General features: G+C 31.1%; 16 protein-coding genes, 3 long non-coding RNA genes and 1 pseudogene across 36 annotated transcripts; 12 read left to right on the plus strand and 8 right to left on the minus strand.

Annotated features, from left to right (window-relative positions):
- The first annotated feature begins 10,555 nt into the window (after positions 1-10,555).
- On the plus strand, positions 10,556-13,688 carry LOC115723207 (beta-glucuronosyltransferase GlcAT14B). Its single transcript, XM_030652641.2, has 4 exons — positions 10,556-11,345; positions 11,438-11,513; positions 11,621-11,736; positions 12,875-13,688. Exons 1-4 carry the CDS (start codon positions 10,598-10,600, stop codon positions 13,387-13,389), a joined length of 1,455 nt encoding a protein of 484 aa, XP_030508501.2. The 5' UTR covers positions 10,556-10,597; the 3' UTR covers positions 13,390-13,688.
- A 345-nt stretch (positions 13,689-14,033) lies between these two features.
- On the minus strand, positions 14,034-17,117 carry LOC115724157 (protein PAM71-homolog, chloroplastic). The gene is made up of 10 exons (XM_030653621.2): positions 16,712-17,117; positions 16,053-16,206; positions 15,662-15,845; positions 15,525-15,572; positions 15,250-15,346; positions 14,991-15,154; positions 14,837-14,902; positions 14,665-14,715; positions 14,474-14,578; positions 14,034-14,382 (listed from the first exon to the last, which is right to left on the minus strand). Exons 1-10 carry the CDS (start codon positions 16,836-16,838, stop codon positions 14,317-14,319), a joined length of 1,062 nt encoding a protein of 353 aa, XP_030509481.1. The 5' UTR covers positions 16,839-17,117; the 3' UTR covers positions 14,034-14,316.
- A 788-nt stretch (positions 17,118-17,905) lies between these two features.
- LOC115724133 (hydroxyethylthiazole kinase) lies at positions 17,906-21,104 on the plus strand. Of its 3 annotated transcripts, none has more exons than XR_004013000.2 (4): positions 17,906-18,414; positions 18,825-19,260; positions 19,980-20,679; positions 20,822-21,104. XR_004013000.2 is itself a non-coding variant. In XM_030653601.2 (3 exons), exons 1-2 carry the CDS (start codon positions 17,965-17,967, stop codon positions 19,218-19,220), a joined length of 846 nt encoding a protein of 281 aa, XP_030509461.2. In that variant the 5' UTR covers positions 17,906-17,964; the 3' UTR covers positions 19,221-19,260; positions 20,822-21,104. The 3 variants fall into 3 exon arrangements, 1 of the variants encoding a protein (XP_030509461.2); XR_004012999.2 differs by having other exon boundaries at positions 19,991-20,679; XM_030653601.2 differs by lacking the exon at positions 19,980-20,679.
- LOC115723364 (dirigent protein 16-like) lies at positions 19,711-20,824 on the minus strand. Its single transcript, XM_030652819.2, has one exon. The coding sequence runs from the start codon at positions 20,703-20,705 to the stop codon at positions 19,950-19,952; it is 756 nt and encodes a 251-aa protein (XP_030508679.1). The 5' UTR covers positions 20,706-20,824; the 3' UTR covers positions 19,711-19,949.
- A 597-nt stretch (positions 21,105-21,701) lies between the features above and the next one.
- On the minus strand, positions 21,702-23,101 carry LOC115722658 (dirigent protein 16-like). Its single transcript, XM_061104094.1, has one exon. It carries the CDS (start codon positions 22,982-22,984, stop codon positions 22,358-22,360), a length of 627 nt encoding a protein of 208 aa, XP_060960077.1. The 5' UTR covers positions 22,985-23,101; the 3' UTR covers positions 21,702-22,357.
- A 572-nt stretch (positions 23,102-23,673) lies between these two features.
- LOC115721700 (uncharacterized) lies at positions 23,674-28,081 on the minus strand. Its single transcript, XM_030650765.2, has 12 exons — positions 27,863-28,081; positions 27,544-27,674; positions 26,964-27,326; positions 26,650-26,864; positions 26,238-26,555; positions 25,877-26,051; positions 25,450-25,542; positions 25,247-25,338; positions 24,804-24,921; positions 24,630-24,715; positions 24,453-24,504; positions 23,674-24,365 (listed from the first exon to the last, which is right to left on the minus strand). Exons 2-12 carry the CDS (start codon positions 27,550-27,552, stop codon positions 23,853-23,855), a joined length of 2,034 nt encoding a protein of 677 aa, XP_030506625.1. The 5' UTR covers positions 27,553-27,674; positions 27,863-28,081; the 3' UTR covers positions 23,674-23,852.
- Positions 28,082-28,762: 681 nt separating this feature from the next.
- On the minus strand, positions 28,763-34,340 carry LOC115722030 (uncharacterized). The gene is made up of 12 exons (XM_030651149.2): positions 34,076-34,340; positions 33,874-33,950; positions 33,606-33,765; positions 33,505-33,529; positions 33,257-33,346; positions 32,945-33,116; positions 32,798-32,871; positions 32,001-32,070; positions 31,794-31,865; positions 31,327-31,460; positions 29,923-29,996; positions 28,763-29,492 (listed from the first exon to the last, which is right to left on the minus strand). Exons 1-12 carry the CDS (start codon positions 34,296-34,298, stop codon positions 29,413-29,415), a joined length of 1,251 nt encoding a protein of 416 aa, XP_030507009.2. The 5' UTR covers positions 34,299-34,340; the 3' UTR covers positions 28,763-29,412.
- A 2,193-nt stretch (positions 34,341-36,533) lies between these two features.
- On the plus strand, positions 36,534-39,786 carry LOC115713197 (uncharacterized). Of its 2 annotated transcripts, none has more exons than XR_004010981.2 (6): positions 36,534-37,255; positions 37,635-37,696; positions 37,877-37,933; positions 38,066-38,119; positions 38,277-38,330; positions 39,615-39,786. It is a non-coding gene; the product is annotated as an uncharacterized LOC115713197 (long non-coding RNA). The 2 variants fall into 2 exon arrangements; XR_004010980.2 differs by having other exon boundaries at positions 36,538-37,250.
- Positions 39,787-47,381: 7,595 nt separating this feature from the next.
- LOC133030966 (uncharacterized) lies at positions 47,382-48,950 on the plus strand. The gene is made up of 2 exons (XR_009684520.1): positions 47,382-47,947; positions 48,727-48,950. It is a non-coding gene; the product is annotated as an uncharacterized LOC133030966 (long non-coding RNA).
- A 372-nt stretch (positions 48,951-49,322) lies between these two features.
- On the plus strand, positions 49,323-51,654 carry LOC133031017 (rRNA-processing protein fcf2-like; annotated as a pseudogene).
- Positions 51,655-52,732: 1,078 nt separating this feature from the next.
- LOC133030965 (uncharacterized) lies at positions 52,733-54,776 on the plus strand. Of its 2 annotated transcripts, none has more exons than XR_009684519.1 (3): positions 52,733-53,251; positions 53,395-53,481; positions 54,565-54,776. It is a non-coding gene; the product is annotated as an uncharacterized LOC133030965 (long non-coding RNA). The 2 variants fall into 2 exon arrangements; XR_009684518.1 differs by having other exon boundaries at positions 52,746-53,251; positions 53,408-53,481.
- A 5,689-nt stretch (positions 54,777-60,465) lies between these two features.
- LOC115721958 (rRNA-processing protein fcf2) lies at positions 60,466-64,677 on the plus strand. Of its 10 annotated transcripts, none has more exons than XM_030651075.2 (9): positions 60,466-60,674; positions 60,816-60,899; positions 61,061-61,121; positions 61,629-61,664; positions 62,093-62,329; positions 62,415-62,475; positions 63,609-63,677; positions 63,805-63,920; positions 64,327-64,677. In XM_030651075.2, the coding sequence occupies exons 3-9, from the start codon at positions 61,084-61,086 to the stop codon at positions 64,433-64,435; spliced, it is 666 nt and encodes a 221-aa protein (XP_030506935.1). In that variant the 5' UTR covers positions 60,466-60,674; positions 60,816-60,899; positions 61,061-61,083; the 3' UTR covers positions 64,436-64,677. The 10 variants fall into 10 exon arrangements, 9 of the variants coding, with proteins under 9 accessions (XP_030506935.1, XP_030506938.1, XP_060960078.1 ...); XM_030651078.2 differs by having other exon boundaries at positions 60,480-60,674; positions 61,061-61,122; positions 61,623-61,664; XM_030651076.2 differs by having other exon boundaries at positions 60,494-60,674; positions 60,824-60,899.
- An 11,072-nt stretch (positions 64,678-75,749) lies between these two features.
- On the plus strand, positions 75,750-89,514 carry LOC115724109 (protein transport protein SEC24 C). Of its 3 annotated transcripts, none has more exons than XM_061104099.1 (25): positions 75,750-75,889; positions 77,051-77,934; positions 79,001-79,210; positions 79,313-79,387; positions 79,502-79,600; positions 80,013-80,124; positions 80,293-80,420; positions 81,496-81,615; positions 82,248-82,328; positions 83,318-83,395; positions 83,535-83,627; positions 84,409-84,463; positions 84,923-84,999; positions 85,672-85,743; positions 85,930-86,013; positions 86,421-86,540; positions 86,654-86,722; positions 86,887-86,964; positions 87,078-87,216; positions 87,600-87,764; positions 87,915-88,060; positions 88,169-88,348; positions 88,581-88,669; positions 88,766-88,797; positions 88,971-89,514. In XM_061104099.1, the coding sequence occupies exons 2-25, from the start codon at positions 77,092-77,094 to the stop codon at positions 89,081-89,083; spliced, it is 3,258 nt and encodes a 1,085-aa protein (XP_060960082.1). In that variant the 5' UTR covers positions 75,750-75,889; positions 77,051-77,091; the 3' UTR covers positions 89,084-89,514. The 3 variants fall into 3 exon arrangements, with proteins under 3 accessions (XP_060960082.1, XP_030509432.1, XP_030509433.1); XM_030653572.2 differs by lacking the exon at positions 75,750-75,889 and adding an exon at positions 76,458-76,621; XM_030653573.2 differs by lacking the exon at positions 75,750-75,889 and adding an exon at positions 76,458-76,616.
- A 333-nt stretch (positions 89,515-89,847) lies between these two features.
- Positions 89,848-94,740, minus strand: LOC115724192 (protein N-terminal asparagine amidohydrolase). The gene is made up of 9 exons (XM_030653668.2): positions 94,559-94,740; positions 93,419-93,604; positions 92,375-92,439; positions 92,187-92,286; positions 92,051-92,089; positions 91,739-91,930; positions 91,151-91,329; positions 90,880-90,999; positions 89,848-90,168 (listed from the first exon to the last, which is right to left on the minus strand). The coding sequence occupies exons 1-9, from the start codon at positions 94,619-94,621 to the stop codon at positions 90,063-90,065; spliced, it is 1,050 nt and encodes a 349-aa protein (XP_030509528.2). The 5' UTR covers positions 94,622-94,740; the 3' UTR covers positions 89,848-90,062.
- A 1,554-nt stretch (positions 94,741-96,294) lies between these two features.
- Positions 96,295-99,285, plus strand: LOC115721795 (PHD finger protein ING1). The gene is made up of 7 exons (XM_030650873.2): positions 96,295-96,613; positions 97,122-97,193; positions 97,500-97,687; positions 98,174-98,237; positions 98,360-98,459; positions 98,589-98,757; positions 98,851-99,285. The coding sequence occupies exons 1-7, from the start codon at positions 96,586-96,588 to the stop codon at positions 98,959-98,961; spliced, it is 732 nt and encodes a 243-aa protein (XP_030506733.2). The 5' UTR covers positions 96,295-96,585; the 3' UTR covers positions 98,962-99,285.
- Positions 99,286-100,732: 1,447 nt separating this feature from the next.
- On the minus strand, positions 100,733-105,210 carry LOC115722244 (chaperonin CPN60-2, mitochondrial). Its single transcript, XM_030651399.2, has 18 exons — positions 104,964-105,210; positions 104,700-104,724; positions 104,461-104,592; positions 104,179-104,338; positions 103,889-104,064; positions 103,707-103,802; positions 103,234-103,338; positions 103,037-103,123; positions 102,839-102,928; positions 102,654-102,734; positions 102,485-102,553; positions 102,229-102,306; positions 102,017-102,112; positions 101,803-101,902; positions 101,616-101,719; positions 101,433-101,538; positions 101,260-101,338; positions 100,733-101,161 (listed from the first exon to the last, which is right to left on the minus strand). The coding sequence occupies exons 1-18, from the start codon at positions 104,999-105,001 to the stop codon at positions 101,038-101,040; spliced, it is 1,746 nt and encodes a 581-aa protein (XP_030507259.1). The 5' UTR covers positions 105,002-105,210; the 3' UTR covers positions 100,733-101,037.
- Positions 105,211-107,859: 2,649 nt separating this feature from the next.
- Positions 107,860-110,150, plus strand: LOC115722954 (NADH dehydrogenase [ubiquinone] 1 alpha subcomplex subunit 13-B). The gene is made up of 3 exons (XM_030652347.2): positions 107,860-108,202; positions 109,611-109,682; positions 109,797-110,150. The coding sequence occupies exons 1-3, from the start codon at positions 107,988-107,990 to the stop codon at positions 109,939-109,941; spliced, it is 432 nt and encodes a 143-aa protein (XP_030508207.1). The 5' UTR covers positions 107,860-107,987; the 3' UTR covers positions 109,942-110,150.
- Positions 110,151-110,316: 166 nt separating this feature from the next.
- Positions 110,317-113,819, minus strand: LOC115722955 (uncharacterized). Of its 3 annotated transcripts, none has more exons than XR_009684522.1 (4): positions 112,890-113,819; positions 111,321-111,512; positions 111,048-111,104; positions 110,317-110,965 (listed from the first exon to the last, which is right to left on the minus strand). XR_009684522.1 is itself a non-coding variant. In XM_061104100.1 (4 exons), the coding sequence occupies exons 1-4, from the start codon at positions 113,082-113,084 to the stop codon at positions 110,636-110,638; spliced, it is 687 nt and encodes a 228-aa protein (XP_060960083.1). In that variant the 5' UTR covers positions 113,085-113,630; the 3' UTR covers positions 110,317-110,635. The 3 variants fall into 3 exon arrangements, 2 of the variants coding, with proteins under 2 accessions (XP_060960083.1, XP_060960084.1); XM_061104100.1 differs by having other exon boundaries at positions 111,408-111,512; positions 112,890-113,630; XM_061104101.1 differs by lacking the exon at positions 111,321-111,512 and having other exon boundaries at positions 112,890-113,617.
- Positions 113,820-113,906: 87 nt separating this feature from the next.
- LOC115721883 (probable glutathione S-transferase) lies at positions 113,907-115,729 on the plus strand. Its single transcript, XM_030650985.2, has 2 exons — positions 113,907-114,780; positions 115,131-115,729. The coding sequence occupies exons 1-2, from the start codon at positions 114,454-114,456 to the stop codon at positions 115,506-115,508; spliced, it is 705 nt and encodes a 234-aa protein (XP_030506845.2). The 5' UTR covers positions 113,907-114,453; the 3' UTR covers positions 115,509-115,729.
- Positions 115,730-119,559: 3,830 nt separating this feature from the next.
- On the plus strand, positions 119,560-120,881 carry LOC115721884 (probable glutathione S-transferase). Its single transcript, XM_061104102.1, has 2 exons — positions 119,560-119,907; positions 120,320-120,881. The coding sequence occupies exons 1-2, from the start codon at positions 119,593-119,595 to the stop codon at positions 120,674-120,676; spliced, it is 672 nt and encodes a 223-aa protein (XP_060960085.1). The 5' UTR covers positions 119,560-119,592; the 3' UTR covers positions 120,677-120,881.
- Positions 120,882-121,896: the final 1,015 nt, after the last annotated feature.

Genomic DNA, 121,896 nt, shown 5'->3' on the forward strand with positions numbered 1-121,896 from the left:
TCTGCTCAGGATGGGAATGTTTCTCTTCATTCCAATCCTATGGAGATGGAACAGGGTGCCTATGTGAGCCAGCCTGACTGCTCTGTTCGTGGTAAGGGATTGGCCTCTGCTTCAGGGGTCAAACGACCTTCCTTTCAGCTGCATCAAGCTGTTGTTGGTGGATCTTTGCGATCTACCTTGAAGAGAGCTCGAGCTGGTGACAGTGATGATAGTTCCTCTGCTGCAACTTCTGAACCTGAACAGGCGGGTGATGCTGAGCACACCCGCCCAGAAAAATGAGTCTATTGAGCTGGAATGCACGTGGTTTGGGGAGTACACGTGCATTCAGACGGCTCTCCCTTTTGGTGAAAAATCAGCAACCTTCTCTCCTTTTTTTGATGGAAACTAGACTTTCTGTCCATGCAATGGATAAGTTTAGAGTGGGTCTTTCTTTTGATCATGCTTTTGAGGTCCCTAGGAAGTTTTTTGGGGGGGGACTTATGTTGTTATGGAAAGACTGTTTAGATGTTAATATTATTAACTTTTCATGTAATCATATAGACTGTATTATAACTTTTCCTGATAATGAAACTTTTCATTTTACTGGTTTTTATGGCTCTCCTGATGTTTCTCAACGTGTATTTACTTGGGAATTGCTTGATAAAGTTTATTATAATGCTCCGAACCTCCCTTGGCTTATCATGGGGGATTTTAATAGCTATCTTTATTATAGTGATAAAATTGGTAGTGATCATTATAATATTGTAAATATGGATAATTTTTCTGCTTTTTTAAGTAAGTTTCATCTATCACCTCTTCCTTTTATAGGTAATAAATATACTTGGAATAATAATACTATTTTTGAAAGACTTGATTGGGCAATTGGTTCTGATTTTTGGTTTAATTCATTCCCTTCGGCTGTTCTTTATCATTTACCTTATTATGGCTCTGATCATAGAGCACTGAAAGTAATGGTTAATCCAAACGTGCCCAGCTGTAATCTTCATATTCCTAAGTGATTTCACTTTGAAAATATTTGGCTTGAGAATCCGGATTTTTATACCACCCTTCATAGTGCTTGGTTAAATAATGATTCAACATTAGGTGCTTATCCTAGGTTCCTTCATTCCCAAAAAGCTTCTATTGATTCTCTTACTTCTTGGGGCAAGTCCATTAGAAAAGATTTTAGGCTTCGTATTTCTTATCTTCAGCAGGATATTGAGAGACTTCAGTCCTCTCATCATAGAGATAGGGATGCAATTTCTTCTATTAAACATGTTCAATCTCAACTTGATGCTCTTTTATATAAAGAAGAGATTTATTGGCGTCAAAGGGCTAGAGTTAATTGGCTTAGGGCTGGTGATAGGAACACAACATTCTTTCATAGGTATGCGTCGAAGCGAAAGCGTAATAATGCTATTCCTTTTCTTAGAGATGATAATGGTAATGTTGTAAGTAACTTAGAAGATTTGAGTGCTTTTGTTACTTCTTATTTTGAAGATCTTTTTCATTGTAATGGTTGTGATACGGAGGTTGTAACTCAAATTTTAGATTGCCTTGGTCCACCTTTAGAGGAAATGGAGATTGATTTTTTGCAGCAGCCATTTACTTTCGAGGAAGTTAAAAAGGCTGTGTTCCAGCTCTCGGGAGATAAGGCCCCTGGTCTTGATGGACTTAATGCTTATTTTTATCAAAAGAATTGGGACACTGTGGGTAAGGATTTAGTGAATGCTGTCCTGGACTGTCTAAATAATGGAGTAGATTTTTCTGAGGTTAATTCTACTTTGATTGTCCTTATTCCTAAAAAAAAGAGGGCTAGATCTCTTAAAGACTTTAGACCGATTAGTTTATGTTCCACTTTCTATAAGATTATTTCTAAGGTCTTAGCAAATAGATTGAAATTGGTTCTTCATAAAATTATCTCCCCTTTTCAGAGTGCTTTTGTGGCTGGTAGAGTCATTTTTGATAATATTTTGATTGCTCAAGAGGTGGTCCATGCTATTAATGGTAGAAAGAATGGTAAGAGTGGTTGGGCAGCCTTGAAGCTTGATATGGCCAAGGCTTTTGACAGGGTTAACTGGCATTATTTGAAAAGTGTAATGTTGCATTTTAATTTCCCTGTTACTTTTGTTTCATTGATCATGAAATGTATTACCACTTCTAATCTTTCTTTTCTGATTAATGGCTCAATCACTGGATCGGTTAAGCCTTCCCGTGGAATAAGACAGGGGGATCCACTTTCACCCTACCTTTTTCTCCTTTGTGTTGAAGGATTGTCTTCCCTTATTTGTGCTCATCAAAATTCTGGTTCTCTTAAGGGTGTAGCTATTTCAAGGAGGGCTCCTTCTATTTCCCATCTTCTTTTTGCTGATGATAGTCTCATTTTTTATTCAGCTGATAGGGAGTCTTGTAATTCACTCAGTCGAATCTTTAATCTCTATTCCCTTGCCTCTGGGCAAGTTATTAATTTTGCTAAATCCTCTATTCTCTTTTCCCCTAATACTCCTCAGGATGTCAGAAGTCTTTTCTTTACCACTTTTGACCTAGAAGATAGACCTTTTGTTAGTAAGTATTTAGGTTTGCCTCAATGCCTTGCTAGATCAAAGTATCAGTCTTTTGCCTTTCTTAAAGATAAAGTGTTGTCCGTGCTTACTAATTGGTCTGGTAAATGGTTTTCTAAGGCTGGTAAGGAAATTCTTCTTAAGGCTGTTATTCAGGCAATCCCAGCTTATGCTATGGCTTGTTTTAGGCTCCCTGTTAAATTATACAAGGGAATCAAGGCGGCAATGGCTAGGTTCTGGTGGGGTTCTTCAGGAAACAATCATAAAATTCATTGGAAATCCTGGAAAAAGCTTTGTCAATCTAAAAGTATGGGGGGGTTAGGTTTTCGCTCTTTAATTCATTTTAACCAAGCTATGCTTGCAAAGCAGGCTTGGAAAATTTTCAAGCAACCTGACTCTTTATTATGCCGTGTCCTTAAAGCCAGATATTTTCCCAATTCTTCTATTCTAGAAGCTATCCCTGGTCATAACCCTTCCTATGCTTGGAGGAGCATTCTTTGGGGAAGAGATTTGATGGCATTAGGTCTTATTTGGAAGATTGGGGATGGGGAGAACATTTTAACTATTGGTGATCATTGGCTTCCCAATAACAAATATCTTTGCTATAAGGATGATCATGCGCCTCCTTCACCTAAGCTCTCTTTTTTCATTTCTGATTCTGGGTTTTGGGATTCTAGAAAGCTTAGGCAGTATTTTTTTGAATCTGATGTTCAGGATATCCTTAATGTTCCAATTACTGGGTTCTCTGGTAAAGATGAACTTATTTGGTCTAGATCTGGTTCTGGTCTTTTCACTGTTAAATCATCCTACCATTTGGCTCTCTCTTACCAAGATATTCCATCTACTTCGTCTGATACTAATTCTAGGAAATTTTGGAATAAAGTTTGGTATTCTAAGGCTCCTCCTAAAATTAAACACTTTATTTGGAGAGTTGTGACTCACACCATTCCTGTTGCTTCTTCTCTTTTCTCTCGTCATATTATAGATTCTCCACTTTGTTCTTTTTGTAAAAGTAATTCTGAGACTGTTCATCATGCTCTGTTGGGGTGTTCCAGATTGAAAAAGGCTTGGAAATCCTCTCGGTTTGCTGATCTTTATTTTAAATTTAAACATCTTGATATTACTGATTTTTTGTTAACCTCTTTTGAGATGTTAGATAAGGAATATGTTGGCATTTTGTTTTGCTTTCTATGGGCATTATGGAATAACAGAAATAATTGCATACATCATAAGCATGCTATCCCTGTTTATGATACTTTTGATTGGAGTCTGAATCACTTTTTTCAGTATATGGATGCTCAGCAGAAACTTCAGCAGACTCATGTGTCGGCTCAAAATTCAAATAGGGAGTCGACAAGTACTTCTGGTTCTTCTTTGCAGGTTTTTACTGATGCTGCCATTGATGTTCGTGGACAAAAGCATAGTTATGGTATTGTGGTGGCTAATGAGTCTGGTGCTGTCAAAGCTGGTGTGGCTAAACCTTGTATTGGGAGTATCCCTGCTGTTCTGGCAGAAGCTAAGGCCATTTATCATGCTATTCTTTGGGTGCAGTTACTTCATCTTCCAGTGGATACTTTAAAGACTGATTGTAAAACTATAGTGGATAAACTTAATCATTGTAATTGGAATGCTAGTCCTCTGGATGATGTGTTAGTAGGTATTAAAAACTTATTATCTTTCAGTCCTAACCTGAGAATTGAGCATGTGTATCGAGAGTCTAATCAGTTGGCTCATTGGGTTGCAAAATTTGGGTTAGGACTAGATAATGAGATTGTGTGGAATGGTTCTTTGCCATCCATTTAACTTGTATGCTTTGTATTGCCTGATTCTTTTAATGAAGCACAAGTTAATTTCAAAAAAAAAAAAAATTGCCAAATTCGTTTGGTAGATAAATAAAAAAATGTTGAAAGAAAGGAAACAAGAGACAAAAAGATTTGTCTTTCATTTTTTAAATAATTTTTCTTTCTAAGTATTTGGTAAATATGAAATAAATATTTAGACAATCACTCTATACATTATTTTTTATTTTTTTTTTAATTTATGGTTTGGTTTTCTAAAAATAGTTTCTGCGTGATTTCTATGTGGGTTGCTATACTATTTTTGGTTGCAATTTAAGTTGATTCGCTAGTTGTAATAGGGGATCTACATAAAATTCCGTAAAAATACAAAAAAAAAAAAAAAAACTGTTTTAAAATGTAAAAATAAAAAAGCCCCTAAATTTTTCACTATGAAAATTTTATTTTTATTTTTTGAAAGAATTTATATAATTTTTATTTAATAATTTTTTTAAAAAAATCAACTTAAACTATTTAAAAATCGCTTTTAATATTTTTTGTAAACTTTCTTTTCACGTTATTTTCTCTTAATATCAATAATTATTTTAGAAGAAAGATAAAAATTTTAAAAATAGTGTTAATAAAAGATACATTTAATATAATTTTATTCGGTGCAAATAAAAATACTCTTTAATAATTTGTTAGACATTTTGTATCTCCTCTATTTCCTTACATTGGTAATTTATCCCCTTTATTTATTTATTTATTTTTTTTTATTTCACTATTTCCCCTCCACTAAACACTCAATTTTAGAGGTGTTATTTGTTTATTTATTTCTATTTTTTTTTTGTTATTTTTTATTAGAGGTGTTCATATAATTCAATCTGCACTATTTTGTTCAAGGTGTATCTGATCTACACTAAGTACGGATTTCTTATTTTAAATTCAATCTAATCTGCATAGTAACTCAAATTCAATCAAATTCGTAAAAGTGTTGATTAGATCGATTATTTTGGATTAGAAACTTTTTAATATTGAATTATTTAATATTTATTAAAAAAATATTTTTCACTTGACTAACAACAAAATAAAATAATTTAGTGTTGTTTTATATCTCCAACAATAAATTAAAATAAATAAAACAAAAAAAAAAATTAAAGGAAGAAGACGAAAAAAAATTACATGTATAAAAAAATAATTAATTTTGTTTTAAATTATATTTTCATATTTCATTGTAAAAAAAAATAGAATATATATTTGATTTTAAAATATATTTGTATCATACATTTGATTTTTAGATTACTATTTTTTACATTAAAACACTAATTGTATATATAACTTTTATTAGGTCGATTACTAATCAACATATAATCTGCACAAGTGCGAATTTTATATTTTTTAATCTAATTTAATCCGTACAAGTATTGATATTCGTACTTTGTAAATTAATTGAATTACATCGTACAAATTAAATTGAATTGGATACTTTATGAACACTTCACTTTTCTTTTTAAATTTTCTTTCATTCTCTCATTTATTATACACATATTTAGGGTGCTTTTAAAAAGTTAGTCCTAATAGAAATTTGTATGTAGTTACACGATAATTAAGAAATATAAATATTTTTAAATAATTAATTATTAATCAATCTTTTTTTGTTAAGCAAAAAAAATCCTATGTAATAATTACTTCTAATATCTAAACATTGTATTTTACAATAAATAAAGGTAATTACTACATTTGTTATTGCTGTATTTATTTTGAGAAATTTACAAAAATACTAGAATTTTAATTAATTTTTACAAAAATACTGTGCGGATTTTTTTAAAAAAAAATACAAAAATAACAGTGGAGCACAAAACAGAACAACTAAAAACAGCAGTGGAACAACTAAAAAACAACCGTAGAACAATAGTAAAAACTTAACACAATACACAGTATTTTTAAAAGAAAACACAGTAATTTTGAAAAAAAATTCCACCCCACAGTTAAAAAGTAAAAAAAATAAAAATTATAGTATGTGGTGTAAATAATCCTTTATTTTTCATTTGTGCATTGGACCTTTCATGTCTTCTTTTGTGCAGAAGCTTCTTTTGTAACTAGTTGCTAGTTACTTTGACATAATTTCAAAAAATTAGTAACCATATACTTTCTAATTGAAAAAAAAAACAGTAACTAGTTACTCTTACCACTTACTTAGATTTAAAATTTCACCAAGTAACCAATTATGCCTTGTTTAGGATTTTACCAATAAAAATTTGTGGGGGAATAGAATATTTTAAAGAAATTAGAAAGCAAAAATATTTTATTTTTTTAATAATTTACAATTGTTTAATAATTTATAAAATTATGATACTTTTTATAAATTTGAATCTAAACATGAAAAAAAAAAAAGTAAATAAAAACAAATATAATGTGTTTATAAATGTTAGTTGCAAGCATGCAAAAGATGCTCACAAATTTGTGAAAGTTATTTATAAATTTGTAATAGTTGTTCACACATTTGTAAATATTGTTTTTTTTTCTTATTTTTTCTGAAACCTTTGTAAATATTGTTTACAGAAAAAAAAATTATACCTATCTACGAAATTACATGTCAGAACTTTATACTTCAGATTGCTTTAATTGGAATTTGATCATCGGTAATTACCTTAATGATTCCCATCACATAGATAACATCACCTAGTGTAAATTAGCCTTCAGATAACCCTTTCAACTGGAGGTTGTGTGAGTTTCGAACACTTAACCAAAACAAAAAAAGATGCCAATAAAGACGATCTCTACCAATATACTGCACAATACGATTTTTTGAGTATATCATTTTGAGAAAAAACATTTTTTTTCATTATTATTCTTAATTTTAAATTATTTAGTTACAGATTCTGTTGAAATTGATGAAAAAAAAAAACAAAAAGAAAATGTTAACAACACGTTGAATATCCAAAGATATTATCTATGTTCATTTTTTTTTTAAAAAAATAAATCTTTATATATAAAAAGTGTCTATCGCAATTGTTGTTTAGCCTTACACGATTAACTTAACAGACTGTTAACGTTAAACGTTAACAAATAAATAAACCCAATAATTAAACCCAAAAATTTAAACAATTTTTTTTCAAAATCGTATATCCCAAATTTTTGAAATTTTTTCACACGATTAGGCTTCATTCAAATTTCAAAAAATAAACCCAAAAAATTAAACAATCATTTTTTAAATTAAAGAATCGTATATTCTAATTTTTGAATTTTTTTTTACACGATTAGCTTCATTCAAATTTCAAAAAATTTAAAAATAAACCCAATAATTAAGAAACTGATAACTGTGCAACGATTTCTTAATTTAAATTTGAACTAAATTAATCTCCTTTAATCTTAATTTTAATTTCCAAATAAATTTTTATGTTAATCAAATTAATTCTTTTTTAATTTTTCCTTTAATTTTAATTCTCTTTTAATTTTAATTGTACATTACAAATTTAATAAAATTATAAAAAGTTTCCAACTCGTAATATTAATAGGTGTGTTAAATCATCAACAAAATTTCCTAAACATGTGAAGAAAATAAACCTGGGCTTAATCAAAATGGGCTATAATGAAAGATCGAAGTTGGCCCAGTTTGAAAAATTTAGCAATAAGGACAGAATTTTTGCTTTAATAGATAAAAAACAAAGTGAACATGAAAAATAAACTTTATAGGGCAAAAAAAGTAAATATGTGATGATAAATATAATAATGTAAAATAAAGATTTATGGTAATAAATATAAAAATATATGAAGATATAAATGGAAATATAAATCTATTTGGACAAAAATAAAAAACATGTGATGACAAAATTGAAAAGATATATATTATAAGGACCAAAATAAAAATATATAATACTTTTCATACGAAAAATTAAGAAAATTTTACATAGTAGACTAAAAATTTAGAAAAACACATCAATACATAAATTTTTTTATTTTACGCTTCGAACTTTTTTATTTATAAAAATACTTTTTTAGTAAAAATAATAAACTATTTTTTTAGTTGTTTTATAGTTTATTTATAATTGTATGATAGCTGTCATAAAGTTATTTTTAGTTGTTCAATAGTTGATTTATAGGTATCAGATTGACTTCTTATTGTTTTTTAGTTTTCTTACTTTTTACAGAAAAAATTATATTTTTATAATTTTAAAACTTTATAATTTAATTTTTATAAATAAAAATTTTAGGTCGTAAAATTATAAATATATTTAAAAATAGTTCAAAATCAAGTGAGATTGGTTTGAAACACTTTGAAGAATAATTGACCAAAACTAAAAAAATATAACTAGTATGCGTTTTTCAGCATACAATTGCATGCGTTTTTGAATGTGTGTGAGTTTTTCTAATAGCTAAAAACTCCTCCAAAATACTCTATTAATACCATAAATGCTTAATTTATAATTGGTAATATAAAAAATTTTATAGTGGTCATTCATGTTTATATGAGAGTGAAAACTCTATAAATAGAAATCATATTGTTTATTTGTGATACTCTTGATTGATATCACTTTTGTTGTAGTTAGATACTTGTGAAGATATGATCATTCTTAGACTCTACAATGAGCATATAAGGCTTAATAAATCTTTAAAAGTATTTTTAGAAATTTTCTAAATGTTTATGTGAGGGAGAAAATAACTTTTATGATAAAGACCATTAACCTTATTTAAGCTTTTGAGAGATCTTTTCCTCTTGTTTATATTCATATGTATCATTATTGCAAAGAGTTGTAATCTTTTCTTTCTCTTCCCATATAATCTTGATAAATTATTTTATTTGTATGTTATATATTTTATTGTAATCCTCCATATTTCTTAATATTCCCTATTATAATTAGTAGGAATTCAAGAATGACAAACTTTTGCTTTACCTTAGGTGAAATCTCTCCCAAAAGACTTCCATTTGAGTCAATTATAAATATATAGAAGGTTTCCCAATACTTCTCAAGGAAATCTCTTTGTTGCTCAATCCAAATTCTCCCTTACATCATTTTTTTATGTGAGATCTCAATTTTATTTTATTTTTTTTTTTGAAAGAAGAAATTTCATTAAAACAACAAATCAACGGTTACTTTTAACAAAAAAATAAATAAATAAAAAATTAATGGTTATAGGAACACTAATAAAATTTAAATTAAAAATTCCTATAAAAAACTTAATACATTTGGCTAGTAAATGAGCTAAAATAATATAATAATGATGCAAACGGTTAAAACATTTCTAATGCAAATATAATTAAGTGGTGGAAAATTAAAATATAACTTATTTAACAAAAAAAATATACTCTAATAGTGTAGAAAGTGATGTAAATTTAATATATAACAAATTTTGTAATAAATTTAACTTTGATTTAATATAAAATTTGTATCATATTACTTTTTTATTTATAATATTTATATTATTTTATTAGTATATTTAAGATTATTGTTATTAAGTACTAGGGGTGTCCAACATCTTTTATAGATAGCATTTACGATTGGTTTGCAATATTTTTTAAATGTTATTTTATTAAATTATATGAGACTCAATAATTAATTATACTAATATCAGTATGCCACTGAGAATGGTGCTAGACACAGTGATGTCTTTTAACAATTCTCTATATTTGACTATAGCATTAAATTACAAAGTATTTGTATTTTTTTTAGAGCATTGCTACGAGACACCAATATACCTAGTATTATTATGAGTTGACGCTTTATAATTAATTAACGATTCTCTATAACTTTTATCAAAGTAAAATAAATGAGATTTGATATTAAATTGTATCAATAATAATATTACACTTTATAAAGGTACCAGTCACTATGTGTGTCCTTTTAACATTGCTCTCTTTTTTATTAGTTTCCATATTAAAATAAGAGGGAGACAATTTTGTCCCATAATGTACTTTTACATATAACCCTAAATACCCCTAAATCAATCTCAGCCCTCAGATCAAATAACTCCCCTATCTAACGGCCACCGTACATCACGAAATACATTCCGTGAAAATACATCACAAGACAAAATCGTGTCTCTAAAATAACATATCTTAATTATATAAAATTACACCAATAATAATACTTAATTATAATAATAATAATAATAATTTTATGACATTTAAGACAGGATTAGCTACGAGCATATCTATTAGTATTTTTCTTTGATTTTGTGTGTACTTTATACTCTCCAAATAATTTTAGTCACTTTAATTTTCATTATTATTATTACAATAATAATAATAAAAAAAACAAACACAACACAAGGAAGAAACGAATGTTAAGAAAAAAAAAAAGAAAAATCAGTTACTATAAAAGCAAAGAAAGACAAAGAAAAAAGCAAACACGAGAAAATCGAATCCTTGTCCGGTCCAAATCTAAATCCGTTTCCAAACACCAAACAATGCAATCCCAACACCAAACGACGTCGCATCATCCTCCTCTTCCTCCGTCGTCGTCGTCTTCGTCGTTCAAGCTCTCTTCCACGGCGATTCTCAAAGACCCAAAAACAACACTCTCTGTAGTCTTAGCAACTTCTCTCTTCTCTCTCGTTTTCTTTCTCTCTCTCTTCTCTTCTTCTTCTTCTTCTACTATTCACAGACCCGAACCCGACCCGTTTCTCTTCCCCAAAACCCAGACCCATTTCCACAACGCCCAAAACCCTTCCGATCCTCCTCCTCCGCCTTCGATTGCTTACCTTATTTCTGGTTCCACTGGAGATTCGGCTCGGATTATTCGTTTGCTTTCTGCTACTTATCATCCTAGAAACCGTTATCTTCTTCATTTGGATCGATTTGCTTCTCGTGCTGAGAGGGATCGTCTTGCCGTTAATGTTCAGTCCGTTCCTATTTTTAATGCTGCTCAGAATGTTGATGTGATTGGAAAAGCTGATTTTGTTTACCCTAAAGGATCTTCGTCTCTTTCGTTTACTCTTCATGGTGCTTCTATGCTTCTTAGGTTGGCTTCGAATTGGGATTGGTTTATCAGTCTCAATGCCGGTGATTACCCACTCGTTACTCAGGATGGTACGGATATTGTTCAATTGTAGATTGATTTTTGTTTATTTATTTATTTATTTTTTTGGATTTTTGATTTGGGTTTTTCTGGGTTTGTTCAGATCTTCTTCACATTTTGTCTTACTTGCCAAAAAGTCTCAACTTTGTGAGTCATTCAAGCTACATTGGCTGGAGAGAGTATGATCAATATTTTCTTTTGATTTTGATTTTGATTTTGATTTTGATGTGATTGAAGTTGATGAGTGATGAAGTTTTTGGACTGTGTTTGTATTATGCTGTTACAGGTCTAAGAAGTTAAAACCCATAATTGTAGATCCAGGGCTTTATTTATCAGAGAAATCATCAATGTTTTATGCTTCACAAAAGAGGGAACTGCCTAATGCTTATAAACTATTTACAGGTACTGCTTCTTCCTCTTTTTTTTTTTTCATCAGTGTGTGCTTTTGGGGTAACTCTTTGAGTTTTCTGTGAGCTAGTTTGAGTTGCATTTGGAATTTGCAGAGATTAGCTAAGAAGTTAATGATGGTGAAAATTCTTAGTATAGGTTACATAGTTAACATATTGCATAATGGTAAATAATTATGTCATTTCTCAGTAGAGTAACAGAGCCAGCTTTTAGTACAAATTGAGGTTTTACTTTGTGAGATATGACCATGTTATATGTGGAACTAAAATCGTTCATTTCTATTTGTTAATCTGTAATGTGTAGTTTTCTAGAAAGTATTGTAATGAGGAAAAAGGTTAGAGCTTTTATTTTGAGGTTTCTGAATGGATATGTAAGGTTTTAATTTAAAATTTGGGGAGTTGAAGCAATGGTTCTGCTGGTTGATATGAAGTTGTGCAAGAACCTAGAACGGTTGCAAATGTAGGCTCACTAAATGCTGGTCTAAATTCGTTGTTGTTGTTGCAAATGATTTTGAAATTTGGTTTTCTGGTTTCACTGTTTTGGTTTAGAGGTGAATTTATTATGAGAACGAGTTATCCATTTTCGAATCTTAAAATCAGAAAGTGGTATCTGCTAGTTACTGCTTGTTGGTTCTCAATGCTGGATTTCTAATGGAAATATCTGTATTGAGTGGAGTTTTATGGAACCTAGAGTGAGTGAACAGTGGTTTTGTTCAATCTGGTGTTCAAAGCTGCCAAGTTTTTGGGCGGAATCTTATCTGTGTATAAAGTTCCATTGAGATCAGTACTGTGGCACTTTGATCTTCATGTATAAACTTTTTGTTTGTGATGACATATATTTAGAAGTTCGGTGCAAACAAAGTTGGTCGTTGTTTACAGCCTATGGGCACTGGCAATTAGTTAAAAAGAGAAAGAAAAATAGAATAAAAAAAAAAAAAGAGAAAGAAAACTTGCAACTCACATATGACCAAATGTGGTTTCTTTGACTGCATTAACAGATCCTTTTTTGTAGCTAATTTGTATGTTTCATCTTTTCCTTACCAACCTTCTTGTTTATTTCTGTATACACTACTTAGTCATGGGCAATCTATACTCCTAAAAATGTCTAACTCTGATGCCAATTTTTTGTGCAGGTTCATCGTTTGCCATTTACAGCCGTAATCTTATTGAATTCTGCATTCTAGGTACGGATAACCTCCCTAGAACTCTGTTGATGTATTTTTCCAACACACCTTCAGCACTTTCCAGCTACTTCCCCACCATTTTATGCAATTCTCGACAGTTCAACAAAACCATTGTAAACCACAACCTACAATATGCCAACTTCGACAAACCCCCAAAGGAGGAGCCCCGTAAGGTCATTCCCGATGACTTTGATCCAATGATTCAAAGTGGGGCAGCCTTCGCTTCTAAATTCAACCTGAATGATCCATTACTTGACCGTATCGACCAAGAAATTTTAAGCCGAGGCAGAGGTGATGTCGTGCCTGGTGGCTGGTGCTTAGGTGAGCCTAGAAACAGCACGTGCTCGGTATGGGGAGATGCTGATGTTCTGAGGCCTGGTCTAGGTGCGAAAAGACTCGAGAAACTTATTGTTAAGCTGCTCTCTAACGGTACCTCAACAACTAATAGATGCATATTTGAATGACTACCAAGAAATGAAGGGTATCAAGAGCTGCCCTTAACACCTGCTGTAAATTTTTGGAACCATGTTAACTACTTGGTGTCAATTCTTTTAGGAACACACTAGATTTGTTTATAGGCTCATTCGAGTTAGAGGTGTTGTTCACATTACAGGTACTAGAAAATAGAATTCATTTTGCCATTTAAGATTTGAGTAAAGAACCATGTTTACAAAGATGATTTGATCATACCATGTTGTACTAAAGATGTATGTGACCACATTACTGGAATTGGCTTTAATTTATCATATTTAGTGTTGAATTATATCAGTTGCCTTTATTTTTCAGTAGTATGAATTTTACACAAGTTTTTGAAGAAGGCAATTTTGTTTTTCACCTCAATTTTCTTTTTTCTTCACTTTTCATTCCTACCAAACATGGAATTTTTTCCTTTAACTTTAACATATTAAATCATGTTCTTTGAATTTTTCACTTTGTTGAAATTTCTCTTAAACTATTGAAATTGTTGAATTTTAAAATTTTTGTTTAATTTTACTAAAGAAAATCTGATATGGATAAAAAATTTACTATATGTTAAATTTCAAGAAACATGATTTAGTAGAGATATCAAAATTTAAGAGCACAATTTGGTATATGGACAATCGTCATATTAAATCCTTAAATCCAATAATTTTAATAATTTAGAAAGAATTTTTAATAACATAAAAAGTTCATGAAATATAATTTAGTACTTTTCAATTATTAATTTAACAATAACTAGTCTATAGCTTCAATAAGAGGAGCCTTTTCTCCTTACAAGAAACTAGAAAGTAACAAAGCCATATAAAGAGTAAACAATCTGCAAATGCCTCCTTCCTACTAATCAAAAAGAGCCCAAAAAGCAGAATATAATTCTTCCTCATCTACATTCTCTGAGTTGTGCAAAAAATGTTCTAAAAAACTCCGAAAAATGTGGCTACTGCGAAAACTAGAAACAGTACACCTCCCAAATAGCCAACCTGATTAAGGACAAGAATTTAGTCACATTTTAATCTTGAAAACAAGAATGTTTTGTATGTTTTCATGTGAGGGGAAGATTGTGGCTCTTACCAATTTTTCGGAAATGTAGTTGGCGAGAAATGCCCCTCCTATGATTGCAATAACTGTAGCGAGTAGGTGTCCGGCTATGGCCCCACTTGCCACGCCCCACGGAGACTACAGAAGAAAGGAAACTATTATTGGTATGGTATGGGAAAATCGACACTCAAATCCAGAACTCGTTATTAAGAACTAAATCCAACCTGTGCGGCACCAAGAGCGATTGTTGCCAGCATTGAACGATCTCCCCATTCCTAGAATAACCCCACATTGTAAAGTTAAAGTATCATCTTTGAGGAACAATACTACTCATCTATGCAAAAATAGTAGCCTTGAAAGAAATCTTGTTGCATATAAGGAATGAGATATGCTTACAGCAAAGAATACAAGGCTGAATGACTTCCAAATAATTTCCAGCGGATTGGAGAGTCGCTTTGATGCCTGAGACACATTTATAATTGAGAGGAATTAAGAACATAATCGACAGAAAAAGTAGATTCGAAAAAATGCTTCTAGGCCAGAGCATAACCTTTTCTTTCACAAGCTCCTCAGCTTCGGCATACTCATCAAGTTCAGGACTACTGTTGTCACCGCTCTTGGTACTACTCGATGGAAGGTCCCATGCATCTTTTAATGCTTTAATACCGAAGAACAGTAGAAGAGTTACAGCTGCATATTCTCCAATTGGCAAGGCTGTTGGAATGACAGAAAATCGAGAATGGATGTCAAATAAGCTGTGAAAGAAACAATAAGCGGGTATAGATGCAGGCTAACTACTAAGAACTTACTTGTTTGAAACTGAGCTGGTACAGAATGAAATAATCGCCCAATGACAACCGAGAGAACTGTCATTAGTGAAAGAGCACCCATTGAGCCCAACAAAACCTGATCAATGTCACATAATGTGTAAGAGCAAGTAGTTTCTAAAGAATGAACATTTATGTATTTATGCATTGTGAAATGACACATGATACTTTTTATTTTAAGTACACAGGATTAAATCGATGAATAAAGAAATTAGCATACTTTTATGAGTTTAAGATTTTAGTAGGAGAATCCATACCAGCCCTTTCTCATATTGCATGGCCAAGAGTGCAGCAATAAAGAATGTCTACCGAAAAAAGAAAAGAAAACGGTTAAGAGTTAACTCATCAAAAGGAAACTAGAAAGCAAACAGTATCTCATGGTAGTCTTACTTACTTTGTCCCCAATTTCAGACACAAATATCAATGAGAATGCAGCGGTGAAACCCGACTTTGCAATTGCTGCTAAAATTGATGATGGTCCTCCTTTCACAAAGGCAATGAGTGAAAATAACAAACCACAACCGACCAGCACAAAAGCAATAGCGACGGGATAAGGAAGTTGGTTCTGTGGCTTTTGACTGTGAAATGATCAAAAAGTTGGCATATGAGTTTCCCTAAGACGAATTTATGAACAAGTAAACGAGCTAGAATCAAAACGAAAACAATAGGCAGACTCACATGTATAAAATACACTATAGGACTGAACAGACTTTATATTTATCATCACTAATTCTTAGAAAAGTTTCTGTGAGTTTTAGACATTGAAATTTATAGGAACAACTCACATTTCAGGTGCATTGTCACTAGAGGAACCTGTGGTAAATAGTTTCTTGCTCTCATTATCCTCCCTTCCATCATATCCCCCCGATCCAATGCTGGCGTTAGATGCTTGAACTCGAACCGAGCCACTTAAAGAACTCGAGAGCTCTCTACATCTTACTATTATAACAAGTTAAAGACAGTAAATTAATGCAAAGTCCCATTTCAACATAATTTGCTTCTAAGAATCAACCTTCATCAAAATAAAGGATCACATAGAATGATACAATGCAACTCAACCATAACCTTTGTCCTAACTATCTGGCACCAATCAAACTTGTGTGAAGTAGCTCAATGAACTGTAATTCAGCAAATTTAAGCTCAAATTACCTCTAAATTCTTCAAAACCCATATAGGAAAGTAAAATTAATCAATAAAATGCACACTATCTACTTAAGCAAACAAGATTAACTTACATTCAGCCAATTTGGTTAAATCAAATCTAAATTCTTCAAAATCCAGATAGACAAAGTCTCAAAAACAAAAAAAAAAAACATTTCAATCCAACTTATCCAAAACCCAAAATCTCAGAAATCCCACCAAGCAAAATGCTTGCTTTATAATGAAAATAAGCTCATTAATTCAAAATTACAATAAGAATTCAAATTGAGTGAGGATAACTTACAAGAAGTAAAAATGGCGTTTTTAGAAAGAGTGGCACAACATGGTAGAGTGTCCACCACAGCTAACAAGGGAAGCTTTGTTCTTGATACAATTGGTCTATGACTATGAGGAGCCACCAATTTCTGCATTCTGCTCCTTCTTCTTCTTCTTTACTCTTCTTCTATGGAGTGTGTTTTTTTATTTTCACAAATTGAGCTCCTCCATCAAATATTCCAAAATCCCACCAAAAAAATATGATCTTTTTTCTATTGATTTTGTTATTTGAAGGAATCCCAAAACGAAAAAGGGAACAAGTTTGGATTTTTTTATTTTTTGTATGAGAGAGTTTGGATATGGGAAGAGTCGTAGCTTAGAAATATAGTAATGAATTAATTTTTGGGTGTTTTTCTGGTAGTTTCTTCGATCTGAGGGTGGGGCTTTGACTGTCTGCCACGTGTCATCTGGAGATAAAAACGGAACTCGAAATTCTTCTCAAGTATGTCATTATTTGTATAAATATTTGTAATTACTGTAAAAATCTCTTGTGTACTGAACTATTAGTACATTTTTTTTTTTTTTTTTGGTAAGTGAACTATTAGTAAATTTAAAATAATAGCTCCACATAAATAATAGCTCTAAGAATGCGCACACATACTCTCATAATATATCGTTGGATTGCTATTTATATATTTATTTTTTGTCTGAATTTTTGAATTGGGTCAGACTAACATTATGTTAATACTATATCAACAATTCGTTTAAATAAATGATCAGAATGCACTTACAAAGGATATTTGCAAATGCTTTTTATAATTTAAGGAGAATTTTCGCAACAAAAAAAAGTTCAAAACACAAAACTCTAGAAGGAATATAGTTTGGAAATAAATCCTATTTATTTTTAAGACATATTTTTATGTATTTGTAGTATTTTTAAGTATTTAGGACTTTGCCTCTTGAAGTATTTTTATCATACGGTAAGTAAAATAATAATATTATTACTTAGTCAATTATTACGTGAGCCCTACCTATATAATTTAATATTAAAAAAATAAAAATTTAAATCATTAAACTAAAAATTAAGTAATGATTAAGAAAATTACCTAAAACTAAATTTAAAAAAAATTAAATTATTTTTTTTAAATTAATTATACATGTACCTTTGACACGTGGCAACTGGTTAATCATTATACTTGCTACTTATGACAAAACTCGACAAATTCCATTTTTAATTTGTTGTATTTTATTTCATTACCACCCCAAAACTCAACACCAACAATGGAAGCCGAACCCAAAGTAGAGCCACCGTCCGATCAATGGGCCGATATGGCGTGGACCATGTTAACCACCGTACGCCGCCAATCCCCGCTAATCCAATGCATAACCAATTTCGTCTCCATGGATTTGATGGCCAACACGCTTCTCTCTGCCGGCGCATCACCCGCCATGCTACACACCCTCGAAGAAATACCCCACTTCACTCCTCACGTCCACGCTCTCTGTCTCAACGTCGGAACCCTCTCCGCCGACTGGCTACCCTCCATGAAAGCCGCCGCAAACTTCGCTTTTAACTCCTCCAAGCCTTGGGTTCTTGACCCTGTCGCTGCCGGAGCTTCCGGTTTTCGGTTGAATGCTTGTTTGGAGCTTATTCAACTCAAACCCACTGTTATTAGGGGAAATGGGTCTGAGATTTTGGCTCTTTCCAAAGCTTCTGTTCAACCCACCAAGGTAATAATTGACGTTTTATCACGATTTTAACGAATGGGTATGTTTCAATTTGGTGTTTTCATCTAATTTTAGTTTTAAAGTATTGGTTTTTTATTATATTTTCATTCATCCAATTGCTAAAATTTTATCTTTGGATAATTTTGGTTAAATATTGTGTTTAGTGTAATTAAATTTATAAGAAAATGAGAGATTTGTATGTGTGTATTCTGTCTTCAGTCGGTGTGACTTGTGGGATTTATATTTACACTTAGCCCATAATAAAATTTGGTGGTAAATTAATTTAATTTACCAAGAAAAAAAATCAATTGAGTATATTTCACGATTTTAACAAATGGGTATTTCTCAATTTGGTGTTTTTCATCTGATTTGAGTATAAAGTATTGATTTTTATTATGTATACTACTCAAAAGGGTGTTGACAGCTCTCATGAGTCAACGGACGCCATTGAAGCTGCTAAGTCACTGGCTCAAGCTACTGGTGCTATAGTTGCAGTGTCTGGAGCTATTGACATTGTTACAGATGGAAAAAGAGTTATTGGAGCTCACAATGGAGTGGCAATGATGCAGAAGATTACAGCAACAGGTTGCTCTGTCACAGCACTTATAGCTGCCTTCGTAGCCGTGGACCCTTCCAATGCCTTTGAAGCCACAGCATTGGCCTTATCGGTTTTTGGAGTTGCCGGTGAGATGGGAATGAGGTTGGCCAAAGGTCCAGCTTCATTGAGGATGCACTTGATTGATTCACTCTATGGACTTGATGAAGCTACTTTAATTTCACATGTCAAAATAACCACCTTTTGTGATTGAATTGAACAATGAGAGAGAGGGACTCATTGTTTTTGGATAGGTATGTTATTTTTGCTAATACATAATTTTATAGTAATGCTTCTGTGTATAGCAATTTACAGGAATGAATTTGTTTTGTTTGTATTGCTAAAATTCATTGATTTTTTTGTTTATTGTTTAGATTTTATAAATCATTGAAATGCATAATTCTTCTATCTTGAATCTGTAAGTAAAAGATGACCTTTTGTTGAGCAATATCTATTTGGAAGCTGCCAGTTTCCACAGCTGTCAATTTCTGAACCACTTTACTCAACTGCTCTATCTGATTTGACTTTATCTCTTGATTACATTATGGGATTAGGATTTCATCACCACTTTTGTCTTTGTAAACAGACCTTTAAAAACCATGATCAGCAAATCTGCAATATGTTTTGGTAGTTGATGATATTTAGTGGAACTCTTTCTCTTCTGTATAATATAAGGTTGAACTTTTTGTGAGATTTTTGGGTTCTTTCAAATCTTTGATTTTTCATATATAAATATTATAATCTCCATTAAATTTTGAATTACACAAAACACTATAAAAATACTTAAAGATAGGAATACAAGACTGAGAGAGACACACTGACTGGACTCTCTAACAAATACAATCATCCATAGAACACACTGATCAACCTTCTCCATTCACATCTACACAAACCAAACAAACAAAGAAGAATCTCTCTCACTTGACTACAAAGTTTTCACTATTCAGTACTTGAGATGAACTGTAATTCTCAGCAGAGTTTCAGCTCCATCTGTGGAGATTTGGCCAGGAGGTATGAGAGGTCTGAGCTCAGCAATCCCATAAGCATTCTTAAACTTACCAGTCCCACCAGTTACTGACAACTGTGACAAAGTAGTACCAATAGTATAAACACCGAAAAAGTTAAGGTTATCATTGAACTCTCCTCCTTCCATTAAGGCAGTGAAAGCCATAAGCTGTTTCGACCCATCTGCAGAGCTGGCGACATAAACACCCTGAGCCTTTCCAAGTTGTTGGGATCCCAACTCAGGAGTTGTAGTGAGTATATCATCAATAACAGTGATTGTCCCGAACCCAAGTCCCAAACCATCAGCAGCCAATTGACTCTGTAAGTTGTTTGTGTTTTGGTTGTTAACATTTCCCGCGAAAGCTGTTCCAGCCAACCCTGTTCCGAGAGGAAGGCCAGTGACACCATTGACAGTAGGCATAGCACCATTGGCATTGGGGAGAGCCACTGCATCGTCTGGGGTTTTAAACCCGATTGGCTTTGCAAAAGGGACTTGACTGCTGTAGATGTTGCCTAGCAGTCCTGTGACCGGCCTTGCTGTCGGGTTACTACCCCCCAAAATGTCATGCATATACATTTCAAGAACCGGTTCTCCTTCTCCAACAGGAACAACTGCAGCCACAAGAAGAATCGGATTGTAAACAGAAATTAGTGTCAAGAAGAGTAAAGTAATGACTGATTGTGATTTCAACATCTTTTCGGTTTTGTTTTATCTTAAAGCTTTGTGTGTTTTTGGTTTGTAGAAAAACTTGGAATGCTTTGAGTTTGTGTTGGTGAGTTAACTCTCTATTTCTCTGTTTGTTTTTATAGTAAGAGATTTTGGTACACATGGGGGGGAGTGGTTGACTAGACCCAAAAAGGTGGTGAAGTTGTTGTGAGCTATGCTGTTAATGGAGAAGTTCAAGTTTGTATTTTTAGCAAGTTATGATGATGATGATGATGATGGGTTTGTTATAAGTTTGGATTTAGTTGGTTCTATTTTATCAGTTATTATCTGTAAATTAATCAAGTTGATTTCACCAGCACCAATACAATGAGACTAGTTTCTATATAATATGGTTTTTGTTGATGATGACTTCATTGTCAGCTGAGATTACAACTTTTTTGACTTGAACATGTTTTATTCATTTTATTTTTTTATATATGTTATTTTATAACTATGATATATATAACGATGGATATTTTCCTGGTTTTTTGGATAATAATATAGAGAAAAGCACAAAAGGTTTGACTTTTTTTTGAGGATAAAATATTCTGTTGTTAATCATGTCGTTTTCACTTTACACAAGTAGTTTATGAGTAAACGACAATAAAGAAAGAAACGACCTGTTGTTGTGTTCTTAAAAAGATGGCAATGTTGATGAAAACAAACAAGTCCTCCTAGTTCTTCCCTAATGTGTTCAATACTCCAAGCACCTATTCTTGAAGATCCACTGGTGCTTTAGCCTTCGTCTATCAAGTTGCGTTTTAAAGGAAGATAACTAAATTTGCTAAGCGCGACTGAGCGAATACGACATCTTTTTTCATTCTTAATGTCACATGACCTTGGAACATCACCTATGTATGGAGAATTCGATCTGACTTTGGACTCGATTAATTCAGCCTCGAATGTAACAGTGGGATTCTGAGGCATTTTAGATTTGTGAGCTTTAGGAGCCATGATCTCAAATTCCAGGTCATCTAGTGGAAAAGCATAGTTAGTATAACTGCTTATAGATAAAGTTAAATGAGTGGTTATGAGAAGTTATTTGTCATTATCTTATGTGATGTAAATGTAAAATATGGAGTTTGTCCACGTTTCACGAACGGTAACAAGTGGACAGAATCTAATGAACAAAGGATGATCAATATGAAAAAAAAAAAAGAGTATTATAACAGTCTTTCTTTATATTTTGTATACAATTTATTAATCCTAAAATAAAATGGTCTTGTGAATTATGAAAAATTAATTTCAAAACTATGTTAAAATTTTTCTTGTTACTTTTATTATTATTGTTCACTAATTTTTGAATATAATAATTATAAAAAGGTTTATGTATTAATTAACGAAAATATACGTTAATATTTATAATGGTGTAAATAAGATTTACATATTTTGTTACACATGTATTTATCTTATACTCGCAGTAAGAAATTATTTAAATTTTATTTTTAGCATTATAAACTATTTAAAATCTAAAAAATTTACAAATATCTTAAATATGTACAACATTTGTAATTATAAAAAAAAATTAAAACTAAAAAACTCTCATCAATATCAAAACAGATAATTAAGAACAATATAGTAAAATGATCCTAGAATATCCTCTAAGGTTTACTGCATAAATTTCCTATAAGATTAGTGAATTAGGTTAGATGAACAATAATCCTAAGCAACGTCACCCCACCATAAACACCACGTGGACCACTACGAACAACCAACCGGATCTCCGCAAACCCACCTGCCTTATTGTACTTCCCGGTCCCACCAACCACAGCCAACCGTGATGATGACGTGGCACTACTACTTTCCCTATAATAAACTCCAAACAAGTTAATACTATCTCCATACTCACCTCCTTCCATCACCACCGTACACGTCATCATCAAACTACTCCCGTCTCCAGAGCTTGCCACGTAGACCCCTCGAGCTCTTCCCAACGTTTGGGACCCTAACTCGGGCCCACTCGTCACCAAATCGTCGAACACGGTAATTGTCCCGAACCCAAGGCTCAATCCATCAGAACCCATTACGATTGGAACGGCGTCGTTTGGATTGGGGATGAGGAGGACCCCACCACCACGGTCTGGGGGATGGGAGATTGGCTTAGTGAATGCCACGTGGCGGCTGTAGATGCTGCCTAATAAGCCAGTGACTGGTCTCGCCGTGGGACCCACAATGTCGTGCATGTAAAACTCTAGATAATTAGTATTAGAAGTAACAGTTTTGGTTATTATTATTAACAATACAATTAGTGATAATTTTGTCAACATTTTTTTTTTTGGAGATATGAAATGAAAATTTGAGGATTGCTTTGAACTTTGAAGTTGGTTCTTTGTTATATATTATTGTTATGAGAGAAGAGTGAGATAATATTAAGATCGAGATGATATGATATATATATGGTACTACTGCATGGAGTTGAGTTGTTGTAGTGATACATATATAAATATATGTATTATATAATGTATTGTATAGGAGTGGAGAGGTTGTTGAAAATTATAAGAGAAGACTAAGTTGTTTCGTACGTACATGTATAATATGTTGCATGTTATATATTTGTTGGGTTGCATGAAATGCAGGGGGGGAATTTGACTAAAGAATTAGTAAAGACAAATGAGGTCACTTTGACTTACTTTATATATAGTGTTCAAAATAAGAAAATTAGAATAAATATCAAACTTGAAAATAAATAAATAAATAATGTCGTGATTATTCAAAAAGGGGTGACAATTTGTGTTTGTTTCTACTCGAAAATAACTTATTTGACAAACGAATTAGTCGTGTTAATCCAAACTTCATGTTATCGTATCCAGCTCATTTTGCTAAGGTAGAAAATATTAAGTATCTGATGTGAAGTTGTATCAATAACTTTAACTCTAATACAGGTTTTCCATTGCCAAATCATAATTTGGTAAACGTATTTCCTTATAGTATGATAGCAAGCAAGCAGGGAAGAATGTAATTGAACAGCATTTAATAATATATACAGGAACCATAGCTTCCACCTCAACCAACTAAGCTATGAATATTTGTTGTTTATAATACACTTAATTTTACTTAAATAAAAACTTAATAATTTTTTTTATATTTTTATTTTGGCCCTGACAGGAACATGTACATATTGTTCAATTTGGCCTCTTAAGCATTGTCAAGAACACTATATATAGCATCTGAAATCCGACCAGCTAAATCTTCGTCAGCAGTTGTAACAACAGTAATCGCAACACCGATTTTTATACAAGCTCTGTTAGGTTCATGGACGTGTACCACAGAAACATTTTCACCTTCCAAATCTACCGTATCGCCTTCCACTGTTCCGCTGATACCCCTTTCCGACAATGCTGCTAGTAGAGTATCTGTACTCGGGGAACCCCAGCAAAGAACAGGCCTGCATTTCTCCTGGTCTGACTGTTTGGTCTCAGAAATTAACTGATGTTTGCCGTTACTAACAAGGAGCTCTCCCTTTACCCTTGTCACATTAATGTGTTCTTGTTTCAACTTCTTGAAATGGAATTGTGTAGCCAACTCCATTGGAATTTCAAGTTCTGAGCTCTTCAAATTTGGTATAGCTAGTGTTTCATTCTCGGAGTAGTGTAAGATCGAGAAGGGTGTCGATTCTTGAAAACTAATCCGCCTTAAATCCTTGGGGAACTATATTCAAGAGGTAGAAGGAAACATAATTATTAAAAATAGATTTCTCGTTCGGTATATCAAGGAACTGAAAAGAATGATAGGTACCGCAACAATTTTCGGTTGCAAAATCTTCAGCAAAGGTTGAACTTTATTCAAACTGCAAAGTGTAATGAAAATTCATGTGAGACCATTTCAATATGCAAAAATATTATCAACATGAATTGGTCTTCCCAGCTAAAAAAAGAAAGGGGAAATAGTTGTGTTGTGATCACAGTACACTACCTTATTCCAGAGAAAAATGAGCACTGAAGAACCTTCATTTCCATGGGCTTATAAGGTGAAAGAGCCAGCTGAGCATCAATTCCATTCTGCAATAAGACAATTTTGCATTGTGCATAATTGATCAACCCCAAAAAAGTCAAAAGGAAATTAAAAGAAAATCATTAAGATTAGAACCTCAAGAACAAGTAGAGAATTTCGATCAATGCACCATCGCTGAAGCAAGTGAACAACCGGACCGAGTCGTAAACTCCAATTAGGACAAAATACTACGCATGGTTCCTGCCAATTCATTCTATGCACAAGACGAAAATTTCAATGGAATGAAAATAAATTACAGTTAAAATAATATATAACAGACACCAAAGTGACCTTGAAACCACAAAATGATGTGTGTACTTCCTTATCTTTCCCAACTAAGTAGTCTTTTGAAAAAGTAGGTAAATCATATATATAACACATGTCTATGGTGCCGATAGAATCTTTTCAAGTTCGCTTAAATAATAAATACTAATATATATATATATGTATGTATGTATTATACACACACATAATAGAAGAATATCCAGACAGGAACAACTAAATAAGAAGAGAACAAAAATGGGAATAACTTAGCTTACAATAATTCAGGTGAATAAATGGCTGGAAACACGTGAAGCTTTTTCTGCTTTATGAGCTCTGCATGGGCAAACGATGGCTCACCAGAAAACAGCTGAATAATCAAATTCAGAATAAGTTCAGTGTTTAGTTTCTTAGTTCACATCCTCTCAATTATATAAAGCCTCCATACAAATTGTGACTAGTTAGACAGAAGAATATTTACCTTTTCTTGTCTCTCAGTGCACAGCCACTCAGGTATGACATTTGTGAAAGCTAGTAATTCTTTTGCTACAGAAGAAATGAAGTATATGGGAACCTAAAACATGGTGGATACATTATAATTAAAAAACATGGCTTTGCAGTGTTGTTCCATTTCTTTTTTTCTTTTTTTTTTGCTGTCCAAATTATGCAGCAATGGGCAAACACAATTTTTTTTTTCAAAAAAAATTAAGAGTAGTGACAACACATCAGGTGGACGTCATGTATCCAATTACTAAGGCATCAATACAGTTGGACATTAAAGTTTAAACCATCAGTCTCACATTGATTCTTAGTAAACATTGAGCATGTAATAGAAAAGAAAATGACCACCTTATTTCTTGAATTTGGTTTACTTAATCCAAGTGTCCTCTTTTATTCACATAACATACCTTCATGTTTGAATAATCCAGTGCAGTTGATATTTCTTCCAATAGCTGCAGAATAAGTCCAAGTCGATCAATGGGAATAAGAACAGAACCACCATTTTTAACAGAATCAACCGCACAAGAGCATACAAAAGCTAGTTTGTCCCTTTCCTCTGAAATATCAGCAGATGCTAAAGATCTGGCCAAATATTCAAGTTAAGAAAACAAAAGAAACACCCAAAGATACAGTTACTCTATTTGATAATTATGCAATTTAAGGTGGGGAGTTGGGATTGAAGTAAAATTGTGATAAAATTCAGAAAAGATCCAGTAAAAATGAGGTTATGCTGATAAAAAAATTTCAAACTTCAAAACAAAAAGATACCTGATAGAATCCGTTACTGGGGCAGAATTGAATCCATTATCTAGGTCATCCATGGCATGCATGAAATTGAAATCTGAATATATGATTAAATCATTCCCTTTAAGAGCATGGTAATCAAAATCCATTGCATGCCCAGAAAGAAAGATGGAGCTGGTAATAAATGCAATATCCCCTTTTGGACTATTTATTCCCCAATTACAAGCTCCAATTTCTGCCCCTGAGCTTACTGCCTTTATGATCAATGTGCCGTTATAGCAGGTTTCTTCCAAATATTTAAGTGTTTGAACCTTTTGCAAGCAATCATTCACATCAACTGCACTGTGAAGTTCCTTTTGTTATATCCTCCAATACAAGAGCTATTTATTCAACAATTTCAAATCACAAATGTAAATAAGATATGATTGTAAATCACCTGTATAGGGGCATCCAACCACCCAAATCCTCTCCATCTTTGCCTAAAGCAATCTCCTTCAGTGTGGGTAAAAGTTGATCAAGCTCTTCGAACTTCATCCCTTGAGGGCAAACAGACTCTTTGTCTCCATAAAATCGTTTGTATTCCATATGACTTGACACAAGGTCCTCCATCATAAGTTTCCCAAGTTTAGCAGTGGCCTCAGTTACATATATCTGCCCCATATAGAAATTAACAATGAAAAATAAACATCCAAAATAATTATATAGAATCAGCTGAAAAGTTAAAACAAGACCAAGCACATTATCTTGTACCTTAGCAGAAAAACCTTTCATTCGAGTAAGATACGGTAATCCAAGCATGCCCATTGGGCTCGAAATAAGAACAACATCAATGAAAGAGGCATTCCACAAGTGTAGATTTTTAACAGTTTTATAACAAGGCTCTGCATAAACAAGATTTCTCGCATTCGGGGCGGTTTTTTCTGGTGTCCTATGTTTGTCAGACTCCAGGCAACAGCAATTCTCTTCATCTAAATTATCGAAATCATTTGGTACAGGAGAGAAGATTGTAAGAGCTGAGAGGTCCAATGGGACATCAAACAAAATCCTAAAGCCACAAATATTGAGTATGTGACAGGATGGGAAATGGAAACCACCACCTTTGCTCAAACACGTCTGTAAGGAACAAAGTAATTAGAAACTTCATTGAAATGGAAAAACACCCAATTTACAAACAGATCTACAATAACATATAATGAAGGTTATTTGAATCCCTATAACTAAAACGGGTAATATCATATATGTCCAACACAAAAGCACCCACTTGCAAAACAGTTAATAAAACTCTAATGTAAGTAACATGATTTCTAGTAACTAGTGGAACAGAACTCACAAACTTCATAGAAGTAAAAGAGCAGTGCAAAGCTTCAAAACAATGACTGGAGACTTGACCCAAAGTGTGTTCCCTTCAGAAGCTTTTTCGTGTAGACCCTTGAAAATATGACCCTTTAAAGGACCTGAAGACTGAAAAGAGAAAATGCATTGACATTTCATCAAAACCCAAATAAAATTCCTTATTTTCTCAATGGTTTCAATCTAAAGGAGCTATTATCTCCTCAGAATAAGAGGTGCCCCCGAGGCAGTAAAAGGTGAGTGAGTAATTGTATCAAACAGTTTAAGAGCATGATTATGGGAAACGGTAGTTCAGTTACCTGACTCAGGCTCAGCTAGTCAGCTCCTGGAAATGAAGCTCATGGTGATGGCGACAAAAGGATCGTCGACTGGGATGATGCCGGAGTGAGATGAAAGCGTGGTTTTCTCTGAGATGTCAGAGCAAGCTCAAGTGTTTCTCTTTTTTTTTTTTTTTTTTTTTTTTTTTTATAAATGAGAGAAAAGTTGTTTTGATAGTGAAAATTTTATTTTAATAGCTAAGTTTATTTATTGTTGTAAATAATATTTAAGTTATATTAAGAGAATGATAACGTGTTATTTATTATTTTTTTTTTATGGGATGGATTGTAACACTTAGATAATTAACGATTAGGTACCTATAAAAATTATACAAAGTCTTTTAATTTTATACTTTAAATTTTTTTATTTTTATATTTTTAGTTGTCATAAGATTATTTTTAGTTATTTTATAACTTATTTATGTTTTGTTTTTTTTTTGCTAAATAAATATTTTTGAAAATAAAAATTTTAAGTCGTAGAATTATAAATAAAATATAAAAAAATATATTTTTGAAAATTCTTCTTAGAGTTATTTAATTTTTTTAATAAAAAATAAAATAATATAAAATGTAAATTAATGGTGAAATAATTTTTTAAATATACGAATCTCACTTATTTTAATTTAATAAATATTATGGAAAACTACTAATTAATTATAAAATAACATGTCATACAGGTGCTATACACTTTAGTGCCTCATAGCAATACTCTAACATATCTATGTCATGATATCTTATAATTAGTTAGCAGTTCTGTATAATTTTTATTAAATTAAAATAAGTAAAACTTGATATTGAATTACACTAATATCGATATTGAAATCTAACTACAGATTCGTCAGTTTAAGTCTAATCAATTACCAGTTTTTTAAAAAATAACAACTTTATTAATTAAAAAACTTCAACCATTATAATAGATAAAAAAATCAGTACGAACAGTACAATATGAATAGAAAAAAATACGAGCAACACAATATGCAATCTTATTTACAGAACGTTTAACAAAATAAATCTTAACAAACTTTAAAATTTCTAACATAACTCGACAATCATGATCCAACTGACTACTAAAAGGAGAAGGCATAAAAATAGTACTATGCACAACTTGAACCGCCACTAAATAGACAAATTCAAGTTGAACATCTTGCCATTCTTCTCGTTTAGTCCAATTTAAAGTCTCTTAATACCAAGCCTACCAACGAAAGAAGCTTCCTCTTGACCATGAAAACACAAAGAAAATGCTTCCAATAACCGGCTAGAACTATCACGAGCCACATCACTAATACTACATTTCTCAACTGAAGAAAAAATTACTCCATCAACATTAATCATAATCGTATTAAACTTTGGTTTAGACCAATGCTCAAATCTATTCAAAAAAAAATTAATAAATAATTAAAATGCTGATTTTTCAAATTGGCTTGTAGGAAAGAAATCTGAAAAATGTTAATGTGATATAAAAATCTACATTTTAGGAGATGTTGTTAATTGTCGTTTTGTCGTTTTTGCTGTCGTTTTAATGGTGAAGCTGGTCAAATCCTCTGCTGCCCCACTGCATCTTCATAATTTACCACTTTGGACTTTTTCACAGCCGGAGAAATCAAAGTCCATACTGCATTTATTATTATTATTTTCAATCACACACGAAAATTATTAAAAATAAACATAAAATAAATGAATGATTTAGTCATATAGTGAGTAATGTGTTTACAAAATATTCACTAAGGTTCGTTTGGAACGTCGTATTAGATTGTATTGTATTGTATAATATTGAATTGTATTTTATATAATATTTTTTATATAAAAAACTATATGTGGCATTAACTTTTATGGGCATCTAAATATATAATATTTTAGTATAAATTAAAGTTTAACATAATATTATATAAAAATATCATATATAATCCAATTCAATATAATACAATACAATACAACCTAATACGACGTTCTAAACGAGCCCTAAAACATCATACCTTGTAATATAATATTTTTGTGTGTATTTTGTATGCAGATCATTACTCTTTATATATATAATTACTTACCATATAATGTGGCTGCAAACCACTCATTCACAATTTTCACCCATGTGCTTGCCCACCCTATGTCTATGCTCCACCTGGTTGTATGCATAACCAAACATGTCTCTAAATTAGAAAAAAAAAAAAGGGGGTAAGTTGTAAAATGCCTCTTTTATTCATCAATTAATTAAATTTACCTCTAATTTTATATTTATTTGAAACATACCTCTTTTTATGTGTATTGTACCCAAAATACCCTTACATAAGAGAATCACATGGAGAGTATCTTGAAGTGACAGTGACAAAATTGGTACAATGTTTAAAAAAAGAGGTAAAAATGATATATTTTTAAAAAAAAAAGGTAAAAATAAAAGAGGACAATATAAAAAAGGTATAGAGTGTAATTTCCTCAAAAAAATTATAAAACATTTAAGAAAATTCTTAAGTATAGGCATAATTTTTGCTCTATTATATCTTTAATTTTTCTTTTCAGATGATGTATATTAGAGTTATAACAAATATTTTATTTGTTTTTGAATTTTTTTTTTTGAATAATTTATAATTTTAAAAATAAAGTCCAAAATAGTTAATTACACGTGTATAATTAAGTTTTTATTTTTTGAACTTTAACATAAATTATGTTTCTTGAACTTTTAAAAATTCTCCCCAAACTACTGAGATTGTTGGATTGAAGAACTTATGTCCAATCCTATTCAGTATTTTACTAACGTGGTGATTGTTCTTATACCAAATCATGTCTCTCGAACTTTGAAATCTACAAAATCGTACCCACCAAAATTTGATGTGTACCAAATTTTTTCTCATAAACTTTCATCCACATCAGACTTCCGTTAGTAAAATTAGACAAGAATCTTTAAATGCAACAATTTCAATAGTTCAAGAGAAATTTTTAACGACCTGAAAATCTCAAAAAGTATAATTAGTAAAATTAGATAAAAGTAAGTGCAACAATTTCAATAGTTCAGGAGAAATTATTAACGACCTAAAAAGTTCAAAATGTATAATTTAGTACTTATCAAAACTCGAGTATCAAAAATCCTAATTAGTACACGCGTACAAATGACTATTTAAATCATATTTTCAACTAAGTAAACTATTCAAAAAAAAAAAAAATTCAAAAATGAATAAAATAATGTAATTATAATGTATACATATAAAAATAATTTGAATATAATTTCTTTAGGTTGAAGCAAAAATGATGCCCTAATCTATTTTTTTGTTTACTATGGTAGTGTTCGGTAACCATTAAAAAATCAGTTTTCTGTTTAATTAATCAGAAACTAAGAACAAATTATAAAATTTTGTTAAGGTGAATAAAGAAAAACAAAAAACAAAATAGTTACCGAACAAGCCTTATATATATGCATAAATATTAATTAAAAGATATTAGAGTATGAATTGCTTTACCTTCTGGCTGAATTGTTGAGATTCCAACTGATGAATAACATTGCAAAATACATGGCTCCCAAGGAGAATACTAGGTGGAAAAACTCATACTTGTAAGGAATCTCATCTTCTTCTTTAACTTCATCTTTTCGAAACTATATAATCATAAACATTTGTTAGCTTTTCTATATTATATTATGAGAAATGTTAAAGAGCACCAGTGGTGCTTAGTACCATTTTATGTGTTAATATTGCTATTGGTCCAACTAAGTATCGGGTTTTATATAATTTAATATAATAGCTTTTAGGGAGTATCGCTAGCTAATAGCAACGCGACATGTCGCAAAGGTGCAAGGCACCAGTAGTGCCTAATAACAATGCTCTAATATTATAATGGTTTGTCACTATTTTTCATATAGTAATTAATTAGTCTTCAAAATGTAATGATAAATTTATTTGATTTACTACTAAGAGAAGTTTTGTCTGACCTGGAATGACTCTGAATCAATTCCTGTGGAAAAAGTTGCCATAACAATGGCACATATTGCAATCAAGAAGCTCTGTAGACACAAATTAATAGAGATAGTGTCATATTTGGTATAATTGTGTTGATGAAAATAATGTAAAAAAAAAACCCAATTAGTATTTAAAAGGAAAGACAACAAAGTAGAAGAAGAGGGAGAAATAGCTCTTACTACTATGGTAGTCCAATCACCATTTTCATTGGCTGCTTTAAGTTTGTAACACTTCTCATTAGAAGGCTCACTGAAAAATCATCTATCCAAAATTAGGGTTTGAACTTTGTATAGTGTGGAGTAATGGTCAATAGAAAAATAAGATAAATATTATTTTGGGCTTCATGTTTTGCAAAAATAATAAATTAAATTATTTATTTTACTAAATGATAAAATGGATTTTGTATTTTTTAAAATAATACAATTAAGACTTTGAGCTCAATTTTCGACAATTTTTTTTTAATATAACCGACTTGAAGATAATTTCTAACACGAACAGATACAAAAATTTAACTAATTTTGTCATAACACCTCTAAGTCAGATTATTATTAAGTTTTATTTTGATAAAATATCAGTTCAGAATCTTATTTGTACTATTTTAAAAAAATAATAAATCTATTTTATTATTTAACAAAATAAAGAATCCAATATGCAATTCTTACAAAATACTTATTTACCTTAAATGAATAATAATAAAAATATGAGTAATGGAGCAAATCGGTTTGAATTGGTAAGTGTGTGGTTTAAGATGAGAAAATTCAATTGGTAATGAGATTAATTCTAATAAAATCAAATAATATTCATTTGCTATGTGCATTGGAATGATTTTTTTTCTTTTATTCTTAAAAAATTCTTATTTAATTAAATAGTAGAAATGTCATTTCATTTTCACTCGAATGATCTTCAAAAGCTAAAAAAAGTATGGGCTCCTAAGAAAAATGATTCAAAAAATGGGATCAAATTAAAAGGTTATCACCTTCTTAGAGCAGACCAACACAAGTAAATAACATATGAAGCCATGATTCCTGATGATAAAAGACCCCTATTCACCTGTATTACTATAATTATTAATCACTCAAATAATATCACATGATCATGTAAATTTAATTATTAATATAAATACCTTTGAATGAAGAGATATAGCCATCATCACAATTAGAAGAATTCCAGTCCAAGAGATGAAAAATATGTTGAGACTACATGAGCTTTTTGTGCCATATGATGCAAACATGTACACAAGCCCACATACCGAAGCAATGTAAAATAGCGTCGACATAAACAACCCGAGAGAGCAGCTGCAACATCCCGAAAGCACGAATTTAAAAACTACTTCTAGGAGTGTTTGGGTAAAAAATAAAAAGACGTCTTTTTTTTTTTATGATAAGTAAAAATTTTGCCAAACGAAGCTTGATATTTTTTTTTTTAAAAAAAAAACCTTTGTTTTTGTTCCTCGTCGCGCATCCAATACTTGTTCCACCAATTAATGAATTGAATTACACTTATAAGTTGAAGAAGAAGAAAAATCCTAGCAATGAAAACTTGTGTTAATTTTTAACATAATTTGAGATTCATAGCTTATGAAATAATTTTTTTTTTCATGAAGAAAATGACAACTTTTAGCTATTTTGGCCTCATGAAGAAAAAATCAAGAAAATTAGGTTTGAAGATCTGAAGGCGAATTACCCTGCACCGACACGAGCAAGTTCTCCTGCGACAAACATCGAAAAATAAGTTCCCTTAAGGAAAATGTAGCTGTAAAAAAATTAAAATAAGAAAAAACTTACCATAGAGTTGAATGAAATCAGAAGGAAAAAAAATTGGTACCACCAATGACACAATCAACATGAAAAACTTTGATGTCCACCATCCCGAATGCCATGCATTGCGATTTTCGAATAATTTTCGTGTTCTAAATGTTGTGAGAAACATCACAAAAAAATATATCTGATGATTTCATTCATGTCAAGGATGCTAAATTTCATAACATAACATTTTTGGCATTTGGGACTAAAACTATGAAGAGAAAAGAGTAAAGAGTAAAGAGAAAGATACAAAGCACCCGAAACTCACTCGAAGAACGCCTAGGGTATGAACACAATCTCTTCCATTAGTTCCACAAGATTTTAGATCTGTGAAAATGAAAAGAAAAATGAAACAAAACTAGTCAAGAAAAGTAATAAAATACACTTAAAAGAAAATGTTGTTTAATAATTAGTTACTAGTAACTAATTAGTAGAATGTAGTAGTTAGTTACAATGGAGCTGAGGTTGAATCATTTGTCCATAATCTCTAACAATCCAAGCACAAAGATTTGGTATAAGAAAGATAATGCCATATGCATAACGAGCTCGCATTGATTTCTTCTTTTCGGCCATAAAATTCGCGCTCTTCTGCGTTGAGGAGGTTGTTGCTGTTGTTGCTGCTGATGCTACTATGACATGTATTCTTGTGTCTTCAACTTCATCAGATCCTCTCATTTTGGCAGTTTCATTCACTAAAACAGAACACTTTTTTCACTTGATTCTTTCTAACAAAAAGTGATGAAGAACACAAGTCAAGTAACAGGTTACTTGTAACAAGTTACTTTTTCACTTGGTTATGTATGAATGTGATATAATGAAAGAAGTGAAGAACACACCTTTAGCTAGAATGAAGTGAAGAAAGAAGCTTCTATTGTTGTCACTTGTTTGGTAAGAATTAAGAGCTAAAAAGGGTACCAATTATGAAGACAGAGAAAAGAAAAGGTTCAATTGAAAGCTGGCAAAAATTTAATTAATATTAAATCTCTCTTCTAGACTATATTTTAGCTAACCATTTGTTATTATTGTCTTCTTTCATGATGTCACTTATGCCTCTTTACAAGTTTTTCTTCTTCTTCTTTTTCTTTTACTATGCATGAAACATGCATATTGTGTAATATTTATATTTATTAGTACTTAACATTGTTGTCTACACTTATTTTTGGTCACTCCAAATAAAGAGACTCCCTTAAGCTAATTAAAGAGTGTATCACTTAACAATATTGGTCTCAATTTTAATGTAATTCTTTTTTTATTAAAGACAAGATAAAAAAAATAATAAAATATTTTTTCTTGTGCAAGAAATACAAGAAACCGGCTTTCAAGCTATCACTACAAGACTTGAAAATAAAATTAATATTTTTCTTTATTTAAAGTATAATAATAATAATAGTGTTTTTTTTTTTCTAAAATAATAATAATAATAGTAGTAAATTAATGATATTGATCATTATTTGAAAAAAATAATAATAGTAAATTGAGTAAGTAAGACTCTAATAGTTGCTTACTTGTTGGAGAGTGGGTAGTAGAAGTAGAGAAGACAAAGAAGGCCCAGACAAGAGTTCGGCGTTGTGGGCCCCGGCCCATTCTAACACTCCTGCCCCTTTCTTTTTTCCTTTATTATTTGTTATTTTGACCGTTAAGACTTGATCAATGGAGTGTTTTTCATTAAATAAGTCTTAATTTTACTACTAATTTCCAATTAGTAAAAGTTTATTAAATGGGATAAATACAATGGGATGGGGAATGAGGGTTCAAAATCAAATAGTGTTTTATAAGCACCCCATAAAAAGTTGTAATTATAAGAGGTTGAAGAAAAAATTTGGACTAAATACGACAATCAATATCTATATCTATATATAATATAAAGGAAAGCACAAGAAGAGTTTATGTGTCATTTTATAAATTATTCTTCCTATTTTTTCTAATTTCTAACACATTTTCTTATTTTGTTTGAAAACTAACCACACAAACAAACTAAAAGTCTCACATTGTTTGAAAAGTATTTAGGTTTTATCTATGTATGTTATAAATAATATTCTTATTACAATATTTTCCTTTGTCTAAAAAATGTTATTTTTTATGGGTGATTGATTAATTTCTTACTCAAGTTTTTATTTTGCCTAATTAGTTTCAATTTTTTAATATTTTTACATTTTTCAATCTTTGCAAAATATTTAAAATTAAAAAAAAAAATCAGTTTTTAATGAATAAATCAATATGTATATAAAAGAAAACACTAAAGAAAATGAGGTGGCATCCTACAATATTTTAATCTATTTTTACTATAAAAAGAATTTTAGTAAATTTAATTTATTTTATATATTTATAGATATTTAGAAATATGACTTCTTAGTAATTTTTTTTTTTTATTATTTGTGAAAATCCCACATGAATTAAGAACTACATAATTAATATACTTCTAAACTATAAACAAAGTATTCTTACACTAATTTTTATTCAAAAAAATATGGACAGAAAATATATAAATTATTTTAACAAAAGAAAGCACAATAAGAGTTTATGTGTCATTTTATAATTTTTTCTTCCAATTTTTCTTATTTTCTAACATATTTTCCTATTTTTTTTTTAAACCAAATCGCACAAACAAACTAAAAGTCCCACATTGTTTCAAAACTATTTAGGTTTTATATATGTAGGTTATAAATAATTATAAAAAAATCATTTAATTTTTTTTTCATATAAAAATTATTCTCTTATAATTATTTATTAGAATAATAAGACACCTTAAATATATATATATATATATATATATTAGAATAATAAGACACCTTAAATATCTTTATATATTAAAAGTGCCTATCTAACGGCAATTCTTGGTTTAACGATTCTTAGTTTAACGATTTTTTTTTTTTTATTTTAAAAATAGACGGAACGTAAACGGAAGGGTAACGTGAGCGTCTCAATTGAAACCTCCTGAAGAATAGCTCAATCAGTTCTGTAAATTGATTGCCCGCACACAATATTTTATCCAGGACGTTAACCTCCTCTTTGAAATCGCCTCCTAAAATTGCTCTTTTTCTCCATCTCCTGAAATAGAAATTGAAATTGATAAATGAATTTCTCATTTAGAATGGATTTTCAATTTTTAATTTTTTAACACTCAAATGAGAAATTGCATCACCACTGGCCTCTGCCCAATCTCTTCACCACACTCCGGTCTGATGGTCTTCCCTCTCGCGCTAACAGTCTCAATCTCATTCTTAATCGCTACTTTCTGATCGAAAGAATCCAAAAACTGTGGCATTTTGAAATCGACTCATCTTATTCTCTGCCCGAGTCTCCTTCAAAACCCCACTTAGTGAGAGAAGCTTTTCTCAGAAGCTAGAGAGAGAAACAAAATCAACAGAGTAGAGAGAGAGAGCTTCAAAACCCATAACTCTTTCTCTCTTCTTTCTCTCGAGCCCCCTATCTCTGGTTTCCCTCTCTCTTTCTCTCTCCCGAGCCCCCTATCTCTGGTATATTTTATGTCCGAATTATTTATCAATTTCTATATATATTCATGTATCAGAAGATGGTTGTGTGTGCTGATTTGATATGCGGTGCAAAGATGTGGTGAACACCATGGAAGTGGGGAACGAAGCGATCTCATCCATTTGTTTAAGTCTGGTACGGTACGAGTATATGTTTCGCTTGAGATTTGATTGTGGGTGTCCTCATTGATTCCTTTCCTGTGAGAAAGTATTGGAAACTACTTCTACTTTTAATTTTTTGTGTATGTAGTAATTCTCGGAACTGGGTAGTTTTATTTTCATATCATAATTATGACATTTTTATGGAGAACCATTTTAGCTCATATGTGGTTAATTTATGCGAAAATTGAAACAAAGTGTATGTATTTGGATCTCATATAACTCATATATATATCTTATGTATGTATAATACAACATAATATTCTTCTCAAGATTATTGATTATTTCTGGGAAATTCTGGTGGGCTTATTATTTTCTCCTTGGTAGTTTCTAATTGGTATTAATCACACATTTGATATAGGAAATGAAAACATCATTTATGTTTCCTCGGGAAGTGAAGTCAAGAGCTTTGATGTCCATCTGGTAACCATTCTTGCTCTTGGTTTTGGTATTATACGTTTTTCTATTGGTATCTTGTTTGTTCACATTAACATATATCGTTTATCTTTATGCGGAATTTGTGATATATAATAGTATTGTTTTTTTTTATTTTAACAAAGTATGTTTTGTTTCTATTAAGTTTGTAGGTAATTTATTTTGCAGGCCTTCTCTTGGAAGCCGTTGGAGACTTATGAATATAATAAGGATGAGATAAATCAGGTAGACATTAAGTTCATTCTCTTACACTATTAATTTCAGAGGAAAAAAATGAGCTAGATTTGTGAATTTTTATTTTTATGTGATCCGATTCCGCTAATTCTTACACATGGAATCATAATCATGTTCTTGCAGATTGCTTGCAACTTCAAGTCTTCTTTGCTTACAGCTGCAGATGATGGTGGCAAGGTTCTTACCATCTATTTCATAGATAATTTTCTGTTAGTGTTCATTAAACAATAAATTTTAGACATTCTCATCAGCAAAAAAAGCTGAAATTGTAGCCAGACATTTTGGTTGTGTTTCTTCTATTCTGATTCTGTGCTCATTAAAATACATGTTGCAGATCATAGACATTAGCCAGAAATGTCTCTATAAAACATTGAGAGCTGGCCATCAGGTTCTTTCTCATCTCTTGCTATATTTTTTGTTTATATGTATTTCTTTTTTCTCAATTTAAATGTGAATGAGCGAGCAATATCATTGAAAATAGAAAACAAAGACAACGAGGATATTAAGCTCGACCTTGATCACCCGGTTCGGACCTTGCCCGCAGCTCGATAACAAGAACATTGTATTCGATTTGTTATTATTATTTTTTTTTATTATTAAGATGGGATTATGTGCTTTCTTGATGTATATATATGCATGAAATGAATGGGCAACATTTTCTTTAAGGAAAGATAAAAGGTTCTTTCTAGATTAAGGAATAGATTCAAGTTGATAAGGGGAATCGGTCTTGTGTGTTTTGTGAAAGTTTGGGAGTTGAAAAGGGCATATTGTTTGTTGATAGAGATGTAACATTCAATCCTCGTCATTTGTTTGACTGTAACTCTTTCCAAGACAACGTGTAGTTTATAGTCAATGTGTTATCTTCATGAAGTTAATAAGGCAACCTTTTGGCTATGCTTGATTCATCTCTGTTAAAAATCCATAGCTATGTATAATAGTGGAGAATGTTTTCAACTTCTCAAAGACACTAAAATTCTTCCTAAAAAATATAAAGTATGAGTAAAAATAATTACAATATAATTTCAGTCACAATAAATTTTATAATTAAGTTATACCTGTATATTATTTTTATTGTTTAGTTATAAGATTTTTATTTTTTTTGTTACTAAATGATAATTTGAAATTCTTTGTTGCGATTTTCTGAGGCCATCTTTCTTGCTGTCTTTTAACTCAATTCATGCAACATCTCAAGCAATACAATCACATGAGACAAGGGTAGTTTTCCCTTGATGAAGCTCTATGAGATATAGAGTTGGTAAGAAAATATGTGGACAGTATTCAATCACTGAATCACATAGCACTTTGCAATGAATGTGAATGATTTGTTGTAATATATCTTGCTGTGTCAAAGTTATACAAGTTATACAAGTATTGGCTTTCATTAAGAACACAAGTTATATAAGTATTGGCTTTCATTATATTAGGGGTGCTTTGATAGTGTGTTTACTGTTTACTAATGAACTGGTTTTCTTTACAGTACGAGTAAGGATGTGTAATGATTTAGTAGTTTTCTCATTTAGGAAAAGAAGTCACACCTGCCCACCAAAATTGATATTTTGTAAACCATGTTAGATATATATTATGGGTTCTAGAAATTTATTGGAGAAAATAAATTTAATCTTAAGATAAGATGTGTAATTTTTTTTTTTTTTTTTTTTTTTTTTTTTTGCAGGTAAGAGCAATCCATACTCAAATGGTGAGATGAATTTTTTGCGTGATCAGTAGATTGAATTCGTCTGAACACAGGACAAGAGCTATTATCATGATCAATTTATGTTTTTGTTTATATTTTACACTATAACCAATTACTTTCATATAAAGTAAGTTTGAGTACGTAGTTTGTATATATTTCAGTTTTTGTTCATTTTTAATTTATGTTTATACTTTATTCTAACTAATTGTGACAATATATAAATTAGTAAAAATTAATTATTGCAAGGAAAAAAATATTTTTTTTATTTTTTTCTTTTTTATTTGCAAACCAATGACGGGCAGAAACTGTCGCTAAAAAATATGAAATTTATAAGTGAACTGAAAATTTTACTGTAAGCGACGGTTTAAAACTGTGCCTATAACACTATAGGCGACAGTTTTAAACTGTGGCCTCTACTTTAGCCCACGGTTTTAAAATGTAGCCTAAACTATAGGCCACGGTTTAAAACTGTCGCCTATAGTGTCACTATAGTCGACAGTTTTAAACCGTGGCCTATAGTATTTTCTCGACGGTTTAAAACCGTCGTCTATTTTACCCAGTATTCGCGACGCTCGTATAGGCGACGGTTTTATGGACTGTCGGGAATTTTTTGCCCGACAGTGTAAAACTGACGGGAATTTGAGGTTTTTTAGTAGTGTATATCACAATCTTGTTGATTGCAAAATGATTTGAAGTCTACAGAACATGGTATTGGGTACTTTTATTGTTACATTATAGGTAACAACCACACACACAGAGATGATAACTATCACTGTTTGGATATGAAGCACTGAAATTATACACAGAATACAGGAAGAGAATCTGTGAGGCTTCCATGAATGAAGTGCACCTCATCTTGCATTTTATGCTCTTTGTTGCCTCTTACTAGGTACTATTGGTGGACTTCGAATCGGGCTCATTTCATAATCCAGTTCTTCTCGAGATTGACATCATTTCACATGTACTACTTTGTCACTAAACTAATCTATTACACAACTCTCATTTTAGTACATAAACTTTATATTACACGTGTTAAATCATTTTGGCCTGTAATTTTAACTACTTAGGCGGCCTACCTAGCCCCTAAGAATAAAGACCACTACTTTTGATTCTAAGTTAACCAAGTCCTAATTTTTATAGGTAGCAAGTTCAACAACATTTGTTATGGCATTTTCATTATTCTTGTGAAGCTTTTTTCTCCTCAAGAGGTTCCCTATTTCTTATTGTGGTGTTTCTTTCTCTAATTCGATATGTATTTATATATATAATTATATCCACACATTTGATTCATCTTATTTTTTTGTACTATAAATTCTCTATGTAGCTATAGACCTCTCAAGAGTGTGGCTGATTTTTGTAGTTTGGAAGAACATCAATTATTGTGTTCATTCTCTATGGTGTGATCTTTTCCTCAGAGTAATTCTCCTATAGCCTATATATATGGACAATTACAAGCATTGATTTTGGACAACAATCAAGCTTAAATTGGTGTTAGAATGAGTTAGAGGTTGTGTATATTAGGAGTATCCATATTGAGATTAATGTCCTGTTTATTTATTAATAAATATATACTTAACATTTCTTTTATAAAACATTATGTTTTATTTATTAAATACTCGGGTTGTCTTTACAAGTACAATCGTTCATATGATAATATCATTTTACACAGTTTTTATAAATTTAAATTTACATTACAATACTATGCTAAAAAAAAAACTAAATAAAACAAGACCAAAACCCCAAATAAAACTAACAATACGTGCCTCGGCACGTAACATTCAACTAGTATATATATATATATGTATGTATACTTCTGTGATGTGAGACTTTGTGAATGTTAAACTTTTAAGTTATATATATTTCATCAAATATGTGAATAATAGATATTATTTATTTACACATATGGAAAACATTTTTTAATCTTTGTAAAATATTTTAAATTAAAAAATTAATTTTTAATAAATAAATCATCTATATCTATATATAAATATAAAAGAAAGCACTAAAGAAAATGAGGTGACATCCTACTATATTTTGATCCATTTTTACTATTAAAAGAATTTTAGTAAATTTAGTTTATTTTATATATTTGTAGATGTTGAAAAATATGACGTAAAATTTATTATTATTATTATTATTTGTAAAAATCCCATATGGATTAAGAACTACATACTTAACATATTTCTAAACTATAAATAAAGTATTCTTACAGTAACTTTTGTTCGAAAATATATGGCCAGAAAATACGAGGCATCATCCTATTATTTATTATTTTTTTAAACGCAACATCCTATTATTTTAAAATTCTTTTTTCTTTATTATTTTTTTTCTTTTACATATTTTTTATAAATTTCTTTTCTAAGTGACGTTTGATATACTTACTAAAAAAATTATGTACAACTATAAAGTATAAATAATTATATAATAGATCTAATTATAATTAAATTAATGAATATATAATCAATTTTTTTATAGTAATTAATAATAATAATATCTTATAGTAATTAAATGAATCAATAAGAAAATTAAGGTGATAGAATAAGAATTTAAAAATTATTTTATTTAAATTTAAAAATAATTAGAAAATAACAAATGATCATAATTTATAATATTTTTACTCATTTAGTAAAAATATTTACAACTATTTATTAGAATATAAATTTATGAAATAAAAAATACGAAAAAATAATCATAAAATAAATTTTATTTTTTTTAATAATTATAACGATAATATTTGTCACAAAATCTTTATTTTTTTTATATATTTTAAAATAGCAAATTATATTTTTAATTTTAACACTATTAATTTGTTTATAATATACACGTTAAAATGTTATATTTTAAATTATATCATTTAATATACTCATGATATATTTACATAAAAATTATAAAAGTTGAAAAACACCGTGCGAAGCGCGGCTTAGTTTCCTAGTATCAATATAAAGGAAAGCATCAACAAGTTTATGTGGCATTCTATATGAGTTTTCTCTCCTATTCTTAATTTTGTCAAATTTTGTCATTTGTTTAATTTTTTTAATTATTTTTTAAGCTAAAAATCTATATATAATACATCCACATTAACAACACATCTATTATCTATTATTATTACTAATTACTAATAATGAATGATGGAGTAACTTATAACTATATCAAACTACTAATCTATTATAAATATCAATATATACAAAAAAATATTGCATTATAAATTGGGAGTATTTTCTCTTTAAAATATATTCTTCCAACAATTAAAATAATTTTAGGTGATATACAACATCTTTTACAAACTAAATATTTTTTGTCATATTTAATCTAAAAAAATTTACTCATATATATGCATGTTGAAAAAATACACACGGAACAAAAATTTAAAAAAAAATCAAAAGAAATAGGCGATATTATATATATATATTTTAATCTATTTTTACTCTTTTTTTTTTTAGTGTTTCATATTTTATTTTTTCTTTTTTAAAAAAAAATACCTATACCAGTATATGCATTAATATAAATTATTTTACAAATCAATATATCTATATATATATCTATATTTATCTATCTATATACTTATATAAATGAGATGAGAATACTAAAGAGATGATGTAGCATCTTCTATATGAGTTTTGCTTATTGTTATTTGTTTTCTCAAATTTTAAGATTTTATTTGATTTTTAATTAGTATTTTTATTTAATAAAACTTTTCATTTTTTTCATCCCTACTCTCTATTTAATTAATAACATTTATGTATGAATAATTAATGAAAAGATAAAAGAAGAAGAAGCATCATAATATTACATTGGTGGTTTGAAAAGACCACTCATTATTAAAAAATAATTCAGTAATAAATAAAAAACTGATAACTTTCCTTTTGTTAATTAGATGACCTATGATTCAAAAAAAAAAAAAAGTTAGATGACCTATGAAATTCTAACCTTAACATACGGTAAATGTAATAACTATTTGTAGTATTGTGTATTTATTTCACACTTATTGTCTTATATAATAATAGCATTTTTTTCAACATCTTTATACAATGTACGTACTCATGTCTATATAAATATATAATATTGAAACAAGTATTTGTGATATACTATTCTTTCTCAAGTCCACAACTAACATATATATATATATATATTTATATTCTCTATATTACATATTTGCGGCAAGAGACAATCAGTCTTTTTGTGTGTATGTTTTGTTGTAATGAATTTATATATAGCTTTATAATCTTTATCCTTAGCAATTGTTTTTTTTTTCTTTTATTGTGTGTTCTATATTTTGTGACAGGAAGGGAGTACTCCAACGGAGCGGTATTGCGAACTCTGACAATATACATGGATCATTATCCTTTCAAAGATTTTATGCTTGAAGAAACTATGAAAGATTTTCAAAGAATTTTTCAAGTTAGGTAGCTCATAATATGACTAAGTTTAGACCAGATTCTCATGATGCTGGTAGTCTTCATTATGTATATGTATGATTTTCTTTAAATCAAGTCTATGATATTTTAATTATATCTACACATATCTTTAAAATTATAGCCATTTCGCTTTTATATAAATCATTGTACCATTATTTCTAACTCTACCTGAGCCATTTGAGTTGTAAGTGGTGTTAATTTGTTGGATAATATGAAATTTATAATGACATAATGAACTTATTTCAATAAATAAAAAATTCTATAAGCTATATAATTAATTAGAATTTGGGTAGTCTCTTAGGTTGTTTATTATTTATATTGTTCAATCTTTTCTCAAATTTTCATATAAGGTTTTTTAATTATGATTTTTTTAGTAAAATATATCACTACTACATTTTTTTTATTTAATCTTCTAATTTGTAACATAAATTTAAATAAGAACAATCTTATTGGATAGATTTTTTATTGATTATTCTGTTACGCAAAAATCAAGTGTTTTTGTTTACTAAATAATAAATTTATATAATAATTAATAGAAAATAAGTTTACTATGAAGAGCCTTAAACAAATGAATAAATGTTGTGGCATGTAAAAAATAATTAATGGTTAATAAATAAAATTTGAATGATTCAAATATTTATTTTTGCCATATTGATTGTGAATGTGTTTAAAAAAAATCATCGGTATATAGATATTTGTATATATTTATAATTAATGTTCAATTTCTATGAAAATATTAATTGCCTAGCATTTTTGAATTTATGTGTTTATCATCTATTTTTTCACTATATATATTTATATAAATATCTATATGTTTGATTGTTCTATAAATAAATTAATAGAAAATTACAAAAAAAAAAAAAAAAAAAAGGAAACAGATACTTGATTTATAATCATGGGGTATTTTGGAAGTTAAATGCTAACCCACAAAACTTGAAGAACAATTTAGTTAATCAACTAGCAAAACTGTAAGACAAATTAACATTTTATTATAGAAATAATTAGTCTTATTGATCATGACTTCCTTTTCATTGTTATAATTTACAAGTTTTACATCCACATAACTATTAAAAAAAAAATTAATCCTCTTATCTACCTACATTCACAATATTTGTGAAAAAGACATTCCAATGACCTACAAAACAAAATGAAATTTTTTTACAAGTAGCAGTCAAATTGTTTTTAGTTTTTTTTTTGGCTGAAAAAATAAATCTAAATAGTATTTTAAATAAATACTATGGTTTTTCTTTTGAAAAAAGTTATTTCATTGGATTTCTTTTTTAAAATAAAAATATAGTATAAGGTATAATTGATTACCCTAAACTGTTTTCCTCATATTTTTTGTTTTAGCTTCTTCCAGAATATTATTTTTCATAAAAAGGCCATATTTTTATAAAGGCTAATTAGTAATTTCTCCTCCCCCTTCCCGAATTTTGACATATACCAAATCATACTTCCTGAACTTTTTTGGCCGTTAAAAATTCTCCCTTAACTATTGAGATTGTTAAATTTAAGAACTTTTGTCTAATTTCATTTAATTTTACTGTTTCAGTGATTGTCTATGTACTAAAACATGCTCCTCAGACTTTGATATCTACCAAATTATGCCCTTCAAATTTTGATATGTACTAAATCATGCCCCCTGAACTTTCATCCATGTTAGAATTTTTTTACTAAAATTAGACAAAAATCCTTAAATTTAACAATCTTAATAGTTCAGGGAGAATTTTTAACAGCCAAAAAAGTTCAGGGGACATAATTTAATACATGTCAAAGTTCGAGAGGGAAAATTGCTAATTAGCCTTCTATAAATTTTGGTAAAAAAAAATCATAAAAATAAAAATTTTCTCAATAAAAAGATTACAAATGTTGGGTAATACCGCGCGAAGCGCGGATTAATTCCCTAGTAAATAAATAAAATAGATATGAGTACGACACAAGTAAGGAAGCACACAGAGCAAAGAATTAGGAGAGAGTGCTCTCCAGTTTTTATTCCCGTTAAAGATTTTAATTATTATTCCCATTTATTTTTTATCGGGGGCGGGGTGAAAAATTCTCTAATAGAACGGGGATGGAGCAGGAATCCCTAATATAAAAATAAAGTTTATATTAAAATTTTAAAAATATAAAAAATATTAAACTACATAAAAATTAAAATATTAAACTTTTTTTTATTTAATATACTAGTTATTATTCAAAACACAACTTAAAAATGAGTAAAAATGATACTAATATACTAAAAAATATGAACATAAATTATAAAATATAAAATATTATTAAAAGATACACAAAATATTAAATGGGTCTCTATTGGGATGGTAAGTGTCCTTCTCATCCCCACCCTCTTTAACTTTCAGAACAAAAATTAATCTCCATCCCACCTCGTTCCTTATTTAAACGAGGAATTCTCGTCCCATTAAGAGCGGGTCCCCACGAGGCCATTCCCGTGAGAAAAATGTGCATACCTAGACAGAAGATAGCAAACTTGAAAGCACAATACTAAAACATTGTTGAGGAGATTATTTCTCTCTTAGCTGCTGTTGGTGGTGGTTCTTGTTGTGCCATTCCGCGTGTTGCGAATGGTGTGGCCCACGCACTAGCAAAGTCTGTTACTAGTTCTGTAGGGGTTGATTTGTGGACAGATGCTTGTCCTAGATTTATTAGTGCTGCTGTAACAGCTGATTTAATTTAATGTGATACATCATTTCCTTAAAAAAAAAAAAAACATTTTCCGACAAGTTTTTCACTTGTTGGAAAAAAACATTTTTTTCAAAGATGAATACACTGTAATTTTTTGTAAAAATAAATAGTTAAAATTCGTAAAAATATTTAAAAAATTGTATATTCTTTAAAATATAAGAAAAAATTTATTTGCACCCTATAAAGTTATAAAATTATAAGTGCACCCAATATAAGAGAATAATTAACTTAAATTATTTTTTTAAAATCTTTTTTAATATTTTTTTGAAATTTCTTTTTCACATTATTTTCTTTTAATGCAATAGTTAGTTTCATTTATATTTTCAATTTTTTTTTTTTAAAAAAAAATTAGGTATGAATTTTTTTTTAAATAAAATCATATATAATTTTTATTTTAATCTTTTTGTGTAATTTACAAAAATACAATGTCTTCACCCAACCTAAAGCCCAATCAATCATCAATTACATAAATCATTATATTTATAAATTTTTTATATTTTTACGTTTAAATATGTTTTTACAGTATTCTATAAAAATAATAAAAAAAATTACATAACAGTAACATGAAAATAAAATAATATCCAAATATCATCAAAATAATAAAAAAAAAATTAACAAAAGTACAATATAAAAATACATCAAAATATCATATTTTATGTAAATAAAATTTTAAAAATTGTATAAATACATAATAATTTTTTTTGTGAGGAAATTGCACTCTATACCCTTTGTATATTGTCTTCTTTTTTAAAGTCTATCATTTTTACCTCTTTTTCTAAACATTGTACCAATTTTGCCCATGTCACTTTAAGATACTCTCCATGTGACTCTCTTATTTCAGGGTATTGTGGGTACAATACATATAAAAAGAGGTATGTTTCAATTAAATATAAAATTAGAGGTAAATTTAATCAATTGACTAATAAAAGTGGTATTTTTCAACTTACCCGAAAAATAATTCCTTCATCTTCAATGGCTAGCGAATAGGCCCATATTAAAGGCCCAACAATAACAAGAACAAACCCCTAAAAACACTACAGTTTTTACCCCTCTCTCTCTCTCTCTCTCTCTCTCTCTCTCTCTCTCTCTCTCTCTTGTTCATCTTCTCTCTCTCACTCTTCTTCTCAACCCTTTCCACCGCCGAGTGCCGATCCCTCGCTTAACGGCACCGCCTCTAACTCTATCTCTCTCACGCAGGTAAAGGTTAAAGAACTATTTTTTATTTATTTTGTGCTTCTTAATCTTCATTTAATCTTTGTTGTGCTTTTCAATTTATGGTTTATAGTCTTGTATTTTTATTAACTTCATTGATTTTAATGAGTAAATTACCTTCTGAAGCACTTTGTAGCAGTAGTACCCTGTAAATTAGGTTTTGGTTGCTTAATTCCATAGCATTGATATTATATTTTTCTAATAGTAGTTTCCGTTGTGTGTTGTTCACTGATTAAAATTGCATTTTTTTAATGTTTTTTGGGACAGATTCCATTTACTTTGGCTCCTAAATGTTGATTTGGTTCTATCTGATATTCTAATTTGGGTTGCAATTATTTGTCTATTGATTTTAATGAGTAAACTACCTTCTGAAGCACTTTGTAGTACCCTGTAATTTAGGTTTTGGTTGCTTAATTTCATAGCATTGGTATTATATTGTTGTAATAGTAGTTTCCTTTGTGTATTCACCGATCAAATTTGCTTTTTTTCAATGTTTTTGGGACAGATTCCATTTACTTTGACTCCTAAATGTTGATTTGGTTCTATCTGGTATTCTAATTTGGGTTGTATTTATTCGTGTATTGATTTCTTTTTCTGTCTTGTTCTTCTACTTGGTTTTAGTTTAGTTTATCTTGTTTCTCAAACTTTTTCTTTTCTTAGTTATCTTTAACAGATTATTTTTCTTATTTGCAACCCTTCATTCTTCTTCTTTCTAATATCATCTTTGATCTAAAAGTGATCTTCTAATCCATTATTCTTATCAGATCAGGATGGGCTATTATGATTACTTGAATGTTAAAATGCATTCTTCATGCAAAATAATAAAATTGTTGTAGCTATATTTTTGGTTAAAAAAGACCATGCAAGTTGGTCTTAGCATATTCTTTTTATTTTACTCTGGTATATGTTTTGTATTATCAATTTCTTACATTAAAACAAAATCTTCATTTAAGAAAGATGCTTGAAGGATGGATTATTTTGTTGTGAATGAACCACATATTTTTTTTTTTTTTACAGATTTAACAAACTAATAGATTATAAAATTTACAACTTTTTTCTTTCTTAATCATTAATTTCATTTAATCCAATCCTCCCAATAATCCACCCAAAACCGCTGCTTAAATGGGGTTATGGGTTGCACTTTTAAAAACCCGCCAAATAAAAAACTGCGCAGACCACCCAATTTGCTCGCTGTGCTCCGTAGTTGGAACCCTAGGAAACTGAATTATTTTTGAAAGGTTTATTTCTGGTACATTTGTTACTTATGCTCAGTGTGACTCTTTGAATCATGTTGTTTTTATGTGTAGAAAGAGCTCCTTTTTTTTCCTTCTCATTCTCATCTGCTGTTTTGTGTTATAGAATGTCAGAAATCAAGGCAGTGGTTGGCCTATCATGGGAACCAAAGTTGCCCAATTTGTCATCCGCAAAGGGCTTTGCTTCTAATGCTACAACAACTCATAAAAATCAGCCCTGAAAGCGGTGTAGTTTGGAAACCCGAGTTCGTAGCTTGTTGATGGGCTTTTTGTTCCACCAAATGACCCTAAGAAGTTAAACAGGATACTCAGAAAACAAATCAAAGATACTGCTGGGCATAATTGGTACCTACTTTGTTTGTCTTGTATCTATATATTTGCTACCGTTGTAATTATCTATAATTTACACTTACTTTTCTACTTTAATTAGGTTTGACATGCCCGCACCAACCATCACCCCTGAGCTCCAAAAAGATCTTCAATTGCTTAAGGTGCAGTTGTCGTTGACCATTTTATATTTCCTATTCAAAGTTCGTTTTATTGATCATTACGCATAGTTAATCCTTTGCTTGTTTCTCTTAACGTTGAATAAATTTTTTACCCCTGTACAATTATACTAGTTAACACTTAAAGAATAAAGTCCACGGCCTTTAATTCTTGCATTTCTTCATAACTTTTGCCCATTGTAAAATCCAATTGAATTTTTATTCTCTTTGAGATTGCATTCCTTGTCTTTATCGTGGTAATCTTATTCGAAAGAGTTAATTTTTTCATCTTCTTGTATTAATTACATATGATGTAATGTAGAGTAGCCGTCCCGTAAAATTGGGATTAGGGCTAACTATTTAAAGGCCTCTATTATCGCGGTATAAGTATCGTTTCTTTTTCTTCTTTGTTCCCTCCAACTACACTTGCAGAGATTTTAGTTTCGGACCACACACTTCAAATACTCACCCCTACCCATTCACTCGAGTGAACCTTAGGTGGAAGGTTTTGAGAATCACCTTGGTGTCCTCCTCGCTTATTATATTGTTTGGTGATATTTTTGTTAGAATGAGATAAGCGAGTGTCCAAGTTTTCTAGGCAAGCTTTGCTTCATTGAAATTCTCCTTGTATTCAATCGTTACCAATAACATAATCGTAATAGAATCGTCATTACAATGCCATTGTTTAGTTGATTTCAAAAACTTTGTAATGCCTTTACAATATAATCACCGTTATATGAATAAGCATTACAGCCCTATCATTTTCGTTACTATTTTTATCATCTGATTTAAATGCCACCCGAGATGGATCAATCAAATTGCAACATTCGGTCATTCTACCTAACACATGACATAAGTACGAGCATTTTGATTTTTTTTTAAAAAAATTCCCTTTTGATCTCCAGCCAAAAATTGAGTATGATTTTAGTCGTGCCTTGTTAGCTTTTGTTTTGAGATAAAGGATGAATATCCTACAAGTTATTTCATCTAGACTTAATTTAAGTTCATCAATGGAAAACATAAAAGGGTTTCATTTACTTGCTTGCAAGTTCATGTAATTGTAGAAACTCTTTCTTGGGAAAATTCATTTTGCTTTTACTGATTCGCATTATACTTGGCATATGTTTATAGTTGAGGAATGTGATGGATCCAAAAAGGCATTACAAGAAGGGTGAATCAAAGTCAAACAAGTATTTCCGTGGCAAGTGTATACCACCATCCTATTGGCGTATATAAATATTCCAATTCAATCTATATTCCTTGTTTGAAATCCTTTGACAGTGTTTTTTCCTTTCTTTTGTTCTTTGTAATTATTGCTATTAATCAGGTGGGAACAATCATAGAGTCTCCACTAGATTTCTTTGATGGTAGATTAACAAAGAAAGAAAGGAAGACATCTCTTGCTCGAGCTCTCTCGATCGCACTCTTGGAGCTTACGAGTAAGATAGGCTTTGAAATGATTTATGCTTTTGTCGTGTTTCTTGCATTATGAAAATAAATAAATCGTAGGCTCCGGTTGGATATTGGATCTATCGAGGTAGAGGGGCAAAACAAGAGCCAACATATATATTTGCATTTGGTTTTCACAAAAGAGGGATTAGAACTTTAGAGAAAGTTGTTTGGATATTGTTTTGCTCCACTTTTCTCAATCCTTAAGTGCTTCACATCTAAGCATAACATTGATTTTCCGAATCATGTTTTAGAATTGAGATTAGTAATGCATTAGTAATTCTAATTGAATGTAAGGAAGATTGATTGATAGTAAATTGTGTTGGCGAAAGGTTTTTCTCTGATCTAACTTATTTGGTTACTGATGTTATATGCCTTAATCTTTGATCTTTTCAGGAAGCGCAAGGTTCGCGAAATAGAAGAGAAAAATCAACCTGGCGGGAATAATAAATGGAAGATAAAAGGAAAACACCCGAAAAACCGAGCAAACCAAAGAAGACATTGATTTTTATTTTTCTTCTTTCTTTGTAAACCGATTCCATTATTGAAGATGCAACTAAACTGTGTGTGTCTATGTTTCAGGTTTAGATTTTAGATCACCAAAGTTCCAACATTTTTGTTCTGATGAAAATGTAATATTATAATGTTAACTAAGCTAATAGTATTATTTGTTCCTTTCAAGTAAAAGTATGATATAGTTATCATGCATTATATTATATGAGATAAAATGACTTGTAGTTTTGTTAAGCCTAAGTTGTTCATTAATCATTTTCGAGCAATTTTATTACCTTTTCTATGTTCATAAAACATGTTTGATTGGGTGTTATGATGAATATAATTTCAAACACTCTTCTATGAGCTTTGTTCATGAAAATGGGAGATAATCTTTCTTTTTATTTTTTCCCTAATTTATTCGAGCGCCACTAATTTCTTAACATATGAAGTACAATATAAAATACATCAAAATATCATATTTTATGTAAATAAAATTTTAAAAATTGTATAAATACATAATAATTTTTTTTTTCTAGGAAAAATAATTCCTTCATCTTCAATGGCTAGCGAATAGGCCCATATTAAAGGCCCAACAAGAACAAGAACAAACCCCTAAAAACACTACAGTTATTACCTCTCTCTCTCGTTCATCTTCTCTCTCACTCTTCTTCTCAGGCCTTTCCACCGCCGAGTGCCGATCCCTCGCTCTACGGCACCGCCTCTAACTCTATCTCTCTCACGCAGGTAAAGGTTAAAGAACTATTTTTTATTTATTTCTGTGCTTCTTAATCTTCATTTAATCTCTGTTGTGCTTTTCAATTTATGGTTTATAGTCTTGTATTTTTATTAACTTCATTGATTTTAATGAGTAAATTACCTTCTGAAGCACTTTGTAGTACCCTGTAAATATTAGCCTGTGATTTAGGTTTTGGTTGCTTAATTCCATAGCATCGATATTATATTGTTGTAATAGTAGTTTCCTTTAAGTTAGGTGCGAGAAAATCCAGAAAACCGAAAAAACCGTTCAAACCGACCTACCGAACACCGCTGGAACCGAAACCGGCGAAATCGAAAACCGAAAAAACCGCCAACGGTTTAAACCGCCAATAGTCGGTCGGTTTTTTTTCGGATCGTAAACCGACCAATAAAACCGAAACCGACCGAAAAACCTTTTCCATATATAATTTTTTAATTTTTTTACTTATGTATACTAATAACTAATAAGTGATAAATAATAATATATAATATATAATATATTATTATTTTATTAATATTAAAATTTAAAAGTATAAACCTTTAATAAAGTGATTGACTTGATTGACTCTCTCTCTCCAAACCCTTTCCTTCTCACTCGTGACTCACTCTCTCTCACCACACTCACCTTCTTCTCTCTCATTTTTTTTTTCTGCCATAGCCATAGTTTAGGGCTTTAAAGTTCAAACTTCAAACAAAGTTTCAATCCATAATCCATTGCCCCGCCCCCGACCCCCAATCTCACTCACCCAGTCACTCTTACTCTCACTCTCTTCTTCTCTCGTCTCTCCATCCGAAACTCTCTTCTCATCATCAACATCAATCAAGCACCATCTTCCATATTCAGATTTAAGGTAATTGTAATTTTTTTTTCTTTTTCTTGTACATTCTTTTATTTTTCTTTATTTATTCTACTCTCAGATCTTTCTCACAAATTTAATGCTCTTTATCTTTTATTTGAATAACAGCTCTGAGTTTAAAATTTAAATTATTTTAGGTTTCATTTTCAGGTTTAAAACTGTGTCAAGACTCTGCCAAGACTCGACCTATATCTCACTCTAAGCACAACCCAAATTGGTTTAAGGTATTCTTACACAAACAGCTTCGTAGTACTCTTGTATTGTTGTTTTCTTTTCTTTCTCTTAAAATTAAAACTCTCTTCTCTGGTATTTGTTGGTGTAGAATTAGGGGTAGCAAAATCCCGTGATCTTTTTTGTTGTATATACATTGTATTGTGCATAGTGTTGTTGTTGTGTGTTGTGACATGATTGTTGGTTATATGATTAGAGTGTGAATAATTGGGAGAGACAAGGAATGAATGGGGTCTTTTTGTTATGGTCCAAATACTGATAGTGTTTGTCTTTGTGTTGCTTTTGTGTGGTGTTGTTGTGAGAAGAATAAAGTGAACAATTTTATTATATTTTACACAAAAAAAAAATCGGTTTGGTCGGTTTTAACCGACCAAACCGCGGTTCACATTGGTCGGTTTTAAGGATGTTTCTGGATTGGTCGGTCGGTTTTCGGATTGAACCAATCCAAACCGAAAACCGAAATTCGGATTTTTATTTATAAAAAAACCGACCAAACCGACCGATGCTCAGCCCTACTTTAAGTGTTCACTGATCAAAATTGTTTTTTTTTTAATTTTTTTGGGACAGATTCCATTTACTTTGGCTCCTAAATGTTGATTTGGTTCTATCTAATATTCTAATTTGGGTTATATTTATTTGTGTATTGATTTTAATGAGTAAACTACCTTCTGAAGCACTTTGTTGAAGCACTTTGTAGTACCCTGTAATTTAGGTTTTGGTTGCTTAATTCCATAGCATTGGTATTATATTGTTGTAATAGTAGTTTCCTTTGTGTATTCACCGATCAAATTTGCTTTTTTTCAATGTTTTTGGGACAGATTCCATTTACTTTGACTCCTAAATGTTGATTTGGTTCTATCTGATATTCTAATTTGGGTTGTTTTATTCGTGTATTGATTTCTTTTTCTGTCTTGTTCTTCTACTTAGTTTTAGTTTAGTTTATCTTGTTTCTCAAACTTTTTCTTTTCTTGGTTATCTTTAACAGATTATTTTTCTTATTTGCAACCCTTCATTCTTCTTCTTTCTAATATCATCTTTGATCTAAAAGTGATCTTCTAATCCATTATTCTTATCAGATCAGGATGGGCTATTATGATTACTTGAATGTTAAAATGCATTCTTCATGCAAAATAATAAAATTGTTGTAGCTATATTTTTGGTTAAAAAAGACCATGCAAGTTGGTCTTAGCATATTCTTTTTATTTTACTCTGGTATATGTTTTGTATTATCAATTTCTTACATTAAAACAAAATCTTCATTTAAGAAAGATGCTTGAAGGATGGATTATTTTGTTGTGAATGAACCACATATTTTTTTTTTTTTACAGATTTAACAAACTAATAGATTATAAAATTTACAACTTTTTTCTTTCTTAATCATTAATTTCATTTAATCCAATCCTCCCAATAATCCACCCAAAACCGCTGCTTAAATGGGGTTATGGGTTGCACTTTTAAAAACCCGCCAAATAAAAAACTGCGCAGACCACCCAATTTGCTCGCTGTGCTCCGTAGTTGGAACCCTAGGAAACTGAATTATTTTTGAAAGGTTTATTTCTGGTACATTTGTTACTTATGCTCAGTGTGACTTAGGGCTGATCATGGGTAGGGTTGGGCCGACCAACCCGGCCAACCCAACCCGAAAATGGGCCGACCAACTTGTATAATTATGGGCCGAAAGTTAATTGGTTTGGAAAAAGAGATATTTACATATAGACACGCTTTTTGTCTTTTATTATTAACTATAACTTAATCTATCTCAATAACAAATTTAACGTTCTTTTATACCGTTTTAAAACTATTGGTACTGTTCACATTTTATAGCTAAGCTCACAACTTCTTCTTTATTTTTTTTTCTTTTTAAGGAAGACTTGTAAAATTAAAAATTAGGTAATTATACATAGAAACAATAAAATAAATATTTTTTTTCTGCAACTTAAGAAAAAATTATAATCACACCACTATTTGTTTAGCTTCAAAAATTATACAATTACGATTTAATGTTCAATATGATCATTTTGAGATGTGGAACCATATATTTTTTGTCTTCTTTAGAATCAAAGTAATTACTTAATTACTTACCATACTAATTATATACTCATTCGTTTTTTTATTTTTTCAAAAAGTTATGTACTCATTAGTTAAATTGCAACAATGTATACAAATAATTATAAAAGTAAAAATTTTATAAACAAGTAACTAATTAGTGTATAGGATTAATTTACTAGTTAAAATATCATTGGCCCCCACTAAAATCCCAACATCACAATATTTTTTATTGTCATCATTAAGCAACTATTTTTTTTTTATCAAAATATACATATTAAAAAAAGAATGAATTATTTTTGTGTTGTATGTAGAAAAGTAACTTCGTAGTTGCTTCTAAGTTTCATTTTAGGTATCACCAAAAACTAAATAGTTGATTTAGTTGCTTTGTATTATGATGACAAATGAAAAATATATGTATTTCTTACATGTTAAAATAACTACATTCAAAAGTAGTTTATTTATTTTTTTCATTTAGTTAGCCAAAAAGTAACTAATTTTTTAAATTGAACAAAATTTGATATATAAACCAAATTCAAAGGTTGCTAAAAAATACTTGGTTATTCACGGGTTTACTTTTCTATTTAATTTACATTTTACTTTTATAATTAGTTTTTAAAATAAACTTGAAAGTTACAAGTATGTAACTTAACAAACAATTCATATATGAAGATGTTTACGAGTAATTTTTGAAAGTAATTAAAAGTATTCTAGATAATATGATAAAAATAAAGAAATTGGTTTATTTTAAAATAATAATAATAAATAAATGGATAACAAAATGTGTATTTTGATAATATGTGTTACTACATAGTAATTTATAAATTAATATATTTTTATGCACATAATTATTTAATATAAAGCATATAATTTATAAATTTTTTTATATTAAATGGAACTATTTGCTAAATATGGTTTACAATTTATTAGTTTCTAAATTAACTTTTTTTTTGAAACAGAGTTTCTAAATAAACTTGAAAGTTACTAATATGTAACTTAATAAGTAATTTGTATATTAAGATATTTACAATTTTAAAATAACTAAAAAGTATCTCATACAATATGAAGTAAAAATAAAAAAAAAATATAAAAGTAACTAATTAGTTAATTTTTTTTTTTTTTAAAAAAAAAGATAACGAAAAGTGTATTTTTGATATGTTGAATTACTACAGACACTAGTAATTTTTTGATAGCATGATAATTTGTTCATTAGTTTATAAAAAGTTACCAAAATATACTTTAAATAATTATAAGATATATAATATGATCTAAATGTAACTCATTTGGCATATTAAGATTTTCAAAATAAATTTTAGAAATAATCAAAAATGTATCTCAAATAATATAACATAAAATAAGTTTTTATAATTGATAAAAAATTATTGACTACCTATCCTACATAGCTTTTTTGCTAAATAAATTATATATGATAACTGTCTGAATTATATAAGTATCTCTGTTATCCTATATTGTAATTTATTGGTTTCTAAGTTTGAAAATAATACAAAAATTAGCTAAAATATAAATTTAAGTTTCAATTAATTAATTAAAATAAAGTTGCTTGTATAAATGTAATTGTACTATTTTATTGATATAATAGGTAATTAATTGGTTTATTTTGATTTTAGAAATAATGACAAAATATATATTTTATAAAGGTAGATCATGAAGGTGTCATTGAGCTCAAATAATAAGTAATGTTGTCAGAATTTATTTTTGAAGTTTTAAGAAGTGAGAAAATATCATCATAGCTTGTTTAAGGAAACAAACAAACACTAAATATAATTAACTTTATTCAGGTATATAATAGTTAACGTGTTGCTGTAATTGTATAATTTTAAATTTGTACGGTATTATTGTAATTGATTTAATTATTATGTATAGATATAAAAATTTCCCTTCTTTTTTTACCTGTTTTGAAAGTACATTTTTGATAATAACAATATGATTCTTTTCAAAATTATACTTTCTGGTTTTTTTTTTTTTAAAAAAAGTAGTTTTAAAATTATTTTCCAATTACATAGATAATTGTTTAGTCTTAAAAGTTCTATCATTATGATATATTTTTCAATGCAATCATTTTAATATGAGGGAAGCATATATTTTTTTTACTATTATTAGAAAAAATAATTTAAATTAAAAGTAATTTATAGTTTAACTAAAAAGCAAAATCAAAATTTAAGTTTAAACAAAATAAAATATATCAACTAATTTTATTGGTTATTAAAAATATATTTTATTATTTAATATTTAAAAGTTACTAAATTGTATACTACATAAATTTATATTGTGAAACAATATTGATCAATTTCTTATTATATTTTTCAAGTCACAACATTAATAATTATTTGTGCTAAAAAATTACACTATTACGATCTACTCTTAAAAATTAAAGATATATATTTTTTCCGACTAGTATTAAATAGGTAACATTTTAGTTACTAAATTGTATTCTCACAAATTTTTTTTGTAGAGCATTTTCGATTGTTTTTAAAAATAACTTATAAGAAAAGAACTATAGGTTTTTTACCGAATAAAATTTTCAGAATTAAAAGTAACCTTATAGCTTCTTAATAAAAAAAAGTAATAAGTAATAACTTAAATAAAATTCAAAATTAATGTGTCAACTGATTAATATTATTAAAAATTGTTTGTAATTTTTTTATAAAAGTTATTATATAGTATATATTCTATATAAACTTATTTTGAAAAGAAAGTTATACTTATTTTGCTAATATAAGCTACTTAGTAATTTTATGTATTTTATTATACTTTATTAGATTTAAATATATTTTAAAATAACGTAAACGTTACTATATAAAAATAAGCAAACAAAAAAGTAACATAAATGTATCTTCATGAACTATATATATAACTCAAATAAAATTATGATTTTAAAAGTTAGTAACAAATATATATTTATATAATATATATATGGGTGCACTCTTAATGGGTATTACCCATGAATGGGTAAAATTAGAAAATTTTGAGTTTTTATACTTAATTTTTTTGTCTAATTAAAAAGATCTCTTATTTTTATATCATATGAAATTTGAGATTGTTCCATCGGTAAAAAAAAAATAAACAAAAAGTTTTTTATCAAGAAAATAAGAAAAGAAAAACTTGAGTTTGAGTTAAATATTTTTGTATGAACATATTTTTGATATAGTGTAAAAAGAGATATTTTTTGATATTTTTTTTAATTAAGTAGTTAAATTAAGAATAGAAATTTAAATTTGTGATTTAATTATTCGTTATTAGATTAAAATTCGAAGGTTTGATATTTTTAAAATTAATATTTATAGTTAAATTTGTTTAGTAACCATTCATGGGTAATACCCATTAAGAAGTGTTCCATATATATATAAAGATAATAATATTTTACAAACAAATTAGTATTTTCGTGTCTTATTTTTTTTAATAACATGTTATAGTAATTTTTAAATATATATTTTTAGGGGATTTTTTTATTTTTACATTTTAAAGTAGTTTTTTTTCACATTTTTATGGAAATCCATATAGCAACCTACATATCAACTAATGGAGCAATCTAAATCACAACTTAAATTTAAATAACAACTACCGAAACAACTGAAATCATAAAAATAAAAACAAAAAGTTAAAAAAATATTATATGAGATGATTCCCTTCTTTTTATTAACAACAATGAAAAAAATAAATTAAAAGGTTTATTAGGAAAAAAAAAACTAAAAAGTTATTTTTGATTTTGAATATATGTTTTACACATTTTAAAATGATGACAGAAAAACTTGAGTTTGAGTTAAATATTTTTGTATGAACATATTTTTGATATAGTGTAAAAAGAGATATTTTTTGATATTTTTTTTAATTAAGTAGTTAAATTAAGAATAGAAATTTAAATTTGTGATTTAATTATTCGTTATTAGATTAAAATTCGAAGGTTTGATATTTTTAAAATTAATATTTATAGTTAAATTTGTTTAGTAACCATTCATGGGTAATACCCATTAAGAAGTGTTCCATATATATATAAAGATAATAATATTTTACAAACAAATTAGTATTTTCGTGTCTTATTTTTTTTAATAACATGTTATAGTAATTTTTAAATATATATTTTTAGGGGATTTTTTTATTTTTACATTTTAAAGTAGTTTTTTTTCACATTTTTATGGAAATCCATATAGCAACCTACATATCAACTAATGGAGCAATCTAAATCACAACTTAAATTTAAATAACAACTACCGAAACAACTGAAATCATAAAAATAAAAACAAAAAGTTAAAAAAATATTATATGAGATGATTCCCTTCTTTTTATTAACAACAATGAAAAAAATAAATTAAAAGGTTTATTAGGAAAAAAAAAACTAAAAAGTTATTTTTGATTTTGAATATATGTTTTACACATTTTAAAATGATGACATTCAAAAATAATATTGTAGTTAGAAAAAATGATAAAAGTTAAAAATTAAAAAAGGAAAAAATAAATAATTTGTTGTTAAAAAAACAGAAAGGGAAAAAAAAAGGTCAGCAAAAGTGACGCTGACAATGAATTAATAATGCAGTGCATTATTTCTTATTCGGTATTACTAACCTTATTTTTAATAATTAAAATTATTTTTGTTATTTTTATAAATAATTATCTAATCATGTATAAATATAAAAAATCCCCAAAAAAGAATAGGAAGGAGATGAATTGATGTTTAGGAAAAAGAAGAAAGAAATATAAAATAAAAAATAAAGTAGTGTGTACATACAAAGAAAGAGAAAAAGAAATAAAAAAAAAAAGCAAAATAATAAGTACAAACCTACGTATATAATTGTTCAAGAAACTAACTATATATTTCACAATTAATTAAACATCGTTAGTTGTGATATTAATTTTGAAATTCCGTCCGTATGCGTAATTTACTCTATATATTTGGGCTTTACATTAAACGTGGCCCATTACCTTTCCCTTTCCCATTTCCCTAACTTCTAACCCTAGACACAAAATAACACACACACACACACACAAATTCAGCCGCCTCCCCCCTCTCAGTTGCGATTTCTCCCTCTTCTCTCCTCGACGCACGCAAAAGTCTCACCAAGCCACCATGCTTCTCTGACCGGTGACATTCCTCATCTCTAGAGGAAAATCATTCACCAAAGAGGTATGCTAATCTTTTTGCTCTGCTCTTTTTTTCTCATTTCTTTCCTTTTGTTTGATAAATGCTATTGCTATTCTTTCTCAACACTAAATCTAATCTCAGTCTCATTCTCTCTGTCTCTTTTCTTATTTGGTTTTCTGGAAGATTCTCAGACCATCATTGGCACATCCTACCGTCGAATCTTAGGTGCAACCCTACCTACCGTCGACTCTTACTTCTCACCCTCAGGTCTTAACCTTATTTGTTTTGTACTGAAAATAATGATTAAATTTTGTAATAATAATATTTTTGATATTGAATCTGTGATATTGTTAATTTTAGTATTAAATCCGTGATAATGCTATTCTTTACATTGAATCTGTGAGATGATATTTTTTATTTTGAACTAGATTATCTGGTGGTAGGGACCCCTATGTTGACGTCCTTCAACAAAGCTTTCCAAAAAAAAAAGGTTAATAGTTATTTTTTTTATTTACTTTTATTATTTTATTTTTTTGGTTGTATTTGATTTTTCTTGTTTTGTAATTGTCCTAAAAATCTGAACAAAATATTATATTACAGCAAAGCTTGTTTTCCTTATAGAGTTAGAGTTAGTAATACATTTGATTATTATGGAGTTGACATATGTTATAGGTTTCGAATTGACAGGTTGTTAAGGTGTTCTATCAAAAGTGATAAATCCAAGTTTAAATTAATTTAATTTTGATTACTCAGTTGCTTATACCCTATATATAGGGTTCGTTGCTTAAATTTCATTGCAGTTTGCAAAGTTTGTGGTGCTAGTTCTCATCTGTTCAGTGATAGATTAGTCTTTGCAAATTGTAATTAATGATGGCTTTACTTTGATAGTAGTTTTCTATATTGTAATGCAAATGTTTTACAAGATTCAATTGCAACTGTTTTGGTGTTGTAATTTGTTATTTATAATACATTGAGTAATTTTGTTTTTAGAATTGCAGGGAATCATCCTAAACACACAGCATTTTCCTGGAGGTGAAGACTGTTATTTCAGTTCGTAATCACTGAGGAAAATTTTAATAGTTTTACACTTAATAATGGGATGTAACTTCATATGATTTTTTTTTATGTATGATTATTTTATTTTTGTTTCTTGTATGTATTTTGATGACATTCAGATCTAATTTTTTTTAATTATGAAATAAGGGTTATAACCCAACCCGACCCAACCCAACCCAACCCATAAAGTAAAAAATGGGTTGGGTTATACATATGATGTGATTTGAATGGGTTAGTTTTTTATAGGCCGACTTAATTGGGTTGGCCCACAAAAATATCCTCAACCCGGCAAACCCAACCCATGATCAGCCCTAGACTGTGACTCTTTGAATCATGTTGTTTTTATGTGTAGAAAGAGCTCCTTTTTTTTCCTTCTCATTCTCATCTGCTGTTTTGTGTTATAGAATGTCAGAAATCAAGGCAGTGGTTGGCCTATCATGGGAACCAAAGTTGCCCAATTTGTCATCTGCAAAGGGCTTTGCTTCTAATGCTACAACAACTCATAAAAATCAGCCTGAAAGCAGTGTAGTTTGGAAACCCAGTTCAGAGCTTGTTGATGGGCTTTTTGTTCCACCAAATGACCCTAAGAAGTTAAACAGGATACTCAGAAAACAAATCAAAGATACTGCTGGGCATAATTGGTACCTACTTTGTTTGTCTTGTATCTATATATTTGCTACCGTTGTAATTATCTATAATTTACACTTACTTTTCTACTTTAATTAGGTTTGACATGCCCGCACCAACCATCACCCCTGAGCTCCAAAAAGATCTTCAATTGCTTAAGGTGCAGTTGTCGTTGACCATTTTATATTTCCTATTCAAAGTTCGTTTTATTGATCATTACGCATAGTTAATCCTTTGCTTGTTTCTCTTAACGTTGAATAAATTTTTTACCCCTGTACAATTATACTAGTTAACACTTAAAGAATAAAGTCCACGGCCTTTAATTCTTGCATTTCTTCATAACTTTTGCCCATTGTAAAATCCAATTGAATTTTTATTCTCTTTGAGATTGCATTCCTTGTCTTTATCGTGGTAATCTTATTCGAAAGAGTTAATTTTTTCATCTTCTTGTATTAATTACATATGATGTAATGTAGAGTAGCTGTCCCAGAAAATTGGGATTAGGGCTAACTATTTAAAGGCCTCTATTACTGCGGTATAAGTATCGTTTCTTTTTCTTCTTTGTTCCCTCCAACTACACTTGCAGAGATTTTAGTTTCGGACCACACACTCAGTCAAATACTCACCCCTACCCATTCACTTGAGTGAACCTTAGGTGGAAGGTTTTGAGAATCACCTTGGTGTCCTCCTGCTTATTATATTGTTTGGTGATATTTTTGTTAGAATGAGATAAGCGAGTGTCCAAGTTTTCTAGGCAAGCTTTGCTTCATTGAAATTCTCCTTGTATTCAACTGTTACCAATAACATAATCGTAATAGAATCGTCATTACAATGCCATTGTTTAGTTGATTTCAAAAACTTTGTAATGCCTTTACAATATAATCACCGTTATATGAATAAGCATTACAGCCCTATCATTTTCGTTACTATTTTTATCATCTGATTTAAATGCCACCTGAGATGGATCAATCAAATTGCAACATTCTGGTCATTCTACCTAACACATGACATAAGTACGAGCATTTTGATTTTTTTTTTTTAAAAAAAAATTCCCTTTTGATCTCCAGCCAAAAATTGAGTATGATTTTAGTCGTGCCTTGTTAGCTTTTGTTTTGAGATAAAGGATGAATATCCTACAAGTTATTTCATCTAGACTTAATTTAAGTTCATCAATGGAAAACATAAAAGGGTTTCATTTACTTGCTTGCAAGTTCATGTAATTGTAGAAACTCTTTCTTGGGAAAATTCATTTTGCTTTTACTGATTCGCATTATACTTGGCATATGTTTATAGTTGAGGAATGTGATGGATCCAAAAAGGCATTACAAGAAGGGTGAATCAAAGTCAAACAAGTATTTCCAGGCAAGTGTATACCACCATCCTATTGGCAGTATATAAATATTCCAATTCAATCTATATTCCTTGTTTGAAATCCTTTGACAGTGTTTTTTCCTTTCTTTTGTTCTTTGTAATTATTGCTATTAATCAGGTGGGAACAATCATAGAGTCTCCACTAGATTTCTTTGATGGTAGATTAACAAAGAAAGAAAGGAAGACATCTCTTGCAGCCGAGCTGCTCTCTGATCGCACTCTTGGAGCTTACAGGTAAGATAGGCTTTGAAATGATTTATGCTTTTGTCGTGTTTCTTGCATTATGAAAATAAATAAATCGTAGGCTCCGGTTGGATATTGGATCTATCGAGGTAGAGGGGCAAAACAAGAGCCAACATATATATTTGCATTTGGTTTTCACAAAAGAGGGATTAGAACTTTAGAGAAAGTTGTTTGGATATTGTTTTGCTCCACTTTTCTCAATCCTTAAGTGCTTCACATCTAAGCATAACATTGATTTTCCGAATCATGTTTTAGAATTGAGATTAGTAATGCATTAGTAATTCTAATTGAATGTAAGGAAGATTGATTGATAGTAAATTCTGTTGGCGAAAGGTTTTTCTCTGATCTAACTTATTTGGTTACTGATGTTGTATGCCTTAATCTTTGATCTTTTCAGGAAGCGCAAGGTTCGCGAAATAGAAGAGAAAAATCAACCTGGCGGGAATAATAAATGGAAGATAAAAGGAAAACACCCGAAAAACCGAGCAAACCAAAGAAGACATTGATTTTTATTTTTCTTCTTTCTTTGTAAACTGATTCCATTATTGAAGATGCAACTAAACTGTGTGTGTCTATGTTTCAGGTTTAGATTTTAGATCACCAAAGTTCCAACATTTTTGTTCTGATGAAAATGTAATATTATAATGTTAACTAAGCTAATAGTATTAGTTGTTCCTTTCAAGTAAAAGTATGATATAGTTATCATGCATTATATTATATGAGATAAAATGACTTGTAGTTTTGTTAAGCCTAAGTTGTTCATTAATCATTTTCGAGCAATTTTATTACCTTTTCTATGTTCATAAAACATGTTTGATTGGGTGTTATGATGAATATAATTTCAAACACTCTTCTATGAGCTTTGTTCATGAAAATGGGAGATAATCTTTCTTTTTATTTTTTCCCTAATTTATTCGAGCGCCACTAATTTCTTACTTCCAAAATATAATAAATAATTGTATGAGAATTAATACCATACAATCTATTCTTATTAATCTTAAGTAAATATGTCATAATTGTTAACAAAGAAAATCAAAATCGTATTGTTTAGGCATAGTTGGTAAATTTTTTGAAGTTCTTAGGGCTGCCTACTTTTTTAATGGCAACATTTTGGAAGTTAACACTTAAATGTCTAATGCCTTTTTGGTGTGAACTAAGAAGTATTGGGAGAAATGAATAATTTTTAAGCATTATAGGCCAATAATTTTAAAATTTTCGATAAGTTCGACCTCTAGAAATATTATCTCATTGATTTGAAACTTGGTAATGGTAGTTGGGACATGGATTTTATTAGGAGGGTGTTTGAGGATGTTAAGTTAATTTTGTTGGTATTATTCGAATAATGTTAAATATAATGTCAATTTAATAAGAGTGTTAAAGTTTCAAATACGATGAAGATTGAATTCTTATTAAACCGTTTGTGGAAGTTGAGAGTTCCACTCAAAATTAAATATTTTTTTTAATGGAAAGTTAGTTACTATTAACTATTTCCCTCAAAAAAAAAAAAAAAAGTTAGTTACTATTAACTACCAAACTAACTCTATTTTTTTTTTTTTTTGAAGGAAAAATGGTAAACTTTATTAGAATAAACTTTCAACCATTACAATAGATAAAAGATCAGCAGGAGCATGAACTTTCAAACTAACTCTATTTTGTTTACATGAATGTTGCAATTAATCTTTACTAGTACCCTAGGTGTTGTGAAAGTCAATCAGTGTTCAAAGTCTGAGATTTGCAAAGAAAATAATTCTTGTAGCATAATAGTATGGTTACATTTTTTGTGTTACAACTAAATATAACGATCTATTTATGTAACGTCCCTGCTTCAAGCTTTTACTGGACCCTTACACCTACGGAATGAATGACTCTTATACACGAGTATGTCACTCTGACTGCTTTCTGGACTGATGACTGACTCTACAGACCAACACGAGTGTTTTCAGCATGTTTTGTCCTCACTTGCACACTTCCTGAGAAAAATTTTCAGGAGTTCACCAATCCTGAAATTATCCCAGGCTAAGCATGCTTAACTGTGGAGTTCTTTCGTGATGGACTACCGAAAAACAAGATGCACCTTGTTGATATAGGTAGTACCAATCAATCTATTTAAGCCCTCTTTAACTGTGTAGTTCTATACCTACACCGTCTCAGAATCATCCCACTTAACCTCCCCCAGGCAGTGTGACAGCTTACCCGGTATTTCCCTTTACTGATCAATTTTTGTGTTGATAGGGATGATATTTTGTAAAACTTTATTCTTTTTGTTCTCTTTTTTGCAATTATAATGTTGTGAACTTAAAGATGATAAACTTCTTGTTCATACTTTAGTTAAAATTATTTTAAATGATAAAAAAATTACCATATGGAATAGGTCTTTGTCTTTTTGTTTCACAATTTGTATGTAAATTTTATCATTTGCATCTCTATAGGATAGACAATAAGTAAGATTGGCCCTGAATTTTAGTGGATCATAGGAAAAATAAATATTTGGGCCCTTATTTTAAAAGAAATGTGGTATTTTGAAAAGGGAAATTTGACATGTTATGCTTAAAAATGTGTAATGGTGTTAAATTATACCATCATCCTAAGAATTTGGTAACTATGCCAATCTTTTAATGGTAACCCCAAAATGCCCTCTCCTCAAACCCAAAAAAATCAGCCCCTCCTTTCTCTCTCTTTCCCTCTCGTTTGATCTCTCTCTCTCTCTCTCTTCTCTCACTCTCTCTCTTCTCGCACTCTCTCTCTTTCACTTTGTCTCTCTTTCTCATTGCTCTCTCCGTTGCCGCCGACTGCCGCGACATTTGTGCACCATTATGCGATTTTGTCATGTATGTTTAAATCTGCGACCTTATGCGATTTGTGTGCGATTATTGTGCGACATGTTACTCCAGCATATTATAGTTGTATGAGACATTTGTGATAGTTATGTGATTAGTGTGCGATTATGATGTTATGCGATTTATGTGCGACATTTGTGCAGCATTATGCGATTTTAACATGTATGTTTTAATCTGCGACCTTATGCGATTTGTGTGTGATTATTGTGCGCCATGATACTCCAGCATATTGAAGTTGTATTAGGCGACATTGTGCGACTTCCGTAGTACCTTGTGCGATGTATGTGCGATATTGTATGCTGATTTTTTATGTTTATTTGTTTGTATTTCTTTGGGACAGATTCATCTGTATTTGTGCCTGTACTGTATGATGGAGTTTGGACTTTGGAGGGTTTCAACTGGGTATTTGATTCCTCAAAAAGTAAGATATTGATATTGGACATTGACTGTACACTGAAAAAGTTGCGTGAAATTTTGCATGAGGAGTTGAAGGTGGACCCCTTGGTGTATGAATTGAAGTTAGAAGTTCTTTACATGTACATGAAAGGCACTAAGTTTCCACCTGAGGTTTTAGTGAAAGATAGTCAACTACGGGTGTTCTTGAGCATGAAGGCAAAAATGAGTGTGGACAACTTGTTGCCACTATTTGTGACTAAAGTGAAGAAGAATTTGGCGATTTTGATAACTCTATGAAAATAGAGTTATTTATATCTTTTTGGGCATTAAATTAGCTTTGTTCTCAAGTATTTTTAGTTTATTTTAGTGACTTTTATTTGGTTTTATTTAGTTATGCATAAATAGTAATTTTAGTATTTTTCAATTAATTTTGTAATATTTTATCAATTTTATTTAGTTTCCCATTTTATAAGTTTTAATCTCAATGTTTTGTTTTTATTTTGTAGAAAGTTTAAATGTGTATTTTGGGCTTGTCACATTAGTTCAAATGAAGAGTACTATTAATGTTCATGGATGGACTCACTAATGACCACTAATATTTGATGTAAAGTGAAATGGACTAAAAGCCCAAACATTTTACACTTGATGGGCTATATTTATTGGGCTTTAGTTGAAAGTCAAAAGAAAGAAAGATTGGGCCAAAAAGAAAAAAAGAAAGAAAGAGAAAAGAAAATCAAGTGAGGGCTTGATTTGAAAAAAAAAATAGAAATGAAAAAAAGAAGACATTATATAGATAGAGATATATATATATATGATGAATTGAGAAGGGCAGTGGCGTGAGTGGATTGAAAAAAGAGGAGGCGGCTGACAGTGAAGAAAAGAAGAAAAATGAAGAAAAAGAAGAAAAAGAAAGGAGAGAGAGAGATAGTTTTATTTAGGGTTTTAATTTAGCATTTTTAATTTTGAGATTGGCAAAAATCAAGAGGAAGAAGAAGAGCAATTTGGAGAAGAAACTTAGAGTCTTGTGACAAGCTCTAAATGGGTTTTTATTTCTATCTTTCTTTTCTTTTAAATTTTGTAATTTTTGCACAATCTATTATGAGTTAATTTTCTTTTTGCTAGAATTATTTTCTTGACTTAAATTGTGATTTGATATTTTGTTGCTATGTTTTAGTGAATTGATTTTGTTCATTCAAGTGTGTTTATTGTGCAATTGCTTACTTTTGCTTGATCACCATTAGTAGGTACTAGCTAATCTTAATTTTGGAAAAAATAGGGTTAGTGGAATTGCTTGAATGATGCATGAATATCACTTTGGAAAAATGTGATTTGTAAATGGCATAGGAATATGTTATTTACCATGTATGACTTGAAGGAATTGTGCTTAAATTGATATTCTTAAATTAATTGGGCATAGGAATATGTTAATTAATTAGAGAATCAAACCATAAATACTTTGGAAAAAGGATTATGACATTTTAAATTCCTAGTTGACACCATCAATTTGCAACAATATTCATTTGCACCATTATATCAACTTTGCATTTTTTAGGCCAATTTAATAGTTCTAGCTTGTTTTCTTCATAGTTTGTGTTTATTAATATATATTTTTTTTACATATTCTCATCACTTTATTTTATTTTATTCTTTTGTTAAAACCAATTTGTGAGTAATTAGTTTTATAAATCAATTTCTAATTTTCAATCCCTGTGGAGACGATACTCGATTTATCACTTTATTACTTGTTACGATTGCGTATACTTGCGTACACAATTTTCACAACAAGTTTTTGGCGCCGTTGCCGGGGATTGATTTAGTGAAATTTTATTTGTGGAACTTAATTACTATCAATTTGGTTTTTTTGTTTCATTTGTTTAGTTTTATTTCCTTGTTCTATTTTACGCTTTGTTTGTTTGTCTTGGTTCCTTTTTCAAGGTACTTGGGATGTCTCATCGACAAGTCCTTATGAATTTTGTTCAACATGACTTGGAGTCCTTGTATGAAGTATGGTGGAGATACAAGGCACTCCTAATGAGGTTTCCATATCATGGGTTGTCCAAAGAATGTCAACTAGAAATCTTCCTAAATGGGTTGAATCCAAGCACACGAAAATGGGTAGAAAGAGGAAATGGTACCGCCAATTTCTACCAACTATCAATTGATGAAGCCTATTGGATGTTGGAAGACATGGCGGAGTACAATGAGTGGTGTTGTAATTGTCCAAACAATGACCATGTTTGGGAGGACAATTACAACAATTTGGAGCCAAATTTTGACACTTACACTCAAGGACCAAATGATGAGATTTTAGAAGATTTACAAGAGTTCAACATAGAAGAAGATCTTCATCAAATGGCTCAACCAAGCTCACTTGAGGTGTTGATGATGGAGTTCATGGCTAAAAATGATGCCTTAATTCAAGGCCAAGCTTCATCCTTGAGGAAATTGGAGAACCAATTTGAGCTTTTGGTCAATGAGTTGTGTGATAAACACCATGAAACTTTGGGCATTGATATGGAAAATTTAAGGGAGAAAGAAGAAAATGAAAATGTCATTTTGAGGAGTGGTGATGAGTTGGAGATACTTGGGGAAAATTTTGAGCAATTACAAGAGCTCACTTCAATCCAAAGTAGTGAAATAAAAGATAAGGAAGCAAGCATTCCAAGTTGGTCAACATTTATTGCTGCTCATAATGCTGTAGCATTATCACAGCAAAACTGCCCAGTTTTTGAAAAAATTCAGCAAGAGCATTTTTGCATTCCTCAAGTCAAAGAGCTCGTGGTAATGGAATATCATGTTTATGAAGATCCTTTTTGGCCACCACCTCCTCCTCCACCATTGGCATGGTACCTTGGCATCCATCTTGTGCATTCATCGAATTCAAGTCAAGTTGAGCATTGTGCCTATTCAATTCCATATCTCGCCAAGCTTGAGGGCGTCCACAACAAAGACCCATTCGTGAGGGCATATGCTACTCTCTATGGGCGGAAGCCGCTCTTTGATGAGTGCTTCTCAAAAAGTCAAGCCGACGACTTTAAATCAAGCGCTTCTTGGGAGGCAACCCAATCTTTCTAAACTTTGTCTTTATTTTGTTTCAAATTCAATAAACATGCAATGTTAAATGGCTTTGACAATTGCATTGCAGTTTTTTCTCTCTTTCTTTTCTTTTTCTCTCTTGTAGGTGCAAGCATAAAGTCAAATAGAATTGGACTCACTTATGGAGGTTGACACAAGCAAGTTTGCACATCATTGCCTAGGGGAGTTCTTCTTTAACTCTTCTTTATTTATTTTTAAACTTGCTCACACATATTTGAGAATTTTGTGCTTAACATGTTTTGGGAAACTAAATATTATTTTTTTCTTTTCTTTTCTTTTATTTTGCTTGTTTGAATTTTATTTTTTTAGGCATATGTGCTTTGGTTTGGTGATTTTCCACATTCTAATACATGATTGATAGTGTGCATAGCTTGTTGAAAAATGTAAATATTGTTTGAGCTTGTGACTAATTCTTGTGCTAGTTTCATTTTGATTGAGATATGTCTAATTTTGAGCACGAATGCCTTGATCATTTTATTGTGTGTGATTTGGTGAAAGTTTGTGTAAATATATGATTTTGTGATCTCACAAGTCTTAGAATTTTGTTTGATTCTCTCTTGAGGCGAAATCCTAGACAATGCTTAACCAAAGACATGATTTAGGCCATTTGTGGACCGTTTGAGCCTTTTGAGCCAACCATGATATTATTTTATCCCTAGTCACCCTCTTTGAGCATAATTGAATCCCTTTTTTTTTTACCACATGTAAGCCTAGCTAAATACAAATCTTCTCACCATATACCCTTTGAGCACCTTATTATTCCAAGATTTTGTTTGTTGTGTCATGAAGGGGGTGGGAGGGGTGCAATTTTTGTAGCGTGGTAATTGGGTGAGTGTTTTCATTGTGGTACTTTATTATTCTCACCATTGGGGACAATGTTGAATTTTAAGTTGGGGGAGAATTACCATATTTTGTGTATATTGCCATTATTATATTTGTATTGTTAGTTATTCAAAAAAAAAAAAAAAAAAAAAAGAATGTTTAAAATTAAGTTTGGGGTGTGCTACCCCTTGAAAAAAAAAAGTGTGTTTAAAATTAAGTTTGGGGTGGCTTGCAAAAAAAAAAAAAAGAGCAGGATTTTTTTTAGAAGCTTGAAGTCCCAGGTGTTATAGCATTGCTTCAGCATTCTGGAGCAGAGACACAGGAAAAAATGATATGCTAAAGCATTGCTATAACTCCTGGGAGCACATTATTTTGGAAAATTTTGGGACAATAAATAATGGCAATATTAATACTCAAATTTTTTGTGGGATATTATTTGAGGAAGTAAGTGTGAGGTCTCATTTTGGTCTTAGAAAAATTAAGGTGTTTTTAGGTGATTTGAGCCAAAAATGACTTCTCTTAACCACCTTCACCTAAGCCTTACATTACAAGCTTGAAAAAGTCCTTTTGATCTTTGGTTTTGTGTTTGTCTACATTAGTGGAGAGAGAGATGAAAAACAAACCTATGAGAATTTGTTACTTTAGAGATTTTGTGCTTAATTCATATTTACATAAATTGATCTAAATTGCAAGTAATATTTTGATAAAAGGCATTTCACACACACACTTGGAGTAATCAAAATTGGAATGAAACTTGTCCTTGAATTTTTCACAATCATTGGACAATCTTTTTATTTTTCTCTAAGCTATGTTCATTAATCAACCTTAAGCTTTAAGGAAATGTGGAGATCACCAACTTTAGTATCATATTGCCTCTTGTTTTATTTTCTTTATTTTTTCTTTTTGCTTGAGGACAAGCAAAGTTTTAAGTTTGGGGTGTGATAACTCTATGAAAATAGAGTTATTTATATCTTTTTGGGCATTAAATTAGCTTTGTTCTCAAGTATTTTTAGTTTATTTTAGTGACTTTTATTTGGTTTTATTTAGTTATGCATAAATAGTAATTTTAGTATTTTTCAATTAATTTTGTAATATTTTATCAATTTTATTTAGTTTCCCATTTTATAAGTTTTAATCTCAATGTTTTGTTTTTATTTTGTAGAAAGTTTAAATGTGTATTTTGGGCTTGTCACATTAGTTCAAATGAAGAGTATTAATGTTCATGGATGGACTCACTAATGACCACCAATATTTGATGTAAAGTGAAATGGACTAAAAGCCCAAACATTTTACACTTGATGGGCTATATTTATTGGGCTTTAGTTGAAAGTCAAAAGAAAGAAAGATTGGGCCAAAAAGAAAAAAAGAAAGAAAGAGAAAAGAAAATCAAGTGAGGGCTTGATTTGAAAAAAAAAATAGAAATGAAAAAAAGAAGACATTATATATATATGATGAATTGAGAAGGGCAGTGGCGTGAGTGGATTGAAAAAAGAGGAGGCGGCTGACAGTGAAGAAAAGAAGAAAAATGAAGAAAAAGAAGAAAAATGAAAAAAAAAGAAAAAGAAAGGAGAGAGAGAGATAGTTTTATTTAGGGTTTTAATTTAGCATTTTTAATTTTGAGATTGGCAAAAATCAAGAGGAAGAAGAAGAGCAATTTGGAGAAGAAACTTAGAGTCTTGTGACAAGCTCTAAATGGGTTTTTATTTCTATCTTTCTTTTCTTTTAAATTTTGTAATTTTTGCACAATCTATTATGAGTTAATTTTCTTTTTGCTAGAATTATTTTCTTGACTTAAATTGTGATTTGATATTTTGTTGCTATGTTTTAGTGAATTGATTTTGTTCATTCAAGTGTGTTTATTGTGCAATTGCTTACTTTTGCTTGATCACCATTAGTAGGTACTAGCTAATCTTAATTTTGGAAAAAATAGGGTTAGTGGAATTGCTTGAATGATGCATGAATATCACTTTGGAAAAATGTGATTTGTAAATGGCATAGGAATATGTTATTTACCATGTATGACTTGAAGGAATTGTGCTTAAATTGATATTCTTAAATTAATTGGGCATAGGAATATGTTAATTAATTAGAGAATCAAACCATAAATACTTTGGAAAAAGGATTATGACATTTTAAATTCCTAGTTGACACCATCAATTTGCAACAATATTCATTTGCACCATTATATCAACTTTGCATTTTTTAGGCCAATTTAATAGTTCTAGCTTGTTTTCTTCATAGTTTGTGTTTATTAATATATATTTTTTTTACATATTCTCATCACTTTATTTTATTTTATTCTTTTGTTAAAACCAATTTGTGAGTAATTAGTTTTATAAATCAATTTCTAATTTTCAATCCCTGTGGAGACGATACTCGATTTATCACTTTATTACTTGTTACGATTGCGTATACTTGCGTACACAATTTTCACAACAGATTTCACTGGTAACATGCCTAATATACTAACTGTCTACTTTTTACGATTTCTAAGCGATGTATGTGCGACATTTTTAGCGAGCTAAGCAAGTTATTCTTTCAACTTTGATAATATTTGCGATTTGTATGCGATATATGTGCGACAGTTGATCAATTTCACATTTCACAGTATAATATAATACAATTGTAAAAGTTTATCATCATTAAGTCTACACATTTCACAGTATAATATAATATAATACAAGGCATAACATTACATAAAACTACCATATCAAGTTCTAGTAAAATAAGTCTACACACCACCTATGTCTAAAGGTGAGCATGTTATCATCATTAACTAGCTCTAACGATCGCTCCAGCATGCAGTGCTCAATGTACTCCATGGCAAACACTCCACAATCGCCACTACAAATTAAAAAATTAGTAAATATTAGCAACAATTAAGTTAAGTAATTCATAATGGAGTGCAAAATTAAATAAATTACTTAAATTAAAAAAAAAAAGGAGAGATTTACCTGGTCTCCGTTTGTGGTGCAACCTCAGAGGTAGCTCGTCTATAATGTAGGGGTAGGAGCTGAGACATCGCCAAAATCGCCAAAAATCGCATGAACATCGCATAATATTACAGAGAACACATTGTTCAGAGTAAATCGCACAAAAATCGCCAAAAAATCGCATGAACATCGCATAATATAACAGAGAACCTATTATTCAGAGTAAATCGCACAAAAATCGCATGAACATCGCATAATATAACAGAGAACCCATTGTTCAGAGTAAATCGCACAAAAATCGCCAAAAATCGCATAAACATCGCATAATATAACAGAAACTATCTAAGCTAGCAAAAATCGCACAAAAATCGTACAAAATCGCATAACATCGCTCAAAATCCCTAACAAAAACTTGAATTCAATATTAAATCGCATTAAAGTCGCATAAAATCGCATAAAATCGCACAAAACACCAAAATCCAGAAAAACCAATTCCCCCTAGCCTACATTCATCCCCAAACACAAAAACTAGCAATTCGAAACTTTCATAAACTACATATTTCAGTTATATCACAGATTCACAATTTAAAGGATAAATTGCAAAAAAAAAAAATTAAAGGAAGCCCATACCTGGTTCGTCGACGGTGCCGAGGACGATGATGAACGGATGGAGTGGCTCGTGGATCGACTGGGATCGAGTGGCTCTCGTGGGTCGATTGGGATGGAGTGGGTCTCATGGGGTTCGGGTCTCGTGGGTCGTCACTGTTCGTGTGGGGTCGAATGGGTTCGTGTGGGTCGACTGGGTTCGTGGGTCGACTGCGTGTGGTGGTTCGAATGGTGTGGTGGTTCGAATGGTGCGGTGGTGAGAATGAGGGTTAGGTTCGAAAGGGGGAACGGTGGTGAGCTTGAAACCGAGAAAGGAAGAGAGAGAGAGGAGAGAGAGGGAAGTTAGAGAGATTGGGGGGAATTGAAATGAGGGGGGTATTTTTGGAACAAAATTGAAAGTTAAGAATAATTATCAAATGTATATTTTCTGTGTATAAAATAACACCATGTGCATTTTTTAAGCATAAAATGTCAAATTTCCCTTTGAAAATCAGTAAAAAAAATATGTATATTTTCAAATAGAAATTTTTTTATTCGGCCTAAGTACAAACCTAGTTCGCCTATACTCAAGGTCAGACTTGACGATAAGTTTTATTATTTGAAAAAATCTCACTTTCTTTTTGTATTATTGTCCTTTAGCGGGCGGGGAAAAGTTCGGCCCCATTTTTTTTGGTGCCGTAGGGAAGGGATTGACTTTTCTACGCATATTCAGTCGTACTGGCATGGCCCTACTTATTTGTTTTCAATCGAAGCATCAAGCAACGCAACCCGATTTTACTTGACTAAGCCCCATGCGTCCAAAAAGGGAGTTTGCTTTACGCAACTCTATTTTTTTTTAAACAAGGCCCGACCCAACATTCATTAGTTTTAAATGAAAAATGATGAGTGCCCAGCCCCAGCAAGCACCTACTCCTATCAAAATAAAAGGTGTTACTTTACTAAACAAGCAAGAAAGGCCCGCTCCTTATCTATCTAATAGTTCTTTCTATCTTCTTATTGAATACAAAAGGTGAATGACCCGCCGCGCTAGGCTATAAGATACAACTGTTGTACTACTTGACTGGTAAGAAGAAGTTTACGTAAAAATTGGAAGCATTCGCCCCAGATAAACTACCCACCTCGCAGTGTCCCGTCCTCCTCAAATTATTGGTGTGTCAATTATGCATCCTTAGACGAAAGAGTGGTCTTTCAGGATTGGTCGTTGTGTGTCACAACCTCTCACCTATCCTACACATTCAATCAAGGTTGTCACTACGAAGCTATAATTAAGGTGCACGGGGTCTTACCGTCTAGCTGTTGATATTTTGCATCTTCTTTGAAAAATCAATTTTACTGGGTTTATGTCTGAGACATATATATATATATATTATGTGTTTGATTGAATGAATATTTTTCCTTTCACAAATAAAAGCAAAAGTAATTGGGTGCTGAAAATAATCAATGGAAAGATTTTTTTTTTTCTAATTATTTATATTTGCCATCTTTTATTTAATTTTAATATATTTTATCAAGGGAGTAAAAAGAAGATGTGTGTTTTTTGAAGGAAAAAATTGGTAACATGTTCACAATCATAAATTAAAAAAAAAAAAATAATGAAACGACATGTCGTTCAAGTCGGAAGTTCCCATTTCAGCCGATGAGGTGACGTTAAAAACACTACGTGGCAATCTGTAATTGGCTGTTCGTTGTCACCGATCAATAAATCTTTTTTTTTTTTTTTTGATTAAAGATCAATAAATCATACACCTAAAAAAAGAAAAAGAAAAAGAAAAAGAAAAAGAAAAAAAAATGAGAAGTAAAAAATAAATAAAATAAATTACAAGTCATTTATATATAATAATAATAATAATAAAAATAAAAATAAAAATAAAAAAAGCTCCACCTCTGTAGAGTGGTCGTATTTTGGGTCCTTCTCGTCAATTCAGTGGGTATTTTCGTTGTCGAACGAAGAAGAAGAAGAAGAAGCTATCACCGTTACCAGGCGATCCACCATTTTTGTCTGGTTCATCTTCATCTCTTTATGATTTTAATCTAAACTCATAATTCAGTTTCTTTTTAGTGAAAATGTTTTTAGATCTCCTTATATATTTGTAAAAGCACGGACTATATTATGTAAATTTGATCAATGAGTTAGTGTTAGTGCGGTAATGTACGAATCTGTATTGTTTTGATTGGGATTTGAGGTTGAGTGAGAAAGAGGAATATGAGTGATCTGGCTTGATATGATTTTGTTTTTTGTTTTGGATTTGGATAAATTACTACGTTATAAATTTGTGGAATTAATGCTCAACTTTTATGTAATTGATTATTTGTTTATGGTGGTGATGGTGATTTTCGTTTGTGTTTCTGAAATGTGTTCGTTTTGTTTTGTTTGATTTGATGTTATGTGATTGGATCGTGGATTGTTGAAATTTGGATTTTTGGTATACAGAAGGAGATAAAGGGGATCTGGGTGTTGTATTTGATTGATCAATGGCTGCTAATGTGCCTCCTCCAGGGGCACCTAGGCCCGGTATGGTGCCACCTCCTAATTACATTCCTAATGCCCAAAGAGCTCCCGATTCCCTGGCTGATAATTTGCAGAATATGAATCTCAACCGCCCACCTTCTATGCTTAATTCTAGCCCTGTACCTTCCCCATTTGGCCAACCACCGCCTTTTGCTTCGCCAGCCACTTCTCATGGCTTGCCTGGTGCACAAGCACCTTTTTCTCGCCCTGGGCCTCCTCCTCCAGGTGCACTTGGAAGACCTGTGATGCCACCATCAGGACCCCCACAAGCCATGTTACAAACTGGTGGGGCGCCAGTGAGACCTACTGGACCACCTGTAGGCCAACCTTCTCCATTTGCATCAAGACCTCCTGGTTCTTTCCCCCCTTCGATGGGTGGTTATGGTGCACCTGGTTCTGGGCCTCTTCCTTCTGGTCCAGTAGCACCACAGTCACTGCCACCTGGTGCTCAGCCTCTTCCTGGATCTTCACCAATGGCTACTGGTCAGTTTGCACTGCCATCTAGGGCACCTGGTGGCTTGATGAGCAATGGTCCACCAAGTTTTGGTCAAGGTGCCATGCCAGGTGGTCCCCGATATCCGCCCATTGGAAGTGCTCCACAACCACCTCTTGGGCCTCCACAGACAATGGGACCTGTGCCTCCTCGTGGTCCAACCATGAGCAATGATCTTGGTGGTATGGGAGCCAGCGGTCCACCACCTCCCCCCATGCAACCATCCTCACCTTATTCGGGTGTAGCTCAGGGCGCACTACCACCAGCAGGGTCACCTTTTGGCTCACCGACGTGGCCAATGCAACCTGGACAGGTATGGTATGCATTGTGTTTCTTGGTTTTACAATGTATTGCAGCTTATATAGTGCATTAGTATGCATCACATTAATGTTTACATAACTTACTGGGGAAATATAGTATTCTCTTTTAAGAAATTTTTTTGGTATGCGTACTCAATGATGCAAAAACAATGAAAATTGTTTTGCTCCATGTCATTTCTTCCTTGTTCATTTTTAGTTGTTGACCTTCTTTAGTTGCAGTGAGCTCCACTTGTTTGAATTTTGTTTTGCTAGGATTTGGAATCTGTTGATAGGATTAGGATACACCATTTGGTTAACACTGCCTTCTTTTTGATATATCCCCATTGTTCTGTGCTGCATCTGTGAAATGATGGCCGTTGTAAAAATTATAGATACCAAGTAAAGGCATGCGTTTGAGAGTAGTTTGTTTATTGCAGCACTAAAGACAAAATCACTATTCAGAGTTTTTGACAATTATTATGCATCTTTAATTTTAATGTATCTTAATGATTACTTACTTATACACATGATCCCCGCAAATAGTTTCAATGCATAAAAGGAAAGATTCAGATGGTTTGCCTCCCCAAATAAAAGAAAGACAATGTATTCCAGAGTGTGGGTCCTTTTTATACTTTTGGTTTTTATGTTTTAAGGAATGATAGAGATTTTTAAGGAAATTCAAATGACAATGCTGAAGGCACGTTTGTGGTGGTGGCTATTGAATGGTCCAGTAGGATTGTTATCCTGTCTAACTCTTTCTTTTATCATAAGTAATGAAAAGGTTTATCAAATACATAAGAATTTTATAAGCATATGTTCATGAAATAATGTATGCTGACAATTATGGGGGAAGATATGTTGGATGCAAGCTTCAAAGCTCTTCATGAAATAATGTATCCTGTCTAACTCTTTCTTTTATCATAAGTAATGAAAAGGTTTATCAAATACATAAGAATTTTATAAGCATATGTTCATGAAATAATGTATGCTGACAATTATGGGGGAAGATATGTTGGATGCAAGCTTCAAAGCTCTTCATGTTTTTTGAGTTATTTTGTCTCATATCTTTTATTTCTTCAGATGGCACCTCCACCAGTTCCTGGTTCCATGCAGCCGCCCCGAATGTATCCAAATCAATCCATGACTACAATACAATCTGGCATCGGTCAAACAGGAGCTCCTGTTGCTGGATCAACTAAAATTGACCCTAATCAAATTCCAAGGCCCTTGCCAAGCTCTTCAATTATCCAGCATGTAACTCGTCATGGAAATCAGGCCAATTGTCCTCCGGTGCTTATCCTTACCATATTACTTTTGGTTTTTGAAATTGCAGGCAATCTTTCTGATTGTTATTTGTGCTCTTCTGACTGACTGCTTTTAATTTTCTTAAAGCCTGCTACAAGTGATTACGTTGTTAATGACAATGGAAACTGTAGTCCACGTTACATGAGGTGCACCATAAATCAGGTTAGATTTTGATTTTATTGTATTGAAGTTAGCTTTGCCAGTCAATCTTCAACCTTGATTGGTTTATTTATTCTTTTTTTTTTATTGTAATTCATTTTTCCCAAACATTGACAGATACCATGCACTGCTGACCTTTTGACAACGTCAGGGATGCCTTTAGCTTTGCTGGTCCAACCTCTTGCACTTCCTCACCCATCAGAGGAACCGATACATGTAAACCTTTTGTCTTTGAAGTGTTTTACTAGTTGCTATTGCAGACAGATACAATAATTTGTAATATATTATCAGTTTTTTATTTGAAGAAAATTGATTTGTTAAATTAATTATTGATCATCATGGAACCTATATGGAATTTAAAGCTGAGGGCAACAATAGCATGGAGATAGTTTCTTTTTGGGTTGAATTATATTCTGTGACATGTAATTGCCATTACAGCCCATTATTCCAACACCAACAATTAGACCTTTCGTTGATATAGATTTCAAGTCCTAATCCAAATTTTTGTGTTATGAAAAATACTGGAAAGTAATGGACAAGGAATGAAATTCCCCCATTCATCCAACATGAAATTGATACTATTGAATTTTGACTTGAGTGTAAATGTGCTGATTATGCTGTGTTATAGGTTGTGGACTTTGGTGAAAGTGGTCCAGTTCGATGTTCTCGCTGCAAAGGCTACATAAATCCTTTCATGAAGTTTATTGATCAGGGAAAGCGATTTATCTGTAACTTGTGTGGTAAGTATTAGTGTATATTCATTTTTCTACGATAACATGAGTAGCCTGTAATTTGTCGCAAAAGGCACAATTTCTTCCATCTTTATTTTGCACAATGGGAGGAAAATGGTATTAATATTATTCATACGACTAGTCACTAATCAACATTCACCTTTTTGGCTGTTGCAGGATTTACTGATGAGACTCCCCGTGACTACCACTGTAATCTTGGGCCAGATGGTAGGCGTCGAGATGCAGATGAAAGACCTGAGTTATGTAGAGGAACAGTTGAATTTGTTGCTACAAAAGAGTACATGGTTAGTGATACAAAATCTTACAAATCTAAACATCGTTTTTTCTTTCCCTTTACAGTTCATCCAGTTTAGATTTTATGCTATATACCAATCAAATGCTTGTGTTTCCATTCCCTGTCTTTTTAAGAGAATGGGACATCATTTTGTTTTTGTAATATCGTTTTGGTTTTCGCTTTTTCCTGTTTCTAGTTTATTGTTTTATGTTATTTTGTCGGTATCAATCACACACACGTTTGTATTGGTGATACTTTTGGATTTTCCACATCCGGTATTTTTCTTTTATATTAATACATCTGGAGTTATAGGAATTCCTTTGTTCACTCAATTCAATCAAGAAGGAATGCAATTGGATATATTATCAAAATTGTTAATTCCATCTATAAGTAGTTCTGTTTTAAGTTTAATTATAAAATAATAATAAATACGTGGACAGTGGATCGTATAAGCCCTAGATCCCTTGAAATTTTCTCTTAGCCTCCTGTTAATGAAAATCATATAGGAAAATACGGCCATTAAAAATATACATGGCCATAGTATTTTTCAATATCAATTTTGAAGACCGACCTTTCCTTCTATGATATCTATAGTTTTCCACAACTTCATTAGCAGCCAGTGTCACATCTGAATCTTACTGCCAGTGACAGTTGCCCCCTCTGATTCTTCAAAATCTTACCTTAACATGCCCACGATCTTATGGAAAATACTCGTACATACTTCTTAGAAATCAGTCACAAGACTAATATGGACAATATCACTAATAAAGACGAGTCTCCAACATTTTATCTGAGTGATATAATTTTGTTAACCCATTTTGCATAATTGTTCATAAAGTTGGTTAGTTACGTCAGTGCTTATCAACAATGATGTTTCATTGTATTATATTTTGAAGTAGAGATTTTTTGCAAAAGGTTGCCCATACTTGGTCTTAGTAACAGCTGTAAATTAGCATGACCTTGAATTAGCACACTATACATATACTCTTTTTTTTGGAAAGGTTCCAAATTTGTTATTAAGTGCTATATTGTTTTGTTGTCATTTCTGAGTGACTACATTTTAAGCGATGATTGTTTGATTCTAGGTGCGTGATCCCATGCCGGCTGTATACTTTTTCCTCATTGATGTATCCATGAATGCGATGCAAACTGGTGCAACTGCGGCAGCTTGCAGTGCAATTAGTCAAGTCATTTCTGATCTCCCTGTAAGTTTTTTTCTTTTTGCATGACAGATTTAGAGTTTTTAGCTACGCTGTTCAGGAAGTGGAAGAGCTTTTGGGTTCATTGGTTTTCCATTTCTTGGTGTTTGTAACCTGTAAACATAGGAAACTATGTAAAGATCTACAGTATCTTTTGATGGGACAAATACTGTTTCATTTTCGCTAATTTGTATATAGGCAATGTATTTCTATCATGACTAAATAATTTTACATCATTTTTGTTTATTTCTTTGTTTGTTACATTTATTGACTCTTCATTTTGTTTCTCTGTAATTATTGAACCAGGAAGGAACCTAGGTCTCTAACATTTTTAAAAAAGACCAATTTGACTTTAGAAAATTTCAATAATTTGTCCTACAAAACCTACCAAACTTATTTCCTTGCTTGATTTTAGTGAAAATACAAATTTCATTATGATGATTTTATTCTCCAGTCTTTCTCTCATGAATTTTCCTTCTTGTTTATAATTACTAAAGCTTCAAGGCCAGTCATATTTTAAACAATTCCTTGGTCTTTCATTGGGATAATTTATACTTTGTGTTTCTATAAAGAGAAACAAATGGGAAGGAAAACATGTTTTATTTTTCACTGAGATCTTGGTGCTTTCATTGATGCAGGAAGGTCCTCGGACAATTGTGGGAATTGCAACCTTTGACTCAACAATCCATTTTTACAATTTGAAACGTGCATTACAGCAGGTCAAATTTATCTTGACCCTTTCATATAATTTCAGTTAGTAAAGTGGAGCTTTATCTTTAAATCTCCAGTTAAATTAATAAACTTCCTAGGTTTTGTATGTTATACACAACATTTATGTTACATGGATCGGGATATTGCGTTCACAAAGTTGAATCTATCTGAGAGTGATTTGTCTGAACATTGGAATGATTGCATTCTTCTGCAATTAGGATTTAGGATTAATGTCATATTAAGGTGAATGACTACACAAGCATAAGGTATCTGGTTCCTAAATGGTTTTCAGATAAAGTTTATACATACAGTCTCTTGGACCTGCTTTACGGACTTGGCCATTATTTGGTGCCTGATTGTGTATTAGTAATCGCTTTATCAACTAGAAGATGAGAAAGATTGGTCTGACTACACTGTTTATAGAAAAGTATAAATGTGTTTGCTACAGCTAAATCTTACTGTTAGATAGCATTCTGCATTTTAGAATTTGCTTTTAGAAGGGATGGATGGAAAGACATCATTTAAGCTGCATATAAATAGTTATAAATTTGGTAACAAAGATGAGTTATTGTCATTGTGAGATGAATATTGGGAAGAAAAGAACAATTACTAGATTTGCTTGAAGAATATGACATGCTAGAAAATACATTAATGGAGTATCTTGGAGCAAAATATGATTTCGATTGTATCTTTACTTTAATGGTACTCAGTAGGCAGTTTAAAGAACAGAGTTCGTCTTTCAATGACTTTGCACACAGGGCACAAGATCTCTCCTATTTTTTTACATGTTTTTTTTTTCCTTTATTTTTTTCTTACATAATTTCAGTTGTGGATTTACATAATTTCCGTTTTAATTGTTAATATAGATTGGTCTTTTCGCTAAATGATATTTTGTATAATTACATTTATGTTGTTTTTGTTGAATATTCTTGACCTATAATTTTCTCAATGGTTATCTACATTTACATTGATTCTGACATCCAATTATATTTTGCAGCCACTAATGCTAATAGTTCCTGATGTACAAGATGTTTATACTCCCTTACAGACAGATGTTCTTGTGCCTCTATCCGAGGTAAATATCCAAGGCTGTTGCTTTATGGACCTTTATTTTCCATTAGTTTTTATACACTACTATTATCTTGTTGATTTTTAGGCAATATTTTTCCTGCCAATAATAGTTGATCTTTTGTTTTTTTTTATTGTTGATATAGTGCCGACAGCATTTAGAGGTATTGCTGGAAGTTATTCCAACCATGTTTCAGAATAGTAAAACTGCTGAATCAGCGTTTGGTGCTGCAATTAAGGTTTGCTATTTTTATTAAGACAGTTTATGGTTCTTGGTGTTTTGATTATGTTGTTACAGCTGGAAACACATTTCTTATACTTTTTTTGAGTTGATGTCATTGGTTTTGGGAGTTTGTCGTTCCCTTTGCTTTCTAGGATTATAATAAAATTAACATATTTTTATATACATAAAAAAGGCCTAAATTTTGCTTTCTCGTGTACAATGACAAACATACTTGGGAGATTAAGAAGGTCATCTCAACTTCAATAAATTGTTACATTATGTCTGTGTGTTAGGTTCCTTTTGTCAAAATAGAAAAGGACAAAACGAAGGGTAAAATCTATCCATGATGTTGCTTTTGTGTAACTATAGTAAATTGTAAATATGTGAAAGTATTGTTTAAATGCAGATGATGGAATGTTTGGATGAATGCTTCCAAGATTGGATATGTTATTTTCTTGAAGAGTTATTGTTTTAGGAAGGGTAGGCAAATTTGGAATCAACTAACTTTTCAGTGCTGGTGTTTCTTATAAAATTGATGCAGTTAGACGGTTGCATCTAATTAGGCTAGAGTCATGGGGGAAACTTTAACACATGCATTGATCATTTGGCTTGAAAACAACTCTGAGATCTTGTATCTTGAGTTACAGACAGTTTGTTCTGAATTTAGTTCAAAATATTTAACCAAAATGAGAATATAAGAGTCTGGAATATTGCATGCTTTACATGATGATATTTCATCTATTAATATTGGTACATTAAAACATGCATTTTAATATGCTTCTGCTCCCTGTTTTTAGGCTGCTTTCCTAGCTATGAAGAGCACTGGAGGGAAACTTATGGTATTTCAATCAGGCAAGTTTAGAATATGATACATCTTCATGTTTGCATGTTTGCATTTAAATGTGTAAATTGTTTCCGCTACCACCAATTATGCTTCATAATTATGCAGTCTTTTTAGGTCTTGATGATTAGAAATAGAGAATGTGACACTGACTTTCAGTCGGATTTCTGCATGGTGAAGATGCACCGGTTTTTTTAGTTACTTTTGTATTTTAAATTCATGAATACTGTACTTTATTTCAAATTCAATGACACTCAAATGCAAAGTGGCGGATTGGATTGGATTACATGATGTGGATTGGTTTGGGTTGCTGTGTATGTGTTGTATTAGCTTAGCTGTATTTATGAAATTTATTTGACAAACCAATTTCATATATGAAACCCCAGTTGGGCTTAGCATCTATATTTTTCTCATAGGGAATTTTGGCTCTCTCATGACATGTATTGTATTTGTGATTTATTTATTTACAGTTTTGCCATCAACTGGCATTGGAGCTCTTTCTGCTAGAGAAGCTGAAGGAAGAGCTAATGTATCTGCGGGAGAGAAGGTATGGAAATAATGTTTTTTTACACCTTCTATCCGACTGTTTTCAGACAATATAATGGATATGAGTCCGATGTTCGTTCAATTTGTTTTCTTTAGGGGTAATGTATGTAATCTTCTTAGATTGGCGGAGTTAAACATCACTGGGTTGTTTCATTGAAGTTTTCTACTTTTTATGTAAATCTAATTGAAGATCCTGAACTTCATGACATTTTTCCTAGATCCTTTTTCTTCATATTTGGAACTTAATGAAAGTTGTTGGAAGATTTTGATGGCTTTATTGATCAAACTGGAATGATTGTTCCACTAGTATATAAGATAATCAACATTTTTTTTTGTTGACATGTGGTAGAAGGGGAAAAAGAAATAATTCTCATAGGACTCTGGTTCATTTGTACCCATTTCCAATTTGATACACCTATAGGCCTCCTAAGAGAATGAGATGGTGATAATTGTAATCTGTAGGGGCATATAGAGTACTAAAAGCAATAATAATCACAAGAAGAAGACTGGGAGATTGGATAAAGATTTAAAGAAATGAAAACGTTAATGTTAATCAATAACTCAAGCATAAGAACCTAATGCTTTGTAGAGTTTCTATAAAGTAATGCTAGTACTTGTCTTAGTCAAAACTGCCTTTCCTTTAGATTATGATTCTTCTTTAACATCTTTGCAGGAAGCCCATAAATTACTTCAGCCAGTTGACAAAACTTTTAAGACAATGGCTATTGAATTTGCGGAGTATCAGGTAAACTTCCAGTAATTTCATATCACTTAATAATTTAGGTATGGCTTGTTTCAAAAAAAAAATAAATAAATAAATAGATAGATATGACTTTGTTCTACCTGCTGGTGGAGATTTTTTGCACTCGATGCACTGTATTTGATGAGTATAATTTTGTACGGGTAACTTATCTATCATGGCATGTTTCAGGTTTGCGTGGATGTATTTATCACTACCCACACATATGTGGATATTGCATCTATTGCTGTCATCCCAAGAACAACAGGAGGGCAGGTACTAATCTTAATTTGTCTAGGGTTTTATGGAAACATCACTTATGGCTTATCTTTTTAACTTGATAACCACGTCACTTAACAACGGTTTAATATTCTGAGTTCTTTTAAATTGATATTCATATTAGTTAAGCATGTTAATGTTTTGTGTATAGCTTGTGAAAGAATTATATCAAGTGTTCTCTTTAAGCATGTTTACATAGTTCATGCTGTCAGCTGTAAAATACACCAAATGTGCTTGGATTCACTAATATATTCAAATACGCTGTCGTCTCTAAGCATGTTTATATAGTTTCATCCCTTTAATTATCATTTCTTTCATTTCCACGCTTATCAATAGTACAACTAGGTGGTGTTTGGTTAAATAATAATACTAAATAAAAAATTATGCTGGTTTTCGTCTTTCAGGTTTATTATTATTATCCATTCTCAGTTGTATCTGATCCTGCAAAGATCTACAATGATCTTAGATGGAATATTACAAGGCCCCAAGGTTTTGAGGCAGTGATGCGTGTTAGATGCAGCCAGGTATTCTAACGTGGCAGTGAAAGTTTATTACTTTTCTTAAAAAATCGAATCAGTTGCTAAGAACAAAACTCAAATAGGCATTTTTTTTTTTTAATTTTCCTCTTTATGTATAGGGCATTCAAGTTCAAGACTACTCTGGAAACTTCTGCAAGCGGATTCCAACAGATGTTGATCTACCTGGGGTTAGTATATCATGTTCAAACAATTTTTTATAAGTTTTTTAATTCTGGTTTTAATACCTCTGTTTCATTGCATTGTGTTACTCCCTTTTATTTTCACTTGGTGTGGTCTGCTCTGTGAACTGTTTGGTGGAAATATATAATTTATATCTTCCTTCATTTTGCAGATTGACTGTGACAAAACTATTTTGGTGACCTTAAAACACGATGATAAACTACAGGATGGCTCAGAATGTGCTTTTCAGGTAAAAGCTAATGTGAACTCAATCTGTATCATCTTTTTTCTTTCTCCCCATTTGAAGCAAATTATTTTCTGCTAAGAAGATGAATGATCCTATTCCTTCTATTTATTATGCAGTGTGCCCTTCTTTACACAACTGTATATGGTCAACGGAGAATTCGAGTTACAACCTTGTCACTGCCGTGCACAAATATGCTAAGCTATTTGTTTCGTGCAGCTGACTTGGACTCTCAATTCACATGTTTCTTGAAGCAAGGTATGTGATATGTTTTAAATTTCTTCTGTCATTTTTCCTTACCTTCCTTCCTGGTTTTAGCTACCTCTTTAATTTGACATTATTTTTCAATTCTAAGTCATTTTTCTCATTTACATTGTGTAATAGATTAATAGGAAATCTTCTGTAAAACATTGCATATTAAATTATAAATGGATTTTGAGAAATAATACATCATCAATATTTCTTATGACTGTAGAGTGTGAATATAATATTGTCTCTCATTACAATTGTATTTTTTACTTGCCTCATCATGTTCAATATTAATTACAATGCAGAATTTTGGAGATATTGGTAACTTTTTGTTAGAACTTTCAATTGTAAGAAAAATAACAATTAATGTGTTCTTTTCCTATCCTTTGTAGCGGCAAATGAAATTCCTTTCAATCCACTCTCACGAGTTCGGGAACAAGTGACGAATCTATGCATCAACAGCCTGCTTGCTTACCGTAAATTTTGTGCTACACCATCATCATCTGGCCAGCTTATCCTTCCAGAGGCACTTAAGCTTCTGCCTTTGTACACCCTGGGTATGTTCCCTTTTCCTGCACGAGAATATATTAGCATTTTTCATGCTCCGGTTAAGCTCTTTTTCAAAGTTCATATAATGTTTCCTTTAGAACCACCTAAACGTCCCACCCGCACACGAACTCACATATTTTCCATTTTTCTTTTTGCAGCATTAATCAAAAGTACTGGCCTGCGAAATGATGGGAGGATGGATGACCGTTCGTATTGGATCAATTATGTTTCCTCCATCTCTACTCCTCTCGCAATTCCACTGGTATACCCAAGGATGATAGCTATTCATGATCTTGATTTGAAGGTATGAATAATGTCTTTAACTTTTTCCTTTTTATTCTTTTAATGTGGACTATATTACAGATAAAATATGCTATATATATATTTACATTATGCTATTTTCTGTTGACAGGAGAATGATGATACTGTTCTTCCTCCATTCGTTGCACTTTCTAGTGAGCATATTAGTGACAATGGAATCTATCTTCTCGAGAATGGTCAAGATTGTTTAATTTACATTGGTAGCACAGCAGATCCAGCATTACTGAAACAACTTTTCGGTATTTCTTCTGTTGACGAAGTTACCCCACAGGTAGGGATTTTTTAAATATTGCTTTTATTTACATATTCACTTATATATTATGTTAGAAGAACTTATAATCGAGGGATTCGAACATCTTACCTTATAATCGATATATCCTTCATTTAAATCTGGAATCCCGAGTTGGGTGCTAGATCCTTTTATTTTATTCCTCTTGAAAACTATTAATAATAGAAAAACATTATTGGGAGTTTGTGTAACATGTAAATATTTTGTTGCGTAGTTTGTGTTGCAGCAGTATGACAATCCACTATCAAAGAGGCTGAATGAAGTTATGAATGAAATACGGCGCCAAAGATGTTCTTACCTACGGTATGACTGGCTGATCTCTGCAGTTTCATTTCTAGCAATATTTCTCTTAATCTTTCCGTAATAACTTCTTAATCTTGTCTCATTTAATTTTTGCAGCTTGAGATTGTGCAAGAAAGGAGATCCATCAGGTCAGTACTTTCAAAATCATAAAATTTTTATTAATATGGTTCTGACATTTCATTGCACAATGTATAAATTAACCTTTTTCGGGTCAAGTGGTCAATTATTAATCGATTAATCGAGTTTTTATTGATATGAAATTCTGATACTGACTGTACAATTTGTTAACTTGTGGTTGCAGGAATGTTGTTCTTCTCTTATATTGTAGAAGACCAACAACATCCAACTGGCCCGTCCTATGTCGACTTTCTAGTACATGTTCATCGACAAATCCAAGTAAAAATGACGGCGTGAATGCATATTGCTTTTCCAAGTTGAGTTAAACAAGTTTTGATAAACTTCCAGCTAGGGTGCTCACTCATCATTGAATTTGAATTAAAAGGAAGGAACAGGTTGATAATAGCACTTCATAGCGGAGCAATCCGGGGTCGCCCCGATCCATTTTTTCTTGGTTTTTTTTTTATGTTTCAAGTATAGTGAACAAAATTTTGCGCTATTAGAGAGGGTGGTCACTGTAGCTGACATAGTAAAAATAAATCTAAAGTTATAATATCATCTTATTGTTTGTGTATTTAAATTGTGCTGTTTATTGCCCCGCTTTACTAGTTTTTTCTCTAGTGAGAACTGAAATATATGACCCAAACAAAAGAAGAGGCACAATTTGTATGGACTGCTTTGATGGGTATGGTTCTATATGAATGAATAGTTTGGTTGTTCAAATATAACATATCTATCTAATTTTGTGGCACTTTCTTATATTATTATAATTTCCCAACTACCTGTGTTCTGATTTATATAAATACTTTTCTAAGTACATTTATATATACTAGCTAGAGAGAAAGTAGATAAAACTTGGTATGAGCATTGTGGGTGGTGTGGTCTCGTTACTGCCAAGATATTATTGTCATTTGGGGATAGAAGAAGAAAAATAAAATAATGAAAAGTAGCTAAAAGAAAGAACAATCAAATTTTTCAGGGTGATGACTTGTAGGAAAAGTTATCTCTTGGGTTGCTACCTTTACCAAATGATTAGAAACTTTGGTTGTAATTTAAGATCATTTTCGTAATCAAATACCATAACTTATCATCTTCTTTAAATTCGTAATCAAGGACACTCATAACATGATTGTTTGAGGTTACCCATCTTGGGTAACAACATTCTTCTTATTCTCAACAAAAATTACATGTTCAACTGAGTCAAACAACCAAACAATACAAGTATATAAAAAGTGAATATGAGAGTAGAAAATAGAGAGAAAAATGGTGATTATTATTAGCACCTTCTCCAATCTCCATCAGCAGTCCTCTTAAATACTCGAGGCTGTTCCATAGGAAATGTTTCATTCCAATTCGGGTGTTGAATCAAGTACTCCCACTTCCTGAAATGAGATCACAAGTATATTATGCACTACTTTCCAACTATTCATGTTTGAACACAACAAGGATTACATAGATAATAAAAGTTTACTATGTAGATTGGTGGGACAGAAAATTACAAGTTAGAGATTTTCTTTTTCTAATATTAAAGTATTTATGATATTTTCAAACATTGGAGTGATATGAGAACAAGTTTACTGGGTATTCGAGAGAGACGAGACCTAAATTACCCAATTACCCTTTTATTATTTATCTTAAGACTTATTAGATTATTATCTAGTTTTTTTAGAGTACTATTGCATGGTTTTAGAATAGATAATGAATATAAAAAAAATTCCTCCACTTATTGCATAACATATTTAAACTGATAACAGTCGCAACCAGCCTATTCCACTATCCAAACTGAGAACTCCATGAATATAAGTACTAACACTTTCTTAAACAGACCACAATAACAGCCCAAGACATAACTATCATTTCTTCTTACACCAAAGAGCTGAAACAGACAATTTCTGATTTTATTTGGCCTACACCTACAGACAAGTTTCATTTTTAGACTCAATTGATACGCTATATTGTATTGTATTGTATTAGTATTATTTAATACGATATTATGTTTGGACACTACACTACACATTGAGATTAATAACTAACATGTTCATGTATGTTCAAACTTCAAACCAAGCTAAATCTAATGTAAGTTTTTTACCTACCTTCTTTCGTTTGCAACAAAATCTGGAGCCTCAGCAGAAGGTGAAGTAGAACACAAATGGAGGACCTCAGAATCAGACAGGTCTCTCAATCTCCTAGCAATTCTTTCTTGACGCCAAGTCCTATATTAGTCAAAAATGAGCAAATGATTCATGAGTGTATGTAACAATAGACACATTAACTTAACACATAAACTGTACAATATGTAATTTCAGAAGTAAAACAAAGCTGCCATTTTTATTTTTTTTAAGGTACAGGAAGTTGAACTTCTACCAGCGACATGGGGCGATTTCGAATCTATCGGTTAGAGTATTATATGTTTCCAACAACTTCCCATCCCATTTGTGATGTTCATAAGATGAAGTAACACGGATTCTCCTGACAATTTCATCAGGACATCTTGAGGTTGTATCGAAACTAGCCGGGATGACAGATCCAGTTGACATTTCTATCTGATCAAATTAAAATAAAAATGTTATAGACAAAGAAATTTCATCATCATTCATTCATTGTTGAAAGTAACTTCACTTAAAATAAATACGATTTTAGACTCTGTATTTTACAAAAGTTATTGAGTGGACACTCTGTTTTGTTAAATGAAAAATCGGGTCCTGTACTTTCTAAAATGGTACAAAATAATACCCTGACTTATAACCAACCTAAAGTATGCAAAAATTGTAACCAGTCTGTTCATAATACCTCCAAGTTACGCAATTATTAAGTTTTAGTTTAACAAAAAATTAAGTGAAAAATACATACTAAATTATTATTTAACAAAACAAAAGGTCTAATCCGTAACTTTTACAAAAAAAAAATAGCATATAACAAAGTTGAACAACATTTTAGGAAGTAGAAGCTAACCACAAGGCCGTTAAAAATGGGACATGCATTTCCTTCGGAATCCTTCTTGGTGTTATGTGCAAGGACACACAGAGTTTGAAAGTGAAATTTCTCCTCTTTCATCATCAAAGTTTCAATAATTTTGGAACACAATGAGAAAGAGTGTCCATCCAAATTTTCATCACTTTCTGAGCCAGACTTATCACTACCATGCTGCATAAATTTAAACAACTTCAGTTATTTCCTTTTTCGCTAATCCAATGTAAAGACAGTTTTCGGTGTTAATTAACTTATTTGGAAAAATAAATGGAAAGTAGAGGAACTTAGGCATACATCAGGAGAAGAATCTTCAAAACTACCAATCATATGTACCTGCATTTTTTAAAAACAAAATTCTCTGGTTAATGATCCACAAGACAATAGTTATAAACAATCAAATGAAATTACAACAATGATTTGAGAGGAATACATCTAGATCATCATCCAAACAACGATCGATAAATGATGAAAGCATCTGGTCGAGGCCCTTATCGACAATATTTGGAGAATCCATATGAGCAACTGAGGTTCTGCAAGTCAAAAGTAAATCAGGAACATTGAAGTGGAGAAAAGTATTTTATCAATAGTAAATTCATTATCAATAAAATGAATTCTTACATTCCATTTTTCCGATTCCTTATAGCAAATCCAACACAGGTTGTTGCTTCATCAGTTCCAATAAACTTTGCATTTAAGACAATGATATCAGATTGGGAAATGTAACTCAATCTTAATTTGAAGCTAAGTTTGTATTATGAAGCAAATATAAAGACAACTAAACGGTAATTAACATATTAGAGAATGAAACTATAACTGGGTTATAAGGGACAAATGCAAAGAATCATTTGATAACCATAGATTAAGACACATGCAAAGAAAATTTTAGGTAACTTCAAATGTATCTAGAGACAAAATAGATTGTGAGGTGACTTCCATACATGGAAACAAGATGATTAATCACCTAGAACAGATTGGATGATCATTACTTACCAATATCATGTTTGTAAACCAATATCAAAATAACATGACTTTTAGTCTCAATAGTATAATTGATTAGGATTTTGTAAGCTGAGTTGTCAAGTGCTTAGTGGCTGAAATGATTGTTAAGTGTGCTTAATTCTTAGTTAGGAGTCTTTGTTAGCCTAGACTATAGATTCTCAGAGAGAGTCTCATGAGAGATAGAGAATTTGGTGTGAATTATTTAGAGTAAAACATTGCTCTTAGGGAGATACCAAACTGTCTCAAAAAGTTTGTAATTTTGTAATTCTTACTCTGATATTAGTAAAATGTATATTCTCTAATTCTTTGAAGAACTGAATCGGATCAATAGTGTATCATAGTTATGTTAACCGAAATCAAAAGCTAGCCTTGATTTAAGCATAATCTAAACTGATAAAAACATATATTTATAGTAGATGGAAATGCTAAAGTGGTGCATTGCACCCTCCTACCGTTCTAGTGTCAATATCGTTATTGGTGTAATTAAGTATCGAATTTTATGTAATTTAATGTAATAACTTTTAAAGAGTTTCGCTAACTAAATTGCAAGGTGACACGTCTAGAAAGTGCTAGGCACTACTAATTTCCAATAGCAATACTTTAAATTTAAACTTTTATCTAATTGTAAAAATCTGAGTTGTAAATAAAAGAAGAAATACATACATCAACCAGTGCAGGATCTGCAGTTGCATATTCTCTTTGGAACAAATAGACCCATTTACTTTTCTCTAACCTTCCTGGGCAAGACTCTTCAGGAATTTTAAATTTCCTCTCTGGAATAGCCTTGATTGACTCTGAAGCAGATACTAGTGTAGGGTGGTTCATCAAAGCAAGAAGGGTACCATTTTCCTGTAACAGAAATATTTTATGATCTATATATAACATATTAACTTCATACAAGTTGAGAAATTCTATGAGAACAAAACTCATTGATATATTTCAACAGGACTCGTTCAGATTGTATTGTATAGCATCCAATCATATAATACTATGTTAAAATTTTAATTTATATCAAAATATTGTATTCATATAATTTTATATAAAATACAAATGAATATAGGAGTTTTCAAAACAGTTTTTTTTTTTTTACATTTTTACAAAAATCTACATAGAAATTTACATAATAACCAATGGAGCAACTTAAATTGAAATTAAAATCTACATATTAACTCACATAAAAAATACCAGAACAACTCAAAACATAAATTAAAAAAAAAAATACTAAACAATACAATACGACATAATGGTATATAGGTAATTCCTAAGAATATAATACTATGCAACACAATACACGTAATGGTGTACCAAACTAGCTCTAATTGTTCTGTTCATTATATAATACATTTCATGTTGAAACATTCAAATTCAAAAGCAGTTTAATCAACTCAAAAGCATTCTAATTTCCAAAAGGAAAAGTTTACATTTCCCAATTTTGAAATCCATAATATATACATAAGTTCAAGAGAAATGGAGACTATTTGGTTGTGAAATATGATGAAAATCAGCTGTGAAGTTAACCTAAACACCTTCTAATTCATCAATCTATTAAAAAAGAAAAATTATATGAAAGCAAAACATGAACAAATTCCACCCTTTTTAAAATATATAGCATTACAGAAACTATACATTTACAGATATTAATAATAATAATGAACAATCTGTCTTTCCCACTTTCAATATTGAAAAACAAACAAAAACCCAACTTGATTAGATTTAGAGGCAGTGCACAGAGATGGGTATTTGATAAAAATGGTTTGAAGCTGAAATAATATAAATTAAAAGATAAAGTGAAAGAGAGATTACATTGGAAGAAGATGAAGAAATGTGGTCGTGGGTATGGAAAGGAACACCATTAAGGAATATCATGGTATTGGATTGGAGCTGATCGAGTCAACAAGCTTCTGACTTTTGACAATCGGCTTCTACCATTACCATGTGATGCATTATTTCTTTCCAAATTCCATAGCAAAGTGGAATTTTTAAAAATAAATTTAAATGAATTTTTTTATATATATTTATTAAATATTTGATGGGGATACCATAATATTTATTAAAAATTGTTATATATTTATTAAATTTTTTATACTAATTAATTGTTTGTTGGTGTTTTATTAGTGGGATGAAAAGTTTAGAGATTTTCTTTTAAGATATTTTAAGGTTTTATTCTCTAATTTTTCTCAAATATATCTTACTTTTTGTTTAGTAAGAGGGATGGATGAAAGTTTATTAATTGAGTTGATCAATACTTAGCTTAATTTGAGGAGTGTTAATTATTGTGGGCCTAATTTTCTATCTCGTTAAGTTGTTACTTTACTTTAACTCGGACATTAGTATAATATTATCTGTTTTGGATTTAAGTCCTCACAGTTTTGTACGATTTTATTTTTAGGCATTTTCTCAAAAGAATTCATACTAATTGAGTAGGTGAAACACTATTTTTGCATTTTTTTTTTTCTGATGTAAGACTTTGGTTGATACTTCAACAATCCTCCCCTCAAATCAAGGACCACATACTCATAACCTCTTCTCCAAGGAAATTATCTTGTACCGTCGCTATCACCAAATGGAACTCTCTGTTTAACCTTAAACATTGCTAAGAAAACTTTTGACACAAGACACCACTAAACACAGATCTCCATCTTGTACTGTCGTAATCTTCAATGGGACACGCCGTCTGACCACATCAATATCAGGTAGACTTTTGATACAAGACACCATGTAGAATTTTAATTGTGAGGTCATCACAATAAGGGCTTCTCCTATACAATGCACATGCAACCCACTATCCCAACTCCTGAATCTTTGGCTCTGATACCACTTGTTGGGTCCGTTTTTCCACCTTGTTGGGTCGTCACCTCACCTTAACTACCATATTAGTATGACATTGTCCGTTTTGGGACTAAGCTCTTACAGTTTTATTTTTTGACACCTTCCCAAAAAACCTCATACTAATGCAGTAGTTGGAAGACTTATATTTTGTACTCTTACATCATCTTTCGATGTGGCAATCTCTGTTAATATTTAATTGTAATATTTAATTAGCGTTTCAGATTTACAATCAAAAGTAAAGGTAAGAGGTATTACCACTTTAAAAAATATCAGTGAAGTTAAGTGTATAAAAATTGAAACATAAAAGAATTTCGTCGTCAATTATTTATGTAAATGAATAAAAAGTTATGAGTTCAAATTTTAAATTTTAAATTGTAAATTCTATTAACCTCACAAAAAAAAAAAAATTGTACACATATATAGTTGTTTGTCTTTTAAAGTGGTAGTATTGTTGTTTTTGTCCCTTGTTATATGGAAAAGTTCGACCCTCTTTTTTTTAGTTTTTTTATTTTTATATTTTAAAATAGGGTTTTTTTTTTTGTATTTTTTGCATAAATTTACATAAAAACTTATATAGCAATTAACAGAACAATTTAAATCGCAACCAAAATTCATATAGAAACTATCGGAGCAGCTCAAACTATAAATTAGATAAAAAAGTTAAAAAATAATATATGAAATATATTTTTTTTTTTAATAGTGGGGAGAAGATTTAAACTTGGGACTTCAAAATATGAAAAATAAAAAAGATAGATTCCAAATAAGTAAAGTGAGGATAAAAATAGAGAATGAGATACTAAGATATATATTCTTATTTAAAGTCTCGGAAAAGCACGTGATCTGCACGTGACTGTTTGTCCCCTGCAAAAATAACTGACCGGAGAATACAATCTCCTTTCTCGCCGGCAATCCAAACCAAACCCTAGCCCCCAATCCAAATTCCCCTCCCTTCAATCCCTAACACACCTTTTCAATTTTTCTGGCTTCTACGTCAGACCCAAATGTCTTTCGTCGAGGACTTTCAAACCAGTATGCTCCTCTTCCTTTTAATTTTCTACGAACCCTAATTCCCATTTTCAATAAAGTAATTGTCTTTTTCAATTGGGGCTAATTTATTTTACCATTTATTGGGTGTAAGAAAATGAATTTATTTTCCATTTGGCTTCATTTAACGGGGAATTTCATTCATATTCACTTTGTTTTGTATAAAGATAGCATTTTTTTTACTGTTCTTTTGGTCTTATTTCTGGTAACTTAGGAGTTTTTGTATAATTATTTGAACTATTGTAATTATGTAAGTCAACTTGTTTGCTAAATTTATCATTTTTGTTATTCTTCAAGTATCAAATTTGCATCTTTTATTCTCAATTTTAATTCTGAGCTCACTGGGAGAAAATAAGGACAGAGTTTAGAGTAATTAGTAGTAAATTTTTGTTTGATTTTTCTTGTTATTTAATGTGGTTGCACTTCACTTTTGAACCTTACATGTTGATATTAAACATTCTTATTCTTGTTTATGAAATGTGCTTTTATGCAGGCTTGGACGCACTTCCTAATATTTTGCAGAAGAAGTATGCTTTGTTAAAGGATCTAGATAAAAGTTTACAAGGTATGATTTGAATATCACCATTAAGTGTTGTAGAGAGATAAACTTAGTAATAAAAATACAGTGCCTTACACTTTTGTCTGAGTTCATTGACATTACAGAGTGATTGATTTGAACTTTGAATAGAACTAGTATACCATGAAGAGATAGTGAACTTTGATTTGATTGAGACTGTATGTATTGTATCACCAAATATATTTATAATCAAAATCACATTTGGTTTTAATGTAATATGGTAATAAAGATGTTTTTACTATTTTGAGATTTTTCTCTTCTGATTCGGCCAAGAAAACTTATGTTTTTGAGCAGATCTTCAGAAACAGAATGAGCAACGTTGTGAACAAGAGATAGAGGAATTTAAACGAGAGGTTAGGTCGGGAAATATTAAACCTGATGCTTCACTTGCTAAATTTTCGGAGGAGGCACTTGATGAGCAAAAGCACAGCATCAGGATTGCAGATGAGAAGGTAGCCTTGGCTGAGCAGGCTTATGAATTGGTACTCAATTTCCATCCTTAAATCTTGTACTGATTCATTTACTTTTAAGCCTCTTTCGTCTCAAAATAGATACAGAAAGAAATACCCTTTTAAACTATATTACAAAACAGGTGTAAAAACATATATTCTTAAAGATGTTAAGGATGGTTTTTATATGCTGATATGGTTCCATTTCAAAAACAATAAGTTTTAAATATTAGTTTAAAAGTTTATGGTTCGAAAATATTGTTTGCAAACCAAAAATATTTGTTTTTCAAAATTCAACTGGTTAGTTGTTTTGTATACAAAACAGAGAAATTAGAGAAAACAACAAAATATTGTACTCAACTCTTATGAAGCATGGAGTGAGTGTTTTCTAAAATGAGTTTTTAACATTTCCCAAAATAGATAATCAATTAAGTCTTTTAGTTGATCCACATGTTTAATGATTTTGAATTTGAATTTGAAGTAACCTTTTTTGGTTGCCTATGAATAATTGTGCTTCAGGTCGATACTCACATACGACAACTGGATCAAATTTTCAAAAAACTCGGTGAAGAAATCCGACGTGGTATTTTACATTATTTCTCGAAATTCTTTAAGCTTGGCAATACATCCAATTGATAGAATTAATTTATGCTAAGTTCTCGTATTTATTTGTGTATACTTATTTATTGAAATTGATTATGTCAGAAAAAGAAAGTGCCATTGCTAGTGGCTCCCCTGCTGCGAGTTTGGATAGTGGTGGAAAATCTGGAAAGGGTGGTGAAGGCGGTAGAGGAGGCCGTAAGAAGTATAAGATCTTTTCTTGATCACGGATCTCTTTTCAATTTTTATTTTCAATTCTTGATCACAGATTTTAAGCTGCTATTATTTTTCATGTTTAAAATTTTAGAGTTTGATTAGAATTTCTTCTCTGCAGAACACGCCTGGCAGCAACAGCAGCAGTATCAGCATCAACCGAGCCAGCTACAGCACCGTCAAATCTTACTATGATGGATCTAGAGGTACCGGTGGATCCAAACGAACCGACATATTGTTCCTGTAAACAAGTTAGCCATGGGGCAATGGTTGCATGTGATAACCCAAGTGTATGTAATGCCTTCCCTATTGCCATAGAATCTCTTTTATATTTTTTATATGTGCAATTCACTATCTGACGAAACATTTTTCCAATTTGACAGTGCAGTATAGAATGGTTCCATTTCGGCTGTGTTGGTTTGAAAGAACAACCGAAAGGAAAATGGTTTTGTCCGGATTGCGCTACATTGAAAAAGCGTCGAAAAGGCAGATAAATGCTTGCTGCTAAATTGCAGCATGTCATGATTAAGATAAGCTCTCTTTTTGCTTTCTTTTGCCTTGTTCTTTGCTTTGTTTAAGCAATCTTATGTAAATACTATGCTCTTATGCTTTGTGTGAGCAAATTGTATTGAATGTACCCTTTGGTCTGATAGAATTTGTAAAACAAAGATCAGATACTGCACTAGTTAGCATTGCAAGAAGTAAACATTTCTGAAATTATAGTTGTAATAATAATTTTTATGCATTTGATTTTGTTATTTACAAAGATGTAAGAGAAATTTTAGAGTAATTAATAGAGGATGATCTTGTTTCATGGATGGATGGATAGAAGTGGAACTGTTTTTTTTATTTTTGACAAGAGACAGTTGAGTACATCAGTCAAAACATAGTGAAATATTATTATATTAAATTGCTATGTTGTATTGTATTATATTAAATTTAGTTATACATCATATTTTTATATAATATTATGTTAAAATTTAATTTTTTTAAAAATATTATATATTCATAAAAGTCAATATTACATATAGTTTTACATAAAAATATTGCATGAAATTTAATTTAATATACAATACTATACAATACGATGTAATGTAGCGTAACAAACGAACCCTTAAAGGCTCGTTTGGTATGCGGTGTTGTATTATATTATATTGTATAGTATTATGCTGGATTAATATTAGTTAATACAATACTATATTTGGTATTAACTTGCATTTTAATAGTATGTGTAAAATTATATTTTCTTTACCATAAACTCGATCCAACTCCGACCCTTGTCCGTGTCCTAGGGTTTGGGTTTGGAGTCCGAGTCTGGGGTTCGAGGTCTGATTTTGGAGTTTGGGGTCCAAGTTTTTGGGTCTGGGTGGGTTCAGGTTTGAGTTTCAAGTCCGGGGTTTGGGTTTGGGTTCGGGTTTGAGTTTGGGGCCGAGGTGCGAGGTCTGGGGTTTGGTTTGGGCTTCGGGTCTAGATCCAAGGTTTGGGGTCCAAGATCCGGTGTTCGGGGCTAGGCTAGGGTCTAAGGTTCGGCTTTTGGGTTCGGGGTCCGATTATTGGTTTGGATTCGAGTTTGAGGCCAAGATGCATGATTCGAGTTTGGGGTCGAGGTCCGGGGTCTAAGGTCCAGCGGGATCCGAGGTCTAGGTCTGAGGTTCAAAGTCGGGTATGCAATCTTGGTCGGAGTTCGGGATTGGATCTGAATTTTTAAATATTAAAATAGATGCTAATACAGATTATTTTATATGTATTAAATAACACTATTTGTAATAAAATTTATAATACAATATAATATTTTGTCAAAACAATTACTAATGATTATATCAACAGAGCATAATATTGGACGAAGTACTTGCATTAGGTCTTTTGTTTTTTTTTTTTTTTTTTGTTTGGTTGACAAAGTGATCAAAATTCAAAATCACAATAAGATATACGAGAAAGAAGGGAACTTCCAGCCAACATATTTCTTGTTTAGTCAAAAAGGTAGCATAGAATACGAGTCACTCTTGTAAGACCAAATTACATTGAAAAAAGAAAAAAAAATCCCAACATTTTATCAGAAATATTTTATTAGGGAATATTTGTGAAAATTGAGAAAGCTACCGATTCTTTTACAAATGTTAAAATCAACCCCAAACAAATATTTTCACTGTTAAATACCAACAAGGACACACATGACAAAACTTCATTTAGATCACATGTTAAAATAATTAAAATTCTTAAGATAAAGATGATGATGATGATGAGCTTTGCCCTGCCATTTGGGCAGAGAAGAATACAAAAAAGTTTATTTCGAAAAAGAATAGTTTCAATGGTGTTATATAATAACAAGCACACACGCCCATTCTTCCTCCAATTCAAATTAGTGAGTTACATAAGAAACTACCTAAGAGAACATGAACATTTCTCGCCTTATGATTACATGGATGCCTCTCAAACCGGTACCGTCCGGGTACATAATAATATCAAGAAAAAAAAACTCTAATCTTTGCTTCTCAAGATTTCATGAAAAATCCCAAAAGAGTCTTAAGTTTGTTGAAATAACAGCATCACGCGATTAAGGACTGGACTCCTCAGAAATCCATACCGCCCATGCCGCCCATTCCACCCATGCCACCGCCACCCATTGCAGGAGCATCCTTGTCATTGGGTAGTTCTACCACAACAGCTTCTGTTGTTGTCATCAAAGACGACACACTGCATCGAAATAAACCAAACACGAGTAATAAGAGTTGAGCCGGGCAAAAACCCAAGAGCCAAGTGAAACTGAAATGCAACAACTTATAATAATTTACCTTGCAGCATCAACCAAGGCTGTCCTAATAACTTTTAGGGGGTCTATGATTCCAGCTTTCACCATATCTACATATTCACCTGTTTGATCAATAAGATAAGCATTAGCCATTTGTCAACTTGTTATTGTAGAAGAAAAATACAAGGGTAAAAGGGTAAAAATGAATGTACTGACCTTTGGCTGCATCATATCCAAGATCAGGGTCATTTTGCTCCAAAAGCTTACCGACAACAACAGCTCCCTCAACTCCAGCATTGGATGCGATTGTGTGCACAGGTGTCTGAAAATAACACGATCAGATTAAATACAATCGAAACTGGTAGCACACCATCATGAAAGCCGAAGAGTTTTACTTACTCTTAGAGCATTCTGAATAATCTGAACACCAATTTTCTGATCGAAGTTGGCAGTTGGAAGTTTGTCCAACTCTTTCGATGCATAGAGGAGAGCAACACCTCCACCTGTTTAAATGAAACTTCATAAGATAAGAATAATAATCTTATAACCAACTCAATGACTGCGAAAAAGGGGTATGATAAGTCACCTGGAACAATGCCTTCTTCTACTGCTGCTTTTGTGGCATTTAGAGCATCAGTCACTCTATCCTTCTTCTCACCGACTTCAGCTTCACTAGCTCCTCCAATCTGCGAGTAAAATTTCCCATTGTGTTATATCATTGGGCTATATGTCGAACAATCCCGTGAATATACTAGAAAGAAATAAGATTCATCGAATAAAAGAATTGTATGTTGGCCTACCTTCAGGACAGCAACACCACCCGAGAGCTTGGCTAATCTCTCCTGCAACTTCTCTTTGTCATAATCTGAAGTGCTCAACTCAATTCCTGACCTAATCTGTTGATTATGGACAAGGGAAAAATAAATCAATTGATGATACGAAAAAGATAAACAATCATCATACCAGCAAATCAAAACAAAATTGAAAATATGCCTGGAAAAGCAAAACAAACCTGTTCACATCTTTCCTCGATAGATTTCTTGTCACCGGCACCATCAAGAATAACAGTGTCATCCTTTGAAATTGTCACCTGAGACAGAAGCCATGTTTTAGATAAGGAATCTTAAAGAAAAAAAATTAAATACATAAACCATCAATAAAAATGATTTTTTGTGAAAGGCGGCTCTTAAATTAAAAAGAACCATGCATAGAATTTCATAACTAATCATACTTCAAAGGATAAAACTTCATTTTATGCTTGAGCTTACCTTTTTGCAAGTACCGAGCATATCCAAATCAACCTTCTCCAAATTAAGACCAAGCTCTTCAGTAATGACCTAGAAGTAACATTAAAACATGATAAAAGGAATCAGTAAACATACAAAACGTAAGAGCCAATGATAATACAGTAACAAGAAAAAAGAAAGATAAGCTCACATCTCCTCCTGTAAGAACAGCAAGATCTTGCAGACCAGACTTCCTGTTTTCACCAAAACCAGGGGCTTTCACAGCACAGACCTGCACATATGACGATATTATATATGCAGTAAATAAATGAGTAGCTAAAACATAGAAACAACTCAAACGACAACAAATAAATAAAACTGCATAGTTTCTAGAACCTTGATTCCGGCACGAATCTTATTCAAGATAAGAGTTGCTAGGGCATCACTTTCCACATCTTCAGCGATAATCAGCAATGGCCTTTGTCTCTGAAAAATAAATGATGTTTGGTTTTCTTAGAATCAATCATACCCTGCATCTGAGCAAAACAAATGAACCAAAATGAAATCAACATAATAGACTAGACAACACCTCACCTTCAATGCCAACTCCAAGACCTTAACCACAGCATTAATGCTTGAGATTTTCTTCTCATGAATGAGAATTAGAGGATCTTCCAATTCCTGTAAATATACAGAAACAGCTCTACATGAGGATAAACAGACCTAAAATAAAACATACAGGATGACTCTAGCACACACTGACAATTGACAATAAGATAATAACCACTTACACATTTTTGGTTTTTCTGGTTTGTTATGAAATAAGGAGAGATGTAGCCCCGGTCTAACTTCATTCCTTCAACAACTTCCAATTCATTGTACAAGGTTTTTCCGTCCTGCATAAAATTAGCAGAATTGTGGCTGAATAAATGAATTACAACACAATTCCTAAAAACAGTAAAAAAAGTTTTCCATAATGTGGAATCTAAGGGAGAAATGCCTTGATATAGTTTATATATATATTTATATAAGATGCCTTGAAATAGTTTAATAAATCATGAATGTAAATATGTAAATATACGTTTAAATGATGACAATGGAAACTACAGAAATTAAATGGTAAGTCCTTATTATGAGCACAAACAGTCCAAGTACCTCGAACTATCAATGCCAAGATTACAAACAATGTAACACAACTAACAAGTTGATGCTTCAAAAACATATAAGTTGTTCTGAAATAAAAAGGATATAGAAAGAAACTTACTTGAATTGTGATAACTCCCTCTTTGCCAACCTTTTCCATTGCCTTTGCGATCAATTCACCGATTTCTCTTTCTCCATTTGCAGATATTGTCCCAACCTGTTAAATTTAAGTTAGTATTACAAGATCCTAAAGACTCCAATTGAGCAAAAGGTGACCAAAACGTATTAGCTTTGGAAACAAACCTGAGCTATCTCTTCAGATGTGCTGATCATTCGTGCTCTGCTCTTCAAGTTTGTCACAACAGCATCAACTGCCATTGTAATACCACGTCTTAGGTCCATGGCATTCATCCCAGCAGCAACCGACTTGCATCCTTCGGTAAAAATGGCACGGGTAAGAACTGTAGCACAAGTTGTCCCTGCATATTCAACAAAAAATATTCTCAGTGGTTGAGCCAAAATACAGACAAAATAATAGACCTGCGAACTTCGACAATCAATTAAAATTACCAAAGACAAGTTCTGCGGCTTACCATCACCGGCAACATCGTTTGTGGCATTTGCAACCTGTTTCACCAAGCTAGCACCAATATTCTTGATCTTATCCTTAAACTCAATACTCTTAGCGACTGTAACACCATCTTTGGTCACTTTAGGAGCACCAAAACTTTGCTCAATTACCACATTACGACCCTTTTACAACCAATCAATTCAACATGAATAAGAATAAACATAAAAGAACATGTGAAAAGAAGATAACTAAACATGTGAAAAGAAGATAAGTAAGCAAAAATAGCACAGAGCAGATCAAAAACCTTAGGACCCATGGTCACTTTAACTGCTTCAGCAAGATCTTCAACACCCTTAAGCATCAAAGCTCGAGCTTCAACACCAAATCTAATCTCTTTAGCTGCATAGTTTCTGGTCCAAGTCAACCTACTGCCAACCTAATCAATCAAAAATTCACAAAACACAAATAATGATCAACAATAAGCTCCAGCATTTTCAACTGTAAGTCCATAAAACCCATTAACAAAATACTCCTCTCTCTCACCTGCTGGCTTGCATTTCTTGCGATCCTGCAAAAACAAAAAGAAACCATTTTTAACTCAGATATATATTATCCATGAATCTATGGCAAAATCACAGACTTTTTATTACAATTTCAGATATTTTTAAGGAGCTAAAGATCGAAACACCAGAAAATTCTTTTACAGTCGTTGTGAATTGTTTACATTGGTACATTTTCTCGATAACCAAACGGAAGAATAGGTAGAAATGAAAAGCAAATGAGATCAAAAGCGTAAGAGAAACCTACCTAGCTTTGTTGGCGAGGTTTGCAGCGTAGCGGTACATGTTGGAGAACTGTAGGGAGACTAAGTGAGACGAAGAGAGGTGAGTAGTACTGTAATGGAGAATGGGAGAAGAGAAATGGGTTTTTGGTTTATATTTTCTAGAGGAAGAAGAAGACTCTAGAACCAGCCCCTTCTAGGGTTTAGGGTTTTATGAATAATCTCAAAATTAACTTCTTTTTCTTTTTTTCTTTCTAAAATATTAGTATTGTATTTTACTTTATTTTTGTTAAAAAGAAAAAGTACAATTATTCTATTTTTTAAAATAAATTAATTTTATTAATAGCAATCTATTGAGACACCATCAAGATTAAAATTAGAAAAATAAGCTGCTTAATTCTTAAATCGTTTGACAAAATAATTATAAATAAAATTATATAAAAAAGATTATAGTATCAAACCTTAAAAACACATATATTAAGTTTTATCTACTTATCAGAAGACACAACAATATAAATTGTTGTAGGTTCATTGAACCTTGTAGCTTGAGCACTCAACTATTGTGAAAGGTATATAATTACACTACTAACAACATCTTCAGTTATAAAAAACTTGTTATTTCCAACCACTAATAGCGATATAAAGAAGAACCAAAAACAAAACAAAATAAAACTATGTCACACAAATAAGACTAAATTTCTCAAAATCATGTCACATAGATAAGATTAAAACAGTTAAAATTATATCACAGAAATAAACTAACCGCAATAAAAAAAATTGAATCGCAATAACAAAATATAATACTAATACTACTACTACTACTAATAATAATAATAATAGTGTTGTATTTTTTAAAAAATGAAAAATTCATAATAATAATATTGTATTAAATTATTGATTATCATCTTATTATTCTTACTTTTGATTTGAATTTATATTTTTAAGATTTGGAAAAAAAAAAGTGTGGTGGTATGGTGAAAATAAAGTGTGGTGGAAAATAAAATATTAAAAATAAGTGAGATTATAATTTGATTAGAAATAAATATCATTTTACCATGTGTTTCAACATCATAATATATATATTTTTGAATAGAAATAATATTTTTATTAAATACTATCTCCGTTATCAAAATAGATAACAAGTCAGTTAGAACAACCTCCAAACTGAAAGTGCAATCAGGATAAAATATAGAGGCTCTAACAAAGTTATGAGCCGCCATATTAGTTGATCATCTAACATAATAAATATCAATATTGTTTAAATCCTTAAGCATATCCTTACAAACATTCACCACTTGACCAAACATGGATCGCATATTAATTGTGCTTCGTAAAGCTTGAACTACCGGGAGACAATCTGTTTCAAGAATCACATGTGTCCATTGTTGCACCTTGATCCAACTTAAAGCCTCTCGAATCCCCGTGACTTCAGCTGTAGCAGGAGGAACTTGGCCAAGAAACAACTTAGTGCAACCTTCAACTAACATACCCCGAGAATCACGAGCCACTAGACCAATCCCAAATTGTCGGGTTTCATTGGCTTTGAGGCACCCAATACACAACTGCATCCTCGGGTAAAAAACCAGAAAATCTAATCTCAATGACTGATTTTTGTGCATTTTTCCATTGGTTAAGAAAGCTCTTTGCTAACGAAACTATGCTATCCACCCTAACTCTTTTATCTTGCCAAACCTTGTCATTTCTCGAGTTCCAAATTGACCAACACAAAGCCACCAGCAACTCCTTTCCCTCTTTATCCAACAGCTGAAATTTACCAATGCACCAAGACAAAAAAAGGTTGCTTCATGCTGCATATTAGTCCATATCCCAACAAGCCTTCGCAGTAGGACAGGTAACAAGAGCGTGCAAAATGGATTCATCTTCAACAAAGTAGACTGGACAACTAGCTTCAACCGGTATATGCTTGGAGCATCGTTGGAAGGCAGCCGCTACTTGCTCTCCACACCAGATTCTTCATTTTAAGGGGGAGTTTAAGACTCCAAAAATGTTTCCAAAATTTATTCTCCACAGTCTCCACCGAATCAACCTCTCCTTTTAGCTCCTGCATTAATCTATATGCACTTTTAACAGTGTACACCCCTGAAAGTTCTCTATACCAAACCAGACGATCACAAGTTGTTGAGGTATCAAGAGTAATTTGCAAGATCACATCACGGTTTCTTAGCTCGAAAAGACCATTCAACACCTCCTCATCCCATTCCAATCTATCAGGTTTCATCAAGTTTACAACTTTAGCATTCATAAGTCCTGGGTGTGAAGATATAATCCTTGGATTAACATCATCGGGAAGTTACGCCTCCCCTAACACCGAGATAAATCTGCCATTACCAACATTCTAACGAACACCACTAGCCACCAGATTTTGAGCTTCAAGGATACTACGTCAAACATAGCTCAAGTTGGACCCTAAAGTGGTCGAAGTAAAAGTGCCATTGGGGTAATATCTGGCTTTGAAAATACATGAGACTAAGGATTCAGAGTTGACTAAGAGACGCCAACCTTGCTTATCATAATATATATATTAATTATCATGTCATTTGAATTTTCTCTAAAAAATAATGTAATATACACATATATTATATATATTTTTCCTTATATGAAAGTAAAAACAAAAATCATATTACAAAAATTAGTAATTTTGTAATATATAATACGGTGCAGTTGGACCGCAATTATTAAATTCAAAACCGCAAACTGCATTACACTGTGCGGCTTGGCAAAAATGCAAACCACAACCGCATCGTTAAAGATTTCAAACCACATTTTTATGTAGTTTGGTGCGGTGAAAGCGGTTTGATGAACACCCTACTAGTATTAAATTCAGAAACATCTTATATATCCACATGTCACATTCTAATTGAGTAAAAATTTGTTGTATGTTCCAGTACGGACTACGCCCACCGCTACTACCATGTACCCTCTCTGTTGATGAAATTCACGAATACCTCAACTCCTCCTCCTCAAAACTCCGTGAACGAAGAATCTGAGTCTCCGATTCGAAACACAGCGACAAAAGTAAAAGGTTGAAGATGACTGAGGCTATGATTCGGAACAAGCCTGGCATGGCCAGCGTCAAGGACATGCCTCTCCTCCAAGACGGGCCACCTCCGGGTGGTTTTGCCCCGGTCCGATACGCTCGTCGGATCCCCAACAAGGGTCCAAGCGCCATCGCCATTTTCCTCACTACCTTTGGAGCATTCTCTTGGGGCATGTACCAGGTTGGCCAGGGAAACAAGATCCGAAGGTCACTCTCTTTGTTCTTAAATTTCATCTCTTTATGTGGGGCTTTGGGTCGTGTGTGGAATTGATTAATCTTGTGTTTGATTTGTTCTACGTTAGGGTTTCTGTTTATTTATGATTTTTAATGGTGATTTAGTTTTTGAAATGAGCTTTGGGAATGTGGAGTTTATTTTTAGGGTTAATTATTGCTTCAAATTGAAACCCTTGTAAATGTTTGTTCTTTGCCATTGTTGTCCTTTTAGAAATCATTGGGATTGGATTGTTTTTGAAAGTGTTGATAAAGATTGATTTTTTACGTTCGAGCTATATGTTATTGGTTAGGTAGAGTCAAATTGTGAATGTGGATGAGTGAGTAGTAACATCTAGGAGGATTCATAGTTACAAGTTATGAATATAGTAAATCCATTGTGAGCAGTAGGAGGCTAGGAAATAATTCAAGCTTTGGAAAAATGAAAAGGAAAACTTTTGAAGAATTTGAGTAATTTTGAGGCATAGTATTTTAGGAAGAATGCTCGAGGAAAAAGTTTTTGTACTTCTAATCAAAGATAGAGAGACATGTATAATTGTAACTGAAATGATCATCTCTCATTATGAAATACCTCTATCAATCAACAAAGATCTTAACAAGGAGTCGTATTATGAAATACAAGTGAGTTTCATTTGTTTAGTTTAAGATGGGAATTCAACCATTGAACATATTATGGAAATAAAACTCTTTTATGTGGAAATTATAATGTGGTGATATGTGTTCGGAGTTCATTTTATAGAAATATCATAGCAAACAGCAATATCTAGTTGGTGTTTATTGCTTAATTTTGCTCACGGTATAGGTGTTAATCATCTTTCCCTCGAATAGCTGTTTGTGTCTAGATTTCTAGGAAGGTTTTAGAAATCTTTCTATGAAGCTTCATCCTAACTCTCCTAGGAAGGTTTACATGCGAAAACGTGTCTAAAGAAGGTAGTAGAAACCAATCAAGATTAGAGACTAATGACATTTCTTTCACTCTTATCTTTAGTTAGGTTCCAACACGGGGACTAGTAACGAAAACATAGATAAGTCAAAATGTGTGTATTGGGTACTGATAGGTGATAGCACTTGGCCATTCTCAAATCTGTGATCACTTGAGCTATCATGTATTCATGAATAAGTAGTGATCATGTTCTCTATGAACTTTCAACTTTTCTAATATGTGTCGTAGAGGAAAGTCTACTAACTAATAGGCAAACAAGGGTCATTTCGTAGCTCGTAGTTGTACAGTTTTTTACTATTGTTTTCAGTATAATAGTGGGAAATATAACCAATAATATATGGCTCATGTTTTGGACACAAATGGTATGCTTCATTCTTCTATGACTGAGACATGTATTTGTAGAAAAGGTTTAAAAAGGGTATTTTTTATGATGTTCTGCAGGGCGCTCAAAGAAGAAAAGTATGCTGCCCGCTCGGCCATTTTGCCAGTGCTGCAAGCTGAGGAAGATGAAAGGTGAACGAGTTACAATCAGTTTTTTTCTTCTTCCAATTGTCTCTGTCCCCTTACTAAGCTGAGCATTATTGTGATTAAATGTACTGATTAGTTTCCCTTTGAAACATTCCTTAGATTTGTCCATGAGTGGAAGAAGTATCTCGAATACGAGGCTGACGTGATGAAGGATGTGCCGGGTTGGAAAGTCGGCGAGAATGTTTACAACTCCGGGAGATGGATGCCCCCAGCAACTGGGGAGCTCCGTCCCGAAGTCTGGTAACTGACACACATATTGATTGCAATTGTTTTTGTCATTGATGTTTGATAAAAGGAGTTTGTATTTCCCTTCAAGCATGTTTCAGTGTTGCCATGTCTCTGGCTATTATGTTCTTAGAAATAAAATGCAGCAAAATACCTTTTTTTCACATGTTTTAAAATGTAAAACAGTGCTTATCTTATTTCAAGTCCTTTGTCATGTTTGATTCATCATTCTAAATCCACAACGGTTTATGGCAGAAAAAAAAAAGGGTACTTGTAAGTAATGATTAAAGCTTGATCATATCTTTTGTTATGTTTATAAAAGATTCCATATGTTATATGTTGATCATGGTATTTAATAATATCAAATCAAGAATGAAAAAGACTCATGATAAAGTGAGAAAAACCCCACACTATCAAAGTGGAGCACTCATTGAAACTCAAGTTTATAAACTGACAAAATTTATCATCTGATTCTGATCTATAATCATAATTACAAGAAACAGAAAATTCTACTTCTACTCATGACTTTGGCTCGCGATTTTAGTCCTGCTCTAACTGCTTCGATTTCCCCTTGCTTTTTTCGTTACAACTATGAGCCAAAACCGCATTTCCCACGGTTCACTACTGTACCAATGGTGTTTCTAATCAAACCAGGGTAGATCATGCAAAGTTTGGCACAAGGAAAAGAAAAAAGATCATCTGGGTATCTTAATTTAAACAACCGAAAAGAATGGTCCAGTTCCACCTTGTTTATGAGGGTCAGGAATGCTTGAGTAGCAATAGAGGTGATTGGACATGTTCCAACTCCAATCTTGCTTTCTATACACATTCATTTTAGGCCATCTGTTTATTCTTACATAGTGTTCTCTAATCTGTTCCTGACCAATGAAACTAGTAACAGTACAATAACAACTTTCATGTCCTCCCCATGTTGGGTCATCGGGATCTGCTGTTTGGCTCCCATCTAGATGGAAGTATCGTCGAAGAAGAGGTCTACCGCCTTTCCAATAAGGATCGAGATTACGCCAGTATTCTGGTGCTGCCTGAGATGAAAAAGAAAAAACAAATCAAAATAGGCTAAGTACAAAACTATTTACACACAAGTTTGTATTTGCATTTGCTTACCTTGTTGAAATGCAACTCCCAAACATGGTCACTCAAATCGTACTTGGTAATTCGGGTCTGCAGCGAAACACAAGTTAATCCCAACAACAAATTCATAGAGTAGAAAAAGAAAAACAACTCTTCTACTCATCCCAATCAAAAGAAACTCAAAACTCTGAAAATTGACGTAGTTGCAAACGTTGTTAACACTTCAAAACAAAAACAAAAACATCCCAAAATGTCAGCAGTAACAACTAAATTGAATAGTGTTTTTTTTAGTGTTAACAACTTTACCAACTATTGAGTCAAGAGTTATTTTTTTCTTCTTTTCTCTCAATCAGGAGTAGCAGAGTGAGGATTAGGGAGAAGAGAAGAGTTTACTCGCTTGCCATCCATGAAAGATAAGGAGTAAGCGGCCAACTTCGTTAGTCCCGGGATTTGAGACAAGCGAGGTATGTGCACTTTTTGAAGCCACAATTCCTCGCACTAAAAAAAACACACATACACACAAACATAACGAATTTTCAATTTAGTCAGCAGTATCTTCATCACTTAATAATTCAAGTGATGAAGCAAAAACAAAAGTTGCTAGGCAAAAAAACAAGATAATTTGAAAAAGATTTCCATAAAATAAACAGCTTAGACATGAATAAGAAGATTACACAATTTAGATTAGATTTAAGGTACACAAAATTGGATTTATTATGCTTGGCAAAACATTGTTTCAGTTTATTTCCTTTGCAATTTCTCAATACACTCTTTGTTAACTCATTTTCTTAGTGCAATTACATGTAAAACTAAATTATATTTCAATAATTTGTACTAAATCACATTTCAATTAAATTTTAAGCTAGATTTTTTTTTTCATACCTTTACATCAAATTCATTTTTAACCATAGCATATATAAAAATCAATACTATATATAGTTTTTTTATAACATTATGACATAAAATATAATTCAATATAACACTATACAATACATTAATACAAAATACTAAATAAATCAAAAATGTTTTAAATGCCCTTATGTTATTTTAATATTTTAATACATAATTTAAGTGCATGTATCATTAATTTTTGTAAATACAAATGAGAATATTATAATATAAAATTATACAAGATAGTACAACCTTTGAAAGGGCTAAAATAGCAAAAAATAAAACTATTACTAATGAACAATAGAATTCATGTTTTATAGAAGGGGCGTTTGGTACGAGATGTTAAATAATTTAATTATAAGAAATATTATGAAAGAGAATATAATTGTAGAGAAATGTGTAAACTGTATTTAGTTGTATAAGGTAATATGTAATCATATTCCGTTTATTGAATTACATTGTTTAGTTATTTGATTGAATACAAGAAATTTATATATTATTTTAAAAATTAAAATAATTTTTTTTTATTATATATATTTAATGTTAATTACGCATAAAAATAAAATAATTATTCATTAAGAAAATATATTTATTTATTAGTAAATATTAAATTTTATTGTATTTTTTTATTAAAATAAATATTTTTATATATTTTATTACTATGTTATTTATGTATACTGCATATATATAAAAATTACATATTACCGAACTCACAGATTAAATATAGCGATTTTTTATTTTTATACTTTTTTTTTACATTTTTACAGAATTCCACATAAAAATTACTATTACAACCAAAATTCCTATAGCAACTCACATACTACAAAAAAATACTTCAAAAATCCAAATCGTAAATTTAAAAAAATATTATTTATGGTATTTTTCCAAAAAAAATAATAGAAGGATTAATTCCACATAATATTAATAAACTAAATAAATATAAAGAAAGTTTTGGAAAACAAAGTGAAGAGAGAGAAGGATAACCTTAGGGGCCCAAAGGCAATTGGTGGAAGCGAGGGCGTTCCAAGGTGGAGAGACGAGGAGAGAGAGTGCTAAGGTGTGTGCATCCAGATAACTCATTACCAAACACATTATATCTCTACCCAAGACCTCCAATGGGTCCTTCCTTTCTTCTTCTTCTTCCTTCTTCTTCTGTATCTTTCTTCTGGTTCCAGCCATATAGACTATAGAGAGAGAGAAAAGGTGTTCTTTTTTTGGTTTGGGTCAGGGAATGGGGCTACCTTTCATCGGGGGTTTCGGCTGAAGGTGACTGCCACGTGGCTTTCTCCTGCTTTGCCCCATCTTTCACTCTCCTCTTCCACGTGCCAATTCTCCATCGCCTCCACACAATACTGTTTTTAATAAAAGAATGAAAACTTCATGAAATATTCAGATTCAGCCTACCTACCCAATCAAGTACAGGTGTTCATGAGTCCAAGCCAATAATGTCAAATTTCTGCAATAAACCAAAGAAAAAATTTATGCTTTTGCAATTCAAACTGCTCCAAATAGCCTTAAAATAATATTTGATAAATAAATAAATATATTTAGTCATCTCAGTTAATTATTCTAAATAAGTAGCAACCTGTACATATATCCTAAAATAAATGTCCACTGAAAAATTCACCAAGTTTTTATCCAAATCCTGAGTCATCAATTATGAAAAGCTTTACAACCCACAACCTTTTGATTCAAACTACTACTGAACCTTCCTATACCACACGATGCGAACGTAATGGTTCACCTGGTGCATATGCATCATGCATATTCAGAAAAACAATCTTTCACTTCCTAGTTACATTTTCTTCATATATTTTCAATAATTTTTTTTTAATAAAAAAGAAAGGATAAAATTTTATATTGTAATAATTATTACAACTATAAATTTTAATAAAATGTAAATTATATTATTTAATACATACAAAATAATTTATATTAGTTTATTATATATACTATTTAAAAATTGTTCGGAGTAGAGTCGGGGTCAGGGGGGTTCTCAATCTGAGGTTGGGAGTCGGGTTTAGGGTCAGAGCTGGGTCCTAAGTCGGGCCTCAAGATTTGGAGGCGGGCATGGTGGGATTGGAGTCAGGTTTATAGTAAGTATTTTACATAACTTATTAATATAATATAATATAACATGGTGTACCGACTACTCTTAATGAATTTTTTTATATTAAAAAAATTATTTATAATATTTAATGGTTGATTATCATGTTCATGTGCACATTTGGTTGTATTAGTTTTTAATTTAAGCTAACATGTGTACTTCTATATATTAAATAAAACTACCTATCATAGAAATAATAAAAATAATGAAAAAATGTACTACTATAATGTATTAACAATAAAAAACCTTTGAATTCAAACTCACATATAAATATATTTTTAATGGAAACATCATTTATTTCTTAATCAAATTAATGACCAAAACAAATGTATACATAAATATAAATAATTTATAGTCTTGGGTGAATTATTATAGCTACATATAGTTTACATAAACTTGAGTTCATTATAGCTAGTTTTTGTGCAAATTAAAGATCATATCATGGGTGGTAATGATTATGATGTGGTGAAGTTACATGGACATTGGGCTAGTCCTTTCAGTACTAGGGTTTTATGGGCTCTTAATTTAAAGAAGGTACCCTATGAATTCATAGCTGAAGATCTTCCCAACAAGAGTGAGTTACTCTTACAATACAATCCAGTTCATAAGAAGATTCCAGTGCTTGTTCATGGCGGAAAACCCATATGCGAGTCCATGGTGATTATCGAGTACATCGAAGAGACATGGCCTCAAAGCCCTAGCTTGCTCCCTAAAGACCCTTATGAAAGAGCAATAATTCGTTTTTGGGTTCATTTTGTTGAACTTAAGGTACACATATTCTTGTTAATTTTCTAGATAATTTCTTTCTTTATTTATTTTATAGAAAATTAATTAATTATAGATTTTATGACTTTTTATAGGGTGAGTAAAGAAATATAATGCTTTTAAAATAAAATTTTTCTATGGCTTATATTTCTATTAAAATTCTTAAGTTTTGAATTTGTACAATTTATCATGTAAAAAGTAACTGGTTATCATATTTATCAGCTTTTTATTGAATATTTTTCATAATTTTTTTTTAAAAAAAAATGCTATATTTTTGCACAAATAATATAAAATCCCATAAAATTTGTAATAATTTTTCCCATTCTTTAATTGTATATTGTAATGTTATGTAGGGGCCATCAATTTGGATGGTATTTAGAACTTTTGGAGAAGAGCAAGAGAAAGCAAAGAAAGAGAGTGTTGAAATGTTGAGAAGAATTGAAGAGTTTTGTGTTGAAAAGATTAATAATAATACCAATAATAAGTTCTTTGGAGGAGAAGAGATTGGAATATTGGACATTGCTCTTGGAGGCATGATTGTTGAGTGGTATGATGTAATTGAAGAGATAGTTGGTGTGAAATTGTTTGATCCCAAAGAATTTCCTCATCTTCATCAATGGGTTAATCACTTTAAACAAGTTCATGTTGTTAAACAAAACCTTCCTCATCATCATCAATTGTTGCTCTTTTTCAAGGCTATTAGACAAAATTTCATCCCAACTACTCCTTAATAGTTTATTATAGATAATGATAAATATGTATACTAAGATTAATGTTTGAATTGTTGTGGTTGTTATGTTGTTGTTGTTTTTTCAATAAAGAAATGTGTTTGATCAATTTGTAAGCATTCTCATCCAAAGGAAGAAAAGAACGATGTCGATAGAAATGTATCTCCCATCAAGTTTGGCCTTTCTTTTCTTATTAATATAACTTTTAATGACATATTATTCATTCCTCATTTACTTTTTTTTTTATTTAACCGTTTATATATTACAACCATATTTAATCTGGGACTCGAATCCAAGACCTTCAACACACCCACCCACCTATGGCCACTTGAACTAGCCTCAAGTGGTTTTTATTCCTCATTTACTCGAAGCACTATTCTTTCTTTCGTTCTTCTGATCTTTTCACTCTCGGGAAATGTAATTCGTTCCCTTCCCAAGGCATATATATGCCTGAATTTTGGGATATTTAGTACGAGCCAAGTCACATTCTCTTTCATATTAATTGCTTGAAATATAAGGAATAATAATAAGAATAGAGTTTAATTTGTATTCTTGAAATTAAGACTTACTAAAAATATGTTAATTAATAAAAAGAGTCTCATTATGAACTAATCAATTCTTTGTTGACAAATCCAATTTTGTTGTAGCATTTTTGTCTAATAGTGCATATTAAGAGGAATAGTACGACTCTAACTTTCTACCACTTGAGCCTCAAGTGTTCATAGGGGCTTGGGAGTTGAGAGGGTGTGTATGTGTGGGATTATGAGTTTGAATTCTAAGTTGTGTAATGTATGTATATATTAACATTTCAATAATAAAAAAAAAAAACTTTATACCAACAATGATTCCATCATTTCATTGTTTGTTTACTGTTATTTAAACTTTGTTTACATTTGTTTCTTTTTATTTTTCACAATTAATGGACCAAAGTTGCATAAATAGTGTTGCTTTCATGATTATTAATAGAGTAATTTGCGGCAAAAATACCCAAGTTTAACTCGGAGTTGCAGATAAATACCTAGCAAAAGTTTTTGGCGGTAAAAGTACCTTCTGTTAAGGTTTTGGAACTTCCGTAGATACCTCCCCGTTAAGTACCAAATAAGCGTCCAACTGTCATTTTCTTATTGGTCTACATCATTAATTTGTATTTTTTAATTAAAAATTCATTTAAAAATTTAAGAATTAAATAAAAAGTATTTTAAAATCAAACAAAAATAATAATATATTTTAATAATTTATAATTGAATTAATAATCATTAATTAAATCCCTAAACTAATGCCACATGACATCTGGGTAAACTTGACATAATTAAATTATAATTAAAAAAAAAATATCTAAACCTCAAACGCCAAATCTCACACTTCTTCGTTCTTCTTCTCTTTTTTTTTTTTTTTTTTTTTTTTTTGAGGTTTAGATCCACTCAAACACAATCGGTCGACTCAAATGCAGGAGAGACAAACAGACGAATCGATCGATTCAAACGCATGGGAGAGACGCCTAGGAACTGGAGAAGCTTCGAACAAAACTGGAGAAGATCAAATCTCAGAGCCCTAGAAATCCCCAATCTCCACCATAGCAGACGAACCTTCACCTGAGAAGAAACCTCACTGGTAAAGATCCTACTAAACAGGACCCAGATCTGAAAGCTCACCATGGTGAGAGGCTCTCGACGTACGGTTCAAAGTTTTCTGCATTTGAAAAAAAAAAAAAATCTGAGTTTTTTTACTACAAAAATGGTGAATGTTACCTACCCAAACAATAAGTGTTCTACCTGTGAAAAAAAAATTGATTTTTGTTAGGTAAGGGAAAAACTAAATCTAAAAATCTGAGATTTATTTGTTGGTAGCAAAGCTTTTTTATTTGATTTCAAATTTCGGATTTCGGATGAACTTTCAGAGTTCATATTTATTTGTTCTTCATAGTGCTGGGTTTGCGTTTATGGGTTTATGATTTTTATGTCTAAGTTTGTATTTTTTCTTGGTTTTAGATTTTAATTTTGTCTTAGATTTATATGTATGAAGAATGATTTTGTATATTAGTTTCTGTTTAATTTGGAATTTGGAATCAGGTTAATGAATTTGATTTTGAATTAATTTTATTTTCATTTTGTTGTGATGGAAGTTTGAATTTTTTGGGTTTGTGATTTTTACATTTTTATTACTTTTAATTTAATTTTAATCATTGTATGTTTTTATTTATCTATTTAAAACACGAATTTTAATATATATTATAATTTTTATTTGATTTTAAAATATTTTTTTTATTTAATTCTTAAATTCTTAAATGAATTTTTAATTAAAATATTAATTAATGATGTGGACCAATAAGAGAATGACAGCTGGACACTTACCTGGCGCTTAACAGCCAGGTACCTACGGAAGCTCCAATACCTTAACGGAAGGTATTTTTACCGCCAAAAATTTTTGTTAGGTATTTATCTGCAACTCCGAGTTAAACTTAGGTATTTTCACCGCAAATTACTCTTATTAATACTTGCTTAAACAATTCCTAAGGAAGACGATAAAACTACTTTCTAAAGATTGTGTACACTTATCATAAGAAAATTGACAACAATATCCTAAAAATTTCTAAATATTAAAAAATATATCGATAAAAAATATTGATATTTAATTCCTTGCTATCATCAACTACTTTATATATTAAAGAATTCTTCAATAATTTGAAGAAATAAGTATAAAAAAAGTATTCAATTAAAAAAAAAAAAAACAATAGAAGTCGCCCTTTAGACTACTTCATTTTACATCACTATTTTTCTTCCACTTTGTAAGTTCACACATCCTTTTCTAGATAAATAATGTTAAAAAATGAGGGAAAAAAACATAACCCCAAAAATTATTTTAAAAAACTCCCTTAGAAAAATCATTAAAGAAAATTAACTAACTTAAGTTTTGTTAATATTGATTAGAAATTAGCATCATGCATGACCTCAATATGGAATAACATTATACAAAATAAGTTTTACCTAATCGATGATGAATATCACAACTCATTATAATTAAATAATAATAATTGTAATGAGACATTTCATTGTCACTCTTGGTCAAAAATATATATTATATAAAAACATAAAAGATCAAAAAAAAAAAAAAATCATAAGAAAGAATGTAACAAATTACTAGAATTAATGTTCTTATGCCACGAGAAATGCTAAAAGTATCAGTGGTATTTAACATTATTAATATAAGATTGATATTAATACAATTTAATATTAAATCGAGAGCATTGTTACTGGACACTAGTGGTGCTTAGCACCTTTAGACATTCACTTTGCAATTAGCTAGCTATACTCAGAGGCAGACCCACATGCAGGCGAGGCGAGGCAGTCGCCCCCTAAAAAAATTGAAAAAAAATATATGCAATTTAATTAATTACGACATATATTTGTAATAAAAAAATGATATTTATAGACATAATATTAATTTTAGTGTAATGGTTAAATTAGATTACATATAGAGTAGATATCAATGGTTCAATTCCTAAAGAGCATTATTTTTTTCTTTTTTAAGTTTATTTTTGTCCCCCTGTCTTAAAAAAAATTACGTTCCCCCTCACTTTAAATCCTGGGTCCGCCACTGGCGATACTCCCTAAAACTTATTATATTAAATTATATGAGACCTAATATTTAGCCGGACTAATATCGATAATAACAGTGCTAGGCACTACTAGTGTTCTTTAATATTTCTCTAATTTTAATAAAAATTATAAATAATATCTTTTATAAATGTCCCTAACCTTTCTTGATGACACCTCATAAAAATGCTAAGTATCACTAATACTTGAATGCTCATATAGTTTCCTTTGCCATTAAGTATTTTTTTCCTACAAAAAATAATAATAATAATTAATAGTATTTTTTTCGAGCTTAATTATTATAAAAATCTTAAATTCAAACTTTGATTTTGTAAACAAAACACCAACCAATGCAAGATTATCCGATTAAAATAATTGTAAGGCACTTTATGGAAGAAAGAACAACATTATAGATATTTGATCCCACATTATATAAATGACTTAAAGTTATTATAACATACAATTATATTTCTTATTTCACAAATATTTGAGATATGGATGAAAATGTGAAACTACATGGGGATTGGGACAGTCCCTTTAGCAGCAGGGTGATATGGGCATTAAAACTAAAGGGCATACCCTACCAATACTTTGAAGAAGACCTTCATAACAAGAGTGACTTGCTTTTGAAGTACAATCCAGTCCACAAGCAGATACCCGTGATTGTTCATGGCGGAAAACCCATATGTGAGTCCATGATCATCGTCCAATACATCGACGAGACATGGCCACATGTTCACCCTTTGCTTCCCAAGGACCCTTATCAGAAAGCCTTGGCTCGCTTTTGGGTCACTTTCTTTGAAGAAAAGGTAAAAGAAGCCAAAAAAATAATTTGTTTTTTTTCTTGGGTGCCTAACCGTAGGGTAGGAGCGCCCTATTAGCTTAGGTCTAACTGGGGTTGATTTTGAGATTTGTGGGGCCTTAAGAAATAATATTATTATCGGGTACTTATTTAAAATATGTGGCATTTTTAAAATTTAATAAAAAAAATATGTGCATTTTTCTTTTTAAAAAAAATGAGATCGTTAGGTTAAGTGGATTCTTGGCGCAGCCCTAGCTTATCTTAGCTCGAGGCTAACCTTGGCCCGACCCTTACAACCCTCCCTTTTCCATAACTATAACTCCGTCTTCGGTAGTATTGTATATAACATCATTTCATTCATTCATATTTACTATTATAATGACTATATTACAACTTAATCATTATTATATTTTATGTAGGGTTCTTTGATTTGGAACATGTTCACAACAAGAGGTGAAGAACAAGAGAAATGGAAGAAGGAGTACATAGAGATGTTGAGAACTATAGAAGATGAGGCTCTAATGATGAATAATAAGAAGTATTTTTTGGGAGAAGATATTGGAATATTGGACATTAGCTTTGGATGCATTGCTCATTGGTTTGAAGTGATTGAAGAACTTTGTGAAGTAAGGTTGATTGAGTCATTCCCTAAATTGCACTCATGGATTCAAAATTTCAAACAACATCCTATCATCAACCAAAATCTTCCTCCTCGTGACAAATTACTTCTCCATTTTAAAGGTTTGAGGGAAAAGATCCTAGCGAGGGCTACTTAGTTCATCAATAATATATATGTATAAAAGGGGTGTGCAACATCTAATCTAATCGAATTGAACTGAATTAATTTAATCCAATTAAATTACAAAAAAGATAAATATTCATTACAATTGAATTGGATTGAATGTTAAAACTTAAAAGTTGAATTTTAATTTGATTGGATTAGTTATTGGATGTGTATCTCAAAATCTAATTAAAAACCTATCAAATCTAATTATATATATATTAAAAAAATTATTTATATATAATAAAAAAATATTTCAAAAATAAAAATATATATATATTTTAATTATATTTTTAGTGGTTGTTTTATTGTGTGTTAAATTTGTAACACTTGGTTATTTTGTGTGTTTATTTTCATGATATTTTATTTTATTAATTGTCAGTGTTGTTGTTTTAATTATTTTAAATTTTTAGTTACATTAAACTTGTAAAGATGATATCCTTATAGAGTATTAAAGTTAAATAAAGGGTAATATTTAGTTTTTACGTTTTTTTTTTATATATTTTCAAGTTAATATTAAAAATTAGGTATGTAATTGAATATCCAATTAAAAAATCATTCTGATCCAATCTAATTCGGTAAGTATCGTTCTCGTTGCGGTGTCGTTCTAGGTTTCACTCTCCCCTTTCGTCATAAGGCGTGCTGTCTCTGTCGTGTTGTCGCTCTCGTGAGATTGAGAAAATTCTCTCTCTTTAGTCAGTGCCGTTCTAGTAGTGGAATAAAAACCTTCAGCGGAATATTCTGATTCGGCTTTAGCTACTGCGTCTGGAGAATCACATTATTCAAATGATCCTGAAGCGGACCTTTCCTTGGTGTTTGTTGTAGCTCGCCCTTACAACACTCTGCTCTCTGTGCTTAGCTTCCTTCCTTGAGCTAACCTCCTCTACCACGTTTCCCCCACTTTTAAGCCGGCCAATATAAGTGAGTAGGTCAAGTTTAGTTTGATATTTGTTTATAATATCTAAGCTATGACACAATACTAATACAACCCATCAAGACATCAACAAAACTTATAACTATTCAACTAGCTTATGCTAGGCTAAAGATACCTATGACTTATATCTAATTATATAGAGAATTGTTAAAAGGTATTAATAGTGTCTAGTATTTTTTTTAGTGTCAAATTACTATTAGTATAATTAAGTATTGAGATTCATATAACTTTAAAAAATTGTTTTTAGAAAATATCGCTAATCAATCGTAGTGTGACATTTA

This window comes from Cannabis sativa, chromosome 9, assembly GCF_029168945.1.
Source record: "Cannabis sativa cultivar Pink pepper isolate KNU-18-1 chromosome 9, ASM2916894v1, whole genome shotgun sequence".
Lineage (NCBI taxonomy): Eukaryota > Viridiplantae > Streptophyta > Magnoliopsida > Rosales > Cannabaceae > Cannabis > Cannabis sativa.

Bases quoted from the DNA above. Each gene is read 5' to 3' on its own strand.
- LOC115723207 (XM_030652641.2), top strand. From the start codon at position 10,598: ATGTTAAGAAAAAAAAAAAGAAAAATCAGTTACTATAAAAGCAAAGAA. The intron at 11,346-11,437 runs GTACGGATATTG...GGGTTTGTTCAG, and splicing joins CCCACTCGTTACTCAGGATG to ATCTTCTTCACATTTTGTCT. The intron at 11,737-12,874 runs GTACTGCTTCTT...TTTTTTGTGCAG, and splicing joins TGCTTATAAACTATTTACAG to GTTCATCGTTTGCCATTTAC.
- LOC115724157 (XM_030653621.2), bottom strand. From the start codon at position 16,838: ATGCAGAAATTGGTGGCTCCTCATAGTCATAGACCAATTGTATCAAGA. The intron at 14,716-14,836 runs GTAAGCATATCT...GGGTTATTCTAG, and splicing joins TCAGCCTTGTATTCTTTGCT to GAATGGGGAGATCGTTCAAT. The intron at 14,579-14,664 runs GTTGGATTTAGT...TTTCTTCTGTAG, and splicing joins TCGCTCTTGGTGCCGCACAG to TCTCCGTGGGGCGTGGCAAG.
- LOC115724133 (XM_030653601.2), top strand. From the start codon at position 17,965: ATGGAAGCCGAACCCAAAGTAGAGCCACCGTCCGATCAATGGGCCGAT. The intron at 18,415-18,824 runs GTAATAATTGAC...ACTACTCAAAAG, and splicing joins CTTCTGTTCAACCCACCAAG to GGTGTTGACAGCTCTCATGA.
- LOC115723364 (XM_030652819.2), bottom strand. From the start codon at position 20,705: ATGTTGAAATCACAATCAGTCATTACTTTACTCTTCTTGACACTAATT.
- LOC115722658 (XM_061104094.1), bottom strand. From the start codon at position 22,984: ATGTTGACAAAATTATCACTAATTGTATTGTTAATAATAATAACCAAA.
- LOC115721700 (XM_030650765.2), bottom strand. The intron at 24,922-25,246 runs GTAAGCTAAGTT...TCTTGTGCATAG, and splicing joins ATTTATTCACCTGAATTATT to AATGAATTGGCAGGAACCAT. The intron at 24,505-24,629 runs GTAGTGTACTGT...TACACTTTGCAG, and splicing joins TCATTTTTCTCTGGAATAAG to TTTGAATAAAGTTCAACCTT.
- LOC115722030 (XM_030651149.2), bottom strand. From the start codon at position 34,298: ATGAGAGGATCTGATGAAGTTGAAGACACAAGAATACATGTCATAGTA. The intron at 31,866-32,000 runs GTAAGAGCTATT...TTGTGTCTACAG, and splicing joins GTGATTGGACTACCATAGTA to AGCTTCTTGATTGCAATATG. The intron at 29,997-31,326 runs GTAAAGCAATTC...GCATACAACCAG, and splicing joins CTCAACAATTCAGCCAGAAG to GTGGAGCATAGACATAGGGT.
- LOC115721958 (XM_030651075.2), top strand. From the start codon at position 61,084: ATGTTGACGTCCTTCAACAAAGCTTTCCAAAAAAAAAA. The intron at 61,122-61,628 runs GGTTAATAGTTA...TTTTAGAATTGC, and splicing joins AAAGCTTTCCAAAAAAAAAA to AGGGAATCATCCTAAACACA. The intron at 63,678-63,804 runs GCAAGTGTATAC...GCTATTAATCAG, and splicing joins AGTCAAACAAGTATTTCCAG to GTGGGAACAATCATAGAGTC.
- LOC115724109 (XM_061104099.1), top strand. From the start codon at position 77,092: ATGGCTGCTAATGTGCCTCCTCCAGGGGCACCTAGGCCCGGTATGGTG. The intron at 80,421-81,495 runs GTTAGTGATACA...GTTTGATTCTAG, and splicing joins TTGCTACAAAAGAGTACATG to GTGCGTGATCCCATGCCGGC. The intron at 86,723-86,886 runs GTTAGTATATCA...TTCATTTTGCAG, and splicing joins CAGATGTTGATCTACCTGGG to ATTGACTGTGACAAAACTAT.
- LOC115724192 (XM_030653668.2), bottom strand. From the start codon at position 94,621: ATGATATTCCTTAATGGTGTTCCTTTCCATACCCACGACCACATTTCT. The intron at 93,605-94,558 runs GTAATCTCTCTT...TTTCTGTTACAG, and splicing joins TTTCTTCATCTTCTTCCAAT to GAAAATGGTACCCTTCTTGC. The intron at 91,931-92,050 runs GTATGCCTAAGT...AAATTTATGCAG, and splicing joins TTGAAGATTCTTCTCCTGAT to CATGGTAGTGATAAGTCTGG.
- LOC115721795 (XM_030650873.2), top strand. From the start codon at position 96,586: ATGTCTTTCGTCGAGGACTTTCAAACCA. The intron at 98,238-98,359 runs GTATTTTACATT...TGATTATGTCAG, and splicing joins CGGTGAAGAAATCCGACGTG to AAAAAGAAAGTGCCATTGCT. The intron at 98,460-98,588 runs GTATAAGATCTT...TCTTCTCTGCAG, and splicing joins GGTAGAGGAGGCCGTAAGAA to AACACGCCTGGCAGCAACAG.
- LOC115722244 (XM_030651399.2), bottom strand. From the start codon at position 105,001: ATGTACCGCTACGCTGCAAACCTCGCCAACAAAGCTAG. The intron at 104,065-104,178 runs GTAAGCCGCAGA...TTGAATATGCAG, and splicing joins AAACGATGTTGCCGGTGATG to GGACAACTTGTGCTACAGTT. The intron at 102,307-102,484 runs GTAAGCTCAAGC...CTTCTGTCTCAG, and splicing joins TGCTCGGTACTTGCAAAAAG to GTGACAATTTCAAAGGATGA.
- LOC115722954 (XM_030652347.2), top strand. From the start codon at position 107,988: ATGACTGAGGCTATGATTCGGAACAAGCCTGGCATGGCCAGCGTCAAG. The intron at 108,203-109,610 runs GTCACTCTCTTT...GATGTTCTGCAG, and splicing joins CAGGGAAACAAGATCCGAAG to GGCGCTCAAAGAAGAAAAGT. The intron at 109,683-109,796 runs GTGAACGAGTTA...AACATTCCTTAG, and splicing joins CAAGCTGAGGAAGATGAAAG to ATTTGTCCATGAGTGGAAGA.
- LOC115722955 (XM_061104100.1), bottom strand. From the start codon at position 113,084: ATGGCTGGAACCAGAAGAAAGATACAGAAGAAGAAGGAAGAAGAAGAA. The intron at 111,105-111,407 runs GTAAACTCTTCT...GTTTCGCTGCAG, and splicing joins CTTTCATGGATGGCAAGCGA to ACCCGAATTACCAAGTACGA. The intron at 110,966-111,047 runs GTAAGCAAATGC...TTTTCATCTCAG, and splicing joins GGGAGTTGCATTTCAACAAG to GCAGCACCAGAATACTGGCG.
- LOC115721883 (XM_030650985.2), top strand. From the start codon at position 114,454: ATGGGTGGTAATGATTATGATGTGGTGAAGTTACATGGACATTGGGCT. The intron at 114,781-115,130 runs GTACACATATTC...AATGTTATGTAG, and splicing joins TTCATTTTGTTGAACTTAAG to GGGCCATCAATTTGGATGGT.
- LOC115721884 (XM_061104102.1), top strand. From the start codon at position 119,593: ATGGATGAAAATGTGAAACTACATGGGGATTGGGACAGTCCCTTTAGC. The intron at 119,908-120,319 runs GTAAAAGAAGCC...TATTTTATGTAG, and splicing joins TCACTTTCTTTGAAGAAAAG to GGTTCTTTGATTTGGAACAT.